Raw genomic sequence first — 144,179 nt, 5'->3', positions numbered from 1 at the left:
CAAACGCAGCTTTTAGAAGAAACGTGTTTCTACCTCTCTGAATCTAAACATATATGCAACTTCCTAAAAGGAACCAACACACAGCAGATCAGTTTGTACGAAGCGGGTCTTCTGTGTTTGAAACGCATTCTTACTGCTAACTCTTATATGCGTCTCTAGGGCTGGAAATGACTGTTTCTGCATTCTCCAAAGAAAGGGTTTCTGAACTGCTGCAAACACACATCAGTTTAAGTCTGGAAGTTGAATGCACACATTGACACTCATTCTGCTAGATAGCTCCGTTTTGGTTTTAGAGCAAGGTGTTTCTCTTTACAGACTGTTCTCCCATCCACTCAAAAATGTCCAAATGCAGCTTTTAGAAGAAACGTGTTTCTTCCTCGCTGAATCTAAACATATATGCAACTTCCTAAAAGGAACCAACACACAGCAGATGAGTTTGTACGAAGCGGGTCTTCTGTGTTTGAAACGCATTCGTACTGCTAACTGTTATATGCGTCTCTAGGGCTGGAAATGACTGTTTCTGCATGCTCCAAAGAAAGGGTTTCTGAACTGCTGCAAACACATATCTGTTTAACTCTGGAAGTTGAATGCACACATTGACAACCATTCTGCTAGATAGATCCGTTTTGGTTTTAGAGTAAGGTATTTCTCTTTACAGCCTGTTCTCCCATCTACTCTGGAATATCCAAACGCAGCTTTTAGAAGAAACGTGTTTCTACGTCGCTGAATCTAAACATAGATGCAACTTCCTAAAAGGAACCAACACACAGCAGATGAGTTTGTACGAAGCGGGTCTTCTGTGTTTGAAACGCATTCTTACTGCTAAATATTATATGCGTCAGAAGTGCTGGCAATGACTGTTTCTGAACTCTCCAAAGAAAGGGTTTCTGAACTGCTGCAAACACACATCAGTTTAACTCTGCAAGTTGAATGCACCCATTGACAACCATTCTGCTAGATAGCTCCGTTTTGGTTTTAGAGCAAGGTATTTCTCTTTACAGCCTGTTCTCCCATCCAATCTGGAATGTCCAAATGCAGCTTTTAGAAGAAACGTGTTTCTACCTCGCTGAATCTAAACATATATGCAACTTCCTAAAAGGAACCAACACACAGCAGATCAATTTGTACGAAACGGGTCTTCTGTGTTTGAAACGCATTCTTACTGCTAACTCTTATATGCGTCTCTAGGGCTGGAAATGACTGTTTCTGCATTCTCCAAAGAAAGGGTTTCTGAATCGCTGCAAACGCACATCAGTTTACCTCTGGAAGTTGAATGCACACATTGACAACCATTCTGCTAGATAGCTCCGTTTTGGTTTTAGAGCAAGGTATTTCTCTTTACAGCCTTTTCTCCCATCCACTCTGGAATGTCCAAATGCAGCTTTTAGAAGAAACGTGTTTCTACCTCGCTGAATCTAAATATAGATGCAACTTCCTAAAAGGAACCAACACACAAGAGATGAGTTTCTACGAAGCGCGTCTTCTGTGTTTGAAACGCATTCTTACTGCTAACTCTTATATGCGTTTCTAGGGCTGGAAATGACTGTTTCTGCATTCTCCAAAGAAAGGGTTCTGAACTGCTGCAAACACACATTAGTTTAACTCTGCAAGTTGAAGGCACACATTGGCAACCATTATGCTAGATAGCTCCGTTTTGGTTTTAGAGCAAGGTATTTCTCTTTACAGCCTTTTCTCCCATCCACTCTGGAATGTCCAAATGCAGCTTTTAGAAGACACGTGTTTCTACCTCGCTGAATCTAAACATAGATGCAACTTCCTAAAAGGAACCAACACACAGCAGATCAGTTTGTACGAAGCGGGTCTTCTGTGTTTGAAACGCATTCTTACTGCTAACTCTTATATGCGTCTCTAGGGCTGGAAATGACTGTTTCTGCATTCTCCAAAGAAAGGGTTTCTGAACCGCTGCAAACACACATCCGTTTATCTCTGGACGTTGAATGCACACATTGACAACCATTCTGCTAGATAGCTCCGTTTTGGTTTTAGAGCAAGGTATTTCTCTTTACAGCATGTTCTCCCATCCACTCTGGAATGTCCAAACGCAGCTTTTAGAAGAAACGTGTTTCTACCTCGCTGAATCTAAACATAGATGCAACTTCCTAAAAGGAACCAACACACAGCAGATCAATTTGTACGAAGCGGGTCTTCTGTGTTTGAAACGCATTCTTACTGCTAACTCTTACATGCGTCTCTAGGGCTGGAAATGACTGTTTCTGCATTCTCCAAAGAAAGGGTTTCTGAACTGCTGCAAACACACATCAGTTTAACTCTGGAAGTTGAAGGCACACATTGACAACCATTCTGCTAGATAGCTCCGTTTTGGTTTTAGAGCAAGGTATTTCTCTTTACAGCCTGTTCTCCCGTCCACTCTGGAAAGTCCAAACGCAGCTTTTAGAAGAAACGTGTTTCTACCTCACTGAATCTAAACATAGATGCAACTTCCTAAAAGGAACCAACACACAGCAGATCAGTTTGTACGAAGCGGGTCTTCTGTGTTTGAAACGCATTCTTACTGATAACTCTTTTATGCGTCTCTTGGGCTGGAAATGACTGTTTCTGCATTCTCCAAAGAAAGGGTTTCTGAACCGCTGCAAACGCAAATCAGTTTAACTCTGGAAGTTGAATGCACACATTGACAACCATTCTGCTAGATAGCTCCGTTTTGGTTTTAGAGCAAGGTATTTCTCTTTACAGCCTGTTCTTCCGTCCACTCTGGAATATCCAAACGCAGCTTTTAGAAGAAACGTGTTTCTACGTCGCTGAATCTAAACATAGATGAAACTTCCTAAAAGGAACCAACACACAGCAGATGAGTTTGTACGAAGCGGGTCTTCTGTGTTTGAAACGCATTCTTAATGCTAACTATTATATGCGTCAGTAGTGCTGGCAATGACTGTTTCTGAATTCTCCAAAGAAAGGGTTTCTGAACTGCTCCAAACACACATCAGTTTAAATCTGGAAGTTGAATGCACACATTGACAACCATTCTGCTAGATAGCTCCGTTTTGGTTTTAGAGCAAGGTATTTCTCTTTACAGCCTGTTCTCCCATCCACTCTGGAATGTCCAAACGCAGCTTTTAAAAGAAACGTGTTTCTACCTCGCTGAATCTAAACATAGATGCAACTTCCTAAAAGGAACCAACACACAAGAGATGAGTTTTTACGAAGCTGGTGTTCTGTGTTTAAAACGCATTCTTACAGCTAACTCTTATATGCATCTCTCGGGCTGGAAATGACTGTTTCTGCATTCTCCAAAGAAAGGGTTTCTGAACTGCTGCAAACACACATCAGTTTATGTCTGGAAGTTGAATGCACACATTGACACTCATTCTGCTAGATAGCTCCGTTTTGGTTTTAGAGCAAGGTATTTCTCTTTACAGACTGTTCTCCCATCCACTCAGAAATGTCCAAATGCAGCTTTTAGAAGAAACGTGTTTCTACCTCGCTGAATCTAAACATATATGCAACTTCCTAAAAGGAACCAACACACAGCAGATCAATTTGTACGAAACGGGTCTTCTGTGTTTGAAACGCATTCTTACTGCTAACTCTTATATGCGTCTCTAGGGCTGGAAATGACTGTTTCTGCATTCTCCAAAGAAAGGGTTTCTGAACCGCTGCAAACGCACATCAGTTTAACTCTGGAAGTTGAATGCACACATTGACAACCATTCTGCTAGATAGCTCCGTTTTGGTTTTAGAGCAAGGTATTTCTCTTTACAGCCTTTTCTCCCATCCACTCTGGAATGTCCAAATGCAGCTTTTAGAAGAAACGTGTTTCTACCTCGCTGAATCTAAACATAGATGCAACTTTCTAAAAGGAACCAACACACAAGAGATGAGTTTGTACGAAGCGGGTCTTCTGTGTTTGAAACGCATTCTTACTGCTAACTCTTATATGCGTGTCTAGGGCTGGAAATGACTGATTCTGCATTCTCCAAAGAAAGGGTTCTGAACTGCTGCAAACACACATCAGTTTAACTCTGCAAGTTGAAGGCACACATGGACAACCATTATGCTAGATAGCTCCGTTTTGGTTTTAGAGCAAGGTATTTCTCTTTACAGCCTTTTCTCCCATCCACTCTGGAATGTCCAAAAGCAGCTTTTAGAAGACACGTGTTTCTACCTCGCTGAATCTAAACATAGATGCAACTTCCTAAAAGGAACCAACACACAGCAGATCAGTTTGTACGAAGCGGGTCTTCTGTGTTTGAAACGCATTCTTACTGCTAACTCTTATATGCGTCTCTAGGGCTGGAAATGACTGTTTCTGCATTCTCCAAAGAAAGGGTTTCTGAACCGCTGCAAACACACATCCGATTAACTCTGGAAGTTGAATGCACACATTGACAACCATTCTGCTAGATAGCTCCGTTTTGGTTTTAGAGCAAGGTATTTCTCTTTACAGCATGTTCTCCCATCCACTCTGGAATGTCCAATCGCAGCTTTTAGAAGAAATGTGTTTCTACCTCGCTGAATCTAAACATAGATGCAACTTCCTAAAAGGAACCAACACACAGCAGATCAATTTGTACGAAGCGGGTCTTCTGTGTTTGAAACGCATTCTTACTGCTAACTCTTACATGCGTCTCTAGGGCTGGAAATGACTGTTTCTGCATTCTCCAAAGAAAGGGTTTCTGAACTCCTGCAAACACACATCAGTTTAAATCTGCAAGTTGAATGCACACACTGACAACCATTCTGCTAGATAGCTCCGTTTTGGTTTTAGAGCAAGGTATTTCTCTTTACAGCCTGTTCTCCCATCCACTCTGGAATGTCCAAACGCAGCTTTTAGAAGAAACGTGTTTCTACCTCGCTGAATCTAAACATAGATGCAACTTCCTAAAAGGAACCAACACACAGCAGATCAGTTTGTACGAAGCGGGTCTTCTGTGTTTGAAACGCATTCTTACTGATAACTCTTATATGCGTCTCTAGGGCTGGAAATGACTGTTTCTGCATTCTCCAAAGAAAAGGTTTCTGAACCGCTGCAAACGCAAATCAGTTTAACTCTGGAAGTTGAATGCACACATTGACAACCATTCTGCTAGATAGCTCCGTTTTGGTTTTAGAGCAAGGTATTTCTCTTTACAGCCTTTTCTCCCATCCACTCTGGAATGTGCAAACGCAGCTTTTAAATGAAACGTGTTTCAACCTCGCTGAATCTAAACATAGAGGCAACTTCCTAAAAGGAACCAACACACAAGAGATGAGTTTGTACGAAGAGGGTCTTCTGTGTTTGAAACGCATTCTTACTGCTAACTGTTATAGGCGTCTCTAGGGCTGGAAATGACTGTTTCTGCATGCTCCAAAGAAAGGGTTTCTGAACTGCTGCAAACACATATCTGTTTAACTCTGGAAGTTGAATGCACACATTGACAACCATTCTGCTAGATAGATCCGTTTTGGTTTTAGAGTAAGGTATTTCTCTTTACAGCCTGTTCTCCCATCTACTCTGGAATATCCAAACGCAGCTTTTAGAAGAAACGTGTTTCTACGTCGCTGAATCTAAACATAGATGCAACTTCCTAAAAGGAACAAACACACAGCAGATGAGTTTGTACGAAGCGGGTCTTCTGTGTTTGAAACGCATTCTTACTGCTAAATATTATATGCGTCAGAAGTGCTGGCAATGACTGTTTCTGAACTCTCCAAAGAAAGGGTTTCTGAACTGCTGCAAACACACATCAGTTTAACTCTGCAAGTTGAATGCACACATTGACAACCATTCTGCTAGATAGCTCCGTTTTGGTTTTAGAGCAAGGTATTTCTCTTTACAGCATGTTCTCCCATCCACTCTGGAATGTCCAAACGCAGCTTTTAGAAGAAACGTGTTTCTACCTCGCTGAATCTAAACATAGATGCAACTTCCTAAAAGGAACCAACACACAGCAGATCAGTTTGTACGAAGCTGGTCTTTTGTGTTTGAAACCCATTCTTACTGCTAACTGTTATATCCGTCACTAGTGCTGGAAATGACTGTTTCTGCATTCTCCAAATAAAGGGTTTCTGAACTGCTGCAAACACACATCAGTTTATCTCTGGAAGTTGAATGCACACATTGACAACCATTCTGCTAGATAGCTCCGTTTTGGTTTTAGAGCAAGGTATTTCTCTTTACAGCCTGTTCTCCCATCCATTCTGGAATGTCCAAACGCAGCGTTTAGAAGAAACGTGTTTCTACCTCGCTGAATCTAAACATAGATGCAACTTCCTAAAAGGAACCAACACACAGCATATCAGTTTGTATGAAGCGGGTCTTTTGTGTTTGAAACGCATTCTTACTGCTAACTCTTACATGCGTCTCTAGGGCTGGAAATGACTGTTTCTGCATTCTCCAAAGAAAGGGTTTCTGAACCGCTACAAACACACATCAGTTTAAATCTGGAAGTTGAATGCACACATTGACAACCACTCTGCTAGATAGCTCCGATTTGGTTTTAGAGCAAGGTATTTCTCTTTACAGCCTGTTCTCCCATCCACTCTGGAAATTCCAAATGCAGCTTTTAGAAGAAACGTGTTTCTACCTCACTGAATCTAAACATAGATGCAACTTCCTAAAAGGAACCAAGACACAAGAGATGAGTTTGTACGAAGCGGGTCTTCTGTGTTTGAAACGCATTCTTACTGCTAACTGTTATATGCCTCACTAGGGCTGGAAATGACTGTTTCTGCATTCTCCAAAGAAAGGGTTTCTGAACTGCTGCAAACACACATCACTTTAACTCTGGAAGTTGAAAGCACACTTTGACAACCATTCTGCTAGATAGCTCCGTTTTGGTTTTAGAGCAAGGTATTTCTCATTACAGCCTGTTCTCCCATCCACTCTGGAATGTCCAAACGCAGCTTTTAGAAGAAACGTGTTTCTACCTCGCTGAATCTAAACATAGATGCAACTTCCTAAAAGGAACCAACACACAGCAGATGAGTTTGTACGAAGCGGGTCTTCTGTGTTTGAAACGCATTCTTACTGCTAACTCTTACATGCGTCTCTAGGGCTGGAAATGACTGTTTCTGCATTCTCCAAAGAAAGGGTTTCTGAACTGCTGCAAACACACATCAGTATAACTCTGCAAGTTGAATGCACACACTGACAACCATTCTGCTAGATAGCTCCGTTTTGGTTTTAGAGCAAGGTATTTCTCTTTACAGCCTGTTCTCCCATCCACTCTGGAATGTCCAAATGCAGCTTTTAGAAGAAACGTGTTTCTTCCTCGCTGAATCTAAACATATATGCCACTTCCTAAAAGGAACCGACACACAGCAGATGAGTTTGTACGAAGCGGGTCTTCTGTGTTTGAAACGCATTCTTACTGCTAACTGTTATATGCGTCTCTAGGGCTGGAAATGACTGTTTCTGCATGCTCCAAAGAAAGGGTTTCTGAACTGCTGCAAACACATATCTGTTTAACTCTGGAAGTTGAATGCACACATTGACAACCATTCTGCTAAATAGATCCGTTTTGGTTTTAGAGTAAGGTATTTCTCTTTACAGCCTGTTCTCCCATCTACTCTGGAATATCCAAACGCAGCTTTTAGAAGAAACGTGTTTCTACGTCGCTGAATCTAAACATAGATGCAACTTCCTAAAAGGAACCAACACACAGCAGATGAGTTTGTACGAAGCGGGTCTTCTGTGTTTGAAACGCATTCTTACTGCTAAATATTATATGCGTCAGAAGTGCTGGCAATGACTGTTTCTGCATTCTCCAAAGAAAGGGTTTCTGAACTGCTGCAAACACACATCAGTTTAACTCTGCAAGTTGAATGCACACATTGACAACCATTCTGCTAGATAGCTCCGTTTTGGTTTTAGAGCAAGGTATTTCTCTTTACAGCCTGTTCTCCCATCCAATCTGGAATGTCCAAATGCAGCTTTTAGAAGAAACGTGTTTCTACCTCGCTGAATCTAAACATATATGCAACTTCCTAAAAGGAACCAACACACAGCAGATGAGTTAGTACGAAGCAGGTCTTCGGTGTTTGAAACGCATTCTTACTGCTAACTCTTATAGGCGTCTCTAGGGCTGGAAATGACTGTTTCTGCATTCTCCAAAGAAAGGGTTTCTGAACTGCTGCAAACACACATCAGTTTAACTCTGGAAGTTGAATGCACACATTGACAACCATTCTGCTAGATAGCTCCTTTCTGGTTTTAGAGCAAGGTATTTCTCATTACAGCCTGTTCTCCCATCCACTCTGGAATGTCCAAACGCAGCTTTTAGAAGAAACGTGTTTCTACCTCACTGAATCTAAACATAGATGCAACTTCCTAAAAGGAACCAACATATAGCAGATCAGTTTGTACGATGTGGGTCTTCTGTGTTTGAAACGCATTCTTACTGCTAACTCTTATATGCGTCTCTAGGGCTGGAAATGACTGTTTCTGCATTCTCCAAAGAAAGGGTTCTGAACTGCTGCAAACACACATCCGTTTAACTCTGGAAGTTGAATACACACATTGACAACCATTCTGCTAGATAGCTCCGTTTTGGTTTTAGAGCAAGGTATTTCTCTTTACAGCATGTTCTCCCATCCACTCTGGAATGTCCAAACGCAGCTTTTAGAAGAAACGTGTTTCTACCTCGCTGAATCTAAACATAGATGCAACTTCCTAAAAGGAACCAACACACAGCAGATCAGTTTGTACGAAGCGGGTTTTTGTGTTTGAAACGCATTCTTACTGCTAACTGTTATATCCGTCACTAGTGCTGGAAATGACTGTTTCTGCATTCTCCAAATAAAGGGTTTCTGAACTGCTGCAAACACACATCAGTTTATCTCTGGAAGTTGAATGCACACATTGACAACCATTCTGCTAGATAGCTCCGTTTTGGTTTTAGAGCAAGGTATTTCTCTTTACAGCCTGTTCTCCCATCCATTCTGGAATGTCCAAACGCAGCGTTTAGAAGAAACGTGTTTCTACCTCGCTGAATCTAAACATAGATGCAACTTCCTAAAAGGAACCAACACACAGCAGATGAGTTTGTACGAAGCGGGTCTTCTGTGTTTGAAACGCATTCTTACTGCTAACTGTTACATCCGTCACTAGTGCTGGAAATGACTGTTTCTGCATTCTCCAAATAAAGGGTTTCTGAACTGCTGCAAACACACATCAGTTTATCTCTGGAAGTTGAATGCACACATTGACAACCATTCTGCTAGATAGCTCCGTTTTGGTTTTAGAGCAAGGTATTTCTCTTTACAGCCTGTTCTCCCATCCATTCTGGAATGTCCAAACGCAGCGTTTAGAAGAAACGTGTTTCTACCTCGCTGAATCTAAACATAGATGCAACTTCCTAAAAGGAACCAACACACAGCATATCAGTTTGTATGAAGCGGGTCTTCTGTGTTTGAAACGCATTCTTACTGCTAACTCTTACATGCGTCTCTAGGGCTGGAAATGACTGTTTCTGCATTCTCCAAAGAAAGGGTTTCTGAACCGCTACAAACACACATCAGTTTAAATCTGGAAGTTGAATGCACACATTGACAACCACTCTGCTAGATAGCTCCGATTTGGTTTTAGAGCAAGGTATTTCTCTTTACAGCCTGTTCTCCCATCCACTCTGGAAATTCCAAATGCAGCTTTTAGAAGAAACGTGTTTCTACCTCACTGAATCTAAACATAGATGCAACTTCCTAAAAGGAACCAAGACACAAGAGATGAGTTTGTACGAAGCGGGTCTTCTGTGTTTGAAACGCATTCTCACTGCTAACTGTTATATGCCTCACTAGGGCTGGAAATGACTGTTTCTGCATTCTCCAAAGAAAGGGTTTCTGAACTGCTGCAAACACACATCACTTTAACTCTGGAAGTTGAAAGCACACTTTGACAACCATTCTGCTAGATAGCTCCGTTTTGGTTTTAGAGCAAGGTATTTCTCTTTACAGCCTGTTCTCCCATCCACTCTGGAATGTCCAAACGCAGCTTTTAAAAGAAACGTGTTTCAACCTCGCTGAATCTAAACATAGATGCAACTTCCTAAAAGGAACCAACACACAAGAGATGAGTTTGTACGAAGAGGTCTTCTGTGTTTGAAACGCATTCTTACTGCTAACTGTTATATGCGTCTCTAGGGCTGGAAATGACTGTTTCTGCATGCTCCAAAGAAAGGGTTTCTGAACTGCTGCAAACACATATCTGTTTAACTCTGGAAGTTGAATGCACACATTGACAACCACTCTGCTAGATAGCTCCGATTTGGTTTTAGAGCAAGGTATTTCTCTTTACAGCCTGTTCTCCCATCCACTCTGGAAATTCCAAATGCAGCTTTTAGAAGAAACGTGTTTCTACCTCACTGAATCTAAACATAGATGCAACTTCCTAAAAGGAACCAAGACACAAGAGATGAGTTTGTACGAAGCGGGTCTTCTGTGTTTGAAACGCATTCTTACTGCTAACTGTTATATGCCTCACTAGGGCTGGAAATGACTGTTTCTGCATTCTCCAAAGAAAGGGTTTCTGAACTGCTGCAAACACACATCACTTTAACTCTGGAAGTTGAAAGCACACTTTGACAACCATTCTGCTAGATAGCTCCGTTTTGGTTTTAGAGCAAGGTATTTCTCTTTACAGCCTGTTCTCCCATTAACTCTGGAATGTCCAAACGCAGCTTTTAGAAGAAACGTGTTTCTACCTCGCTGAATCTAAACATAGATGCAACTTCCTAAAAGGAACCAACACACAGCAGATCAGTTTGTACGAAGCGGGTCTTCTGTGTTTGAAACGCATTCTTACTGCTGACTCTTACATGCGTCTCTAGGGCTGGAAATGACTTTCTGCATTCTCCAAAGAAAGGGTTTCTGAACCGCTGCAAACACACATCAGTTTAACTCTGGAAGTTGAAGGCACACATTGACAACCATTCTGCTAGATAGCTCCGTTTTGGTTTTAGAGCAAGGTATTTCTCTTTACAGCCTGTTCTCCCGTCCACTCTGGAAAGTCCAAACGCAGCTTTTAGAAGAAACGTGTTTCTACCTCACTGAATCTAAACATAGATGCAACTTCCTAAAAGGAACCGACACACAGCAGATCAGTTTGTACGAAGCGGGTCTTCTGTGTTTGAAACGCATTCTTACTGATAACTCTTATATGCGTCTCTAGGGCTGGAAATGACTGTTTCTGCATTCTCCAAAGAAAGGGTTTCTGAACCGCTGCAAACGCAAATCAGTTTAACTCTGGAAGTTGAATGCACACATTGACAACCATTCTGCTAGATAGCTCCGTTTTGGTTTTAGAGCAAGGTATTTCTCTTTACAGCCTTTTCTCCCATCCACTCTGGAATGTCCAAACGCAGCTTTTAGAAGAAACGTGTTTCTACCTCGTTGAATCTAAACATAGATGAAACATCCTAAAAGGAACCAACACACAGCAGATGGGTTTGTATGAAGTGGGTCTTCTGTGTTTGAAACGCATTCTTACTGCTAACTCTTATATGCGTCTCTGGGGTTGGAAATGACTGTTTCTGCATTCTCCAAAGAAAGGGTTTCTGAACTGCTGCAAACACACATCAGTTTAACTCTGTAAGTTGAATGCACACATTGACAACCATTCTGCTAGATAGCTCCGTTTTGGTTTTAGAGCAAGGTATTTCTCTTTACAGCCTGTTCTCCCATCCACTCTGGAATGTCCAAACGCAGCTTTTAAAAGAAACGTGTTTCAACCTCGCTGAATCTAAACATAGATGCAACTTCCTAAAAGGAACCAACACACAAGAGATGAGTTTGTACGAAGAGGGTCTTCTGTGTTTGAAACGCATTCTTACTGCTAACTGTTATATGCGTCTCTAGGGCTGGAAATGACTGTTTCTGCATGCTCCAAAGAAAGGGTTTCTGAACTGCTGCAAACACATATCTGTTTAACTCTGGAAGTTGAATGCACACATTGACAACCATTATGCTAGATAGATCCGTTTCGGTTTTAGAGTAAGGTATTTCTCTTTACAGCCTGTTCTCCCATCTACTCTGGAATATCCAAACGCAGCTTTTAGAAGAAACGTGTTTCTACGTCGCTGAATCTAAACATAGATGCAACTTCCTAAAAGGAACCAACACACAGCAGATGAGTTTGTACGAAGCGGGTCTTCTGTGTTTGAAACGCATTCTTACTGCTAAATATTATATGCGTCAGAAGTGCTGGCAATGACTGTTTCTGAACTCTCCAAAGAAAGGGTTTCTGAACTGCTGCAAACACACATCAGTTTACCTCTGCAAGTTGAATGCACACATTGACAACCATTCTGCTAGATAGCTCCGTTTTGGTTTTAGAGCAAGGTATTTCTCTTTACAGCCTGTTCTCCCATCCAATCTGGAATGTCCAAATGCAGCTTTTAGAAGAAACGTGTTTCTACCTCGCTGAATCTAAACATATATGCAACTTCCTAAAAGGAACCAACACACAGCAGATGAGTTAGTACGAAGCAGGTCTTCGGTGTTTGAAACGCATTCTTACTGCTAACTCTTATAGGCGTCTCTAGGGCTGGAAATGACTGTTTCTGCATTCTCCAAAGAAAGGGTTTCTGAACTGCTGCAAACACACATCAGTTTAACTCTGGAAGTTGAATGAACACATTGACAACCATTCTGCTAGATAGCTCCGTTCTGGTTTTAGAGCAAGGTATTTCTCATTACAGCCTATTCTCCCATCCACTCTGGAATGTCCAAACGCAGCTTTTAGAAGAAACGTGTTTCTACCTCACTGAATCTACACATAGATGCAACTTCCTAAAAGGAACCAACATATAGCAGATCAGTTTGTACGATGTGGGTCTTCTGTGTTTGAAACGCATTCTTACTGCTAACTCTTATATGCGTCTCTAGGGCTGGAAATGACTGTTTCTGCATTCTCCAAAGAAAGGGTTCTGAACTGCTGCAAACACACATCCGTTTAACTCTGGAAGTTGAATGCACACATTGACAACCATTCTGCTAGATAGCTCCGTTTTGGTTTTAGAGCAAGGTATTTCTCTTTACAGCATGTTCTCCCATCCACTCTGGAATGTCCAAACGCAGCTTTTAGAAGAAACGTGTTTCTACCTCGCTGAATCTAAACATAGATGCAACTTCCTAAAAGGAACCAACACACAGCAGATCAGTTTGTACGAAGCGGGTCTTTTGTGTTTGACACGCATTCTTACTGCTAACTGTTATATCCGTCACTAGTGCTGGAAATGACTGTTTCTGCATTCTCCAAATAAAGGGTTTCTGAACTGCTGCAAACACACATCAGTTTATCTCTGGAAGTTGAATGCACACATTGACAACCATTCTGCTAGATAGCTCCGTTTTGGTTTTAGAGCAAGGTATTTCTCTTTACAGCCTGTTCTCCCATCCATTCTGGAATGTCCAAACGCAGCGTTTAGAAGAAACGTGTTTCTACCTCGCTGAATCTAAACATAGATGCAACTTCCTAAAAGGAACCAACACACAGCATATCAGTTTGTATGAAGCAGGTCTTCTGTGTTTGAAACGCATTCTTACTGCTAACTGTTACATGCGTCTCTAGGGCTGGAAATGACTGTTTCTGCATTCTCCAAAGAAAGGGTTTCTGAACCGCTGCAAACACACATCAGTTTAAATCTGGAAGTTGAATGCACACATTGACAACCACTCTGCTAGATAGCTCCGATTTGGTTTTAGAGCAAGGTATTTCTCTTTACAGCCTGTTCTCCCATCCACTCTGGAAATTCCAAATGCAGCTTTTAGAAGAAACGTGTTTCTACCTCACTGAATCTAAACATAGATGCAACTTCCTAAAAGGAACCAAGACACAAGAGATGAGTTTGTACGAAGCGGGTCTTCTGTGTTTGAAACGCATTTTTACTGCTAACTGTTCTATGCCTCACTAGGGCTGGAAATGACTGTTTCTGCATTCTCCAAAGAAAGGGTTTCTGAACTGCTGCAAACACACATCACTTTAACTCTGGAAGTTGAAAGCACACTTTGACAACCATTCTGCTAGATAGCTCCGTTTTGGTTTTAGAGCAAGGTATTTCTCATTACAGCCTGTTCTCCCATCCACTCTGGAATGTCCAAACGCAGCTTTTAGAAGAAACGTGTTTCTACCTCGCTGAATCTAAACATAGATGCAACTTCCTAAAAGGAACCAACACACAGCAGATGAGTTTGTACGAAGCGGGTCTTCTGTGTTTGAAACGCATTCTTACTGCTAACTCTTACATGCGTCTCTAGGGCTGGAAATGACTGTTTCTGCATTCTCCAAAGAAAGGTTTTCTGAACTGCTGCAAACACACATCAGTATAACTCTGCAAGTTGAATGCACAAACTGACAACCATTCTGCTAGATAGCTCCGTTTTGGTTTTAGAGCAAGGTATTTCTCTTTACAGCCTGTTCTCCCATCCACTCTGGAATGTCCAAATGCAGCTTTTAGAAGAAACGTGTTTCTTCCTCGCTGAATCTAAACATATATGCAACTTCCTAAAAGGAACCAACACACAGCAGATGAGTTTGTACGAAGCGGGTCTTCTGTGTTTGAAACGCATTCTTACTGCTAACTGTTATATGCGTCTCTAGGGCTGGAAATGACTGTTTCTGCATGCTCCAAAGAAAGGGTTTCTGAACTGCTGCAAACACATATCTGTTTAACTCTGGAAGTTGAATGCACACATTGACAACCATTCTGCTAGATAGATCCGTTTTGGTTTTAGAGTAAGGTATTTCTCTTTACAGCCTGTTCTCCCATCTACTCTGGAATATCCAAACGCAGCTTTTAGAAGAAACGTGTTTCTACGTCGCTGAATCTAAACATAGATGCAACTTCCTAAAAGGAACCAACAGAGAGCAGATGAGTTTGTACGAAGCGGGTCTTCTGTGTTTGAAACGCATTCTTACTGCTAAATATTATATGCGTCAGAAGTGCTGGCAATGACTGTTTCTGAACTCTCCAAAGAAAGGGTTTCTGAACTGCTGCAAACACACATCAGTTTAACTCTGCAAGTTGAATGCACACATTGACAACCATTCTGCTAGATAGCTCCGTTTTGGTTTTAGAGCAAGGTATTTCTCTTTACAGCCTGTTCTCCCATCCAATCTGGAATGTCCAAATGCAGCTTTTAGAAGAAACGTGTTTCTACCTCGCTGAATCTAAACATATATGCAACTTCCTAAAAGGAACCAACACACAGCAGATGAGATAGTACGAAGCAGGTCTTCGGTGTTTGAAACGCATTCTTACTGCTAACTCTTATAGGCGTCTCTAGGGCTGGAAATGATTGTTTCTGCATTCTCCAAAGAAAGGGTTTCTGAACTGCTGCAAACACACATCAGTTTAACTCTGGAAGTTGAATGCACACATTGACAACCATTCTGCTAGATAGCTCCGTTCTGGTTTTAGAGCAAGGTATTTCTCATTACAGCCTGTTCTCCCATCCACTCTGGAATGTCCAAACGCAGCTTTTAGAAGAAACGTGTTTCTACCTCACTGAATCTAAACATAGATGCAACTTCCTAAAAGGAACCAACATATAGCAGATCAGTTTGTACGATGTGGGTCTTCTGTGTTTGAAACGCATTCTTACTGCTAACTCTTATATGCGTCTCTAGGGCTGGAAATGACTGTTTCTGCATTCTCCAAAGAAAGGGTTCTGAACTGCTGCAAACACACATCCGTTTAACTCTGGAAGTTGAATACACACATTGACAACCATTCTGCTAGATAGCTCCGTTTTGGTTTTAGAGCAAGGTATTTCTCTTTACAGCATGTTCTCCCTTCCACTCTGGAATGTCCAAACGCAGCTTTTAGAAGAAACGTGTTTCTACCTCGCTGAATCTAAACATAGATGCAACTTCCTAAAAGGAACCAACACACAGCAGATCAGTTTGTACGAAGCGGGTCTTTTGTGTTTGAAACGCATTCTTACTGCTAACTGTTATATCCGTCACTAGTGCTGGAAATGACTGTTTCTGCATTCTCCAAATAAAGGGTTTCTGAACTGCTGCAAACACAAGTCAGTTTATCTCTGGAAGTTGAATGCACACATTGACAACCATTCTGCTAAATAGCTCCGTTTTGGTTTTAGAGCAAGGTATTTCTCTTTACAGCCTGTTCTCCCATCCATTCTGGAATGTCCAAACGCAGCGTTTAGAAGAAACGTGTTTCTTCCTCGCTGAATCTAAACATATATGCAACTTCCTAAAAGGAACCAACACACAGCAGATGAGTTTGTACGAAGCGGGTCTTCTGTGTTTGAAACGCATTCTTACTGCTAACTGTTACATCCGTCACTAGTGCTGGAAATGACTGTTTCTGCATTCTCCAAATAAAGGGTTTCTGAACTGCTGCAAGCACACATCAGTTTATCTCTGGAAGTTGAATGCACACATTGACAACCATTCTGCTAGATAGCTCCGTTTTGGTTTTAGAGCAAGGTATTTCTCTTTACAGCCTGTTCTCCCATCCACTCTGGAATGTCCAAATGCAGCTTTTATAAGAAACATGTTTCTACCTCGCTGAATCTAAACATAGATGCAACTTCCTAAAAGGAACGAACACACAGCAGATCAGTTTGTATGAAGCGGGTCTTCTGTGTTTGAAACGCATTCTTACTGCTAACTCTTACATGCGTCTCTAGGGCTGGAAATGACTGTTTCTGCATTCTCCAAAGAAAGGGTTTCTGAACCGCTACAAACACACAGCAGTTTAAATCTGGAAGTTGAATGCACACATTGACAACCACTCTGCTAGATAGCTCCGATTTGGTTTTAGAGCAAGGTATTTCTCTTTACAGCCTGTTCTCCCATCCACTCTGGAAATTCCAAATGCAACTTTTAGAAGAAACGTGTTTCTACCTCACTGAATCTAAACATAGATGCAACTTCCTAAAAGGAACCAAGACACAAGAGATGAGTTTGTACGAAGCGGGTCTTCTGTGTTTGAAACGCATTCTTACTGCTAACTGTTATATGCCTCACTAGGGCTGGAAATGACTGTTTCTGCATTCTCCAAAGAAAGGGTTTCTGAACTGCTGCAAACACACATCACTTTAACTCTGGAAGTTGAAAGCACACTTTGACAACCATTCTGCTAGATAGCTCCATTTTGGTTTTAGAGCAAGGTATTTCTCTTTACAGCCTGTTCTCCCATCCACTCTGGATTGTCCAAACGCAGCTTTTAGAAGAAACGTGTTTCTACCTCGCTGAATCTAAACATAGATGCAACTTCCTAAAAGGAACCAACACACAGCAGATGAGTTTGTACGAAGCGGGTCTTCTGTGTTTGAAACGCATTCTTACTGCTAACTCTTACATGCGTCTCTAGGGCTGGAAATGACTGTTTCTGTATTCTCCAAAGAAAGGGTTTCTGAACTGCTGCAAACACACATCAGTTTAACTCTGCAATTTGAATGCACACACTGACAACCATTCTGCTTGATAGCTCCGTTTTGGTTTTAGAGCAAGGTATTTCTCTTTACAGCCTGTTCTCCCGTCCACTCTGGAAAGTCCAAACGCAGCTTTTAGAAGAAACGTGTTTCTACCTCACTGAATCTAAACATAGATGCAACTTCCTAAAAGGAACCAACACTTAGCAGATTAGTTTGTACGGTGCGGGTCCTCTCTGTTTGAAAAGCATTCTTACTGCTAACTCTTACATGCGTCTCTAGGGCTGGAAATGACTTTCTGCATTCTCCAAAGAAAGGGTTTCTGAACCGCTGCAAACGCACATCAGTTTAACTCTGGAAGTTGAATGCACACATTGACAACCATTCTGCTAGATAGCTCCGTTTTGGTTTTAGAGCAAGGTATTTCTCTTTACAGCCTTTTCTCCCATCCACTCTGGAATGTCCAAATGCAGCTTTTGGAAGAAACGTGTTTCTACCTCGCTGAATCTAAACATAGATGCAACTTCCTAAAAGGAACCAACACACAAGAGATGAGTTTGTACTAAGCGGGTCTTCTCTGTTTGAAACGCATTCTTATTGCTAACTCTTACATGCGTCTCTAGGGCTGGAAATGACTTTCTGCATTCTCCAAAGAAAGGGTTTCTGAACCGCTGCAAACACACATCACTTTAACTCTGGAAGTTGAAAGCACACTTTGACAACCATTCTGCTAGATAGCTCCGTTTTGGTTTTAGAGCAAGGTATTTCTCTTTACAGCCTGTTCTCCCATCCACTCTGGAATGTCCAAACGCAGCTTTTAGAAGAAACGTGTTTCTACCTCGCTGAATCTAAATATAGATGCAACTTCCTAAAAGGAACCAACACACAGCAGATGAGTTTGTACGAAGCGGGTCTTTTGTGTTTGAAACGCATTCTTACTGCTAACTGTTATATGCATCTCTAGGGCTGGAAATGACTGTTTCTGCATGCTCCAAAGAAAGGGTTTCTGAACTGCTGCAAACACATATCTGTTTAACTCTGGAAGTTGAATGCACACATTGACAACCATTCTGCTAGATAGATCCGTTTTGGTTTTAGAGTAAGGTATTTCTCTTTACAGCCTGTTCTCCCATCTACTCTGGAATATCCAAACGCAGCTTTTAGAAGAAACGTGTTTCTACGTCGCTGAATCTAAACATAGATGCAACTTCCTAAAAGGAACCAACACACAGCAGATGAGTTTGTACGAAGCGGGTCTTCTGTGTTTGAAACGAATTCTTACTGCTAAATATTATATGCGTCAGAAGTGCTGGCAATGACTGTTTCTGAACTCTCCAAAGAAAGGGTTTCTGAACTGCTGCAAACACACATCAGTTTAACTCTGCAAGTTGAATGCACACATTGACAACCATTCTGCTAGATAGCTCCGTTTTGGTTTTTGAGCAAGGTATTTCTCTTTACAGCCTGTTCTGCCATCCACTCTGGAATGTCCAAACGCAGCTTTTAGAAGAAACGTGTTTCTACCTCGCTGAATCTAAACATAGATGCAACTTCTTAAAAGGAACCAACACACAGCAGATCAATTTGTACGAAACGGGTCTTCTGTGTTTGAAACGCATTCTTACTGCTAACTCTTATATGCGTCTCTAGGGCTGGAAATGACTGTTTCTGCATTCTCCAAAGAAAGGGTTTCTGAACCGCTGCAAACGCACATCAGTTTAACTCTGGAAGTTGAATGCACACATTGACAAACATTCTGCTAGATAGCTCCGTTTTGATTTTAGAGCAAGGTATTTCTCTTTACAGCCTTTTCTCCAATCCACTCTGTAATGTCCAAATGCAGCTTTAAGAAGAAACGTGTTTCTACCTCGCTGAATCTAAACATAGATGCAACTTCCTAAAAGGAACCAACACACAAGAGATGAGTTTCTACGAAGCGCGTCTTCTGTGTTTGAAACGCATTCTTACTGCTAACTCTAATATGCGTTTCTAGGGCTGGAAATGACTGTTTCTGCATTCTCCAAAGAAAGGGTTCTGAACTGCTGCAAACACACATCAGTTTAACTCTGCAAGTTGAAGGCACACATTGACAACCATTATGCTAGATAGCTCCATTTTGGTTTTAGTGCAAGGTATTTCTCTTTACAGCCTTTTCTCCCATCCACTCTGGAATGTCCAAAAGCAGCTTTTAGAAGACACGTGTTTCTACCTCGCTGAATCTAAACATAGATGCAACTTCCTAAAAGGAACCAACACACAGCAGATCAGTTTGTACGAAGCGGGTCTTCTGTGTTTGAAACGCATTCTTACTGCTAACTCTTATATGCGTCTCTAGGGCTGGAAATGACTGTTTCTGCATTCTCCAAAGAAAGGGTTTCTGAACCGCTGCAAACACACATCCGTTTAACTCTGGAAGTTGAATGCACACATTGACAACCATTCTGCTAGATAGCTCCGTTTTGGTTTTAGAGCAAGGTATTTCTCTTTACAGCATGTTCTCCCATCCACTCTGGAATGTCCAAACGCAGCTTTTAGAAGAAACGTGTTTCTACCTCGCTGATTCTAAACATAGATGCAACTTCCTAAAAGGAACCAACACACAGCAGATCAATTTGTACGAAGCGGGTCTTCTGTGTTTGAAACGCATTCTTACTGCTAACTCTTACATGCGTCTCTAGGGCTGGAAATGACTGTTTCTGCATTCTCCAAAGAAAGGGTTTCTGAACTGCTGCAAACATACATCAGTTTAACTCTGCAAGTTGAATGCACACACTGACAACCATTCTGCTAGATAGCTCCGTTTTGGTTTTAGAGCAAGGTATTTCTCTTTACAGCCTGTTCTCCCATCCACTCTGGAATGTCCAAACGCAGCTTTTAGAAGAAACGTGTTTCTACCTCGCTGAATCTAAACATAGATGCAACTTCCTAAAAGGAACGAACACACAGCAGATTAGTTTGTACGATGCGGGTCTTCTCTGTTTGAAACGCATACTTACTGCTAACTCTTACATGCGTCTCTAGGGCTGGAAATGACTTTCTGCATTCTCCAAAGAAAGGGTTTCTGAACCGCTGCAAACACACATCAGTTTAACTCTGGAAGTTGAATGCACACATTGACAAGCATTCTGCTAGATAGCTCCGTTTTGGTTTTAGAGCAAGGTATTTCTCTTTACAGCCTGTTCTCCCGTCCACTCTGGAAAGTCCAAACGCAGCTTTTAGAAGAAACGTGTTTCCACCTCTCTGAATCTAAACATATATGCAACTTCCTAAAAGGAACCAACACACAGCAGATCAGTTTGTACGAAGCGGGTCTTCTGTGTTTGAAACGCATTCTTACTGCTAACTCTTATATGCGTCTCTAGGGCTGGAAATGACTGTTTCTGCATTCTCCAAAGAAAGGGTTTCTGAACCGCTGCAAACGCACATCAGTTTAACTCTGGAAGTTGAATGCACACATTGACAACCATTCTGCTAGATAGCTCCGTTTTTGTTTTAGAGCAAGTTATTTCTCTTTACAGCCTTTTCTCCCATCCACTCTGGAATGTCCAAATGCAGCTTTTAGAAGAAACGTGTTTCTACCTCGCTGAATCTAAACATAGATGCAACTTCCTAAAAGGAACCAACACACAGCATATCAGTTTGTATGAAGCGGGTCTTCTGTGTTTGAAACGCATTCTTACTGCTAACTCTTACATGCGTCTATAGGGCTGGAAATGACTGTTTCTGCATTCTCCAAAGAAAGGGTTTCTGAACCGCTACAAACACACATCAGTTTAAATCTGGAAGTTGAATGCACACATTGACACTCATTCTGCTAGATAGCTCCGTTTTGGTTTTAGAGCAAGGTATTTCTCTTTACAGACTGTTCTCCCATCCACTCAGAAATGTCCAAATGCAGCTTTTAGAAGAAACGTGTTTCTTCCTCGCTGAATCTAAACATATATGCAACTTCCTAAAAGGAACCAACACACAGCAGATGAGTTTGTACGAAGCGGGTCTTCTGTGTTTGAAACGCATTCTTACTGCTAACTCTTATAGGCGTCTCTAGGGCTGGAAATGACTGTTTCTGCATGCTCCAAAGAAAGGGTTTCTGAACTGCTGCAAACACATATCTGTTTAACTCTGGAAGTTGAATGCACACATTGACAACCATTCTGCTAGATAGATCCGTTTTGGTTTCAGAGTAAGGTATTTCTCTTTACAGCCTGTTCTCCCATCTACTCTGGAATATCCATCGCAGCTTTTAGAAGAAACGTGTTTCTACGTCGCTGAATCTAAACATAGATGCAACTTCCTAAAAGGAACCAACACACAGCAGATGAGTTTGTACGAAGCGGGTCTTCTGTGTTTGAAACGCATTCTTACTGCTAAATATTATATGCGTCAGAAGTGCTGGCAATGACTGTTTCTGAACTCTCCAAAGAAAGGGTTTCTGAACTGCTGCAAACACACATCAGTTTAACTCTGCAAGTTGAATGCACACATTGACAACCATTCTGCTAGATAGCTCCGTTTTGGTTTTAGAGCAAGGTATTTCTCTTTACAGCCTGTTCTCCCATCCAATCTGGAATGTCCAAATGCAGCTTTTAGAAGAAACGTGTTTCTACCTCGCTGAATCTAAACATAGATGCAACTTCCTAAAAGGAACCAACACACAAGAGATGAGTTTGTACGAAGAGGGTCTTCTGTGTTTGAAACACATTCTTACTGCTAACTGTTATATGCGTCTCTAGGGCTGGAAATGACTGTTTCTGCATGCTCCAAAGAAAGGGTTTCTGAACTGCTGCAAACACATATCTGTTTAACTCTGGAAGTTGAATGCACACATTGACAACCATTCTGCTAGATAGATCCGTTTTGGTTTTAGAGTAAGGTATTTCTCTTTACAGCCTGTTCTCCCATCTACTCTGGAATATCCAAACGCAGCTTTTAGAAGAAACGTGTTTCTACGTCGCTGAATCTAAACATAGATGCAACTTCCTAAAAGGAACCAACACACAGCAGATGAGTTTGTACGAAGCGGGTCTTCTGTGTTTGAAACGCATTCTTACTGCTAAATATTATATGCGTCAGAAGTGCTGGCAATGACTGTTTCTGAACTCTCCAAAGAAAGGGTTTCTGAACTGCTGCAAACACACATCAGTTTAACTCTGCAAGTTGAATGCACCCATTGACAACCATTCTGCTAGATAGCTCCGTTTTGGTTTTAGAGCAAGGTATTTCTCTTTACAGCCTGTTCTCCCATCCAATCTGGAATGTCCAAATGCAGCTTTTAGAAGAAACGTGTTTCTACCTCGCTGAATCTAAACATATATGCAACTTCCTAAAAGGAACCAACACACAGCAGATCAATTTGTACGAAACGGGTCTTCTGTGTTTGAAACGCATTCTTACTGCTAACTCTTATATGCGTCTCTAGGGCTGGAAATGACTGTTTCTGCATTCTCCAAAGAAAGGGTTTCTGAACCGCTGCAAACGCACATCAGTTTACCTCTGGAAGTTGAATGCACACATTGACAACCATTCTGCTAGATAGCTCCGTTTTGGTTTTAGAGCAAGGTATTTCTCTTTACAGCCTTTTCTCCCATCCACTCTGGAATGTCCAAATGCAGCTTTTAGAAGACACGTGTTTCTACCTCGCTGAATCTAAACATAGATGCAACTTCCTAAAAGGAACCAACACACAGCAGATCAGTTTGTACGAAGCGGGTCTTCTGTGTTTGAAACGCATTCTTACTGCTAACTCTTATATGCGTCTCTAGGGCTGGAAATGACTGTTTCTGCATTCTCCAAAGAAAGGGTTTCTGAACCGCTGCAAACACACATCCGTTTATCTCTGGACGTTGAATGCACACATTGACAACCATTCTGCTAGATAGCTCCGTTTTGGTTTTAGAGCAAGGTATTTCTCTTTACAGCATGTTCTCCCATCCACTCTGGAATGTCCAAACGCAGCTTTTAGAAGAAACGTGTTTCTACCTCGCTGAATCTAAACATAGATGCAACTTCCTAAAAGGAACCAACACACAGCAGATCAATTTGTACGAAGCGGGTCTTCTGTGTTTGAAACGCATTCTTACTGCTAACTCTTACATGCGTCTCTAGGGCTGGAAATGACTGTTTCTGCATTCTCCAAAGAAAGGGTTTCTGAACTGCTGCAAACACACATCAGTTTAACTCTGGAAGTTGAAGGCACACATTGACAACCATTCTGCTAGATAGCTCCGTTTTGGTTTTAGAGCAAGGTATTTCTCTTTACAGCCTGTTCTCCCGTCCACTCTGGAAAGTACAAACGCAGCTTTTAGAAGAAACGTGTTTCTACCTCACTGAATCTAAACATAGATGCAACTTCCTAAAAGGAACCAACACACAGCAGATCAGTTTGTACGAAGCGGGTCTTCTGTGTTTGAAACGCATTCTTACTGATAACTCTTTTATGCGTCTCTTGGGCTGGAAATGACTGTTTCTGCATTCTCCAAAGAAAGGGTTTCTGAACCGCTGCAAACGCAAATCAGTTTAACTCTGGAAGTTGAATGCACACATTGACAACCATTCTGCTAGATAGCTCCGTTTTGGTTTTAGAGCAAGGTATTTCTCTTTACAGCCTTTTCTCCCATCCACTCTGGAATGTCCAAATGCAGCTTTTAGAAGAAACGTGTTTCTACCTCGTTGATTCTAAACATAGATGCAACTTCCTAAAAGGAACCAACACAAAAGAGATGAGTTTGTACAAATCGGGTCTTCTCTGTTTGAAACGCATTCTTAATGCTAACTCTTACATGCGTCTCTAGGGCTGGAAATGACTTTCTGCATTCTCCAAAGAAAGGGTTTCTGAACCGCTGCAAACACACATCAGTTTAACTCTGGAAGTTGAATGCACACATTGGCAACCATTCTGCTAGATAGCTCCGTTTTGGTTTTAGAGCAAGGTATTTCTCTTTACAGCCTGTTCTCCCGTCCACTCTGGAATATCCAAACGCAGCTTTTAGAAGAAACGTGTTTCTACGTCGCTGAATCTAAACATAGATGAAACTTCCTAAAAGGAACCAACACACAGCAGATGAGTTTGTACGAAGCGGGTCTTCTGTGTTTGAAACGCATTCTTAATGCTAACTATTATATGCGTCAGTAGTGCTGGCAATGACTGTTTCTGAATTCTCCAAAGAAAGTGTTTCTGAACTGCTCCAAACACACATCAGTTTAAATGTGGAAGTTGAATGCACACATTGACAACCATTCTGCTAGATAGCTCCGTTTTGGTTTTAGAGCAAGGTATTTCTCTTTACAGCCTGTTCTCCCATCCACTCTGGAATGTCCAAACGCAGCTTTTAAAAGAAACGTGTTTCAACCTCGCTGAATCTAAACATAGATGCAACTTCCTAAAAGGAACCAACACACAAGAGATGAGTTTTTACGAAGCTGGTGTTCTGTGTTTAAAACGCATTCTTACAGCTAACTCTTATATGCATCTCTCGGGCTGGAAATGACTGTTTCTGCATTCTCCAAAGAAAGGGTTTCTGAACTGCTGCAAACACACATCAGTTTATGTCTGGAAGTTGAATGCACACATTGACACTCATTCTGCTAGATAGCTCCGTTTTGGTTTTAGAGCAAGGTATTTCTCTTTACAGACTGTTCTCCCATCCACTCAGAAATGTCCAAATGCAGCTTTTAGAAGAAACGTGTTTCTTCCTCGCTGAATCTAAACATATATGCAACTTCCTAAAAGGAACCAATACACAGCAGATGAGTTTGTACGAAGCGGGTCTTCTGTGTTTGAAACGCATTCTTACTGCTAACTGTTATATGCGTCTCTAGGGCTGGAAATGACTGTTTCTGCATGCTCCAAAGAAAGGGTTTCTGAACTGCTGCAAACACATATCTGTTTAACTCTGGAAGTTGAATGCACACATTGACAACCATTCTGCTAGATAGATCAGTTTTGGTTTTAGAGTAAGGTATTTCTCTTTACAGCCTGTTCTCCCATCTACTCTGGAATATCCAAACGCAGCTTTTAGAAGAAACGTGTTTCTACGTCGCTGAATCTAAACATAGATGCAACTTCCTAAAAGGAACCAACACACAGCAGATGAGTTTGTACGAAGCGGGTCTTCTGTGTTTGAAACGCATTCTTACTGCTAAATATTATATGCGTCAGAAGTGCTGGCAATGACTGTTTCTGAACTCTCCAAAGAAAGGGTTTCTGAACTGCTGCAAACACACATCAGTTTAACTCTGGAAGTTGAATGCACACATTGACAACCATTCTGCTAGATAGCTCCGTTTTGGTTTTAGAGCAAGGTATTTCTCTTTACAGCCTCTTCTCCCATCCAATCTGGAATGTCCAAATGAAGCTTTTAGAAGAAACGTGTTTCTACCTCGCTGAATCTAAACATATATGCAACTTCCTAAAAGGAACCAACACACAGCAGATCAATTTGTACGAAACGGGTCTTCTGTGTTTGAAACGCATTCTTACTGCTAACTCTTATATGCGTCTCTAGGGCTGGAAATGACTGTTTCTGCATTCTCCAAAGAAAGGGTTTCTGAACCGCTGCAAACGCACATCAGTTTAACTCTGGAAGTTGAATGCACACATTGACAACCATTCTGCTAGATAGCTCCGTTTTGGTTTTAGAGCAAGGTATTTCTCTTTACAGCCTTTTCTCCCATCCACTCTGGAATGTCCAAATGCAGCTTTTAGAAGAAACGTGTTTCTACCTCGCTGAATCTAAACATAGATGCAACTTTCTAAAAGGAACCAACACACAAGAGATGAGTTTCTACGAAGCGCGTCTTCTGTGTTTGAAACGCATTCTTACTGCTAACTCTTATATGCGTTTCTAGGGCTGGAAATGACTGATTCTGCATTCTCCAAAGAAAGGGTTCTGAACTGCTGCAAACACACATCAGTTTAACTCTGCAAGTTGAAGGCACACATGGACAACCATTATGCTAGATAGCTCCGTTTTGGTTTTAGAGCAAGGTATTTCTCTTTACAGCCTTTTCTCCCATCCACTCTGGAATGTCCAAAAGCAGCTTTTAGAAGACACGTGTTTCTACCTCGCTGAATCTAAACATAGATGCAACTTCCTAAAAGGAACCAACACACAGCAGATCAGTTTGTACGAAGCGGGTCTTCTGTGTTTGAAACGCATTCTTACTGCTAACTCTTATATGCGTCTCTAGGGCTGGAAATGACTGTTTCTGCATTCTCCAAAGAAAGGGTTTCTGAACTGCTGCAAACACACATCAGTTTAAATCTGCAAGTTGAATGCACACACTGACAACCATTCTGCTAGATAGCTCCGTTTTGGTTTTAGAGCAAGGTATTTCTCTTTACAGCCTGTTCTCCCATCCACTCTGGAATGTCCAAACGCAGCTTTTAGAAGAAACGTGTTTCTACCTCGCTGAATCTAAACATAGATGCAACTTCCTAAAAGGAACCAACACACAGCAGATCAGTTTGTACGAAGCGGGTCTTCTGTGTTTGAAACGCATTCTTACTGATAACTCTTATATGCGTCTCTAGGGCTGGAAATGACTGTTTCTGCATTCTCCAAAGAAAAGGTTTCTGAACCGCTGCAAACGCAAATCAGTTTAACTCTGGAAGTTGAATGCACACATTGACAACCATTCTGCTAGATAGCTCCGTTTTGGTTTTAGAGCAAGGTATTTCTCTTTACAGCCTTTTCTCCCATCCACTCTGGAATGTGCAAACGCAGCTTTTAAATGAAACGTGTTTCAACCTCGCTGAATCTAAACATAGAGGCAACTTCCTAAAAGGAACCAACACACAAGAGATGAGTTTGTACGAAGAGGGTCTTCTGTGTTTGAAACGCATTCTTACTGCTAACTGTTATAGGCGTCTCTAGGGCTGGAAATGACTGTTTCTGCATGCTCCAAAGAAAGGGTTTCTGAACTGCTGCAAACACATATCTGTTTAACTCTGGAAGTTGAATGCACACATTGACAACCATTCTGCTAGATAGATCCGTTTTGGTTTTAGAGTAAGGTATTTCTCTTTACAGCCTGTTCTCCATTCTACTCTGGAATATCCAAACGCAGCTTTTAGAAGAAACGTGTTTCTACGTCGCTGAATCTAAACATAGATGCAACTTCCTAAAAGGAACAAACACACAGCAGATGAGTTTGTACGAAGCGGGTCTTCTGTGTTTGAAACGCATTCTTACTGCTAAATATTATATGCGTCAGAAGTGCTGGCAATGACTGTTTCTGAACTCTCCAAAGAAAGGGTTTCTGAACTGCTGCAAACACACATCAGTTTAACTCTGCAAGTTGAATGCACACATTGACAACCATTCTGCTAGATAGCTCCGTTTTGGTTTTAGAGCAAGGTATTTCTCTTTACAGCATGTTCTCCCATCCACTCTGGAATGTCCAAACGCAGCTTTTAGAAGAAACGTGTTTCTACCTCGCTGAATCTACACATAGATGCAACTTCCTAAAAGGAACCAACACACAGCAGATCAGTTTGTACGAAGCTGGTCTTTTGTGTTTGAAACGCATTCTTACTGCTAACTGTTATATCCGTCACTAGTGCTGGAAATGACTGTTTCTGCATTCTCCAAATAAAGGGTTTCTGAACTGCTGCAAACACACATCAGTTTATCTCTGGAAGTTGAATGCACACATTGACAACCATTCTGCTAGATAGCTCCGTTTTGGTTTTAGAGCAAGGTATTTCTCTTTACAGCCTGTTCTCCCATCCATTCTGGAATGTCCAAACGCAGCGTTTAGAAGAAACGTGTTTCTACCTCGCTGAATCTAAACATAGATGCAACTTCCTAAAAGGAACCAACACACAGCATATCAGTTTGTATGAAGCGGGTCTTTTGTGTTTGAAACGCATTCTTACTGCTAACTCTTACATGCGTCTCTAGGGCTGGAAATGACTGTTTCTGCATTCTCCAAAGAAAGGGTTTCTGAACCGCTACAAACACACATCAGTTTAAATCTGGAAGTTGAATGCACACATTGACAACCACTCTGCTAGATAGCTCCGATTTGGTTTTAGAGCAAGGTATTTCTCTTTACAGCCTGTTCTCCCATCCACTCTGGAAATTCCAAATGCAGCTTTTAGAAGAAACGTGTTTCTACCTCACTGAATCTAAACATAGATGCAACTTCCTAAAAGGAACCAAGACACAAGAGATGAGTTTGTACGAAGCGGGTCTTCTGTGTTTGAAACGCATTCTTACTGCTAACTGTTATATGCCTCACTAGGGCTGGAAATGACTGTTTCTGCATTCTCCAAAGAAAGGGTTTCTGAACTGCTGCAAACACACATCACTTTAACTCTGGAAGTTGAAAGCACACTTTGACAACCATTCTGCTAGATAGCTCCGTTTTGGTTTTAGAGCAAGGTATTTCTCATTACAGCCTGTTCTCCCATCCACTCTGGAATGTCCAAACGCAGCTTTTAGAAGAAACGTGTTTCTACCTCGCTGAATCTAAACATAGATGCAACTTCCTAAAAGGAACCAAAACACAGCAGATGAGTTTGTACGAAGCGGGTCTTCTGTGTTTGAAACGCATTCTTACTGCTAACTCTTACATGCGTCTCTAGGGCTGGAAATGACTGTTTCTGCATTCTCCAAAGAAAGGGTTTCTGAACTGCTGCAAACACACATCAGTATAACTCTGCAAGTTGAATGCACACACTGACAACCATTCTGCTAGATAGCTCCGTTTTGGTTTTAGAGCAAGGTATTTCTCTTTACAGCCTGTTCTCCCATCCACTCTGGAATGTCCAAATGCAGCTTTTAGAAGAAACGTGTTTCTTCCTCGCTGAATCTAAACATATATGCCACTTCCTAAAAGGAACCAACACACAGCAGATGAGTTTGTACGAAGCGGGTCTTCTGTGTTTGAAACGCATTCTTACTGCTAACTGTTATATGCGTCTCTAGGGCTGGAAATGACTGTTTCTGCATGCTCCAAAGAAAGGGTTTCTGAACTGCTGCAAACACATATCTGTTTAACTCTGGAAGTTGAATGCACACATTGACAACCATTCTGCTAAATAGATCCGTTTTGGTTTTAGAGTAAGGTGTTTCTCTTTACAGCCTGTTCTCCCATCTACTCTGGAATATCCAAACGCAGCTTTTAGAAGAAACGTGTTTCTACGTCGCTGAATCTAAACATAGATGCAACTTCCTAAAAGGAACCAACACACAGCAGATGAGTTTGTACGAAGCGGGTCTTCTGTGTTTGAAACGCATTCTTACTGCTAAATATTATATGCGTCAGAAGTGCTGGCAATGACTGTTTCTGCATTCTCCAAAGAAAGGGTTTCTGAACTGCTGCAAACACACATCAGTTTAACTCTGCAAGTTGAATGCACACATTGACAACCATTCTGCTAGATAGCTCCGTTTTGGTTTTAGAGCAAGGTATTTCTCTTTACAGCCTGTTCTCCCATCCAATCTGGAATGTCCAAATGCAGCTTTTAGAAGAAACGTGTTTCTACCTCGCTGAATCTAAACATATATGCAACTTCCTAAAAGGAACCAACACACAGCAGATGAGTTAGTACGAAGCAGGTCTTCGGTGTTTGAAACGCATTCTTACTGCTAACTCTTATAGGCGTCTCTAGGGCTGGAAATGACTGTTTCTGCATTCTCCAAAGAAAGGGTTTCTGAACTGCTGCAAACACACATCAGTTTAACTCTGGAAGTTGAATGCACACATTGACAACCATTCTGCTAGATAGCTCCTTTCTGGTTTTAGAGCAAGGTATTTCTCATTACAGCCTGTTCTCCCATCCACTCTGGAATGTCCAAACGCAGCTTTTAGAAGAAACGTGTTTCTACCTCACTGAATCTAAACATAGATGCAACTTCCTAAAAGGAACCAACATATAGCAGATCAGTTTGTACGATGTGGGTCTTCTGTGTTTGAAACGCATTCTTACTGCTAACTCTTATATGCGTCTCTAGGGCTGGAAATGACTGTTTCTGCATTCTCCAAAGAAAGGGTTCTGAACTGCTGCAAACACACATCCGTTTAACTCTGGAAGTTGAATACACACATTGACAACCATTCTGCTAGATAGCTCCGTTTTGGTTTTAGAGCAAGGTATTTCTCTTTACAGCATGTTCTCCCATCCACTCTGGAATGTCCAAACGCAGCTTTTAGAAGAAACGTGTTTCTACCTCGCTGAATCTAAACATAGATGCAACTTCCTAAAAGGAACCAACACACAGCAGATCAGTTTGTACGAAGCGGGTTTTTGTGTTTGAAACGCATTCTTACTGCTAACTGTTATATCCGTCACTAGTGCTGGAAATGACTGTTTCTGCATTCTCCAAATAAAGGGTTTCTGAACTGCTGCAAACACACATCAGTTTATCTCTGGAAGTTGAATGCACACATTGACAACCATTCTGCTAGATAGCTCCGTTTTGGTTTTAGAGCAAGGTATTTCTCTTTACAGCCTGTTCTCCCATCCATTCTGGAATGTCCAAACGCAGCGTTTAGAAGAAACGTGTTTCTACCTCGCTGAATCTAAACATAGATGCAACTTCCTAAAAGGAACCAACACACAGCAGATGAGTTTGTACGAAGCGGGTCTTCTGTGTTTGAAACGCATTCTTACTGCTAACTGTTACATCCGTCACTAGTGCTGGAAATGACTGTTTCTGCATTCTCCAAATAAAGGGTTTCTGAACTGCTGCAAACACACATCAGTTTATCTCTGGAAGTTGAATGCACACATTGACAACCATTCTGCTAGATAGCTCCGTTTTGGTTTTAGAGCAAGGTATTTCTCTTTACAGCCTGTTCTCCCATCCATTCTGGAATGTCCAAACGCAGCGTTTAGAAGAAACGTGTTTCTACCTCGCTGAATCTAAACATAGATGCAACTTCCTAAAAGGAACCAACACACAGCATATCAGTTTGTATGAAGCGGGTCTTCTGTGTTTGAAACGCATTCTTACTGCTAACTCTTACATGCGTCTCTAGGGCTGGAAATGACTGTTTCTGCATTCTCCAAAGAAAGGGTTTCTGAACCGCTACAAACACACATCAGTTTAAATCTGGAAGTTGAATGCACACATTGACAACCACTCTGCTAGATAGCTCCGATTTGGTTTTAGAGCAAGGTATTTCTCTTTACAGCCTGTTCTCCCATCCACTCTGGAAATTCCAAATGCAGCTTTTAGAAGAAACGTGTTTCTACCTCACTGAATCTAAACATAGATGCAACTTCCTAAAAGGAACCAAGACACAAGAGATGAGTTTGTACGAAGCGGGTCTTCTGTGTTTGAAACGCATTCTTACTGCTAACTGTTATATGCCTCACTAGGGCTGGAAATGACTGTTTCTGCATTCTCCAAAGAAAGGGTTTCTGAACTGCTGCAAACACACATCACTTTAACTCTGGAAGTTGAAAGCACACTTTGACAACCATTCTGCTAGATAGCTCCGTTTTGGTTTTAGAGCAAGGTATTTCTCATTACAGCCTGTTCTCCCATCCACTCTGGAATGTCCAAACGCAGCTTTTAGAAGAAACGTGTTTCTACCTCGCTGAATCTAAACAGAGATGCAACTTCCTAAAAGGAACCAACACACAGCAGATGAGTTTGTACGAAGCGGGTCTTCTGTGTTTGAAACGCATTCTTACTGATAACTCTTACATGCGTCTCTAGGGCTGGAAATGACTGTTTCTGCATTCTCCAAAGAAAGGGTTTCTGAACCGCTGCAAACGCAAATCAGTTTAACTCTGGAAGTTGAATGCACACATTGACAACCATTCTGCTAGATAGCTCCGTTTTGGTTTTAGAGCAAGGTATTTCTCTTTACAGCCTTTTCTCCCTTCCACTCTGGAATGTCCAAACGCAGCTTTTAGAAGAAACGTGTTTCTACCTCGTTGAATCTAAACATAGATGAAACATCCTAAAAGGAACCAACACACAGCAGATGGGTTTGTATGAAGTGGGTCTTCTGTGTTTGAAACGCATTCTTACTGCTAACTCTTATATGCGTCTCTGGGGTTGGAAATGACTGTTTCTGCATTCTCCAAAGAAAGGGTTTCTGAACTGCTGCAAACACACATCAGTTTAACTCTGTAAGTTGAATGCACACATTGACAACCATTCTGCTAGATAGCTCCGTTTTGGTTTTAGAGCAAGGTATTTCTCTTTACAGCCTGTTCTCCCATCCACTCTGGAATGTCCAAACGGAGCTTTTAAAAGAAACGTGTTTCAACCTCGCTGAATCTAAACATAGATGCAACTTCCTAAAAGGAACCAACACACAATAGATGAGTTTGTACGAAGAGGTCTTCTGTGTTTGAAACGCATTCTTACTGCTAACTGTTATATGCGTCTCTAGGGCTGGAAATGACTGTTTCTGCATGCTCCAAAGAAAGGGTTTCTGAACTGCTGCAAACACATATCTGTTTAACTCTGGAAGTTGAATGCACACATTGACAACCATTCTGCTAGATAGATCCGTTTTGGTTTTAGAGTAAGGTATTTCTCTTTACAGCCTGTTCTCCCATCTACTCTGGAATATCCAAACGCAGCTTTTAGAAGAAACGTGTTTCTACGTCGCTGAATCTAAACATAGATGCAACTTCCTAAAAGGAACCAACACACAGCAGATGAGTTTGTACGAAGCGGGTCTTCTGTGTTTGAAACGCATTCTTACTGCTAAATATTATATGCGTCAGAAGTGCTGGCAATGACTGTTTCTGCATTCTCCAAATAAAGGGTTTCTGAACTGCTGCAAACACACATCAGTTTATCTCTGGAAGTTGAATGCACACATTGACAACCATTCTGCTAGATAGCTCCGTTTTGGTTTTAGAGCAAGGTATTTCTCTTTACAGCCTGTTCTCCCATCCATTCTGGAATGTCCAAACGCAGCGTTTAGAAGAAACGTGTTTCTACCTCGCTGAATCTAAACATAGATGTAACTTCCTAAAAGGAACCAACACACAGCATATCAGTTTGTATGAAGCGGGTCTTCTGTGTTTGAAACGCATTCTTACTGCTAACTCTTACATGCGTCTCTAGGGCTGGAAATGACTGTTTCTGCATTCTCCAAAGAAAGGGTTTCTGAACCGCTACAAACACACATCAGTTTAAATCTGGAAGTTGAATGCACACATTGACAACCACTCTGCTAGATAGCTCCGATTTGGTTTTAGAGCAAGGTATTTCTCTTTACAGCCTGTTCTCCCATCCACTCTGGAAATTCCAAATGCAGCTTTTAGAAGAAACGTATTTCTACCTCACTGAATCTAAACATAGATGCAACTTCCTAAAAGGAACCAAGACACAAGAGATGAGTTTGTACGAAGCGGGTCTTCTGTGTTTGAAACGCATTCTTACTGCTAACTGTTATATGCCTCACTAGGGCTGGAAATGACTGTTTCTGCACTCTCCAAAGAAAGGGTTTCTGAACTGCTGCAAACACACATCACTTTAACTCTGGAAGTTGAAAGCACACTTTGACAACCATTCTGCTAGATAGCTCCGTTTTGGTTTTAGAGCAAGGTATTCTCTTTACAGCCTGTTCTCCCATTAACTCTGGAATGTCCAAACGCAGCTTTTAGAAGAAACGTGTTTCTACCTCGCTGAATCTAAACATAGATGCAACTTCCTAAAAGGAACCAACACACAGCAGATCAGTTTGTACGAAGCGGGTCTTCTGTGTTTGAAACGCATTCTTACTGCTGACTCTTACATGCGTCTCTAGGGCTGGAAATGACTTTCTGCATTCTCCAAAGAAAGGGTTTCTGAACCGCTGCAAACACACATCAGTTTAACTCTGGAAGTTGAAGGCACACATTGACAACCATTCTGCTAGATAGCTCCGTTTTGGTTTTAGAGCAAGGTATTTCTCTTTACAGCCTGTTCTCCCGTCCACTCTGGAAAGTCCAAACGCAGCTTTTAGAAGAAACGTGTTTCTACCTCACTGAATCTAAACATAGATGCAACTTCCTAAAAGGAACCGACACACAACAGATCAGTTTGTACGAAGCGGGTCTTCTGTGTTTGAAACGCATTCTTACTGATAACTCTTATATGCGTCTCTAGGGCTGGAAATGACTGTTTCTGCATTCTCCAAAGAAAGGGTTTCTGAACCGCTGCAAACGCAAATCAGTTTAACTCTGGAAGTTGAATGCACACATTGACAACCATTCTGCTAGATAGCTCCGTTTTGGTTTTAGAGCAAGGTATTTCTCTTTACAGCCTTTTCTCCCATCCACTCTGGAATGTCCAAACGCAGCTTTTAGAAGAAACGTGTTTCTACCTCGTTGAATCTAAACATAGATGAAACATCCTAAAAGGAACCAACACACAGCAGATGGGTTTGTATGAAGTGGGTCTTCTGTGTTTGAAACGCATTCTTACTGCTAACTCTTATATGCGTCTCTGGGGTTGGAAATGACTGTTTCTGCATTCTCCAAAGAAAGGGTTTCTGAACTGCTGCAAACACACATCAGTTTAACTCTGTAAGTTGAAAGCACACATTGACAACCATTCTGCTAGATAGCTCCGTTTTGGTTTTAGAGCAAGGTATTTCTCTTTACAGCCTGTTCTCCCATCCACTCTGGAATGTCCAAACGCAGCTTTTAAAAGAAACGTGTTTCAACCTCGCTGAATCTAAACATAGATGCAACTTCCTAAAAGGAACCAACACACAAGAGATGAGTTTGTACGAAGAGGGTCTTCTGTGTTTGAAACGCATTCTTACTGCTAACTGTTATATGCGTCTCTAGGGCTGGAAATGACTGTTTCTGCATGCTCCAAAGAAAGGGTTTCTGAACTGCTGCAAACACATATCTGTTTAACTCTGGAAGTTGAATGCACACATTGACAACCATTCTGCTAGATAGATCCGTTTTGGTTTTAGAGTAAGGTATTTCTCTTTACAGCCTGTTCTCCCATCTACTCTGGAATATCCAAACGCAGCTTTTAGAAGAAACGTGTTTCTACGTCGCTGAATCTAAACATAGATGCAACTTCCTAAAAGGAACCAACACACAGCAGATGAGTTTGTACGAAGCGGGTCTTCTGTGTTTGAAACGCATTCTTACTGCTAAATATTATATGCGTCAGAAGTGCTGGCAATGACTGTTTCTGAACTCTCCAAAGAAAGGGTTTCTGAACTGCTGCAAACACACATCAGTTTAACTCTGCAAGTTGAATGCACACATTGACAACCATTCTGCTAGATAGCTCCGTTTTGGTTTTAGAGCAAGGTATTTCTCTTTACAGCCTGTTCTCCCATCCAATCTGGAATGTCCAAATGCAGCTTTTAGAAGAAACGTGTTTCTACCTCGCTGAATCTAAACATATATGCAACTTCCTAAAAGGAACCAACACACAGCAGATGAGTTAGTACGAAGCAGGTCTTCGGTGCTTGAAACGCATTCTTACTGCTAACTCTTATAGGCGTCTCTAGGGCTGGAAATGACTGTTTCTGCATTCTCCAAAGAAAGGGTTTCTGAACTGCTGCAAACACACATCAGTTTAACTCTGGAAGTTGAATGAACACATTGACAACCATTCTGCTAGATAGCTCCGTTCTGGTTTTAGAGCAAGGTATTTCTCATTACAGCCTATTCTCCCATCCACTCTGGAATGTCCAAACGCAGCTTTTAGAAGAAACGTGTTTCTACCTCACTGAATCTAAACATAGATGCAACTTCCTAAAAGGAACCAACATATAGCAGATCAGTTTGTACGATGTGGGTCTTCTGTGTTTGAAACGCATTCTTACTGCTAACTCTTATATGCGTCTCTAGGGCTGGAAATGACTGTTTCTGCATTCTCCAAAGAAAGGGTTCTGAACTGCTGCAAACACACATCCGTTTAACTCTGGAAGTTGAATGCACACATTGACAACCATTCTGCTAGATAGCTCCGTTTTGGTTTTAGAGCAAGGTATTTCTCTTTACAGCATGTTCTCCCATCCACTCTGGAATGTCCAAACGCAGCTTTTAGAAGAAACGTGTTTCTACCTCGCTGAATCTAAACATAGATGCAACTTCCTAAAAGGAACCAACACACAGCAGATCAGTTTGTACGAAGCGGGTCTTTTGTGTTTGACACGCATTCTTACTGCTAAGTGTTATATCCGTCACTAGTGCTGGAAATGACTGTTTCTGCATTCTCCAAATAAAGGGTTTCTGAACTGCTGCAAACACACATCAGTTTATCTCTGGAAGTTGAATGCACACATTGACAACCATTCTGCTAGATAGCTCCGTTTTGGTTTTAGAGCAAGGTATTTCTCTTTACAGCCTGTTCTCCCATCCATTCTGGAATGTCCAAATGCAGCGTTTAGAAGAAACGTGTTTCTACCTCGCTGAATCTAAACATAGATGCAACTTCCTAAAAGGAACCAACACACAGCATATCAGTTTGTATGAAGCAGGTCTTCTGTGTTTGAAACGCATTCTTACTGCTAACTCTTACATGCGTCTCTAGGGCTGGAAATGACTGTTTCTGCATTCTCCAAAGAAAGGGTTTCTGAACCGCTACAAACACACATCAGTTTAAATCTGGAAGTTGAATGCACACATTGACAACCACTCTGCTAGATAGCTCCGATTTGGTTTTAGAGCAAGGTATTTCTCTTTACAGCCTGTTCTCCCATCCACTCTGGAAATTCCAAATGCAGCTTTTAGAAGAAACGTGTTTCTACCTCACTGAATCTAAACATAGATGCAACTTCCTAAAAGGAACCAAGACACAAGAGATGAGTTTGTACGAAGCGGGTCTTCTGTGTTTGAAACGCATTCTTACTGCTAACTGTTCTATGCCTCACTAGGGCTGGAAATGACTGTTTCTGCATTCTCCAAAGAAAGGGTTTCTGAACTGCTGCAAACACACATCACTTTAACTCTGGAAGTTGAAAGCACACTTTGACAACCATTCTGCTAGATAGCTCCGTTTTGGTTTTAGAGCAAGGTATTTCTCATTACAGCCTGTTCTCCCATCCACTCTGGAATGTCCAAACGCAGCTTTTAGAAGAAACGTGTTTCTACCTCGCTGAATCTAAACATAGATGCAACTTCCTAAAAGGAACCAACACACAGCAGATGAGTTTGTACGAAGCGGGTCTTCTGTGTTTGAAACGCATTCTTACTGCTAACTCTTACATGCGTCTCTAGGGCTGGAAATGACTGTTTCTGCATTCTCCAAAGAAAGGGTTTCTGAACTGCTGCAAACACACATCAGTATAACTCTGCAAGTTGAATGCACAAACTGACAACCATTCTGCTAGATAGCTCCGTTTTGGTTTTAGAGCAAGGTATTTCTCTTTACAGCCTGTTCTCCCATCCACTCTGGAATGTCCAAATGCAGCTTTTAGAAGAAACGTGTTTCTTCCTCGCTGAATCTAAACATATATGCAACTTCCTAAAAGGAACCAACACACAGCAGATGAGTTTGTACGAAGCGGGTCTTCTGTGTTTGAAACGCATTCTTACTGCTAACTGTTATATGCGTCTCTAGGGCTGGAAATGACTGTTTCTGCATGCTCCAAAGAAAGGGTTTCTGAACTGCTGCAAACACATATCTGTTTAACTCTGGAAGTTGAATGCACACATTGACAACCATTCTGCTAGATAGATCCGTTTTGGTTTTAGAGTAAGGTATTTCTCTTTACAGCCTGTTCTCCCATCTACTCTGGAATATCCAAACGCAGCTTTTAGAAGAAACGTGTTTCTACGTCGCTGAATCTAAACATAGATGCAACTTCCTAAAAGGAACCATCAGAGAGCAGATGAGTTTGTACGAAGCGGGTCTTCTGTGTTTGAAACGCATTCTTACTGCTAAATATTATATGCGTCAGAAGTGCTGGCAATGACTCTTTCTGAACTCTCCAAAGAAAGGGTTTCTGAACTGCTGCAAACACACATCAGTTTAACTCTGCAAGTTGAATGCACACATTGACAACCATTCTGCTAGATAGCTCCGTTTTGGTTTTAGAGCAAGGTATTTCTCTTTACAGCCTGTTCTCCCATCCAATCTGGAATGTCCAAATGCAGCTTTTAGAAGAAACGTGTTTCTACCTCGCTGAATCTAAACATATATGCAACTTCCTAAAAGGAATCAACACACAGCAGATGAGTTAGTACGAAGCAGGTCTTCGGTGTTTGAAACGCATTCTTACTGCTAACTCTTATAGGCGTCTCTAGGGCTGGAAATGACTGTTTCTGCATTCTCCAAAGAAAGGGTTTCTGAACTGCTGCAAACACACATCAGTTTAACTCTGGAAGTTGAATGCACACATTGACAACCATTCTGCTAGATAGCTCCGTTCTGGTTTTAGAGCAAGGTATTTCTCATTACAGCCTGTTCTCCCATCCACTCTGGAATGTCCAAACGCAGCTTTTAGAAGAAACGTGTTTCTACCTCGCTGAATCTAAACATAGATGCAACTTCCTAAAAGGAACCAACACACAGCAGATCAGTTTGTACGAAGCGGGTCTTTTGTGTTTGAAACGCATTCTTACTGCTAACTGTTATATCCGTCACTAGTGCTGGAAATGACTGTTTCTGCATTCTCCAAATAAAGGGTTTCTGAACTGCTGCAAACACAAGTCAGTTTATCTCTGGAAGTTGAATGCACACATTGACAACCATTCTGCTAAATAGCTCCGTTTTGGTTTTAGAGCAAGGTATTTCTCTTTACAGCCTGTTCTCCCATCCATTCTGGAATGTCCAAACGCAGCGTTTAGAAGAAACGTGTTTCTTCCTCGCTGAATCTAAACATATATGCAACTTCCTAAAAGGAACCAACACACAGCAGATGAGTTTGTACGAAGCGGGTCTTCTGTGTTTGAAACGCATTCTTACTGCTAACTGTTACATCCGTCACTAGTGCTGGAAATGACTGTTTCTGCATTCTCCAAATAAAGGGTTTCTGAACTGCTGCAAGCACACATCAGTTTATCTCTGGAAGTTGAATGCACACATTGACAACCATTCTGCTAGATAGCTCCGTTTTGGTTTTAGAGCAAGGTATTTCTCTTTACAGCCTGTTCTCCCATCCACTCTGGAATGTCCAAATGCAGCTTTTATAAGAAACATGTTTCTACCTCGCTGAATCTAAACATAGATGCAACTTCCTAAAAGGAACGAACACACAGCAGATCAGTTTGTATGAAGCGGGTCTTCTGTGTTTGAAACGCATTCTTACTGCTAACTCTTACATGCGTCTCTAGGGCTGGAAATGACTGTTTCTGCATTCTCCAAAGAAAGGGTTTCTGAACCGCTACAAACACACAGCAGTTTAAATCTGGAAGTTGAATGCACACATTGACAACCACTCTGCTAGATAGCTCCGATTTGGTTTTAGAGCAAGGTATTTCTCTTTACAGCCTGTTCTCCCATCCACTCTGGAAATTCCAAATGCAACTTTTAGAAGAAACGTGTTTCTACCTCACTGAATCTAAACATAGATGCAACTTCCTAAAAGGAACCAAGACACAAGAGATGAGTTTGTACGAAGCGGGTCTTCTGTGTTTGAAACGCATTCTTACTGCTAACTGTTATATGCCTCACTAGGGCTGGAAATGACTGTTTCTGCATTCTCCAAAGAAAGGGTTTCTGAACTGCTGCAAACACACATCACTTTAACTCTGGAAGTTGAAAGCACACTTTGACAACCATTCTGCTAGATAGCTCCATTTTGGTTTTAGAGCAAGGTATTTCTCTTTACAGCCTGTTCTCCCATCCACTCTGGATTGTCCAAACGCAGCTTTTAGAAGAAACGTGTTTCTACCTCGCTGAATCTAAACATAGATGCAACTTCCTAAAAGGAACCAACACACAGCAGATGAGTTTGTACGAAGCGGGTCTTCTGTGTTTGAAACGCATTCTTACTGCTAACTCTTACATGCGTCTCTAGGGCTGGAAATGACTGTTTCTGCATTCTCCAAAGAAAGGGTTTCTGAACTGCTGCAAACACACATCAGTTTAACTCTGCAATTTGAATGCACACACTGACAACCATTCTGCTTGATAGCTCCGTTTTGGTTTTAGAGCAAGGTATTTCTCTTTACAGCCTGTTCTCCCGTCCACTCTGGAAAGTCCAAACGCAGCTTTTAGAAGAAACGTGTTTCTACCTCACTGAATCTAAACATAGATGCAACTTCCTAAAAGGAACCAACACTTAGCAGATGAGTTTGTACGAAGCGGGTCTTCTGTGTTTGAAACGCATTCTTACTGCTAACTCTTATATGTGTCTCTAGGGCTGGCAATGACTGTTTCTGAAGTCTCCAAAGAAAGGGTTCTGAACTGCTGCAAACACACATCACTTTAACTCTGCATGTTGAAGGCACACATTGACAACCATTCTGCTAGATAGCTCCGTTTTGGTTTTAGAGCAAGGTATTTCTCTTTACAGCCTTTTCTCCCATCCACTCTTGAATGTCCAAACGCAGCTTTTAGAAGAAACGTGTTTCTACCTCGCTGAATCTAAACATAGATGCAACTTCCTAAAAGGAACGAACACACAGCAGATTAGTTTGTACGGTGCGGGTCCTCTCTGTTTGAAAAGCATTCTTACTGCTAACTCTTACATGCGTCTCTAGGGCTGGAAATGACTTTCTGCATTCTCCAAAGAAAGGGTTTCTGAACCGCTGCGAACGCACATCAGTTTAACTCTGGAAGTTGAATGCACACATTGACAACCATTCTGCTAGATAGCTCCGTTTTGGTTTTAGAGCAAGGTATTTCTCTTTACAGCCTTTTCTCCCATCCACTCTGGAATGTCCAAATGCAGCTTTTGGAAGAAACGTGTTTCTACCTCGCTGAATCTAAACATAGATGCAACTTCCTAAAAGGAACCAACACACAAGAGATGAGTTTGTACAAAGCGGGTCTTCTCTGTTTGAAACGCATTCTTATTGCTAACTCTTACATGCGTCTCTAGGGCTGGAAATGACTTTCTGCATTCTCCAAAGAAAGGGTTTCTGAACCGCTGCAAACACACATCACTTTAACTCTGGAAGTTGAAAGCACACTTTGACAACCATTCTGCTAGATAGCTCCGTTTTGGTTTTAGAGCAAGGTATTTCTCTTTACAGCCTGTTCTCCCATCCACTCTGGAATGTCCAAACGCAGCTTTTAGAAGAAACGTGTTTCTACCTCGCTGAATCTAAATATAGATGCAACTTCCTAAAAGGAACCAACACACAGCAGATCAGTTTGTACGAAGCGGGTCTTTTGTGTTTGAAACGCATTCTTACTGCTAACTGTTATATGCATCTCTAGGGCTGGAAATGACTGTTTCTGCATGCTCCAAAGAAAGGGTTTCTGAACTGCTGCAAACACATATCTGTTTAACTCTGGAAGTTGAATGCACACATTGACAACCATTCTGCTAGATAGATCCGTTTTGGTTTTAGAGTAAGGTATTTCTCTTTACAGCCTGTTCTCCCATCTACTCTGGAATATCCAAACGCAGCTTTTAGAAGAAACGTGTTTCTACGTCGCTGAATCTAAACATAGATGCAACTTCCTAAAAGGAACCAACACACAGCAGATGAGTTTGTACGAAGCGGGTCTTCTGTGTTTGAAACGCATTCTTACTGCTAAATATTATATGCGTCAGAAGTGCTGGCAATGACTGTTTCTGAACTCTCCAAAGAAAGGGTTTCTGAACTGCTGCAAACACACATCAGTTTAACTCTGCAAGTTGAATGCACACATTGACAACCATTCTGCTAGATAGCTCCGTTTTGGTTTTAGAGCAAGGTATTTCTCTTTACAGCCTGTTCTGCCATCCACTCTGGAATGTCCAAACGCAGCTTTTAGAAGAAACGTGTTTCTACCTCGCTGAATCTAAACATAGATGCAACTTCTTAAAAGGAACCAACACACAGCAGATCAATTTGTACGAAACGGGTCTTCTGTGTTTGAAACGCATTCTTACTGCTAACTCTAACATGCGTTTCTAGGGCTGGAAATGACTGTTTCTGCATTCTCCAAAGAAAGGGTTTCTGAACCGCTGCAAACGCACATCAGTTTAACTCTGGAAGTTGAATGCACACATTGACAAACATTCTGTAAGATAGCTCCGTTTTCGTTTTAGAGCAAGGTATTTCTCTTTACAGCCTTTTCTCCCATCCACTCTGGAATGTCCAAATGCAGCTTTAAGAAGAAACGTGTTTCTACCTCGCTGAATCTAAACATAGATGCAACTTCCTAAAAGGAACCAACACACAAGAGATGAGTTTCTACGAAGCGCGTCTTCTGTGTTTGAAACGCATTCTTACTGCTAACTCTAACATGCGTTTCTAGGGCTGGAAATGACTGTTTCTGCATTCTCCAAAGAAAGGGTTCTGAACTGCTGCAAACACACATCAGTTTAACTCTGCAAGTTGAAGGCACACATTGACAACCATTATGCTAGATAGCTCCATTTTGGTTTTAGTGCAAGGTATTTCTCTTTACAGCCTTTTCTCCCATCCACTCTGGAATGTCCAAAAGCAGCTTTTAGAAGACACGTGTTTCTACCTCGCTGAATCTAAACATAGATGCAACTTCCTAAAAGGAACCAACACACAGCAGATCAGTTTGTACGAAGCGGGTCTTCTGTGTTTGAAACGCATTCTTACTGCTAACTCTTATATGCGTCTCTAGGGCTGGAAATGACTGTTTCTGCATTCTCCAAAGAAAGGGTTTCTGAACCGCTGCAAACACACATCCGTTTAACTCTGGAAGTTGAATGCACACATTGACAACCATTCTGCTAGATAGCTCCGTTTTGGTTTTAGAGCAAGGTATTTCTCTTTACAGCATGTTCTCCCATCCACTCTGGAATGTCCAAACGCAGCTTTTAGAAGAAACGTGTTTCTACCTCGCTGATTCTAAACATAGATGCAACTTCCTAAAAGGAACCAACACACAAGAGATGAGTTTGTACGAAGCTGGTGTTCTGTGTTTAAAACGCATTCTTACAGCTAACTCTTATATTCATCTCTCGGGCTGGAAATGACTGTTTCTGCATTCTCCAAAGAAAGGGTTTCTGAACTGCTGCAAACACACATCCGTTTAACTCTGCAAGTTGAATGCAAACATTGACAACCATTCTGCTAGATAGCTCCGTTTTGGTTTTAGAGCAAGGTGTTTCTCTTTACAGACTGTTCTCCCATTCACTCAGAAATGTCCAAATGCAGCTTTTAGAAGAAACGTGTTTCTTCCTCGCTGAATCTAAACATATATGCAACTTCCTAAAAGGAACCAACACACAGCAGATGAGTTTGTACGAAGCGGGTCTTCTGTGTTTGAAACGCATTCTTACTGCTAACTGTTATATGCGTCTCTAGGGCTGGAAATGACTGTTTCTGCATGCTCCAAAGAAAGGGTTTCTGAACTGCTGCAAACACATATCTGTTTAACTCTGGAAGTTGAATGCACACATTGACAACCATTCTGCTAGATAGCTCCGTTTTGGTTTTAGAGCAAGGTATTTCTCTTTACAGCCTGTTCTCCCATCCAATCTGGAATGTCCAAATGCAGCTTTTAGAAGAAACGTGTTTCTACCTCGCTGAATCTAAACATATATGCAACTTCCTAAAAGGAACCAACACACAGCAGATGAGCTAGTACGAAGCAGGTCTTCGGTGTTTGAAACGCATTCTTACTGCTAACTCTTATAGGCGTCTCTAGGGCTGGAAATGACTGTTTCTGCATTCTCCAAAGAAAGGGTTTCTGAACCGCTGCAAACACACATCAGTTTAACTCTGGAAGTTGAATGCACACATTGACAACCATTCTGCTAGATAGCTCCGTTCTGGTTTTAGAGCAAGGTATTTCTCATTACAGCCTGTTCTCCCATCCACTCTGGAATGTCCAAACGCAGCTTTTAGAAGAAACGTGTTTCTACCTCACTGAATCTAAACATAGATGCAACTTCCAAAAGGAACCAACATATAGCAGATCAGTTTGTACGATGTGGGTCTTCTGTGTTTGAAACGCATTCTTACTGCTAACTCTTATATGCGTCTCTAGGGCTGGAAATGACTGTTTCTGCATTCTCCAAAGAAAGGGTTCTGAACTGCTGCAAACACACATCCGTTTAACTCTGGAAGTTGAATACACACATTGACAACCATTCTGCTAGATATCTCCGTTTTGGTTTTAGAGCAAGGTATTTCTCTTTACAGCATGTTCTCCCATCCACTCTGGAATGTCCAAACGCAGCTTTTAGAAGAAACGTGTTTCTACCTCGCTGAATCTACACATAGATGCAACTTCCTAAAAGGAACCAACACACAGCAGATGAGTTTGTACGAAGCGGGTCTTTTGTGTTTGAAACGCATTCTTACTGCTAACTGTTATATCCGTCACTAGTGCTGGAAATGACTGTTTCTGCATTCTCCAAATAAAGGGTTTCTGAACTGCTGCAAACACACATCAGTTTATCTCTGGAAGTTGAATGCACACATTGACAACCATTCTGCTAGATAGCTCCGTTTTGGTTTTAGAGCAAGGTATTTCTCTTTACAGCCTGTTCTCCTATCCACTCTGGAATGTCCAAATGCAGCTTTTAGAAGAAACGTGTTTCTACCTCGCAAAATCTAAACATAGATGCAACTTCCTAAAAGGAACCAACACACAGCATATCAGTTTGTATGAAGCGGGTCTTCTGTGTTTGAAACGCATTCTTACTGCTAACTCTTACATGCGTCTATAGGGCTGGAAATGACTGTTTCTGCATTCTCCAAAGAAAGGGTTTCTGAACCGCTACAAACACACATCAGTTTAAATCTGGAAGTTGAATGCACACATTGACAACCACTCTGCTAGATAGCTCCGATTTGGTTTTAGAGCAAGGTATTTCTCTTTACAGCCTGTTCTCCCATCCACTCTGGAAAGTCCAAATGCAGCTTTTAGAAGAAACGTGTTTCTACCTCACTGAATCTAAACATAGATGCAACTTCCTAAAAGGAACCAAGACACAAGAGATGAGTTTGTACGAAGCGGGTCTTCTGTGTTTGAAACGCATTCTTACTGCTAACTGTTATATGCCTCACTAGGGCTGGAAATGACTGTTTCTGCATTCTCCAAAGAAAGGGTTTCTGAACTGCTGCAAACACACATCACTTTAACTCTGGAAGTTGAATGCACACATTGACAACCATTCTGCTAGATAGCTCCGTTTTGGTTTTAGAGCAAGGTATTTCTCTTTACAGCCAGTTCTCCCATCCACTCTGGAATGTCCAAACGCAGCTTTTAGAAGAAACGTGTTTCTACCTCGCTGAATCTAAACATAGATGCAACTTCCTAAAAGGAACGAACACACAGCAGATTAGTTTGTACGATGCGGGTCCTCTCTGTTTGAAACGCATTCTTACTGCTAACTCTTACATGCGTCTCTAGGGCTGGAAATGACTTTCTGCATTTTCCAAAGAAAGGGTTTCTGAACCGCTGCAAACACACATCAGTTTAACTCTGGATGTTGAATGCACACATTGACAACCATTCTGCTAGATAGCTCCGTTTTGGTTTTAGAGCAAGGTATTTCTCTTTACAGCCTGTTCTCCCGTCCACTCTGGAAAGTCCAAACGCAGCTTTTAGAAGAAACGTGTTTCTACCTCTCTGAATCTAAACATAGATGCAACTTCCTAAAAGGAACCAACACACAGCAGATCAGTTTGTACGAAGCGGGTCTTCTGTGTTTGAAACGCATTCTTACTGCTAACTCTTATATGCGTCTCTAGGGCTGGAAATGACTGTTTCTGCATTCTCCAAAGAAAGGGTTTCTGAACCGCTGCAAACGCACATCAGTTTAACTCTGGAAGTTGAATGCACACATTGACAACCATTCTGCTAGATAGCTCCGTTTTGGTTTTAGAGCAAGGTATTTCTCTTTACAGCCTTTTCTCCCATCCACTCTGTAATGTCCAAATGCAGCTTTTAGAAGAAACGTGTTTCTACCTCGCTGAATCTAAACATAGATGCAACTTCCTAAAAGGAACCAACACACAAGAGATGAGTTTGTACAAAGCGGGTCTTCTGTGTTTGAAACGCATTCTTACTGCTAACTCTTACATGCGTCTCTAGGGCTGGAAATGACTGTTTCTGCATTCTCCAAAGAAAGGGTTTCTGAACCGCTGCAAACGCACATCAGTTTAACTCTGGAAGTTGAATGCACACATTGACAAACATTCTGCTAGATAGCTCCGTTTTGGTTTTAGAGCAAGGTATTTCTCTTTACAGCCTTTTCTCCCATCCACTCTGGAATGTCCAAATGCAGCTTTAAGAAGAAACGTGTTTCTACCTCGCTGAATCTAAACATAGATGCAACTTCCTAAAAGGAACCAACACACAAGAGATGAGTTTCTACGAAGCGCGTCTACTGTGTTTGAAACGCATTCTTACTGCTAACTCTAATATGCGTTTCTAGGGCTGGAAATGACTGTTTCTGCATTCTCCAAAGAAAGGGTTCTGAACTGCTGCAAACACACATCAGTTTAACTCTGCAAGTTGAAGGCACACATTGACAACCATTATGCTAGATAGCTCCGTTTTGGTTTTAGAGCAAGGTATTTCTCTTTACAGCCTTTTCTCCCATCCACTCTGGAATGTCCAAAAGCAGCTTTTAGAAGACACGTGTTTCTACCTCGCTGAATCTAAACATAGATGCAACTTCCTAAAATTAACCAACACACAGCAGATCAGTTTGTAGGAAGCGGGTCTTCTGTGTTTGAAACGCATTCTTACTGCTAACTCTTATATGCGTCTCTAGGGCTGGAAATGACTGTTTCTGCATTCTCCAAAGAAAGGGTTTCTGAACCGCTGCAAACACACATCCGTTTAACTCTGGAAGTTGAATGCACACATTGACAACCATTCTGCTAGATAGCTCCGTTTTGGTTTTAGAGCAAGGTATTTCTCTTTACAGCATGTTCTCCCATCCACTCTGGAATGTCCAAACGCAGCTTTTAGAAGAAACGTGTTTCTACCTCGCTGATTCTAAACATAGATGCAACTTCCTAAAAGGAACCAACACACAGCAGATCAATTTGTACGAAGCGGGTCTTCTGTGTTTGAAACGCATTCTTACTGCTAACTCTTACATGCGTCTCTAGGGCTGGAAATGACTGTTTCTGCATTCTCCAAAGAAAGGGTTTCTGAACTGCTGCAAACATACATCAGTTTAACTCTGCAAGTTGAATGAACACACTGACAACCATTCTGCTAGATAGCTCCGTTTTGGTTTTAGAGCAAGGTATTTCTCTTTACAGCCTGTTCTCCCATCCACTCTGGAATGTCCAAACGCAGCTTTTAGAAGAAACGTGTTTCTACCTCGCTGAATCTAAACATAGATGCAACTTCCTAAAAGGAACGAACACACAGCAGATTAGTTTGTACGATGCGGGTCCTCTCTGTTTGAAACGCATTCTTACTGCTAACTCTTACATGCGTCTCTAGGGCTGGAAATGACTTTCTGCATTCTCCAAAGAAAGGGTTTCTGAACCGTTGCAAACACACATCAGTTTAACTCTGGAAGTTGAATGCACACATTGACAACCATTCTGCTAGATAGCTCCGTTTTGGTTTTAGAGCAAGGTATTTCTCTTTACAGCCTGTTCTTCCGTCCACTCTGGAAAGTCCAAACGCAGCTTTTAGAAGAAACGTGTTTCTACCTCTCTGAATCTAAACATATATGCAACTTCCTAAAAGGAACCAACACACAGCAGATCAGTTTGTACGAAGCGGGTCTTCTGTGTTTGAAACGCATTCTTAATGCTAACTCTTACATGCGTCTCTAGGGCTGGAAATGACTTTCTGCATTCTCCAAAGAAAGGGTTTCTGAACCGCTGAAAACACACATCAGTTTAACTCTGGAAGTTGAATGCACACATTGACAACCATTCTGCTAGATAGCTCCGTTTTGCTTTTAGATCAAGGTATTTCTCTTTACAGCCTGTTCTCCCGTCCACTCTGGAATGTCCAAACGCAGCTTTTAGAAGAAACGTGTTTCTACCTCGTTGAATATAAACATAGATGAAACATCCTAAAAGGAACCAACACACAGCAGATGAGTTTGTATGAAGTGGGTCTTCTGTGTTTGAAACGCATTCTTACTGCTAACTCTTATATGCGTCTCTGGGGTTGGAAATGACTGTTTCTGCATTCTCCAAAGAAAGGGTTTCTGAACTGCTGCAAACACACATCAGTTTAACTCTGTAAGTTGAATGCACACATTGACAACCATTCTGCTAGATAGCTCCGTTTTGGTTTTAGAGCAAGGTATTTCTCTTTACAGCCTGTTCTCCCATCCACTCTGGAATGTCCAAACGCAGCTTTTAAAAGAAACGTGTTTCAACCTCGCTGAATCTAAACATAGATGCAACTTCCTAAAAGGAACCAACACACAAGAGATGAGTTTGTACGAAACTGGTGTTCTGTGTTTAAAACGCATTCTTACAGCTAACTCTTATATGCATCTCTCGGGCTGGAAATGACTGTTTCTGCATTCTCCAAAGAAAGGGTTTCTGAACTGCTGCAAACACACATCAGTTTAAGTCTGGAAGTTGAATGCACACATTGACACTCATTCTGCTAGATAGCTCCGTTTTGGTTTTAGAGCAAGGTATTTCTCTTTACAGACTGTTCTCCCATCCACTCAGAAATGTCCAAATGCAGCTTTTAGAAGAAACGTGTTTCTTCCTCGCTGAATCTAAACATATATGCAACTTCCTAAAAGGAACCAACACACAGCAGATGAGTTTGTACGAAGCGGGTCTTCTGTGTTTGAAACGCATTCTTACTGCTAACTGTTATATGCGTCTCTAGGGCTGGAAATGACTGTTTCTGCATGCTCCAAAGAAAGGGTTTCTGAACTGCTGCAAACACATATCTGTTTAACTCTGGAAGTTGAATGCACACATTGACAACCATTCTGCTAGATAGATCCGTTTTGGTTTTAGAGTAAGGTATTTCTCTTTACAGCCTGTTCTCCCATCTACTCTGGAATATCCAAACGCAGCTTTTAGAAGAAACGTGTTTCTACGTCGCTGAATCTAAACATAGATGCAACTTCCTAAGAGGAACCAACACACAGCAGATGAGTTTGTACGAAGCGGGTCTTCTGTGTTTGAAACGCATTCTTACTGCTAAATATTATATGCGTCAGAAGTGCTGGCAATGACTGTTTCTGAACTCTCCAAAGAAAGGGTTTCTGAACTGCTGCAAACACACATCAGTTTAACTCTGGAAGTTGAATGCACACATTGACAACCATTCTGCTAGATAGCTCCGTTTTGGTTTTAGAGCAAGGTATTTCTCTTTACAGCCTGTTCTCCCATCCACTCTGGAATGTCCAAATGCAGCTTTTAGAAGAAACGTGTTTCTACCTCGCTGAATCTAAACATATATGCAACTTCCTAAAAGGAACCAACACACAGCAGATCAATTTGTACGAAACGGGTCTTCTGTGTTTGAAACGCATTCTTACTGCTAACTCTTATATGCGTCTCTAGGGCTGGAAATGACTGTTTCTGCATTCTCCAAAGAAAGGGTTTCTGAACCGCTGCAAACGCACATCAGTTTAACTCTGGAAGTTGAATGCACACATTGACAACCATTCTGCTAGATAGCTCCGTTCTGGTTTTAGAGCAAGGTATTTCTCATTACAGCCTGTTCTCCCATCCACTCTGGAATGTCCAAATGCAGCTTTTAGAAGAAACGTATTTCTACCTCGCTGAATCTAAACATAGATGCAACTTTCTAAAAGGAACCAACACACAAGAGATGAGTTTCTACGAAGCGCGTCTTCTGTGTTTGAAACGCATTCTTACTGCTAACTCTTATATGCGTTTCTAGGGCTGGAAATGACTGTTTCTGCATTCTCCAAAGAAAGGGTTCTGAACTGCTGCAAACACACATCAGTTTAACTCTGCAAGTTGAAGGCACACATTGACAACCATTATGCTAGATAGCTCCGTTTTGGTTTTAGAGCAAGGTATTTCTCTTTACAGCCTTTTCTCCCATCCGCTCTGGAATGTCCAAAAGCAGCTTTTAGAAGACACGTGTTTCTACATCGCTGAATCTAAACATAGATGCAACTTCCTAAAAGGAACCAACACACAGCAGATCAGTTTGTACGAAGCGGGTCTTCTGTGTTTGAAACGCATTCTTACTGCTAACTCTTATATGCGTCTCTAGGGCTGGAAATGACTGTTTCTGCATTCTCCAAAGAAAGGGTTTCTGAACCGCTGCAAACACACATCCGATTAACTCTGGAAGTTGAATGCACACATTGACAACCATTCTGCTAGATAGCTCCGTTTTGGTTTTAGAGCAAGGTATTTCTCTTTACAGCATGTTCTCCCATCCACTCTGGAATGTCCAAACGCAGCTTTTAGATGAAACGTGTTTCTACCTCGCTGAATCTAAACATAGATGCAACTTCCTAAAAGGAACCAACACACAGCAGATCAGTTTGTACGAAGCGGGTTTTTGTGTTTGAAACCCATTTTTACTGCTAACTGTTATATCCGTCACTAGTGCTGGAAATGACTGTTTCTGCATTCTCCAAATAAAGGGTTTCTGAACTGCTGCAAACACACATCAGTTTATCTCTGGAAGTTGAATGCACACATTGACAACCATTCTGCTAGATAGCTCCGTTTTGGTTTTAGAGCAAGGTATTTCTCTTTACAGCCTGTTCTCCCATCCATTCTGGAATGTCCAAACGCAGCGTTTAGAAGAAACGTGTTTCTACCTCGCTGAATCTAAACATAGATGCAACTTCCTAAAAGGAACCAACACACAGCAGATGAGTTTGTACGAAGCGGGTCTTCTGTGTTTGAAACGCATTCTTACTGCTAACTGTTACATCCGTCACTAGTGCTGGAAATGACTGTTTCTGCATTCTCCAAAGAAAGGGTTTCTGAACTGCTGCAAACACACATCAGTTTATCTCTGGAAGTTGAATGCACACATTGACAACCATCCTGCTAGATAGCTCCGTTTTGGTTTTAGAGCAAGGTATTTCTCTTTACAGCCTGTTCTCCCATCCACTCTGGAATGTCCAAATGCAGCTTTTAGAAGAAACATGTTTCTACCTCGCTGAATCTAAACATAGATGCAACTTCCTAAAAGGAACCAACACACAAGAGATGAGTTTCTACGAAGCGCGTCTTCTGTGTTTGAAACGCATTCTTACTGCTAACTCTAATATGCGTTTCTAGGGCTGGAAATGACTGTTTCTGCATTCTCCAAAGAAAGGGTTCTGAACTGCTGCAAACACACATCAGTTTAAGTCTGGAAGTTGAATGCACACATTGACACTCATTCTGCTAGATAGCTCTGTTTTGGTTTTAGAGCAAGGTATTTCTCTTTACAGACTGTTCTCCCATCCACTCAGAAATGTCCAAATGCAGCTTTTAGAAGAAACGTGTTTCTTCCTCGCTGAATCTAAACATATATGCAACTTCCTAAAAGGAACCAATACACAGCAGATGAGTTTGTACGAAGCGGGTCTTCTGTGTTTGAAACGCATTCTTACTGCTAACTGTTATATGTGTCTCTAGGGCTGGAAATGACTGTTTCTGCATGCTCCAAAGAAAGGGTTTCTGAACTGCTGCAAACACATATCTGTTTAACTCTGGAAGTTGAATGCACACATTGACAACCATTCTGCTAGATAGATCCGTTTTGGTTTTAGAGTAAGGTATTTCCCTTTACAGCCTGTTCTCCCATCTACTCTGGAATATCCAAACGCAGCTTTTAGAAGAAACGTGTTTCTACGTCGCTGAATCTAAACATAGATGCAACTTCCTAAGAGGAACCAACACACAGCAGATGAGTTTGTACGAAGCGGGTCTTCTGTGTTTGAAACGCATTCTTACTGCTAAATATTATATGCGTCAGAAGTGCTGGCAATGACTGTTTCTGAACTCTCCAAAGAAAGGGTTTCTGAACTGCTGCAAACACACATCAGTTTAACTCTGGAAGTTGAATGCACACATTGACAACCATTCTGCTAGATAGCTTCGTTTTGGTTTTAGAGCAAGGTATTTCTCTTTACAGACTGTTCTCCCATCCAATCTGGAATGTCCAAATGCAGCTTTTAGAAGAAACGTGTTTCTACCTCGCTGAATCTAAACATATATGCAACTTCCTAAAAGGAACCAACACACAGCAGATCAATTTGTACGAAACGGGTCTTCTGTGTTTGAAACGCATTCTTACTGCTAACTCTTATATGCGTCTCTAGGGCTGGAAATGACTGTTTCTGCATTCTCCAAAGAAAGGGTTTCTGAACCGCTGCAAATGCACATCAGTTTAACTCTGGAAGTTGAATGCACACATTGACAACCATTCTGCTAGATAGCTCCGTTCTGGTTTTAGAGCAAGGTGTTTCTCATTACAGCCTGTTCTCCCATCCACTCTGGAATGTCCAAATGCAGCTTTTAGAAGAAACGTATTTCTACCTCGCTGAATCTAAACATAGATGCAACTTTCTAAAAGGAACCAACACACAAGAGATGAGTTTCTACGAAGCGCGTCTTCCGTGTTTGAAACGCATTCTTACTGCTAACTCTTATATGCGTTTCTAGGGCTGGAAATGACTGTTTCTGCATTCTCCAAAGAAAGGGTTCTGAACTGCTGCAAACACACATCAGTTTAACTCTGCAAGTTGAAGGCACACATTGACAACCATTATGCTAGATAGCTCCGTTTTGGTTTTAGAGCAAGGTATTTCTCTTTACAGCCTTTTCTCCCATCCACTCTGGAATGTCCAAAAGCAGCTTTTAGAAGACACGTGTTTCTACCTCGCTGAATCTATACATAGATGCAACTTCCTAAAAGGAACCAACACACAGCAGATCAGTTTGTACGAAGCGGGTCTTCTGTGTTTGAAACGCTTTCTTACTGCTGACTCTTACATGCGTCTCTAGGGCTGGAAATGACTTTCTGCATTCTCCAAAGAAAGGGTTTCTGAACCGCTGCAAACACACATCAGTTTAACTCTGGAAGTTGAAGGCACACATTGACAACCATTCTGCTAGATAGCTCCGTTTTGGTTTTAGAGCAAGGTATTTCTCTTTACAGCCTGTTCTCCCGTCCACTCTGGAAAGTCCAAACGCAGCTTTTAGAAGAAACGTGTTTCTACCTCGCTGAATCTAAACATAGATGCAACTTCCTAAAAGGAACCAACACACAGCAGATCAGTTTGTACGAAGCGGGTCTTCTGTGTTTGAAACGCATTCTTACTGATAACTCTTATATGCGTCTCTAGGGCTGGAAATGACTGTTTCTGCATTCTCCAAAGAAAGGGTTTCTGAACCGCTGCAAACGCAAATCAGTTTAACTCTGGAAGTTGAATGCACACATTGACAACCATTCTGCTAGATAGCTCCGTTTTGGTTTTAGAGCAAGGTATTTCTCTTTACAGCCTTTTCTCCCATCCACTCTGGAATGTCCAAACGCAGCTTTTAGAAGAAACGTGTTTCTACCTCGTTGAATCTAAACATAGATGAAACATCCTAAAAGGAACCAACACACAGCAGATGGGTTTGTATGAAGTGGGTCTTCTGTGTTTGCAACGCATTCTTACTGCTAACTCTTATATGCGTCTCTGGGGTTGGAAATGACTGTTTCTGCATTCTCCAAAGAAAGGGTTTCTGAACTGCTGCAAACACACATCAGTTTAACTCTGTAAGTTGAATGCACACATTGACAACCATTCTGCTAGATAGCTCCGTTTTGGTTTTAGAGCAAGGTATTTCTCTTTACAGCCTGTTCTCCCATCCACTCTGGAATGTCCAAACGCAGCTTTTAAAAGAAACGTGTTTCAACCTCGCTGAATCTAAACATAGATGCAACTTCCTAAAAGGAACCAACACACAAGAGATGAGTTTGTACGAAGAGGGTCTTCTGTGTTTGAAACGCATTCTTACTGCTAACTGTTATATGCGTCTCTAGGGCTGGAAATGACTGTTTCTGCATGCTCCAAAGAAAGGGTTTCTGAACTGCTGCAAACACATATCTGTTTGACTCTGGAAGTTGAATGCACACATTGACAACCATTCTGCTAGATAGATCCGTTTTGGTTTTAGAGTAAGGTATTTCTCTTTACAGCCTGTTCTCCCATCTACTCTGGAATATCCAAACGCAGCTTTTAGAAGAAACGTGTTTCTACCTCGCTGAATCTAAACATAGATGCAACTTCCTAAAAGGAACCAACACACAGCAGATGAGTTTGTACGAAGCGGGTCTTCTGTGTTTGAAACGCATTCTTACTGCTAACTGTTATATGCGTCTCTAGGGCTGGAAATGACTGTTTCTGCATGCTCCAAAGAAAGGGTTTCTGAACTGCTGCAAACACATATCTGTTTAACTCTGCAAGTTGAATGCACACATTGTCAACCATTCTGCTAGATAGATCCGTTTTGGTTTTAGAGCAAGGTATTTCTCTTTACAGCCTGTTCTCCCATCTACTCTGGAATATCCAAACGCAGCTTTTAGAAGAAACGTGCTTCTACGTCGCTGAATCTAAACATAGATGCAACTTCCTAAAAGGAACCAACACACAGCAGATGAGTTTGTACGAAGCGGGTCTTCTGTGTTTGAAACGCATTCTTACTGCTAAATATTATATGCGTCAGAAGTGCTGGCAATGACTGTTTCTGAACTCTCCAAAGAAAGGGTTTCTGAACTGCTGCAAACACACATCAGTTTAACTCTGCAAGTTGAATGCACACATTGACAACCATTCTGCTAGATAGCTCCGTTTTGGTTTTAGAGCAAGGTATTTCTCTTTACAGCCTGTTCTCCCATCCAATCTGGAATGTCCAAATGCAGCTTTTAGAAGAAACGTGTTTCTACCTCGCTGAATCTAAACATATATGCAACTTCCTAAAGGGAACCAACACACAGCAGATGAGTTAGTACGAAGCAGGTCTTCGGTGTTTGAAACGCATTCTTACTGCTAACTCTTATAGGCGTCTCTAGGGCTGGAAATGACTGTTTCTGCATTCTCCAAAGAAAGGGTTTCTGAACTGCTGCAAACACACATCAGTTTAACTCTGGAAGTTGAATGCACACATTGACAACCATTCTGCTAGATAGCTCCGTTCTGGTTTTAGAGCAAGGTATTTCTCATTACAGCCTGTTCTCCCATCCATTCTGGAATGTCCAAACGCAGCTTTTAGAAGAAACGTGTTTCTACCTCACTGAATCTAAACATAGATGCAACTTCCTAAAAGGAACCAACATATAGCAGATCAGTTTGTACGATGTGGGTCTTCTGTGTTTGAAACGCATTCTTACTGCTAACTCTTATATGCGTCTCTAGGGCTGGAAATGACTGTTTCTGCATTCTCCAAAGAAAGGGTTTTGAACTGCTGCAAACACACATCCGTTTAACTCTGGAAGTTGAATACACACATTGACAACCATTCTGCTAGATAGCTCCGTTTTGGTTTTAGAGCAAGGTATTTCTCTTTACAGCATGTTCTCCCCTCCACTCTGGAATGTCCAAACGCAGCTTTTAGAAGAAACGTGTTTCTACCTCGCTGAATCTAAACATAGATGCAACTTCCTAAAAGGAACCAACACACAGCAGATCAGTTTGTACGAAGCGGGTTTTTGTGTTTGAAACGCATTCTTACTGCTAACTGTTATATCCGTCACTAGTGCTGGAAATGACTGTTTCTGCATTCTCCAAATAAAGGGTTTCTGAATTGCTGCAAACACACATCAGTTTATCTCTGGAAGTTGAATGCACACATTGACAACCATTCTGCTAGATAGCTCCGTTTTGGTTTTAGAGCAAGGTATTTCTCTTTAGAGCCTGTTCTCCCATCCATTCTGGAATGTCCAAACGCAGCGTTTAGAAGAAACGTGTTTCTACCTCGCTGAATCTAAACATAGATGCAACTTCCTAAAAGGAACCAACACACAGCAGATGAGTTTGTACGAAGCGGGTCTTCTGTGTTAGAAACACATTCTTACTGCTAACTGTTACATCCGTCACTAGTGCTGGAAATGACTGTTTCTGCATTCTCCAAATAAAGGGTTTCTGAACTGCTGCAAACACACATCAGTTTATCTCTGGAAGTTGAATGCACACATTGACAACCATTCTGCTAGATAGCTCCGTTTTGGTTTTAGAGCAAGGTATTTCTCTTTACAGCCTGTTCTCCCATCCACTCTGGAATGTCCAAATGCAGCTTTTAGAAGAAACATGTTTCTACCTCGCAGAATCTAAACATAGATGCAACTTCCTAAAAGGAACCAACACACAGCATATCAGTTTGTACGAAGCGGGTCTTCTGTGTTTGAAACGCATTCTTACTGCTAACTCTTACATGCGTCTCTAGGTCTGAAAATGACTGTTTCTGCATTCTCCAAATAAAGGGTTTCTGAACTGCTGCAAACACACATCAGTTTAAATCTGGAAGTTGAATGCACACATTGACAACCACTCTGGTAGATAGCTCCGATTTGGTTTTAGAGCAAGGTATTTCTCTTTACAGCCTGTTCTCCCATCCACTCTGGAAATTCCAAATGCAGCTTTTAGAAGAAACGTGTTTCTACCTCACTAAATCTAAACATAGATGCAACTTCCTAAAAGGAACCAAGACACAAGAGATGAGTTTGTACGAAGCGGGTCTTTTGTGTTTGAAACGCATTCTTACTGCTAACTCTTATATGCGTCTCTAGGGATGGAAATGACTGTTTCTGCATTCTCCAAAGTAAGGGTTTCTGAACCGCTGCAAACACACATCAGTTTAACTCTGGACGTTGAATGCACACATTGACAAACATTCTGCTAGATAGCTCCGTTTTGGTTTTAGAGCAAGGTATTTCTCTTTACAGCCTGTTCTCCCGTCCCTCTTATAGCCCTAGAGACGCCTATAAGAGTTAGCAGTAAGAATGCGTTTCAAACACCGAAGACCTGCTTCGTACTAACTCATCTGCTGTATGTTGGTTCCTTTTAGGAAGTTGCATATATGTTTAGATTCAGCGAGGTAGAAACACGTTTCTTCTAAAAGCTGCATTTGGACATTCCAGATTGGATGGGAGAACAGGCTGTAAAGAGAAATACCTTGCTCTAAAACCAAAACGGAGCTATCTAGCAGAATGGTTGTCAATGTGTGCCTTCAACTTCCAGAGTTAAACTGATGTGTGTTTGCAGCAGTTCAGAAACCCTTTCTTTGGAGAGTTCAGAAACAGTCATTGCCAGCACTTCTGACGCATATAATATTTAGCAGTAAGAATGCGTTTCAAACACAGAAGACCCGCTTCGTACAAACTCATCTGCTGTGTGTTGGTTCCTCTTAGGAAGTTGCATCTATGTTTAGATTCAGCGACGTAGAAACACGTTTCTTCTAAAAGCTGCGTTTGGATATTCCAGAGTAGATGGGAGAACAGGCTGTAAAGAGAAATACCTTACTCTAAAACCAAAACGGATCTATCTAGCAGAATGGTTGTCAATGTGTGCATTCAACTTCCAGAGTTAAACAGATATGTGTTTGCAGCAGTTCAGAAACCCTTTCTTTGGAGCATGCAGAAACAGTCATTTCCAGCCCTAGAGACGCATATAACAGTTAGCAGTAAGAATGCGTTTCAAACACAGAAGACCCGCTTCGTACAAACTCATCTGCTGTGTGTTGGTTCCTTTTAGGAAGTTGCATATATGTTTAGATTCAGCGAGGAAGAAACACGTTTTTTCTAAAAGCTGCATTTGGACATTTCTGAGTGGATGGGAGAACAGTCTGTAAAGAGAAATACCTTGCTCTAAAACCAAAACGGAGCTATCTAGCAGAATGAGTGTCAATGTGTGCATTCAACTTCCAGACTTAAACTGATGTGTGTTTGCAGCAGTTCAGAAACCCTTTCTTTGGAGAATGCAGAAACAGTCATTTCCAGCCCGAGAGATGCATATAAGAGTTAGCTGTAAGAATGCGTTTTAAACACAGAACACCAGCTTCGTACAAACTCATCTCTTGTGTGTTGGTTCCTTTTAGGAAGTTGCATCTATGTTTAGATTCAGCGAGGTAGAAACACGTTTCTTTTAAAAGCTGCGTTTGGACATTCCAGAGTGGATGGGAGAACAGGCTGTAAAGAGAAATACCTTGCTCTAAAACCAAAACGGAGCTATCTAGCAGAATGGTTGTCAATGTGTGCATTCAACTTACAGAGTTAAACTGATGTGTGTTTGCAGCAGTTCAGAAACCCTTTCTTTGGAGAATGCAGAAACAGTCATTTCCAACCCCAGAGACGCATATAAGAGTTAGCAGTAAGAATGCGTTTCAAACACAGAAGACCCACTTCATACAAACTCATCTGCTGTGTGTTGGTTCCTTTTAGGATGTTTCATCTATGTTTAGATTCAACGAGGTAGAAACACGTTTCTTCTAAAAGCTGCATTTGGACATTCCAGAGTGGATGGGAGAAAAGGCTGTAAAGAGAAATACCTTGCTCTAAAACCAAAACGGAGCTATCTAGCCGAATGGTTGTCAATGTGTGCATTCAACTTCCAGAGTTAAACTGATGTGTGTTTGCAGCGGTTCAGAAACCCTTTCTTTGGAGAATGCAGAAAGTCATTTCCAGCCCTAGAGACGCATGTAAGAGTTAGCAGTAAGAATGCGTTTCAAACACAGAAGACCCGCTTCGTACAAATTGATCTGCTGTGTGTTGGTTCCTTTTAGGAAGTTGCATCTATGTTTAGAATCAGCGAGGTAGAAACACGTTTCTTCTAAAAGCTGCGTTTGGACATTACAGAGTGGATGGGAGAACATGCTGTAAAGAGAAATACCTTGCTCTAAAACCAAAACGGAGCTATCTAGCAGAATGGTTGTCAATGTGTGCATTCAACTTCCAGAGTTAAACGGATGTGTGTTTGCAGCGGTTCAGAAACCCTTTCTTTGGAGAATGCAGAAACAGTCATTTCCAGCCCTAGAGACGCATATAAGAGTTAGCAGTAAGAATGCGTTTCAAACACAGAAGACCCGCTACGCACAAACTGATCTGCTGTGTGTTGGTTCTTTTAGGAAGTTGCATCTATGTTTAGATTCAGCGAGGTAGAAACACGTGTCTTCTAAAAGCTGCTTTTGGACATTCCAGAGTGGATGGGAGAAAAGGCTGTAAAGAGAAATACCTTGCTCTAAAACCAAAACGGAGCTATCTAGCATAATGGTTGTCAATGTGTGCCTTCAACTTGCAGAGTTAAACTGATGTGTGTTTGCAGCAGTTCAGAACCCTTTCTTTGGAGAATGCAGAAACAGTCATTTCCAGCCCTAGAAACGCATATTAGAGTTAGCAGTAAGAATGCGTTTCAAACACAGAAGATGCGCTTCGTAGAAACTCATCTCTTGTGTGTTGGTTCCTTTTAGGAAGTTGCATCTATGTTTAGATTCAGCGAGGTAGAAACACGTTTCTTCTTAAAGCTGCATTTGGACATTCCAGGGTGGATGGGAGAAAAGGCTGTAAAGAGAAATACCTTGCTCTAAAACCAAAACGGAGCTATCTAGCAGAATGTTTGTCAATGTGTGCATTCAACTTCCAGAGTTAAACTGATGTGCGTTTGCAGCGGTTCAGAAACCCTTTCTTTGGAGAATGCAGAAACAGTCATTTCCAGCCCTAGAGACGCATATAAGAGTTAGCAGTAAGAATGCGTTTCAAACACAGAAGACCCGTTTCGTACAAATTGATCTGCTGTGTGTTGGTTCCTTTTAGGAAGTTGCATCTATGTTTAGATTCAGCGAGGTAGAAACACGTTTCTTCTAAAAGCTGCGTTTGGACATTCCAGAGTGGATGGGAGAACAGGCTGTAAAGAGAAATACCATGCTTTAAACCAAAACGGAGCTATCTAGCAGAATGGTTGTCAATGTGTGCATTCAACTTGCAGAGATAAACGGATGTGTGTTTGCAGCGGTTCAGAAACCCTTTCTTTGGAGAATGCAGAAACAGTCATTTCCAGCCCTTGAGACGCATATAAGAGTTAGCAGTAAGAATGCGTTTCAAACACAGAACACCCGCTTCGTACAAACTGATCTGCTGTGTGTTGGTTCCTTTTAGGAAGTTGCATCTATGTTTAGATTCAGCGAGGTAGAAACACGTTTCTTCTAAAAGCTGCGTTTGGACATTCAAGAGTGGATGGGAGAAAAGGATGTAAGAGAAATACCTTGCTCTAAAACCAAAACGGAGCTATCTAGCAGAATGGTTGTCAATGTGTGCCTTCAACTTGCAGAGTTAAAGTGATGTGTGTTTGCAGCAGTTCAGAACCCTTTCTTTGGAGAATTCAGAAACAGTCATTGCCAGCCCTAGAGACACATATAAGAGTTAGCAGTAAGAATGCGTTTCAAACAGAGAAGACCCGCATCGTACAAACTGATCTGCTGTGTGCTCGTTCCTTTTAGGAAGTTGCATCTATGTTTAGATTCAGCGAGGTAGAAACACGTTTCTTCTAAAAGCTGCGTTTGGACATTCCAGAGTGGATGGGAGAACAGGCTGTAAAGAGAAATACCTTGCTCTAAAACCAAAACGGAGCTATCTAGCAGAATGGTTGTCAATGTGTGCATTCAACGTCCAGAGTTAAACTGATGTGTGTTTGCACCGGTTCAGAAACCCTTACTTTGGAGAATGCAGAAACAGTCATTTCCATCCCTAGAGAGGCATATAAGAGTTAGCAGTAAGAATGCGTTTCAAACACAAAAGACCCGCTTCGTACAAACTCATCTCTTGTGTCTTGGTTCCTTTTAGGAAGTTGCATCTATGTTTAGATTTAGTGAGGTAGAAACACGTTTCTTCTAAAAGCTGCATTTGGAATTTCCAGAGTGGATGGGAGAACAGGCTGTAAAGAGAAATACCTTGCTCTAAAACCAAATCGGAGCTATCAAGCATAATGGTTGTCAGTGTGTGCATTCAAATTGCAGAGTTAAACTGATGTGTGTTTGCAGCGGTTCAGAAACCCTTTCTTTGGAGAATGCAGAAACAGTCATTTCCAGCCCTAGAGACGCATGTAAGAGTCAGCAGTAAGAATGCGTTTCAAACACAGAAGACCCGCTTCGTACAAACTCATCTGCTGTGTGTTGGTTCCTTTTAGGAAGTTGCATCTATGTTTAGATTCAGCGAGGTAGAAACACGTTTCTTCTAAAAGCTGCGTTTGGACATTCCAGAGTGGATGGGAGAACAGGCTGTAAAGAGAAATACCTTGCTCTAAAACCAAAACGGAGCTATCTAGCAGAATGGTTGTCAAAGTGTGCTTTCAACTTCCAGAGTAAAAGTGATGTGTGTTTGCAGCAGTTCAGAAACCCTTTCTTTGGAGAATGCAGAAACAGTCATTTCCAGCCCTAGTGAGGCATATAACAGTTAGCAGTAAGAATGCGTTTCAAACACAGAAGACCCGCTTCGTACAAACTCATCTCTTGTGTCTTGGTTCCTTTTAGGAAGTTGCATCTATGTTTAGATTCAGTGAGGTAGAAACACGTTTCTTCTAAAAGCTGCATTTGGACTTTCCAGAGTGGATTGGAGAACAGGCTGTAAAGAGAAATACCTTGCTCTAAAACCAAATCGGAGCTATCTAGCAGAGTGGTTGTCAATGTGTGCATTCAACTTCCAGATTTAAACTGATGTGTGTTTGTAGCGGTTCAGAAACCCTTTCTTTGGAGAATGCAGAAACAGTCATTTCCAGCCCTAGAGACGCATGTAAGAGTTAGCAGTAAGAATGCGTTTCAAACACAGAAGACCCGCTTCATACAAACTGATATGCTGTGTGTTGGTTCCTTTTAGGAAGTTGCATCTATGTTTAGATTCAGCGAGGTAGAAACACGTTTCTTCTAAAAGCTGCATTTGGACATTCCAGAGTGGATGGGAGAACAGGCTGTAAAGAGAAATACCTTGCTCTAAAACCAAAACGGAGCTATCTAGCAGAATGGTTGTCAATGTGTGCATTCAACTTCCAGAGATAAACTGATGTGTGTTTGCAGCAGTTCAGAAACCCTTTATTTGGAGAATGCAGAAACAGTCATTTCCAGCACTAGTGACGGATATAACAGTTAGCAGTAAGAATGCGTTTCAAACACAGAAGACCCGCTTCGTACAAACTCATCTGCTGTGTGTTGGTTCCTTTTAGGAAGTTGCATCTATGTTTAGATTCAGCGAGGTAGAAACACGTTTCTTCTAAACGCTGCGTTTGGACATTCCAGAATGGATGGGAGAACATGCTGTAAAGAGAAATACCTTGCTCTAAAACCAAAACGGAGCTATCTAGCAGAATGGTTGTCAATGTGTGTATTCAACTTCCAGAGTTAAGCTGATGTGTGTTTGCAGAGGTTCAGAAACCCTTTCTTTGGAGAATGCAGAAAGTCATTTCCAGCCCTAGAGACGCATGTAAGTGTTAGCAGTAAGAATGCGTTTCAAACAGAGAGGACCCGCATCGTACAAACTAATCTGCTGTGTGTTCGTTCCTTTTAGGAAGTTGCATCTATGTTTAGATTCAGCGAGGTAGAAACACGTTTCTTCTAAAAGCTGCGTTTGGACATTCCAGAGTGGATGGGAGAACAGGCTGTAAAGAGAAATACCTTGCTCTAAATCCAAAACGGAGCTATCTAGCAGAATGGTTGTCAGTGTGTGTATTCAACTTGCAGAGTTAAACTGATGTGTGTTTGCAGCAGTTCAGAAACCCTTTCTTTGGAGAATGCAGAAACAGTCATTTCCAGCCCTAGAGACGCATGTAAGAGTTAGCAGTAAGAATGCGTTTCAAACACAGAAGACCCGCTTCGTACAAATTGATCTGCTGTCTGTTGGTTCCTTTTAGGAAGTTGCATCTATGTTTAGATTCCGCGAGGTAGAAACACGTTTCTTCTAAAAGCTGCGTTTGGACATTTCAGAGTGGATGGGAGAACATGCTGTAAAGAGAAATACCTTGCTCTAAAACCAAAACGGAGCTATCTAGCAGAATGGTTGTCAATGTGTGCATTCAACTTCCAGAGTTAAACGGATATGTGTTTGCAGCGGTTCAGAAACCCTTTCTTTGGAGAATGCAGAAACAGTCATTTCCAGCCCTAGAGACGCATATAAGAGTTAGCAGTAAGAATGCGTTTCAAACACAGAAGACCCGCTTCGTACAAACTGATCTGCTGTGTGTTGGTTCCTTTTAGGAAGTTGCATCTATGTTTATATTCAGCGAGGTAGAAACACGTGTCTTCTAAAAGCTGCTTTTGGACATTCCAGAGTGGATGGGAGAAAAGGCTGTAAAGAGAAATACCTTGCTCTAAAACCAAAACGGAGCTATCTAGCATAATGGTTGTCAATGTGTGCCTTCAACTTGCAGAGTTAAACTGATGTGTGTTTGCAGCAGTTCAGAACCCTTTCTTTGGAGAATGCAGAAACAGTCATTTCCAGCCCTAGAAACGCATATTAGAGTTAGCAGTAAGAATGCGTTTCAAACACAGAAGACGCGCTTCGTAGAAACTCATCTCTTGTGTGTTGGTTCCTTTTAGGAAGTTGCATCTATGTTTAGATTCAGCGAGGTAGAAACACGTTTCTTCTAAAAGCTGCATTTGGACATTCCAGAGTGGATGGGAGAACAGACTGTAAAGAGAAATACCTTGCTCTAAAACCAAAACGGAGCTATCTAGCAGAATGTTTGTCAATGTGTGCATTCAACTTCCAGAGTTAAACTGATGTGCGTTTGCAGCGGTTCAGAAACCCTTTCTTTGGAGAATGCAGAAACAGTCATTTCCAGCCCTAGAGACGCATATAAGAGTTAGGAGTAAGAATGCGTTTCAAACACAGAAGACCCGTTTCGTACAAATTGATCTGCTGTGTGTTGGTTCCTTTTCGGAAGTTGCATCTATGTTTAGATTCAGCGAGGTAGAAACACGTTTCTTCTAAAAGCTGCGTTTGGACATTCCAGAGTGGATGGGAGAACAGGCTGTAAAGAGAAATACCTTGCTTTAAACCAAAACGGAGCTATCTAGCAGAATGGTTGTCAATGTGTGCATTCAACTTGCAGAGTTAAACGGATGTGTGTTTGCAGCGGTTCAGAAACCCTTTCTTTGGAGAATGCAGAAACAGTCATTTCCAGCCCTTGAGACGCATATAAGAGTTAGCAGTAAGAATGCGTTTCAAACACAGAAGACCCGCTTCGTACAAACTGATCTGCTGTGTGTTGGTTCCTTTTAGGAAGTTGCATCTATGTTTAGATTTAGCGTGGTAGAAACACGTTTCTTCTAAAAGCTACGTTTGGACGTTCAAGAGTGGATGGGAGAAAAGGCTGTAAAGAGAAATACCTTGCTCTAAAACCAAAACGGAGCTATCTAGCAGAATGGTTGTCAATGTGTGCCTTCAACTTGCAGAGTTAAAGTGATGTGTGTTTGCAGCAGTTCAGAACCCTTTCTTTGGAGAATTCAGAAACAGTCATTGACAGCCCTGGAGACACATATAAGAGTTAGCAATAAGAATGCGTTTCAAACACAGAAGACCCGCTTCGTACAAACTCATCTGCTGTGTGTTGGTTCCTTTTAGGGAGTTGCATCTATGTTTAGATTCAGTGAGGTAGAAACACGTTTCTTCTAAAAGCTGCGTTTGGACTTTCCAGAGTGGACGGGATAACAGGCTGTAAAGAGAAATACCTTGCTCTAAAACCAGAACGGAGCTATCTAGCAGAATGTTTGTCAATGTGTGCATTCAACTTCCAGAGTTAAACTGATGTGTGTTTGCAGCAGTTCAGAAACCCTTTCTTTGGAGAGTTCAGAAACAGTCATTGCCAGCACTTCTGACGCATATAATATTTAGCAGTAAGAATGCGTTTCAAACACAGAAGACCCGCTTCGTACAAACTCATCTGCTGTGTGTTGGTTCCTTTTAGGAAGTTGCATCTATGTTTAGATTCAGCGACGTAGAAACACGTTTCTTCTAAAAGCTGCGTTTGGATATTCCAGAGTAGATGGGAGAACAGGCTGTAAAGAGAAATACCTTACTCTAAAACCAAAACGGATCTATCTAGCAGAATGGTTGTCAATGTGTGCATTCAACTTCCAGAGTTAAACAGATATGTGTTTGCAGCAGTTCAGAAACCCTTTCTTTGGAGCATGCAGAAACAGTCATTTCCAGCCCTAGAGACGCATATAACAGTTAGCAGTAAGAATGCGTTTCAAACACAGAAGACCCGCTTCGTACAAACTCATCTGCTGTGTGTTGGTTCCTTTTAGGAAGTTGCATATATGTTTAGATTCAGCGAGGAAGAAACACGTTTCTTCTAAAAGCTGCATATGGACATTTCTGAGTGGATGGGAGAACAGTCTGTAAAGAGAAATACCTTGCTCTAAAACCAAAACGGAGCTATCTAGCAGAATGAGTGTCAATGTGTGCATTCAACTTCCAGACTTAAACTGATGTGTGTTTGCAGCAGTTCAGAAACCCTTTCTTTGGAGAATGCAGAAACAGTCATTTCCAGCCCGAGAGATGCATATAAGAGTTAGCTGTAAGAATGCCTTTTAAACACAGAATACCAGCTTTGTACAAACTCATCTCTTGTGTGTTGGTTCCTTTTAGGAAGTTGCATCTATATTTAGATTCAGCGAGGTTGAAACACGTTTCTTTTAAAAGCTGCGTTTGGACATTCCAGAGTGGATGGGAGAACAGGCTGTAAAGAGAAATACCTTGCTCAAAAACCAAAACGGAGCTATCTAGCAGAATGGTTGTCAATGTGTGCATTCAACGTCCAGAGTTAAACTGATGTGTGTTTGCAGCGGTTCAGAAACCCTTTCTTTGGAGAATGCAGAAAGTCATTTCCAGCCCTAGAGACGCATGTAAGAGTTAGCAGTAAGAATGCGTTTCATACAGAGAAGACCCGCATCGTACAAACTGATCTGCTGTGTGTTCGTTCCTTTTAGGAAGTTGCATCTATGTTTAGATTCAGCGAGGTAGAAACACGTTTCTTCTAAAAGCTGCGTTTGGACATTCCAGAGTGGATGGGAGAACAGGCTGTAAAGAGAAATACCTTGCTCTAAAACCAAAACGGAGCTATCTAGCAGAATGGTTGTCAGTGTGTGCATTCAACGTGCAGAGTTAAACTGATGTGTGTTTGCAGCAGTTCAGAAACCCTTTCTTTGGAGAATGCAGAAACAGTCATTTCCAGCCCTGGAGACGCATGTAAGAGTTAGCAGTAAGAATGCGTTTCAAACACAGAAGACCCGCTTCATACAAAGTGATCTGCTGTGTGTTGGTTCCTTTTAGGAAGTTGCATCTATGTTTAGATTCAGCGAGGTAGAAACACGTTTCTTCTAAAAGCTGCGTTTGGACATTCCAGAGTGGATGGGAGAACATGCTGTAAAGAGAAATACCTTGCTCTAAAACCAAAACGGAGCTATCTAGCAGAATGGTTGTCAATGTGTGCATTCAACTTCCAGAGTTAAACGGATGTGTGTTTGCAGCGGTTCAGAAACCATTTCTTTGGAGAATGCAGAAACAGTCATTTCCAGCCCTAGAGACGCATATAAGAGTTAGCAGTAAGAATGCATTTCAAACACAGAAGACCCGCTTCGTACAAACTGATCTGCTGTGTGTTGGTTCCTTTTAGGAAGTTGCATCTATGTTTAGATTCAGCGAGGTAGAAACACGTGTCTTCTAAAAGCTGCTTTTGGACATTCCAGAGTGGATGGGAGAAAAGGCTGTAAAGAGAAATACCTTACTCTAAAACCAAAACGGAGCTATCTAGCATAATGGTTGTCAATGTGTGCCTTCAACTTGCAGAGTTAAACTGATGTGTGTTTGCAGCAGTTCAGAACCCTTTCTTTGGAGAATGCAGAAACAGTCATTTCCAGCCCTAGAGACGCATATAAGAGTTAGCAGTAAGAATGCGTTTCAAACACAGAAGACCCGCTTCGTACAAACTGATCTGCTGTGTGTTGGTTCCTTTTAGGAAGTTGCATCTATGTTTAGATTCAGCGAGGTAGAAACACGTGTCTTCTAAAAGCTGCTTTTGGACATTCCAGAGTGGATGGGAGAAAAGGCTGTAAAGAGAAATACCTTGCTCTAAAACCAAAACGGAGCTATCTAGCATAATGGTTGTCAATGTGTGCCTTCAACGTGTTTCTACCTCGCTGAATCTAAACATAGATGCAACTTCCTAAAAGGAACCAACACACAGCAGATGAGTTTGTACGAAGCGGGTCTTCTGTGTTTGAAACGCATTCTTACTGCTAACTGTTACATCCGTCACTAGTGCTGGAAATGACTGTTTCTGCATTCTCCAAATAAAGGGTTTCTGAACTGCTGCAAACACACATCAGTTTATCTCTGGAAGTTGAATGCACACATTGACAACCATTCTGCTAGATAGCTCCGTTTTGGTTTTAGAGCAAGGTATTTCTCTTTACAGCCTGTTCTCCCATCCACTCTGGAATGTCCAAATGCAGCTTTTAGAAGAAACATGTTTCTACCTCGCAGAATCTAAACATAGATGCAACTTCCTAAAAGGAACCAACACACAGCATATCAGTTTGTACGAAGCGGGTCTTCTGTCTTTGAAACGCATTCTTACTGCTAACTCTTACATGCGTCTCTAGGGCTGGAAATGACTGTTTCTGCATTCTCCAAAGAAAAGGTTTCTGAACCGCTGCAAACGCACATCAGTTTAACTCTGGAAGTTGAATGCACACATTGACAACCATTCTGCTAGATAGCTCCGTTTTGGTTTTAGAGCAAGGTATTTCTCTTTACAGCATGTTCTCCCATCCACTCTGGAATGTCCAAACGCAGCTTTTAGAAGAAACGTGTTTCTACCTCGCTGAATCTAAACATAGATGCAACTTCCTAAAAGGACCCAACACACAGCAGATCAATTTGTACGAAGCGGGTCTTCTGTGTTTGAAACGCATTCTTACTGCTAACTCTTACATGCGTCTCTAGGGCTGGAAATGACTGTTTCTGCATTCTCCAAAGAAAGGGTTTCTGAACTGCTGCAAACACACATCAGTTTAACTCTGCAAGTTGAATGCACACACTGACAACCATTATGCTAGATAGCTCCGTTTTGGTTTTAGAGCAAGGTATTTCTCTTTACAGCCTGTTCTCCCATCCACTCTGGAATGTCCAAACGCAGCTTTTAGAAGAAACGTGTTTCTACCTCGCTGAATCTAAACATAGATGCAACTTCCTAAAAGGAACGAACACACAGCAGATCAGTTTGTACGATGCGGGTCTTCTCTGTTTGAAACGCATTCTTACTGCTAACTCTTACATGCATCTCTAGGGCTGGAAATGACTTTCTGCATTCTCCAAAGAAAGGGTTTCTGAACCGCTGCAAACACACATCAGTTTAACTCTGGACGTTGAATGCACACATTGACAACCATTCTGCTAGATAGCTCCGTTTTGGTTTTAGAGCAAGGTATTTCTCTTTACAGACTGTTCTCCCATCCACTCAGAAATGTCCAAATGCAGCTTTTAGAAGAAACGTGTTTCTTCCTCGCTGAATCTAAACATATATGCAACTTCCTAAAAGGAACCAACACACAGCAGATGAGTTTGTACGAAGCGGGTCTTCTGTGTTTGAAACGCATTCTTACTGCTAACTGTTATATGCGTCTCTAGGGCTGGAAATGACTGTTTCTGCATGCTCCAAAGAAAGGGTTTCTGAACTGCTGCAAACACATATCTGTTTAACTCTGGAAGTTGAATGCACACATTGACAACCATTCTGCTAGATAGCTCCGTTTTGGTTTCAGAGTAAGGTATTTCTCTTTACAGCCTTTTCTCCCATCCACTCTGGAATGTCCAAATGCATCTTTTAGAAGAAACGTGTTTCTACCTCGCTGAATCTAAACATAGATGCAACTTCCTAAAAGGAACCAACACACAGCAGATCAGTTTGTACGATGCGGGTCTTCTCTGTTTGAAACGCATTCTTAATGCTAACTCTTACATGCGTCTCTAGGGCTGGAAATGACTTTCTGCATTCTCCAAAGAAAGGGTTTCTGAACTGCTGCAAACACACATCAGTTTAAGTCTGGAAGTTGAATGCACACATTGACAATCATTCTGCTAGATAGCTCCGTTTTGGTTTTAGAGCAAGGTATTTCTCTTTACAGACTGTTCTCCCATCCACTCAGAAATGTCCAAATGCAGCTTTTAGAAGAAACGTGTTTCTTCCTCGCTGAATCTAAACATATATGCAACTTCCTAAAAGGAACCAACACACAGCAGATGAGTTTGTACGAAGCGGGTCTTCTGTGTTTGAAACGCATTCTTACTGCTAACTGTTATATGCGTCTCTAGGGCTGGAAATGACTGTTTCTGCATGCTCCAAAGAAAGGGTTTCTGAACTGCTGCAAACACATATCTGTTTAACTCTGGAAGTTGAATGCACACATTGACAACCATTCTGCTAGATAGATCCGTTTTGGTTTTAGAGTAAGGTATTTCTCTTTACAGCCTGTTCTCCCATCTACTCTGGAATATCCAAACGCAGCTTTTAGAAGAAACGTGTTTCTACGTCGCTGAATCTAAACATAGATGCAACTTCCTAAAAGGAACCAACACACAGCAGATGAGTTTGTACGAAGCGGGTCTTCTGTGTTTGAAACGCATTCTTACTGCTAAATATTATATGCGTCAGAAGTGCTGGCAATGACTGTTTCTGAACTCTCCAAAGAAAGGGTTTCTGAACTGCTGCAAACACACATCAGTTTAACTCTGGAAGTTGAAGGCACACATTGACAACCATTCTGCTAGATAGCTCCGTTTTGGTTTTAGAGCAAGGTATTTCTCTTTACAGCCTGTTCTCCCATCCAATCTGGAATGTCCAAATGCAGCTTTTAGAAGAAACGTGTTTCTACCTCGCTGAATCTAAACATAAATGCAACTTCCTAAAAGGAAAGAACACACAGCAGATTAGTTTGTACGATGCGGGTCCTCTCTGTTTGAAACGCATTCTTACTGCTAACTCTTACATGCGTCTCTAGGGCTGGAAATGACTTTCTGCATTCTCCAAAGAGAGGGTTTCTGAACCGCTGCAAACACACATCAGTTTAACTCTGGATGTTGAATGCACACATTGACAACCATTCTGCTAGATAGCTCCGTTTTGGTTTTAGAGCAAGGTATTTCTCTTTACAGCCTGTTCTCCCGTCCACTCTGGAAAGTCCAAACGCAGCTTTTAGAAGAAACGTGTTTCTACCTCTCTGAATCTAAACATAGATGCAACTTCCTAAAAGGAACCAACACACAGCAGATCAGTTTGTACGAAGCGGGTCTTCTGTGTTTGAAACGCATTCTTACTGCTAACTCTTATATGCGTCTCTAGGGCTGGAAATGACTGTTTCTGCATTCTCCAAAGAAAGGGTTTCTGAACCGCTGCAAACGCACATCAGTTTAACTCTGGAAGTTGAATGCACACATTGACAACCATTCTGCTAGATAGCTCCGTTTTGGTTTTAGAGTAAGGTATTTCTCTTTACAGCCTTTTCTGCCATCCACTCTGGAATGTCCAAATGCAGCTTTTAGAAGAAACGTGTTTCTACCTCGCTGAATCTAAACATAGATGCAACTTCCTAAAAGGAACCAACACACAGCAGATCAGTTTGTACGATGCTGTTCTTCTCTGTTTGAAACGCATTCTTACTGCTAACTCTTACATGCGTCTCTAGGGCTGGAAATGACTTTCTGCATTCTCCAAAGAAAGGGTTTCTGAACCGCTGCAAACACACATCAGTTTAACTCTGGAAGTTGAATGCACACATTGACAACCATTCTGCTAGATAGCTCCGTTTTGGTTTGAGAGCAAGGTATTTCTCTTTACAGCCTGTTCTCCCGTCCACTCTGGAAAGTCCAAACGCAGCTTTTAGAAGAAACGTGTTTCTACCTCACTGAATCTAAACATAGATGCAACTTCCTAAAAGGAAACAACACTTAGCAGATGAGTTTGTACGAAGCGGGTCTTCTGTGTTTGAAACACATTCTTACTGCTAACTCTTATATGAGTCTCCAGGGCTGGCAATGACTGTTTCTGAATTCTCCAAAGAAAGGGTTCTGAACTGCTGCAAACACACATCACTTTAACTCTGCAAGTTGAAGGCACACATTGACAACCATTCTGCTAGATAGCTCCGTTTTGGTTTTAGAGCAAGGTATTTCTCTTTACAGCCTTTTCTCCCATCCACTCTTGAACGTCCAAACGCAGCTTTTAGAAGAAACGTGTTTCTACCTCGCTGAATCTAAACATAGATGCAACTTCCTAAAAGGAACCAACACACAGCAGATCAGTTTGTACGAAGCGGGTCTTCTGTGTTTGAAACGCATTCTTACTGCTAACTCTTATATGCGTCTCAAGGGCTGGAAATGACTGTTTCTGCATTCTCCAAAGAAAGGGTTTCTGAACCGCTGCAAACACACATCCGTTTAACTCTGCAAGTTGAATGCACAAATTGACAACCATTCTGCTAGATAGCTCCGTTTTGGTTTAAAGCAAGGTATTTCTCTTTACAGCCTGTTCTCCCATCCACTCTGGAATGTCCAAACGCAGCTTTTAGAAGAAACGTGTTTCTACCTCGCTGAATCTAAACATAGATGCAACTTCCTAAAAGGAACCAACACACAGCAGATCAATTTGTACGAAACGGGTCTTCTGTGTTTGAAACGCATTCTTACTGCTAACTCTTATATGCGTCTCTAGGGCTGGAAATGACTTTTTCTGCATTCTCCAAAGAAAGGGTTTCTGAACCGCTGCAAACGCACATCAGTTTAACTCTGGAAGTTGAATGCACACATTGACAAACATTCTGCTAGATAGCTCCGTTTTGGTTTTAGAGCAAGGTATTTCTCTTTACAGTCTGTTCTCCCATCCACTCTGGAATGTCCAAATGCAGCTTTTAGAAGAAACGTGTTTCTACCTCGCTGAATCTAAACATAGATGCAACTTCCTAAAAGGAACCAACACACAAGAGATGAGTTTCTACGGAGCGCGTCTTCTGTGTTTGAAACGCATTCTTACTGCTAACTCTAATATGCGTTTCTAGGGCTGGAAATGACTGTTTCTGCATTCTCCAAAGAAAGGGTTCTGAACTGCTGCAAACACACATCAGTTTAACTCTGCAAGTTGAAGGCACACATTGACAACCATTATGCTAGATAGCTCCGTTTTGGTTTTAGAGCAAGGTATTTCTCTTTACAGCCTTTTCTCCCATCCACTCTGGAATGTCCAAAAGCAGCTTTTAGAAGACACGTGTTTCTACCTCGCTGAATCAAAACATAGATGCAACTTCTTAAAAGGAACCAACACACAGCAGATCAGTTTGTACGAAGCGGGTCTTCTGTGTTTGAAATGCATTCTTACTGCTAACTCTTATATGCGTCTCTAGGGCTGGAAATGACTGTTTCTGCATTCTCCAAAGAAAGGGTTTCTGAACCGCTGCAAACACACATCCGTTTAACTCTGGAAGTTGAATGCACACATTGACAACCATTCTGCTAGATAGCTCCGTTTTGGTTTTAGAGCAAGGTATTTCTCTTTACAGCATGTTCTCCCATCCACTCTGGAATGTCCAAACGCAGCTTTTAGAAGAAACGTGTTTCTACCTCGCTGAATCTAAACATAGATGCAACTTCCTAAAAGGAACCAACACACAGCAGATCAATTTGTACGAAGCGGGTCTTCTGTGTTTGAAACGCATTCTTACTGCTAACTCTTACATGCGTCTCCAGGGCTGGAAATGACTGTTTCTGCATTCTCCAAAGAAAGGGTTTCTGAACTGCTGCAAACACACATCAGTTTAACTCTGCAAGTTGAATGCACACACTGACAACCATTCTGCTAGATAGCTCCGTTTTGGTTTTAGAGCAAGGTATTTCTCTTTACAGCCTGTTCTCCCATCCACTCTGGAATGTCCAAACGCAGCTTTTAGAAGAAACGTGTTTCTACCTCGCTGAATCTAAACATAGATGCAACTTCCTAAAAGGAACGAACACACAGCATATCAGTTTGTACGATGCGGGTCTTCTCTGTTTGAAACGCATTCTTACTGCTAACTCTTACATGCGTCTCTAGGGCTGGAAATGACTTTCTGCATTCTCCAAAGAAAGGGTTTCTGAACCGCTGCAAACACACATCAGTTTAACTCTGGACGTTGAATGCACACATTGACAACCATTCTGCTAGATAGCTCCGTTTTGGTTTTAGAGCAAGGTATTTCTCTTTACAGCCTGTTCTCCCATCCACTCTGGAATGTCCAAACGCAGCTTTTAAAAGAAACGTGTTTCAACCTCGCTGAATCTAAATATAGATGCAACTTCCTAAAAGGAACCAACACACAAGAGATGAGTTTGTACGAAGCTGGTATTCTGTGTTTAAAAGGCATTCTTACAGCTAACTCTTATATGCATCTCTCGGGCTGGAAATGACTGTTTCTGCATTCTCCAAAGAAAGGGTTTCTGAACTGCTGCAAACACACATCGGTTTAAGTCTGGAAGTTGAATGCACACATTGACACTCATTCTGCTAGATAGCTCCGTTTTGGTTTTAGAGCAAGGTATTTCTCTTTACAGACTGTTCTCCCATCCACTCAGAAATGTCCAAATGCAGCTTTTAGAAGAAACGTGTTTCTTCCTCGCTGAATCTAAACATATATGCAACTTCCTAAAAGGAACCAACACACAGCAGATGAGTTTGTACGAATCGGGTCTTCTGTGTTTGAAACGCATTCTTACTGCTAACTGTTATATGCGTCTCTAGGGCTGGAAATGACTGTTTCTGCATGCTCCAAAGAAAGGGTTTCTGAACTGCTGCAAACACATATCTGTTTAACTCTGGAAGTTGAATGCACACATTGACAACCATTCTGCTAGATAGATCCGTTTTGGTTTTAGAGTAAGGTATTTCTCTTTACAGCCTGTTCTCCCATCTACTCTGGAATATCCAAACGCAGCTTTTAGAAGAAACGTGTTTCTACGTCGCTGAATCTAAACATAGATGCAACTTCCTAAAAGGAACCAACACACAGCAGATGAGTTTGTACGAAGCGGGTCTTCAGTGTTTGAAACGCATTCTTACTGCTATATATTATATGCGTCAGAAGTGCTGGCAATGACTGTTTCTGAACTCTCCAAAGAAAGGGTTTCTGAACTGCTGCTAACACACATCAGTTTAACTCTGGAAGTTGAATGCACACATTGACAAACATTCTGCTAGATAGCTCCGTTCTGGTTTTAGAGCAAGGTATTTCTCTTTACAGCCTGTTATCCCGTCCACTCTGGAAAGTCCAAACGCAGCTTTTAGAAGAAACGTGTTTCTACCTCACTGAATCTAAACATAGATGCAACTTCCTAAAAGGAACCAACACTTAGCAGATGAGTTTGTACGAAGCGGGTCTTCTGTGTTTGAAACGCATTCTTATTGCTAACTCTTATATGTGTCTCCAGGGCTGTCAATTACTGTTTCTGAATTCTCCAAAGAAAGGGTTCTGAACTGCTGCAAACACACATCACTTTAACTCTGCAAGTTGAAGGCACACATTGACAACCATTCTGCTAGATAGCTCCGTTTTGGTTTTATAGCAAGGTATTTCTCTTTACAGCCTTTTCTCCCATCCACTCTTGAACGTCCAAACGTAGCTTTTAGAAGAAACGTGTTTCTACCACGCTAAATCTAAACATAGATGCAACTTCCTAAAAGGAACCAACACACAGCAGATCAGTTTGTACGAAGCGGGTCTTCTGTGTTTGAAACGCATTCTTACTGCTAACTCTTATATGCGTCTCAAGGGCTGGAAATGACTGTTTCTGCATTCTCCAAAGAAAGGGTTTCTGAACCGCTGCAAACACACATCCGTTTAACTCTGCAAGTTGAATGCACACATTGACAACCATTCTGCTAGATAGCTCCGTTTTGGTTTAAAGCAAGGTATTTCTCTTTACAGCCTGTTCTCCCATCCACTCTGGAATGTCCAAACGCAGCTTTTAGAAGAAACGTGTTTCTACCTCGCTGAATCTAAACATAGATGCAACTTCCTAAAAGGAACCAACACACAGCAGATCAATTTGTACGAAACGGGTCTTCTGTGTTTGAAACGCATTCTTACTGCTAACTCTTATATGCGTCTCTAGGGCTGGAAATGACTGTTTCTGCATTCTCCAAAGAAAGGGTTTCTGAACCGCTGCAAACGCACATCAGTTTAACTCTGGAAGTTGAATGCACACATTGACAACCATTCTGCTAGATAGCTCCGTTTTGGTTTTAGAGCAAGGTATTTCTCTTTACAGCCTGTTCTCCCATCCACTCTGGAATGTCCAAAAGCAGCTTTTAGAAGAAACGTGTTTCTACCTCGCTGAATCTAAACATAGATGCAACTTCCTAAAAGGAACCAACACACAGCAGATCAGTTTGTACGAAGCGGGTCTTCTGTGTTTGAAACGCATTCTTACTGCTAACTCTTATATGCGTCTCTAGGGCTGGAAATGACTGTTTCTGCATTCTCCAAAGAAAGGGTTTCTGAACCGCTGCTAACACACATCCGTTTAACTCTGCAAGTTGAAGGCACACATTGACAACCATTATGCTAGATAGCTCCGTTTTGGTTTTAGAGCAAGGTATTTCTCTTTACAGCATGTTCTCCCATCCACTCTGGAATGTCCAAACGCAGCTTTTAGAAGAAACGTGTTTCTACCTCGCTGAATCTAAACATAGATGCAACTTCCTAAAAGGAACCAACACACAGCAGATCAATTTGTACGAAGCGGGTCTTCTGTGTTTGAAACGCATTCTTACTGCTAACTCTTACATGCGTCTCTAGGGCTGGAAATGACTGTTTCTGCATTCTCCAAAGAAAGGGTTTCTGAACTGCTGCAAACACACATCAGTTTAACTCTGCAAGTTGAATGCACACACTGACAACCATTCTGCTAGATAGCTCCGTTTTGGTTTTAGAGCAAGGTATTTCTCTTTACAGCCTGTTCTCCCATCCACTCTGGAATGTCCAAACGCAGCTTTTAGAAGAAACGTGTTTCTACCTCGCTGAATCTAAACATAGATGCAACTTCCTAAAAGGAACGAACACACAGCAGATCAGTTTGTACGATGCGGGTCTTCTCTGTTTGAAACGCATTCTTACTGCTAACTCTTACATGCGTCTCTAGGGCTGGAAATGACTTTCTGCATTCTCCAAAGAAAGGGTTTCTGAACCGCTGCAACAAACATCAGTTTAACTCTGGACGTTGAATGCACACATTGACAACCGTTCTGCTAGATAGCTCCGTTTTGGTTTTAGAGGAAGGTATTTCTCTTTACAGACTGTTCTCCCATCCACTCAGAAATGTCCAAATGCAGCTTTTAGAAGAAACGTGTTTCTTCCTCGCTGAATCTAAACATATATGCAACTTCCTAAAAGGAACCAACACACAGCAGATGAGTTTGTACGAAGCGGGTCTTCTGTGTTTGAAACGCATTCTTACTGCTAACTGTTATATGCGTTTCTAGGGCTGGAAATGACTGTTTCTGCATGCTCCAAAGAAAGGGTTTCTGAACTGCTGCAAACACATATCTGTTTAACTCTGGAAGTTGAATGCACACATTGACAACCATTCTGCTAGATAGATCCGTTTTGGTTTTAGAGTAAGGTATTTCTCTTTACAGCCTGTTCTCCCATCTACTCTGGAATATCCAAACGCAGCTTTTAGAAGAAACGTGTTTCTACGTCGCTGAATCTAAACATAGATGCAACTTCCTAAAAGGAACCAACACACAGCAGATGAGTTTGTACGAAGCGGGTCTTCTGTGTTTGAAACGCATTCTTACTGCTAAATATTATATGCGTCAGAAGTGCTGGCAATGACTGTTTCTGAACTCTCCAAAGAAAGGGTTTCTGAACTGCTGCAAACACACATCAGTTTAACTCTGGAAGTTGAAGGCACACATTGACAACCATTCTGCTAGATAGCTCCGTTTTGGTTTTAGAGCAAGGTATTTCTCTTTACAGCCTGTTCTCCCATCCAATCTGGAATGTCCAAATGCAGCTTTTAGAAGAAACGTGTTTCTACCTCGCTGAATCTAAACATATATGCAACTTCCTAAAAGGAACCAACATACAGCAGATGAGATAGTACGAAGCAGGTCTTCGGTGTTTGAAACGCATTCTTACTGCTAACTCTTATAGGCGTCTCTAGGGCTGGAAATGACTGTTTCTGCATGCTCCAAAGAAAGGGTTTCTGAACCGCTGCAAACGCACATCAGTTTCACTCTGGAAGTTGAATGCACACATTGACAACCATTCTGCTAGATAGCTCCGTTTTGGTTTTAGAGCAAGGTATTTCTCTTTACAGCCTTTTCTCCCATCCACTCTGGAATGTCCAAATGCAGCTTTTAGAAGAAACGTGTTTCTACCTCGCTGAATCTAAACATAGATGCAACTTCCTAAAAGGAACCAACACACAGCAGATCAATTTGTACGAAGCGGGTCTTCTGTGTTTGAAACGCATTCTTACTGCTAACTCTTATATGCGTCTCTAGGGCTGGAAATGACTGTTTCTGCATTCTCCAAAGAAAGGGTTTCTGAACCGCTGCAAACGCACATCAGTTTAACTCTGGAAGTTGAATGCACACATTGACAACCATTCTGCTAGATAGCTCCGTTTTGGTTTTAGAGTAAGGTATTTCTCTTTACAGCCTTTTCTCCCATCCACTCTGGAATGTCCAAATGCAGCTTTTAGAAGAAACGTGTTTCTACCTCGCTGAATCTAAACATAGATGCAACTTCCTAAAAGGAACCAACACACAGCAGATCAGTTTGTACGATGCGGGTCTTCTCTGTTTGAAACGCATTCTTACTGCTAACTCTTACATGCGTCTCTAGGGCTGGAAATGACTTTCTGCATTCTCCAAAGAAAGGGTTTCTGAACCGCTGCAAACACACATCAGTTTAACTCTGGAAGTTGAATGCACACATTGACAACCATTCTGCTAGATAGCTCCGTTTTGGTTTTAGAGCAAGGTATTTCTCTTTACAGCCTGTTCTCCCGTCCACTCTGGAAAGTCCAAACGCAGCTTTTAGAAGAAACGTGTTTCTACCTCACTGAATCTAAACATAGATGCAACTTCCTAAAAGGAACCAACACTTAGCAGATGAGTTTGTACGAAGCGGGTCTTCTGTGTTTGAAACACATTCTTACTGCTAACTCTTGTATGTGTCTCCAGGGCTGGGAATGACTGTTTCTGAATTCTCCAAAGAAAGGGTTCTGAACTGCTGCAAGCACACATCACTTTAACTCTGCAAGTTGAAGGCACACATTGACAACCATTCTGCTAGATAGCTCCGTTTTGGTTTCAGAGCAAGGTATTTCTCTTTACAGCCTTTTCTCCCATCCACTCTTGAACGTCCAAACGCAGCTTTTAGAAGAAACGTGTTTCTACCTCGCTGAATCTAAACATAGATGCAACTTCCTAAAAGGAACCAACACACAGCAGATCAGTTTGTACGAAGCGGGTCTTCTGTGTTTGAAACGCATTCTTACTGCTAACTCTTATATGCGTCTCAAGGGCTGGAAATGACTGTTTCTGCATTCTCCAAAGAAAGGGTTTCTGAACCGCTGCAAACACACATCCGTTTAACTCTGCAAGTTGAATGCACACATTGACAACCATTCTGCTAGATAGCTCCGTTTTGGTTTAAAGCAAGGTATTTCTCTTTACAGCCTGTTCTCCCATCCACTCTGGAATGTCCCAACGCAGCTTTTAGAAGAAACGTGTTTCTACCTCGCTGAATCTAAACATAGATGCAACTTCCTAAAAGGAACCAACACACAGCAGATCAATTTGTACGAAACGGGTCTTCTGTGTTTGAAACGCATTCTTCCTGCTAACACTTATATGCGTCTCTAGGGCTGGAAATGACTGTTTATGCATTCTCCAAAGAAAGGGTTTCTGAACCGCTGCAAACGCACATCAGTTTAACTCTGGAAGTTGAATGCACACATTGACAAACATTCTGCTAGATAGCTCCGTTTTGGTTTTAGAGCAAGGTATTTCTCTTTACAGCCTGTTCTCCCATCCACTCTGGAATGTCCAAATGCAGCTTTTAGAAGAAACGTGTTTCTACCTCGCTGAATCTAAACATAGATGCAACTTCCTAAAAGGAACCAACACACAAGAGATGAGTTTCTACGAAGCGCGTCTTCTGTGTTTGAAACGCATTCTTACTGCTAACTCTTATATGCGTTTCTAGGGCTGGAAATGACTGTTTCTGCATTCTCCAAAGAAAGGGTTCTGAACTTCTGCAAACACACATCAGTTTAACTCTGCAAGTTGAAGGCACACATTGACAACCATTATGCTAGATAGCTCCGTTTTGGTTTTAGAGCAAGGTATTTCTCTTTACAGCATGTTCTCCCATCCACTCTGGAATGTCCAAAAGCAGCTTTTAGAAGACACGTGTTTCTACCTCGCTGAATCTAAACATAGATGCAACTTCCTAAAAGGAACCAACACACAGCAGATCAATTTGTACGAAGCGGGTCTTTTGTGTTTGAAACGCATTCTTACTGCTAATTCTTACATGCGTCTCTAGGGCTGGAAATGACTGTTTCTGCATTCTCCAAAGAAAGGGTTTCTGAAGTGCTGCAAACACACATCAGTTTAACTCTGCAAGTTGAATGCACACATTGACAACCATTCTGCTAGATAGCTCCGTTTTGGTTTTAGAGCAAGGTATTTCTCTTTACAGACTGTTCTCCCATCCACTCAGAAATGTCCAAATGCAGCTTTTAGAAGAAACGTGTTTCTTCCTCGCTGAATCTAAACATATATGCAACTTTCTAAAAGGAACCAACACACAGCAGATCAGTTTGTACGAAGCGGGTCTTCTGTGTTTGAAACGCATTCTTACTGCTAACTGTTATATGCGTCTCTAGGGCTGGAAATGACTGTTTCTGCATGCTCCAAAGAAAGGGTTTCTGAACTGCTGCAAACACATATCTGTTTAACTCTGGAAGTTGAATGCACACATTGACAACCATTCTGCTAGATAGCTCCGTTTTGGTTTCAGTGTAAGGTATTTTTCTTTACAGCCTTTTCTCCCATCCACTCTGGAATGTCCAAATGCAGCTTTTAGAAGAAACGTGTTTCTACCTCGCTGAATCTAAACATAGATGCAACTTCCTAAAAGGAACCAACACACAGCAGATCAGTTTGTACGATGCGGGTCTTCTCTGTTTGAAACGCATTCTTACTGCTAACTCTTACATGCATCTCTAGGGCTGGAAATGACTTTCTGCATTCTCCAAAGAAAGGGTTTCTGAACCGCTGCAAACACACATCAGTTTAACTCTGGAAGTTGAATGCACACATTGACAACCATTCTGCTAGATAGCTCCGTTTTGGTTTTAGAGCAAGGTATTTCTCTTTACAGCCTGTTCTCCCGTCCACTCTGGAAAGTCCAAACGCAGCTTTTAGAAGAAACGTGTTTCTACCTCACTGAATCTAAACATAGATGCAACTTCCTAAAAGGAACCAACACTTAGCAGATGAGTTTGTACGAAGCGGGTCTTCTGTGTTTGAAACGCATTCTTATTGCTAACTCTTATATGTGTCTCCAGGGCTGGCAATGACTGTTTCTGAATTCTCCAAGGAAAGGGTTCTGAACTGCTGCAAACACATATCACTTTAACTCTGCAAGTTGAAGGCACACATTGACAACCATTCTGCTAGATAGCTCCGTTTTGGATTTAGAGCAAGGTATTTCTCTTTACAGCCTTTTCTCCCATCCACTCTTGAACGTCCAAACGTAGGTTTTAGAAGAAACGTGTTTCTACCTCGCTGAATCTAAACATAGATGCAACTTCCTAAAAGGAACCAACACACAGCAGATCAGTTTTTACGAAGCGGGTCTTCTGTGTTTGAAACGCATTCTTACTGCTAACTCTTATATGCGTCTCAAGGGCTGGAAATGACTGTTTCTGCATTCTCCAAAGAAAGGGTTTCTGAACCGCTGCAAACACACATCCGTTTAACTCTGCAAGTTGAATGCACACATTGACAACCATTCTGCTAGATAGCTCTGTTTTGGTTTAAAGCAAGGTATTTCTCTTTACAGCCTGTTCTCCCATCCACTATGGAATGTCCAAACGCAGCTTTTAGAAGAAACGTGTTTCTACCTCGCTGAATCTAAACATAGATGCAACTTCCTAAAAGGAACCAACACACAGCAGATCAATTTGTACGAAACGGGTCTTCTGTGTTTGAAACGCATTCTTACTGCTAACTCTTATATGCGTCTCTAGGGCTGGAAATGACTGTTTCTGCATTCTCCAAAGAAAGGGTTTCTGAACCGCTGCAAACGCACATCAGTTTAACTCTGGAAGTTGAATGCACACATTGACAACCATTCTGCTAGATAGCTCCGTTTTGGTTTTAGAGCAAGGTATTTCTCTTTACAGCCTTTTCTCCCATCCACTCTGGAATGTCCAAATGCAGCTTTTAGAAGAAACGTGTTTCTACCTCGCTGAATCTAAACATATATGCAACTTCCTAAAAGGAACCAACACACAAGAGATGAGTTTCTACGAAGCGCGTCTTCTGTGTTTGAAACGCATTCTTACTGCTAACTCTAATATGCGTTTCTAGGGCTGGAAATGACTGTTTCTGCATTCTCCAAAGAAAGGGTTCTGAACTGCTGCAAACACACATCAGTTTAACTCTGCAAGTTGAAGGCACACATTGACAACCATTATGCTAGATAGCTCCGTTTTGGTTTTAGAGCAAGGTATTTCTCTTTACAGCCTTTTCTCCCATCCACTCTGGAATGTCCAAAAGCAGCTTTTAGAAGACACGTGTTTCTACCTCGCTGAATCTAAACATAGATGCAACTTCCTAAAAGGAACCAACACACAGCAGATCAGTTTGTACGAAGCGGGTCTTCTGTGTTTGAAACGCATTCTTACTGCTAACTCTTATATGCGTCTCTAGGGCTGGAAATGACTGTTTCTGCATTCTCCAAAGAAAGGGTTTCTGAACCGCTGCAAACACACATCCGTTTAACTCTGGAAGTTGAATGCACACATTGACAACCATTCTGCTAGATAGCTCCGTTTTCGTTTTAGAGCAAGGTATTTCTCTTTACAGCATGTTCTCCCATCCACTCTGGAATGTCCAAACGCAGCTTTTAGAAGAAACGTGTTTCTACCTCGCTGAATCTAAACATAGATGTAACTTCCTAAAAGGAACCAACACTCAGCAGATCAATTTGTACGAAGCGGGTCTTCTGTGTTTGAAACGCATTCTTACTGCTAACTCTTACATGCGTCTCTAGGGCTGGAAATGACTGTTTCTGCATTCTCCAAAGAAAGGGTTTCTGAACTGCTGCAAACACACATCAGTTTAACTCTGCAAGTTGAATGCACACACTGACAACCATTCTGCTAGATAGCTCCGTTTTGATTTTAGAGCAAGTTATTTCTCTTTACTGCCTGTTCTCCCATCCACTCTGGAATGTCCAAACGCAGCTTTTAGAAGAAACGTGTTTCTACCTCGCTGAATCTAAACATAGATGCAACTTCCTAAAAGGAACGAACACACAGCAGATCAATTTGTACGAAGCGGGTCTTTTGTGTTTGAAACGCATTCTTACTGCTAACTCTTATATGCGTCTCAAGGGCTGGAAATGACTGTTTCTGCATTCTCCAAAGTAAGGGTTTCTGAACCGCTGCAAACACACATCAGTTTAACTCTGGACGTTGAATGCACACATTGACAACCATTCTGCTAGATAGCTCCATTTTGGTTTTAGAGCAAGGTATTTCTCTTTACAGCCTGTTCTCCCATCCACTCTGGAATGTCCAAACGCAGCTTTTAAAAGAAACGTGTTTCAACCTCGCTGAATCTAAATATAGATGCAACTTCCTAAAAGGAACCAACACACAAGAGATGAGTTTGTACGAAGCTCTTATTTTGTGTTTAAAACGCATTCTTACAGCTAACTCTTATATGCATCTCTCGGGCTGGAAATGACTGTTTCTGCATTCTCCAAAGAAAGGGTTTCTGAACTGCTGCAAACACACATCAGTTTAAGTCTGGAAGTTGAATGCACACATTGACACTCATTCTGCTAGATAGCTCCGTTTTGGTTTTAGAGCAAGGTATTTCTCTTTACAGACTGTTCTCCCATCCACTCAGAAATGTCCAAATGCAGCTTTTAGAAGAAACGTGTTTCTTCCTCGCTGAATCTAAACATATATGCAACTTCCTAAAAGGAACCAACACACAGCAAATGAGTTTGTACGAAGCGGGTCTTCTGTGTTTGAAACACATTCTTACTGCTAACTGTTATATGTGTCTCTAGGGCTGGAAATGACTGTTTCTGCATGCTCCAAAGAAAGGGTTTCTGAACTGCTGCAAACACATATCTGTTTAACTCTGGAAGTTGAATGCACACATTGACAACCATTCTGCTAGATAGATCCGTTTTGGTTTTAGAGTAAGGTATTTCTCTTTACAGCCTGTTCTCCCATCTACTCTGGAATATCCAAACGCAGCTTTTAGAAGAAACGTGTTTCTACGTCGCTGAATCTAAACATAGATGCAACTTCCTAAAAGGAACCAACACACAGCAGATGAGTTTGTACGAAGCGGGTCTTCTGTGTTTGAAACGCATACTTACTGCTAAATATTATATGCGTCAGAAGTGCTGGCAATGACTGTTTCTGAACTCTCCAAAGAAAGGGTTTCTGAACTGCTGCAAACACACATCAGTTTAACTCTGGAAGTTGAAGGCACACATTGACAACCATTCTGCTAGATAGCTCCGTTTTGGTTTTAGAGCAAGGTATTTCTCTTTACAGCCTGTTCTCCCATCCAATCTGGAATGTCCAAATGCAGCTTTTAGAAGAAACGTGTTTCTACCTCGCTGAATCTAAACATATATGCAACTTCCTAAAAGGAACCAACACACAGCAGATGAGTTAGTACGAAGCAGGTCTTCGGTGTTTGAAACGCATTCTTACTGCTAACTCTAATATGCGTTTCTAGGGCTGGAAATGACTGTTTCTGCATTCTCCAAAGAAAGGGTTCTGAACTGCTGCAAACACACATCAGTTTAACTCTGCAAGTTGAAGGCACACATTGACAACCATTATGCTAGATAGCTCCGTTTTGGTTTTAGAGCAAGGTATTTCTCTTTACAGCCTTTTCTCCCATCCACTCTGGAATGTCCAAAAGCAGCTTTTAGAAGACACGTGTTTCTACCTCGCTGAATCTAAACATAGATGCAACTTCCTAAAAGGAACCAACACACAGCAGATCAGTTTGTACGAAGCGGGTCTTCTGTGTTTGACACGCATTCTTACTGCTAACTCTTATATGCGTCTCTAGGGCTGGAAATGACTGTTTCTGCATTCTCCAAAGAAAGGGTTTCTGAACCGCTGCAAACACACATCCGTTTAACTCTGGAAGTTGAATGCACACATTGACAACCATTCTGCTAGATAGCTCCTTTTTCGTTTTAGAGCAAGGTATTTCTCTTTACAGCATGTTCTCCCATCCACTCTGGAATGTCCAAACGCAGCTTTTAGAAGAAACGTGTTTCTACCTCGCTGAATCTAAACATAGATGTAACTTCCTAAAAGGAACCAACACTCAGCAGATCAATTTGTACGAAGCGGGTCTTCTGTGTTTGAAACGCATTCTTACTGCTAACTCTTACATGCGTCTCTAGGGCTGGAAATGACTGTTTCTGCATTCTCCAAAGAAAGGGTTTCTGAACTGCTGCAAACACACATCAGTTTAACTCTGCAAGTTGAATGCACACACTGACAACCATTCTGCTAGATAGCTCCGTTTTGATTTTAGAGCAAGTTATTTCTCTTTACTGCCTGTTCTCCCATCCACTCTGGAATGTCCAAACGCAGCTTTTAGAAGAAACGTGTTTCTACCTTGCTGAATCTAAACATAGATGCAACTTCCTAAAAGGAACGAACACACAGCAGATCAATTTGTACGAAGCGGGTCTTTTGTGTTTGAAACGCATTCTTACTGCTAACTCTTATATGCGTCTCAAGGGCTGGAAATGACTGTTTCTGCATTCTCCAAAGTAAGGGTTTCTGAACCGCTGCAAACACACATCAGTTTAACTCTGGACGTTGAATGCACACATTGACAACCATTCTGCTAGATAGCTCCATTTTGGTTTTAGAGCAAGGTATTTCTCTTTACAGCCTGTTCTCCCATCCACTCTGGAATGTCCAAACGCAGCTTTTAAAAGAAACGTGTTTCAACCTCGCTGAATCTAAATATAGATGCAACTTCCTAAAAGGAACCAACACACAAGAGATGAGTTTGTACGAAGCTCTTATTTTGTGTTTAAAACGCATTCTTACAGCTAACTCTTATATGCATCTCTCGGGCTGGAAATGACTGTTTCTGCATTCTCCAAAGAAAGGGTTTCTGAACTGCTGCAAACACACATCAGTTTAAGTCTGGAAGTTGAATGCACACATTGACACTCATTCTGCTAGATAGCTCCGTTTTGGTTTTAGAGCAAGGTATTTCTCTTTACAGACTGTTCTCCCATCCACTCAGAAATGTCCAAATGCAGCTTTTAGAAGAAACGTGTTTCTTCCTCGCTGAATCTAAACATATATGCAACTTCCTAAAAGGAACCAACACACAGCAAATGAGTTTGTACGAAGCGGGTCTTCTGTGTTTGAAACACATTCTTACTGCTAACTGTTATATGTGTCTCTAGGGCTGGAAATGACTGTTTCTGCATGCTCCAAAGAAAGGGTTTCTGAACTGCTGCAAACACATATCTGTTTAACTCTGGAAGTTGAATGCACACATTGACAACCATTCTGCTAGATAGATCCGTTTTGGTTTTAGAGTAAGGTATTTCTCTTTACAGCCTGTTCTCCCATCTACTCTGGAATATCCAAACGCAGCTTTTAGAAGAAACGTGTTTCTACGTCGCTGAATCTAAACATAGATGCAACTTCCTAAAAGGAACCAACACACAGCAGATGAGTTTGTACGAAGCGGGTCTTCTGTGTTTGAAACGCATACTTACTGCTAAATATTATATGCGTCAGAAGTGCTGGCAATGACTGTTTCTGAACTCTCCAAAGAAAGGGTTTCTGAACTGCTGCAAACACACATCAGTTTAACTCTGGAAGTTGAAGGCACACATTGACAACCATTCTGCTAGATAGCTCCGTTTTGGTTTTAGAGCAAGGTATTTCTCTTTACAGCCTGTTCTCCCATCCAATCTGGAATGTCCAAATGCAGCTTTTAGAAGAAACGTGTTTCTACCTCGCTGAATCTAAACATATATGCAACTTCCTAAAAGGAACCAACACACAGCAGATGAGTTAGTACGAAGCAGGTCTTCGGTGTTTGAAACGCATTCTTACTGCTAACTCTTATAGGCGTCTCTAGGGCTGGAAATGACTGTTTCTGCATTCTCCAAAGAAAGGGTTTCTGAACCGCTGCAAACGCACATCAGTTTCACTCTGGAAGTTGAATGCACACATTGACAACCATTCTGCTAGATAGCTCCGTTTTGGTTTTAGAGCAAGGTATTTCTCTTTACAGCCTTTTCTCCCATCCACTCTGGAATGTCCAAATGCAGCTTTTAGAAGACACGTGTTTCTACCTCGCTGAATCTAAACATAGATGCAACTTCCTAAAAGGAACCAACACACAGCAGATCAATTTGTACGAAGCGGGTCTTCTGTGTTTGAAACGCATTCTTACTGCTAACTCTTATATGCGTCTCTAGGGCTGGAAATGACTGTTTCTGCATTCTCCAAAGAAAGGGTTTCTGAACCGCTGCAAACGCACATCAGTTTAACTCTGGAAGTTGAATGCACACATTGACAACCATTCTGCTAGATAGCTCCGTTTTTGTTTTAGAGCAAGGTATTTCTCTTTACAGCATGTTCTCCCATCCACTCTGGAATGTCCAAACGCAGATTTTAGAAGAAACGTGTTTCTACCTCGCTGAATCTAAACATAGATGCAACTTCCTAAAAGGAACCAACATACAGCAGATCAATTTGTACGAAGCGGGTCTTCTGTTTTTGAAACGCATTCTTACTGCTAACTCTTACATGCGTCTCTAGGAATGGAAATGACTGTTTCTGCATTCTCCAAAGGAAGGGTTTCTGAACTGCTGCAAACACACATCAGTTTAACTCTGCAAGTTGAATGCACACACTGACAACCATTATGCTAGATAGCTCCGTTTTGGTTTTAGAGCAAGGTATTTCTCTTTACAGCCTGTTCTCCCATCCACTCTGGAATGTCCAAACGCAGCTTTTAGAAGAAACGTGTTTCTACCTCGCTGAATCTAACCATAGATGCAACTTCCTAAAAGGAACGAACACACAGCAGATCAGTTTGTACGATGCGGGTCTTCTCTGTTTGAAACGCATTCTTACTGCTAACTCTTACATGCGTCTCTAGGGCTGGAAATGACTTTCTGCATTCTCCAAAGAAAGGGTTTCTGAACCGCTCCAAACACACATCAGTTTAACTCTGGACGTTGAATGCACACATTGACAACCATTCTGCTAGGTAGCTCCGTTTTGGTTTTAGAGCAAGGTATTTCTCTTTACAGACTGTTCTCCCATCCACTCAGAAATGTCCAAATGCAGCTTTTAGAAGAAACGTGTTTCTTCCTCGCTGAATCTAAACATATATGCAACTTCCTAAAAGGAACCAACACACAGCAGATGAGTTTGTACGAAGCGGGTCTTCTGTGTTTGAAACGCATTCTTACTGCTAACTCTTATATGCGTCTCTAGGGCTGGAAATGACTGTTTCTGCATGCTCCAAAGAAAGGGTTTCTGAACTGCTGCAAGCACATATCTGTTTAACTCTGGAAGTTGAATGCACACATTGACAACCATTCTGCTAGATAGCTCCGTTTTGGTTTCAGAGTAAGGTATTTCTCTTTACAGCCTTTTCTCCCATCCACTCTGGAATGTCCAAATGCAGCTTTTAGAAGAAACGTGTTTCTACCTCGCTGAATCTAAACATAGATGCAACTTCCTAAAAGGAACCAACACACAGCAGATCAGTTTGTACGATGCGGGTCTTCTCTGTTTGAAACGAATTCTTAATGCTAACTCTTACATGCGTCTCTAGGGCTGGAAATGACTTTCTGCATTCTCCAAAGAAAGGGTTTCTGAACCGCTGCAAACACACATCAGTTTAACTCTGGAAGTTGAATGCACACATTGACAGCCATTCTGCTAGATAGCTCCGTTTTGGTTTTAGAGCAAGGTATTTCTCTTTACAGCCTGTTCTCCCATCCACTCTGGAATGTCCAAACGCAGCTTTTAGAAGAAACGTGTTTCTACCTCCCTAAATCTAAACATAGATGCAACTTCCTAAAAGGAACCAACACACAGCAGATCAATTTGTACGAAGCGGGTCTTCTGTGTTTGAAACGCATTCTTACTGCTAACTCTTATATGCGTCTCTAGGGCTGGAAATGACTGTTTCTGCATTCTCCAAAGAAAGGGTTTCTGAACCGCTGCAAACACACATCCGTTTAACTCTGGAAGTTGAATGCACACATTGACAACCATTCTGCTAGATAGCTCCGTTTTCGTTTTAGAGCATGGTATTTCTCTTTACATCATGTTCTCCCATCCTCTCTGGAATGTCCAAACGCAGCTTTTAGAAGAAACGTGTTTCTACCTCGCTGAATCTAAACATAGATGCAACTTCCTAAAAGGAACCAACACACAGCAGATCAATTTGTACGAAGCGGGTCTTCTGTGTTTGAAACGCATTCTTACTGCTAACTCTTACATGCGTCTCTAGGGCTGGAAATGACTGTTTCTGCATTCTCCAAAGAAAGGGTTTCTGAACCGCTGCAAACACACATCCGTTTAACTCTGCAAGTTGAATGCAAACATTGACAACCATTCTGCTAGATAGCTCCGTTTTGGTTTAAAGCAAGGTATTTCTCTTTACAGCCTGTTCTCCCATCCACTCTGGAATGTCCAAACGCAGCTTTTAGAAGAAACGTGTTTCTTCCTCGCTGAATCTAAACATAGATGCAACTTCCTAAAAGGAACCAACACACAGCAGATGAGTTTGTACGAAGCGGGTCTTCTGTGTTTGAAACGCATTCTTACTGCTAACTCTTATATGCGTCTCTAGGGCTGGAAATGACTGTTTCTGCATTCTCCAAAGAAAGGGTTTCTGAACTGCTGCAAACACACATCAGTTTAACTCTGGAAGTTGAATGCACACATTGACACTCATTCTGCTAGATAGCTCAGTTTTGGTTTTAGAGCAAGGTATTTCTCTTTACAGACTGTTCTCCCATCCACTCAGAAATGTCCAAATGCAGCTTTTAGAAGAAACGTGTTTCTTCCTCGCTGAATCTAAACATATATGCAACTTCCTAAAAGGAACCAACACACAGCAGATGAGTTTGTACGAAGCGGGTCTTCTGTGTTTGAAACGCATTCTTACTGCTAACTGTTATATGCGTCTCTAGGGCTGGAAATGACTGTTTCTGCATGCTCCAAAGAAAGGGTTTCTGAACTGCTGCAAACACACATCAGTTTAACTCTGCAATTTGAATGCACACACTGACAACCATTATGCTTGATAGCTCCGTTTTGGTTTTAGAGCAACGTATTTCTCTTTACAGCCTGTTCTCCCATCCACTCTGGAATGTCCAAACGCAGCTTTTAGAAGAAACGTGTATCTACCTCGCTGAATCTAAACATAGATGCAACTTCCTAAAAGGAACCAACACACAGCAGATGAGTTTGTACGAAGCGGGTCTTCTGTGTTTGAAACGCATTCTTACTGCTAAATATTATATGCGTCAGAAGTGCTGGCAATGACTGTTTCTGAACTCTCCAAAGAAAGGGTTTCTGAACTGCTGCAAACACACATCAGTTTAACTCTGGAAGTTGAATGCACACATTGACAACCATTCTGCTAGATAGCTCCGTTTTGGTTTTAGAGCAAGGTATTTCTCTTTACAGCCTGTTCTCCCATCCAATCTGGAATGTCCAAATGCAGCTTTTAGAAGAAACGTGTTTCTACCTCGCTGAATCTAAACATATATGCAACTTCCTAAAAGGAACCAACACACAGCAGATGAGTTAGTACGAAGCAGGTCTTCGGTGTTTGAAACGCATTCTTACTGCTAACCCTTATAGGCGTCTCTAGGGCTGGAAATGACTGTTTCTGCATTCTCCAAAGAAAGGGTTTCTGAACTGCTGCAAACACACATCAGTTTCACTCTGGAAGTTGAATGCACACATTGACAACCATTCTGCTAGATAGCTCCGTTCTGGTTTTAGAGCAAGGTATTTCTCATTACAGCCTGTTCTCCCATCCACTCTGGAATGTCCAAACGCAGCTTTTAGAAGAAACGTGTTTCTACCTCACTGAATCTAAACATAGATGCAACTTCTTAAAAGGAACCAACACACAAGAGATGAGTTTCTACGAAGCGCGTCTTCTGTGTTTGAAACGCATTCTTACTGCTAACTCTTATATGCGTTTCTAGGGCTGGAAATGACTGTTTCTGCATTCTCCAAAGAAAGGGTTCTGAACTGCTGCAAACACACATCAGTTTAACTCTGCAAGTTGAAGGCACACATTGACAACCATTATGCTAGATAGCTCCGTTTTGGTTTTAGAGCAAGGTATTTCTCTTTACAGCCTTTTCTCCCATCCACTCTGGAATGTCCAAAAGCAGCTTTTAGAAGACACGTGTTTCTACCTCGCTGAATCTAAACATAGATGCAACTTCCTAAAAGGAACCAACACACAGCAGATCAGTTTGTACGAAGCGGGTCTTCTGTGTTTGAAACGCATTCTTACTGCTAACTCTTATATGCGTCTCTAGGGCTGGAAATGACTGTTTCTGCATTCTCCAAAGAAAGGGTTTCTGAACCGCTGCAAACACACATCCGATTAACTCTGGAAGTTGAATGCACACATTGACAACCATTCTGCTAGATAGCTCCGTTCTGGTTTTAGAGCAAGGTATTTCTTTTTACAGCATGTTCTCCCATCCACTCTGGAATGTCCAATCGCAGCTTTTAGAAGAAACGTGTTTCTACCTCGCTGAATCTAAACATAGATGCAACTTCCTAAAAGGAACCAACACACAGCAGATCAGTTTGTACGAAGCGGGTCTTCTGTGTTTGAAACGCATTCTTACTGCTGACTCTTACATGCGTCTCTAGGGCTGGAAATGACTTTCTGCATTCCCCAAAGAAAGGGTTTCTGAACTGCTGCAAACACACATCAGTTTAACTCTGCAAGTTGAATGCACACACTGACAACCATTATGCTAGATAGCTCCGTTTTGGTTTTAGAGCAAGGTATTTCTCTTTACAGCCTGTTCTCCCATCCACTCTGGAATGTCCAAACGCAGCTTTTAGAAGAAACGTGTTTCTACCTCGCTGAATCTAACCATAGATGCAACTTCCTAAAAGGAACGAACACACAGCAGATCAGTTTGTACGATGCGGGTCTTCTCTGTTTGAAACGCATTCTTACTGCTAACTCTTACATGCGTCTCTAGGGCTGGAAATGACTTTCTGCATTCTCCAAAGAAAGGGTTTCTGAACCGCTCCAAACACACATCAGTTTAACTCTGGACGTTGAATGCACACATTGACAACCATTCTGCTAGGTAGCTCCGTTTTGGTTTTAGAGCAAGGTATTTCTCTTTACAGACTGTTCTCCCATCCACTCAGAAATGTCCAAATGCAGCTTTTAGAAGAAACGTGTTTCTTCCTCGCTGAATCTAAACATATATGCAACTTCCTAAAAGGAACCAACACACAGCAGATGAGTTTGTACGAAGCGGGTCTTCTGTGTTTGAAACGCATTCTTACTGCTAACTCTTATATGCGTCTCTAGGGCTGGAAATGACTGTTTCTGCATGCTCCAAAGAAAGGGTTTCTGAACTGCTGCAAGCACATATCTGTTTAACTCTGGAAGTTGAATGCACACATTGACAACCATTCTGCTAGATAGCTCCGTTTTGGTTTCAGAGTAAGGTATTTCTCTTTACAGCCTTTTCTCCCATCCACTCTGGAATGTCCAAATGCAGCTTTTAGAAGAAACGTGTTTCTACCTCGCTGAATCTAAACATAGATGCAACTTCCTAAAAGGAACCAACACACAGCAGATCAGTTTGTACGATGCGGGTCTTCTCTGTTTGAAACGAATTCTTAATGCTAACTCTTACATGCGTCTCTAGGGCTGGAAATGACTTTCTGCATTCTCCAAAGAAAGGGTTTCTGAACCGCTGCAAACACACATCAGTTTAACTCTGGAAGTTGAATGCACACATTGACAGCCATTCTGCTAGATAGCTCCGTTTTGGTTTTAGAGCAAGGTATTTCTCTTTACAGCCTGTTCTCCCATCCACTCTGGAATGTCCAAACGCAGCTTTTAGAAGAAACGTGTTTCTACCTCCCTAAATCTAAACATAGATGCAACTTCCTAAAAGGAACCAACACACAGCAGATCAATTTGTACGAAGCGGGTCTTCTGTGTTTGAAACGCATTCTTACTGCTAACTCTTATATGCGTCTCTAGGGCTGGAAATGACTGTTTCTGCATTCTCCAAAGAAAGGGTTTCTGAACCGCTGCAAACACACATCCGTTTAACTCTGGAAGTTGAATGCACACATTGACAACCATTCTGCTAGATAGCTCCGTTTTCGTTTTAGAGCATGGTATTTCTCTTTACATCATGTTCTCCCATCCTCTCTGGAATGTCCAAACGCAGCTTTTAGAAGAAACGTGTTTCTACCTCGCTGAATCTAAACATAGATGCAACTTCCTAAAAGGAACCAACACACAGCAGATCAATTTGTACGAAGCGGGTCTTCTGTGTTTGAAACGCATTCTTACTGCTAACTCTTACATGCGTCTCTAGGGCTGGAAATGACTGTTTCTGCATTCTCCAAAGAAAGGGTTTCTGAACCGCTGCAAACACACATCCGTTTAACTCTGCAAGTTGAATGCAAACATTGACAACCATTCTGCTAGATAGCTCCGTTTTGGTTTAAAGCAAGGTATTTCTCTTTACAGCCTGTTCTCCCATCCACTCTGGAATGTCCAAACGCAGCTTTTAGAAGAAACGTGTTTCTTCCTCGCTGAATCTAAACATAGATGCAACTTCCTAAAAGGAACCAACACACAGCAGATGAGTTTGTACGAAGCGGGTCTTCTGTGTTTGAAACGCATTCTTACTGCTAACTCTTATATGCGTCTCTAGGGCTGGAAATGACTGTTTCTGCATTCTCCAAAGAAAGGGTTTCTGAACTGCTGCAAACACACATCAGTTTAACTCTGGAAGTTGAATGCACACATTGACACTCATTCTGCTAGATAGCTCAGTTTTGGTTTTAGAGCAAGGTATTTCTCTTTACAGACTGTTCTCCCATCCACTCAGAAATGTCCAAATGCAGCTTTTAGAAGAAACGTGTTTCTTCCTCGCTGAATCTAAACATATATGCAACTTCCTAAAAGGAACCAACACACAGCAGATGAGTTTGTACGAAGCGGGTCTTCTGTGTTTGAAACGCATTCTTACTGCTAACTGTTATATGCGTCTCTAGGGCTGGAAATGACTGTTTCTGCATGCTCCAAAGAAAGGGTTTCTGAACTGCTGCAAACACACATCAGTTTAACTCTGCAATTTGAATGCACACACTGACAACCATTATGCTTGATAGCTCCGTTTTGGTTTTAGAGCAACGTATTTCTCTTTACAGCCTGTTCTCCCATCCACTCTGGAATGTCCAAACGCAGCTTTTAGAAGAAACGTGTATCTACCTCGCTGAATCTAAACATAGATGCAACTTCCTAAAAGGAACCAACACACAGCAGATGAGTTTGTACGAAGCGGGTCTTCTGTGTTTGAAACGCATTCTTACTGCTAAATATTATATGCGTCAGAAGTGCTGGCAATGACTGTTTCTGAACTCTCCAAAGAAAGGGTTTCTGAACTGCTGCAAACACACATCAGTTTAACTCTGCAAGTTGAATGCACACATTGACAACCATTCTGCTAGATAGCTCCGTTTTGGTTTTAGAGCAAGGTATTTCTCTTTACAGCCTGTTCTCCCATCCAATCTGGAATGTCCAAATGCAGCTTTTAGAAGAAACGTGTTTCTACCTCGCTGAATCTAAACATATATGCAACTTCCTAAAAGGAACCAACACACAGCAGATGAGTTAGTACGAAGCAGGTCTTCGGTGTTTGAAACGCATTCTTACTGCTAACCCTTATAGGCGTCTCTAGGGCTGGAAATGACTGTTTCTGCATTCTCCAAAGAAAGGGTTTCTGAACTGCTGCAAACACACATCAGTTTCACTCTGGAAGTTGAATGCACACATTGACAACCATTCTGCTAGATAGCTCCGTTCTGGTTTTAGAGCAAGGTATTTCTCATTACAGCCTGTTCTCCCATCCACTCTGGAATGTCCAAACGCAGCTTTTAGAAGAAACGTGTTTCTACCTCACTGAATCTAAACATAGATGCAACTTCTTAAAAGGAACCAACACACAAGAGATGAGTTTCTACGAAGCGCGTCTTCTGTGTTTGAAACGCATTCTTACTGCTAACTCTTATATGCGTTTCTAGGGCTGGAAATGACTGTTTCTGCATTCTCCAAAGAAAGGGTTCTGAACTGCTGCAAACACACATCAGTTTAACTCTGCAAGTTGAAGGCACACATTGACAACCATTATGCTAGATAGCTCCGTTTTGGTTTTAGAGCAAGGTATTTCTCTTTACAGCCTTTTCTCCCATCCACTCTGGAATGTCCAAAAGCAGCTTTTAGAAGACACGTGTTTCTACCTCGCTGAATCTAAACATAGATGCAACTTCCTAAAAGGAACCAACACACAGCAGATCAGTTTGTACGAAGCGGGTCTTCTGTGTTTGAAACGCATTCTTACTGCTAACTCTTATATGCGTCTCTAGGGCTGGAAATGACTGTTTCTGCATTCTCCAAAGAAAGGGTTTCTGAACCGCTGCAAACACACATCCGATTAACTCTGGAAGTTGAATGCACACATTGACAACCATTCTGCTAGATAGCTCCGTTCTGGTTTTAGAGCAAGGTATTTCTTTTTACAGCATGTTCTCCCATCCACTCTGGAATGTCCAATCGCAGCTTTTAGAAGAAACGTGTTTCTACCTCGCTGAATCTAAACATAGATGCAACTTCCTAAAAGGAACCAACACACAGCAGATCAGTTTGTACGAAGCGGGTCTTCTGTGTTTGAAACGCATTCTTACTGCTGACTCTTACATGCGTCTCTAGGGCTGGAAATGACTTTCTGCATTCCCCAAAGAAAGGGTTTCTGAACCGCTGCAAACACACATCAGTTTAACTCTGGAAGTTGAAGGCACACATTGACAACCATTCTGCTAGATAGCTCCGTTTTGGTTTTAGAGCAAGGTATTTCTCTTTACAGCCTGTTCTCCCGTCCACTCTGGAAAGTCCAAACGCAGCTTTTAGAAGAAACGTGTTTCTACCTCACTGAATCTAAACATAGATGCAACGTCCTAAAAGGAACCAACACACAGCAGATCAGTTTGTACGAAGCGGGTCTTCTGTGTTTGAAACGCATTCTTACTGATAACTCTTATATGCGTCTCTAGGGCTGGAAATGACTGTTTCTGCATTCTCCAAAGAAAGGGTTTCTGAACCGCTGCAAACGCAAATCAGTTTAACTCTGGAAGTTGAATGCACACATTGACAACCATTCTGCTAGATAGCTCCGTTTTGGTTTTAGAGCAAGGTATTTCTCTTTACAGCCTTTTCTCTCATCCACTCTGGAATGTCCAAACGCAGCTTTTAGAAGAAACGTGTTTCTACCTCGTTGAATCTAAACATAGATGAAACATCCTAAAAGGAACCAACACACAGCAGATGGGTTTGTATGAAGTGGGTCTTCTGTGTTTGCAACGCATTCTTACTGCTAACTCTTATATGCGTCTCTGGGGTTGGAAATGACTGTTTCTGCATTCTCCAAAGAAAGGGTTTCTGAACTGCTGCAAACACACATCAGTTTAACTCTGTAAGTTGAATGCACACATTGACAACCATTCTGCTAGATAGCTCCGTTTTGGTTTTAGAGCAAGGTATTTCTCTTTACAGCCTGTTCTCCCATCCACTCTGGAATGTCCAAACGCAGCTTTTAAAAGAAACGTGTTTCAACCTCGCTGAATCTAAACATAGATGCAACTTCCTAAAAGGAACCAACACACAAGAGATGAGTTTGTACGAAGAGGGTCTTCTGTGTTTGAAACGCATTCTTACTGCTAACTGTTATATGCGTCTCTAGGGCTGGAAATGACTGTTTCTGCATGCTCCAAAGAAAGGGTTTCTGAACTGCTGCAAACACATATCTGTTTAACTCTGGAAGTTGAATGCACACATTGACAACCATTCTGCTAGATAGATCCGTTTTGGTTTTAGAGTAAGGTATTTCTCTTTACAGCCTGTTCTCCCATCTACTCTGGAATATCCAAACGCAGCTTTTAGAAGAAACGTGTTTCTACGTCGCTGAATCTAAACATAGATGCAACTTCCTAAAAGGAACCAACACACAGCAGATGAGTTTGTACGAAGCGGGTCTTCTGTGTTTGAAACTCATTCTTACTGCTAACTGTTATATGCGTCTCTAGGGCTGGAAATGACTGTTTCTGCATGCTCCAAAGAAAGGGTTTCTGAACTGCTGCAAACACATATCTGATTAACTCTGCAAGTTGAATGCACACATTGACAACCATTCTGCTAGATAGATCCGTTTTGGTTTTAGAGCAAGGTATTTCTCTTTACAGCCTCTTCTCCCATCTACTCTGGAATATCCAAACGCAGCTTTTAGAAGAAACGTGTTTCTACGTCGCTGAATCTAAACATAGATGCAACTTCCTAAAAGGAACCAACACACAGCAGATGAGTTTGTACGAAGCGGGTCTTCTGTGTTTGAAACGCATTCTTACTGCTAAATATTATATGCGTCAGAAGTGCTGGCAATGACTGTTTATGAACTCTCCAAAGAAAGGGTTTCTGAACTGCTGCAAACACACATCAGTTTAACTCTGCAAGTTGAATGCACACATTGACAACCATTCTGCTAGATAGCTCCGTTTTGGTTTTAGAGCAAGGTATTTCTCTTTACAGCCTGTTCTCCCATCCATTCTGGAATGTCCAAACGCAGCGTTTAGAAGAAACGTGTTTCTACCTCGCTGAATCTAAACATAGATGCAACTTCCTAAAAGGAACCAACACACAGCAGATGAGTTTGTACGAAGCGGGTCTTCTGTGTTTGAAACGCATTCTTACTGCTAACTGTTACATCCGTCACTAGTGCTGGAAATGACTGTTTCTGCATTCTCCAAAGAAAGGGTTTCTGAACTGCTGCAAACACACATCAGTTTATCTCTGGAAGTTGAATGCACACATTGACAACCATCCTGCTAGATAGCTCCGTTTTGGTTTTAGAGCAAGGTATTTCTCTTTACAGCCTGTTCTCCCATCCACTCTGGCATGTCCAAATGCAGCTTTAGAAGAAACATGTTTCTACCTCACTGAATCTAAACATAGATGCAACTTCCTAAAAGGAACCAACACACAAGAGATGAGTTTCTACGAAGCGCGTCTTCTGTGTTTGAAACGCATTCTTACTGCTAACTCTAATATGCGTTTCTAGGGCTGGAAATGACTGTTTCTGCATTCTCCAAAGAAAGGGTTCTGAACTGCTGCAAACACACATCAGTTTAAGTCTGGAAGTTGAAAGCACACATTGACACTCATTCTGCTAGATAGCTCTGTTTTGGTTTTAGAGCAAGGTATTTCTCTTTACAGACTGTTCTCCCATCCACTCAGAAATGTCCAAATGCAGCTTTTAGAAGAAACGTGTTTCTTCCTCGCTGAATCTAAACATATATGCAACTTCCTAAAAGGAACCAATACACAGCAGATGAGTTTGTACGAAGCGGGTCTTCTGTGTTTGAAACGCATTCTTACTGCTAACTGTTATATGTGTCTCTAGGGCTGGAAATGACTGTTTCTGCATGCTCCAAAGAAAGGGTTTCTGAACTGCTGCAAACACATATCTGTTTAACTCTGGAAGTTGAATGCACACATTGACAACCATTCTGCTAGATAGATCCGTTTTGGTTTTAGAGTAAGGTATTTCTCTTTACAGCCTGTTCTCCCATCTACTCTGGAATATCCAAACGCAGCTTTTAGAAGAAACGTGTTTCTACGTCGCTGAATCTAAACATAGATGCAACTTCCTAAGAGGAACCAACACACAGCAGATGAGTTTGTACGAAGCGGGTCTTCTGTGTTTGAAACGCATTCTTACTGCTAAATATTATATGCGTCAGAAGTGCTGGCAATGACTGTTTCTGAACTCTCCAAAGAAAGGGTTTCTGAACTGCTGCAAACACACATCAGTTTAACTCTGGAAGTTGAATGCACACATTGACAACCATTCTGCTAGATAGCTCCGTTTTGGTTTTAGAGCAAGGTATTTCTCTTTACAGCCTGTTCTCCCATCCAATCTGGAATGTCCAAATGCAGCTTTTAGAAGAAACGTGTTTCTACCTCGCTGAATCTAAACATATATGCAACTTCCTAAAAGGAACCAACACACAGCAGATCAATTTGTACGAAACGGGTCTTCTGTGTTTGAAACGCATTCTTACTGCTAACTCTTATATGCGTCTCTAGGGCTGGAAATGACTGTTTCTGCATTCTCCAAAGAAAGGGTTTCTGAACCGCTGCAAACGCACATCAGTTTAACTCTGGAAGTTGAATGCACACATTGACAACCATTCTGCTAGATAGCTCCATTCTGGTTTTAGAGCAAGGTATTTCTCATTACAGCCTGTTCTCCCATCCACTCTGGAATGTCCAAATGCAGCTTTTAGAAGAAACGTATTTCTACCTCGCTGAATCTAAACATAGATGCAACTTTCTAAAAGGAACCAACACACAAGAGATGAGTTTCTACGAAGCGCGTCTTCTGTGTTTGAAACGCATTCTTACTGCTAACTCTTATATGCGTTTCTAGGGCTGGAAATGACTGTTTCTGCATTCTCCAAAGAAAGGGTTCTGAACTGCTGCAAACACACATCAGTTTAACTCTGCAAGTTGAAGGCACACATTGACAACCATTATGCTAGATAGCTCCGTTTTGGTTTTAGAGCAAGGTATTTCTCTTTACAGCCTTTTCTCCCATCCACTCTGGAATGTCCAAAAGCAGCTTTTAGAAGACACGTGTTTCTACCTCGCTGAATCTAAACATAGATGCAACTTCCTAAAAGGAACCAACACACAGCAGATCAGTTTGTACGAAGCGGGTCTTCTGTGTTTGAAACGCATTCTTACTGCTAACTCTTATAGGCGTCTCTAGGGCTGGAAATGACTGTTTCTGCATTCTCCAAAGAAAGGGTTTCTGAACCGGTGCAAACACACATCCGATTAACTCTGGAAGATGAATGCACACATTGACAACCATTCTGCTAGATAGCTCCGTTTTGGTTTTAGAGCAAGGTATTTCTCTTTACAGCATGTTCTCCCATCCACTCTGGAATGTCCAAACGCAGCTTTTAGAAGAAACGTGTTTCTACCTCGCTGAATCTAAACATAGATGCAACTTCCTAAAAGGAACCAACACACAGCAGATCAATTTGTACGAAGCGGGTCTTCTGTGTTTGAAACTCATTCTTACTGCTAACTCTCACATGCGTCTCTAGGGCTGGAAATGACTGTTTCTGCATTCTCCAAAGAAAGGGTTTCTGAACTGCTGCAAACACACATCAGTTTAACTCTGCAAGTTGAATGCACACACTGACAACCATTCTGCTAGATAGCTCCGTTTTGGTTTTAGAGTAAGGTATTTCTCTTTACAGCCTGTTCTCCCATCCACTCTGGAATGTCCAAACGCAGCTTTTAGAAGAAACGTGTTTCTACCTCGCTGAATCTAAACATAGATGCAACTTCCTAAAAGGAACGAACACACAGCAGATTAGTTTGTACGATGCGGGTCCTCCCTGTTTGAAACGCATTCTTACTGCTAACTCTTACATGCGTCTCTAGGGCTGGAAATGACTTTCTGCATTCTCCAAAGAAAGGGTTTCTGAACCGCTGCAAACACACATCAGTTTAACTCTGGAAGTTGAATACACACATTGACAACCATTCTGCTAGATAGCTCCGTTTTGGTTTTAGAGCAAGGTATTTCTCTTTACAGCATGTTCTCCCATCCATTCTGGAATGTCCAAACGCAGCGTTTAGAAGAAACGTGTTTCTACCTCGCTGAATCTAAACATAGATGCAACTTCCTAAAAGGAACCAACACACAGCAGATGAGTTTGTACGAAGCGGGTCTTCTGTGTTTGAAACGCATTCTTACTGCTAACTGTTATATCCGTCACTAGTGCTGGAAATGACTGTTTCTGCATTCTCCAAATAAAGGGTTTCTGAACTGCTGCAAACGCACATCAGTTTATCTCTGGAAGTTGAATGCACACATTGACAACCATTCTGCTAGATAGCTCCGTTTTGGTTTTAGAGCAAGGTATTTCTCTTTACAGCCTGTTCTCCCATCCACTCTGGAATGTCCAAATGCAGCTTTTAGAAGAAACGTGTTTCTACCTCGCTGAATCTAAACATAGATGCAACTTCCTAAAAGGAACCAACACACAGCATATCAGTTTGTATGAAGCGGGTCTTCTGTGTTTGAAACGCATTCTTACTGCTAACTCTTACATGCGTCTCTAGGGCTGGAAATGACTGTTTCTGCATTCTCCAAAGAAAGGGTTTCTGAACCGCAACAAACACACATCAGTTTAAATCTGGAAGTTGAATGCACACATTGACAACCACTCTGCTAGATAGCTCCGATTTGGTTTTAGAGCAAGGTATTTCTCTTTACAGCCTGTTCTCCCATCCAATCTGGAAAGTCCAAATGCAGCTTTTTGAAGAAACGTGTTTCTACCTCACTGAATCTAAACATAGATGCAACTTCCTAAAAGGAACCAAGACACAAGAGATGAGTTTGTACGAAGCGGGTCTTCTGTGTTTGAAACGCATTCTTACTGCTAACTGTTATATGCGTCTCTAGGGCTGGAAATGACTGTTTCTGCATGCTGCAAAGAAAGGGTTTCTGAACTGCTGCAAACACATATCTGTTTAACTCTGGAAGTTGAATGCACACATTGACAACCATTCTGCTAGATAGATCCGTTTTGGTTTTAGAGTAAGGTATTTCTCTTTACAGCCTGTTCTCCCATCTACTCTGGAATATCCAAACGCAGCTTTTAGAAGAAACGTGTTTCTACGTCGCTGAATCTAAACATAGATGCAACTTCCTAAAAGGAACCAACACACAGCAGATGAGTTTGTACGAAGCGGGTCTTCTGTGTTTGAAACGCATTCTTACTGCTAACTGTTATATGCGTCTCTAGGGCTGGAAATGACTGTTTCTGCATGCTCCAAAGAAAGGGTTTCTGAACTGCTGCAAACACATATCTGTTTAACTCTGGAAGTTGAATGCACACATTGACAACCATTCTGCTAGATAGATCCGTTTTGGTTTTAGAGTAAGGTATTTCTCTTTACAGCCTGTTCTCCCATCTACTCTGGAATATCCAAACGCAGCTTTTAGAAGAAACGTGTTTCTACGTCGCTGAATCTAAACATAGATGCAACTTCCTAAAAGGAACCAACACACAGCAGATGAGTTTGTACGAAGCGGGTCTTCTGTGTTTGAAACGCATTCTTACTGCTAAATATTATATGCGTCAGAAGTGCTGGCAATGACTGTTTCTGAACTCTCCAAAGAAAGGGTTTCTGAACTGCTGCAAACACACATCAGTTTAACTCTGGAAGTTGAAGGCACACATTGACAACCATTCTGCTAGATAGCTCCGTTTTGGTTTTAGAGCAAGGTATTTCTCTTTACAGCCTGTTCTCCCATCCAATCTGGAATGTCCAAATGCAGCTTTTAGAAGAAACGTGTTTCTACCTCGCTGAATCTAAACATATATGCAACTCCCTAAAAGGAACCAACATACAGCAGATGAGTTAGTTCGAAGCAGGTCTTCGGTGTTTGAAACGCATTCTTACTGCTAACTCTTATAGGCGTCTCTAGGGCTGGAAATGACTGTTTCTGCATTCTCCAAAGAAAGGGTTTCTGAACCGCTGCAAACGCACATCAGTTTCACTCTGGAAGTTGAATGCACACATTGACAACCATTCTGCTAGATAGCTCCGTTTTGGTTTTAGAGCAAGGTATTTCTCTTTACAGCCTGTTCTCCCATCCACTCTGGAATGTCCAAACGTAGCTTTTAAAAGAAACGTGTTTCTACCTCGCTGAATCTAAACATTGATGCAACTTCCTAAAAGGAACCAACACACAGCAGATCAGTTTGTACGAAGCGGGTCTTCTGTGTTTGAAACGCATTCTTACTGCTAACTCTTATATGCGTCTCAAGGGCTGGAAATGACTGTTTCTGCATTCTCCAAAGAAAGGGTTTCTGAACCGCTGCAAACACACATCCGTTTAACTCTGCAAGTTGAATGCACACATTGACAACCATTCTGCTAGATAGCTCCGTTTTGGTTTAAAGCAAGGTATTTCTCTTTACAGCCTGTTCTCCCATCCACTATGGAATGTCCAAACGCAGCTTTTAGAATAAACGTGTTTCTTCCTCGCTGAATCTAAACATAGATGCAACTTCCTAAAAGGAACCAACACACAGCAGATGAGTTTGTACGAAGCGGGTCTTCTGTGTTTGAAACGCATTCTTACTGCTAACTGTTATATGCGTCTCTAGGGCTGGAAATGACTGTTTCTGCATGCTCCAAAGAAAGGGTTTCTGAACTGCTGCAAAAGCACATCAGTTTAACTCTGGAAGTTGAATGCACACATTGACAACCATTCTGCTAGATAGCTCCGTTTTGGTTTTAGAGTAAGGTATTTCTCTTTACAGCCTGTTCTCCCATCTACTCTGGAATATCCAAACGCAGCTTTTAGAAGAAACGTGTTTCTACGTCGCTGAATCTAAACATAGATGCAACTTCCTAAAAGGAACCAACACACAGCAGATGAGTTTGTACGAAGCGGGTCTTCTGTGTTTGAAACGCATTCTTAATGCTAACTATTATATGCGTCAGTAGTGCTGGCAATGACTGTTTCTGAATTTTCCAAAGAAAGGGTTTCTGAACTGCTGCAAACACACATCAGTTTAACTCTGGAAGTTGAATGCACACATTGACAACCATTCTGCTAGATAGCTCCGTTTTGGTTTTAGAGCAAGGTATTTCTCTTTACAGCCTGTTCTCCCATCCAATCTGGAATGTCCAAATGCAGCTTTTAGAAGAAACGTGTTTCTACCTCGCTGAATCTAAACATATATGCAACTTCCTAAAAGGAACCAACACACAGCAGATGAGTTAGTACGAAGCAGGTCTTCGGTGTTTGAAACGCATTCTTACTGCTAACTCTTATATGCGTCTCTAGGGCTGGAAATGACTGTTTCTGCATTCTCCAAAGAAAGTGTTCTGAACTGCTGCAAACACACATCAGTTTAACTCTGCAAGTTGAATGCACACATTGACAAGAATTCTGCTAGATAGCTCCGTTTTGGTTTTAGAGCAAGGTATTTCTCTTTACAGCCTTTTCTCCCTTCCACTCTGGAATGTCCAAACGCAGCTTTTAGAAGAAACGTGTTTCTACCTCACTGAATCTAAACATAGATGCAACTTCTTAAAAGGAACCAACACACAAGAGATGAGTTTCTACGAAGCGCGTCTTCTGTGTTTGAAACGCATTCTTACTGCTAACTCTTATATGCGTTTCTAGGGCTGGAAATGACTGTTTCTGCATTCTCCAAAGAAAGGGTTCTGAACTGCTGCAAACACACATCAGTTTAACTCTGCAAGTTGAAGGCACACATTGACAACCATTATGCTAGATAGCTCCGTTTTGGTTTTAGAGCAAGGTATTTCTCTTTACAGCCTTTTCTCCTATCCACTCTGGAATGTCCAAAAGCAGCTTTTAGAAGACACGTGTTTCTACCTCGCTGAATCTAAACATAGATGCAACTTCCTAAAAGGAACCAACACACAGCAGATCAGTTTGTACGAAGCGGGTCTTCTGTGTTTGAAACGCATTCTTACTGCTAACTCTTATATGCGTCTCTAGGGCTGGAAATGACTGTTTCTGCATTCTCCAAAGAAAGGGTTTCTGAACCGCTGCAAACACACATCCGATTAACTCTGGAAGTTGAATGCACACATTGACAACCATTCTGCTAGATAGCTCCGTTCTGGTTTTAGAGCAAGGTATTTCTTTTTACAGCATGTTCTCCCATCCACTCTGGAATGTCCAATCGCAGCTTTTAGAAGAAACGTGTTTCTACCTCGCTGAATCTAAACATAGATGCAACTTCCTAAAAGGAACCAACACACAGCAGATCAATTTGTACGAAGCGGGTCTTCTGTGTTTGAAACGCATTCTTACTGCTAACTCTTACATGCGTCTCTAGGGCTGGAAATGACTGTTTCTGCATTCTCCAAAGAAAGGGTTTCTGAACTGCTGCAAACACACATCAGTTTAAATCTGCAAGTTGAATGCACACACTGACAACCATTCTGCTAGATAGCTCCGTTTTGGTTTTAGAGCAAGGTATTTCTCTTTACAGCCTGTTCTCCCATCCACTCTGGAATGTCCAAACGCAGCTTTTAGAAGAAACGTGTTTCTACCTCGCTGAATCTAAACATAGATGCAACTTCCTAAAAGGAACCAACACACAGCAGATCAGTTTGTACGAAGCGGGTCTTCTGTGTTTGAAACGCATTCTTACTGATAACTCTTATATGCGTCTCTAGGGCTGGAAATGACTGTTTCTGCATTCTCCAAAGAAAGGGTTTCTGAACCGCTGCAAACGCAAATCAGTTTAACTCTGGAAGTTGAATGCACACATTGACAACCATTCTGCTAGATAGCTCCGTTTTGGTTTTAGAGCAAGGTATTTCTCTTTACAGCCTTTTCTCTCATCCACTCTGGAATGTCCAAACGCAGCTTTTAGAAGAAACGTGTTTCTACCTCGTTGAATCTAAACATAGATGAAACATCCTAAAAGGAACCAACACACAGCAGATGGGTTTGTATGAAGTGGGTCTTCTGTGTTTGCAACGCATTCTTACTGCTAACTCTTATATGCGTCTCTGGGGTTGGAAATGACTGTTTCTGCATTCTCCAAAGAAAGGGTTTCTGAACTGCTGCAAACACACATCAGTTTAACTCTGTAAGTTGAATGCACACATTGACAACCATTCTGCTAGATAGCTCCGTTTTGGTTTTAGAGCAAGGTATTTCTCTTTACAGCCTGTTCTCCCATCCACTCTGGAATGTCCAAACGCAGCTTTTAAAAGAAACGTGTTTCAACCTCGCTGAATCTAAACATAGATGCAACTTCCTAAAAGGAACCAACACACAAGAGATGAGTTTGTACGAAGAGGGTCTTCTGTGTTTGAAACGCATTCTTACTGCTAACTGTTATATGCGTCTCTAGGGCTGGAAATGACTGTTTCTGCATGCTCCAAAGAAAGGGTTTCTGAACTGCTGCAAACACATATCTGTTTAACTCTGGAAGTTGAATGCACACATTGACAACCATTCTGCTAGATAGATCCGTTTTGGTTTTAGAGTAAGGTATTTCTCTTTACAGCCTGTTCTCCCATCTACTCTGGAATATCCAAACGCAGCTTTTAGAAGAAACGTGTTTCTACGTCGCTGAATCTAAACATAGATGCAACTTCCTAAAAGGAACCAACACACAGCAGATGAGTTTGTACGAAGCGGGTCTTCTGTGTTTGAAACTCATTCTTACTGCTAACTGTTATATGCGTCTCTAGGGCTGGAAATGACTGTTTCTGCATGCTCCAAAGAAAGGGTTTCTGAACTGCTGCAAACACATATCTGATTAACTCTGCAAGTTGAATGCACACATTGACAACCATTCTGCTAGATAGATCCGTTTTGGTTTTAGAGTAAGGTATTTCTCTTTACAGCCTGTTCTCCCATCTACTCTGGAATATCCAAACGCAGCTTTTAGAAGAAACGTGTTTCTACGTCGCTGAATCTAAACATAGATGCAACTTCCTAAAAGGAACCAACACACAGCAGATGAGTTTGTACGAAGCGGGTCTTCTGTGTTTGAAACGCATTCTTACTGCTAAATATTATATGCGTCAGAAGTGCTGGCAATGACTGTTTCTGAACTCTCCAAAGAAAGGGTTTCTGAACTGCTGCAAACACACATCAGTTTAACTCTGCAAGTTGAATGCACACATTGACAACCATTCTGCTAGATAGCTCCGTTTTGGTTTTAGAGCAAGGTATTTCTCTTTACAGCCTGTTCTCCCATCCAATCTGGAATGTCCAAATGCAGCTTTTAGAAGAAACGTGTTTCTACCTCGCTGAATCTAAACATATATGCAACTTCCTAAAAGGAACCAACACACAGCAGATGAGTTAGTACGAAGCAGGTCTTCGGTGTTTGAAACGCATTCTTACTGCTAACTCTTATAGGCGTCTCTAGGGCTGGAAATGACTGTTTCTGCATTCTCCAAAGAAAGGGTTTCTGAACGGCTGCAAACACACATAAGTTTAACTCTGGAAGTTGAATGCACACATTGACAACCATTCTGCTAGATAGCTCCGTTCTGGTTTTAGAGCAAGGTATTTCTCATTACAGCCTGTTCTCCCATCCACTCTGGAATGTCCAAACGCAGCTTTTAGAAGAAACGTGTTTCTACCTCACTGAATCTAAACATAGATGCAACTTCCTAAAAGGAACCAACATATAGCAGATCAGTTTGCACGATGTGGGTCTTCTGTGTTTGAAACGCATTCTTACTGCTAACTCTTATATGCGTCTCCAGGGCTGGAAATGACTGTTTCTGCATTCTCCAAAGAAAGGGTTCTGAACTGCTGCAAACACACATCCGTTTAACTCTGGAAGTTGAATACACACATTGACAACCATTCTGCTAGATAGCTCCGTTTTGGTTTTAGAGCAAGGTATTTCTCTTTACAGCATGTTCTCCCATCCACTCTGGAATGTCCAAACGCAGCTTTTAGAAGAAACGTGTTTCTACCTCGCTGAATCTAAACATAGATGCAACTTCCTAAAAGGAACCAACACACAGCAGATCAGTTTGTACGAAGCGGGTTTTTGTGTTTGAAACGCATTCTTACTGCTAACTGTTATATCCGTCACTAGTGCTGGAAATGACTGTTTCTGCATTCTCCAAATAAAGGGTTTCTGAACTGCTGCAAACACACATCAGTTTATCTCTGGAAGTTGAATGCACACATTGACAACCATTCTGCTAGATAGCTCCGTTTTGGTTTTAGAGCAAGGTATTTCTCTTTACAGCCTGTTCTCCCATCCATTCTGGAATGTCCAAACGCAGCGTTTAGAAGAAACGTGTTTCTACCTCGCTGAATCTAAACATAGATGCAACTTCCTAAAAGGAACCAACACACAGCAGATGAGTTTGTACGAAGCGGGTCTTCTGTGTTTGAAACGCATTCTTACTGCTAACTGTTATATGTGTCTCTAGGGCTGGAAATGACTGTTTCTGCATTCTCCAAAGAAAGGGTTTCTGAACTGCTGCAAACACACATCAGTTTATCTCTGGAAGTTGAATGCACACATTGACAACCATCCTGCTAGATAGCTCCGTTTTGGTTTTAGAGCAAGGTATTTCTCTTTACAGCCTGTTCTCCCATCCACTCTGGAATGTCCAAATGCAGCTTTTAGAAGAAACATGTTTCTACCTCGCTGAATCTAAACATAGATGCAACTTCCTAAAAGGAACCAACACACAAGAGATGAGTTTCTACGAAGCGCGTCTTCTGTGTTTGAAACGCATTCTTACTGCTAACTCTAATATGCGTTTCTAGGGCTGGAAATGACTGTTTCTGCATTCTCCAAAGAAAGGGTTCTGAACTGCTGCAAACACACATCAGTTTAAGTCTGGAAGTTGAAAGCACACATTGACACTCATTCTGCTAGATAGCTCTGTTTTGGTTTTAGAGCAAGGTATTTCTCTTTACAGACTGTTCTCCCATCCACTCAGAAATGTCCAAATGCAGCTTTTAGAAGAAACGTGTTTCTTCCTCGCTGAATCTAAACATATATGCAACTTCCTAAAAGGAACCAATACACAGCAGATGAGTTTGTACGAAGCGGGTCTTCTGTGTTTGAAACGCATTCTTACTGCTAACTGTTATATGTGTCTCTAGGGCTGGAAATGACTGTTTCTGCATGCTCCAAAGAAAGGGTTTCTGAACTGCTGCAAACACATATCTGTTTAACTCTGGAAGTTGAATGCACACATTGACAACCATTCTGCTAGATAGATCCGTTTTGGTTTTAGAGTAAGGTATTTCTCTTTACAGCCTGTTCTCCCATCTACTCTGGAATATCCAAACGCAGCTTTTAGAAGAAACGTGTTTCTACGTCGCTGAATCTAAACATAGATGCAACTTCCTAAGAGGAACCAACACACAGCAGATGAGTTTGTACGAAGCGGGTCTTCTGTGTTTGAAACGCATTCTTACTGCTAACTCTTATATGCGTCTCTAGGGCTGAAAATGACTGTTTCTGCATTCTCCAAAGAAAGGGTTTCTGAACCGCTGCAAACGCACATCAGTTTAACTCTGGAAGTTGAATGCACACATTGACAACCATTCTGCTAGATAGCTCCGTTTTGGTTTTAGAGTAAGGTATTTCTCTTTACAGCCTTTTCTGCCATCCACTCTGGAATGTCCAAATGCAGCTTTTAGAAGAAACGTGTTTCTACCTCGCTGAATCTAAACATAGATGCAACTTCCTAAAAGGAACCAACACACAGCAGATCAGTTTGTACGATGCTGGTCTTCTCTGTTTGAAACGCATTCTTACTGCTAACTCTTACATGCGTCTCTAGGGCTGGAAATGACTTTCTGCATTCTCCAAAGAAAGGGTTTCTGAACCGCTGCAAACACACATCAGTTTAACTCTGGAAGTTGAATGCACACATTGACAACCATTCTGCTAGATAGCTCCGTTTTGGTTTGAGAGCAAGGTATTTCTCTTTACAGCCTGTTCTCCCGTCCACTCTGGAAAGTCCAAACGCAGCTTTTAGAAGAAACGTGTTTCAACCTCGCTGAATCTAAACATAGATGCAACTTCCTAAAAGGAACCAACACACAAGAGATGAGTTTGTACTAAGCTGGTGTTCTGTGTTTAAAACGCATTCTTACAGCTAACTCTTATATGCATCTCTCGTGCTGGAAATGACTGTTTCTGCATTCTCCAAAGAAAGGGTTTCTGAACTGCTGCAAACACACATCCGTTTAAGTCTGGAAGTTGAATGCACACACTGACAACCATTCTGCTAGATAGCTCCGTTTTGGTTTTAGAGCAAGGTATTTCTCTTTACAGCCTGTTCTCCCATCCACTCTGGAATGTCCAAACGCAGCTTTTAGAAGAAACGTGTTTCTACCTCGCTGAATCTAAACATAGATGCAACTTCCTAAAAGGAACCAACACACAGCAGATCAGTTTGTACGAAAAGGGTCTTCTGTGTTTGAAACGCATTCTTACTGCTGACTCTTACATGCGTCTCTAGGGCTGGAAATGACTTTCTGCATTCTCCAAAGAAAGGGTTTCTGAACCGCTGCAAACACACATCAGTTTACCTCTGGATGTTGAAGGCACACATTGACAACCATTCTGCTAGATAGCTCCGTTTTGGTTTTATAGCAAGGTATTTCTCTTTACAGCCTGTTCTCCCGTCCACTCTGGAAAGTCCAAAAGCAGCTTTTAGAAGAAACGTGTTTCTACCTCACTGAATCTAAACATAGATGCAACTTCCTAAAAGGAACCAACACACAGCAGATCAGTTTGTACGAAGCGGGTCTTCTGTGTTTGAAACGCATTCTTACTGATAACTCTTATATGCGTCTCTAGGGCTTGAAATGACTGTTTCTGCATTCTCCAAAGAAAGGGTTTCTGAAACGCTGCAAACGCAAATCAGTTTAACTCTGGAAGTTGAATGCACACATTGACAACCATTCGGCTAGATAGCTCCGTTTTGGTTTTAGAGCAAGGTATTTCTCTTTACAGACTTTTCTCCCATCCACTCTGGAATGTCCAAATGCAGCTTTTAGAAGAAACGTGTTTCTACCTCGTTGAATGTAAACATAGATGAAACATCCTAAAAGGAACCAACACACAGCAGATGAGTTTGTATGAAGTGGGTCTTCTGTGTTTGAAACGCATTCTTACTGCTAACTCTTATATGCGTCTCTGGGGTTGGAAATGACTGTTTCTGCATTCTCCAAGGAAAGGGTTTCTGAACTGCTGCAAACACACATCAGTTTAACTCTGTAAGTTGAATGCACACATTGACAACCATTCTGCTAGATAGCTCCGTTTTGGTTTTAGAGCAAGGTACTTCGCTTTACAGCCTGTTCTCCCATCCACTTTGGAATGTCCAAACGCAGCTTTTAAAAGAAACGTGTTTCAACCTCGCTGAATCTAAACATAGATGCAACTTCCTAAAAGGAACCAACACACAAGAGATGAGTTTGTACGAAGCTGGTATTCTGTGTTTAAAACACATTCTTACAGCTAACTCTTATATGCATCTCTCGGGCTGGAAATGACTGTTTCTGCATTCTCCAAAGAAAGGGTTTCTGAACTGCTGCAAACACACATCAGTTTAAGTCTGGAAGTTGAATGCACACATTGACACTCATTCTGCTAGATAGCTCCGTTTTGGTTTTAGAGCAAGGTATTTCTCTTTACAGACTGTTCTCCCATCCACTCAGAAATGTCCAAATGCAGCTTTTAGAAGAAACGTGTTTCTTCCTCGCTGAATCTAAACATATATGCAACTTCCTAAAAGGAACCAACACACAGCAGATGAGTTTGTACGAAGCGGGTCTTCTGTGTTTGAAACGCATTCTTACTGCTAACTGTTATATGCGTCTCTAGGGCTGGAAATGACTGTTTCTGCATGCTCCAAAGAAAGGGTTTCTGAACTGCTGCAAACACATATCTGTTTAACTCTGGAAGTTGAATGCACACATTGACAACCATTCTGCTAGATAGATCCGTTTTGGTTTTAGAGTAAGGTATTTCTCTTTACAGCCTGTTCTCCCATCTACTCTGGAATATCCAAACGCAGCTTTTAGAAGAAACGTGTTTCTACGTCGCTGAATCTAAACATAGATGCAACTTCCTAAAAGGAACCAACACACAGCAGATGAGTTTGTACGAAGCGGGTCTTCTGTGTTTGAAACGCATTCTTACTGCTAACTCTTATATGCGTCTCTAGGGCTGGAAATGACTGTTTCTGCATTCTCCAAAGAAAGGGTTTCTGAACCGCTGCAAACGCTCATCAGTTTAACTCTGGAAGTTGAATGCACACATTGACAACCATTCTGCTAGATAGCTCCGTTTTGGTTTTAGAGTAAGGTATTTCTCTTTACAGCCTTTTCTGCCATCCACTCTGGAATGTCCAAATGCAGCTTTTAGAAGAAACGTGTTTCTACCTCGCTGAATCTAAACATAGATGCAACTTCCTTAAGGAACCAACACACAGCAGATCAGTTTGTACGATGCTGGTCTTCTCTGTTTGAAACGCATTCTTACTGCTAACTCTTACATGCGTCTCTAGGGCTGGAAATGACTTTCTGCATTCTCCAAAGAAAGGGTTCTGAACTGCTGCAAACACACATCAGTTTAACTCTGCAAGTTGAAGGCACACATTGACAACCACTATGCTAGATAGCTCCGTTTTGGTTTTAGAGCAAGGTATTTCTCTTTACAGCCTTTTCTCCCATCCACTCTGGAATGTCCAAAAGCAGCTTTTAGAAGACACGTGTTTCTACCTCGCTGAATCTAAACATAGATGCAACTTCCTAAAAGGAACCAACACACAGCAGATCAGTTTGTACGAAGCGGGTCTTCTGTGTTTGAAACGCATTCTTACTGCTAACTCTTATATGCGTCTCTAGGGCTGGAAATGACTGTTTCTGCATTCTCCAAAGAAAGGGTTTCTGAACCGCTGCAAACACACATCCGTTTAACTCTGGAAGTTGAATGCACACCTTGACAACCATTCTGCTAGATAGCTCCGTTTTGGTTTTAGAGCAAGGTATTTCTCTTTACAGCCTTTTCTCCCATCCACTCTGGAATGTCCAAACGCAGCTTTTAGAAGAAACGTGTTTCTACCTCGCTGAATCTAAACATAGATGCAACTTCCTAAAAGGAACGAACACACAGCAGATCAGTTTGTACAATGCGGGTCTTCTCTGTTTGAAACGCATTCTTACTGCTAACTCTTACATGCGTCTCTAGGGCTGGAAATGACTTTCTGCATTCTCCAAAGAAAGGGTTTCTGAACCGCTGCAACACACATCAGTTTAACTCTGGACGTTGAATGCACACATTGACAACCATTCTGCTAGATAGCTCCGTTTTGGTTTTAGAGGAAGGTATTTCTCTTTACAGACTGTTCTCCCATCCACTCAGAAATGTCCAAATGCAGCTTTTAGAAGAAACGTGTTTCTTCCTCGCTGAATCTAAACATATATGCAACTTCCTAAAAGGAACCAACACACAGCAGATGAGTTTGTACGAAGCGGGTCTTCTGTGTTTGAAACGCATTCTTACTGCTAACTGTTATATGCGTTTCTAGGGCTGGAAATGACTGTTTCTGCATGCTCCAAAGAAAGGGTTTCTGAACTGCTGCAAACACATATCTGTTTAACTCTGGAAGTTGAATGCACACATTGACAACCATTCTGCTAGATAGATCCGTTTTGGTTTTAGAGTAAGGTATTTCTCTTTACAGCCTGTTCTCCCATCTACTCTGGAATATCCAAACGCAGCTTTTAGAAGAAACGTGTTTCTACGTCGCTGAATCTAAACATAGATGCAACTTCCTAAAAGGAACCAACACACAGCAGATGAGTTTGTACGAAGCGGGTCTTCTGTGTTTGAAACGCATTCTTACTGCTAAATATTATATGCGTCAGAAGTGCTGGCAATGACTGTTTCTGAACTCTCCAAAGAAAGGGTTTCTGAACTGCTGCAAACACACATCAGTTTAACTCTGGAAGTTGAAGGCACACATTGACAACCATTCTGCTAGATAGCTCCGTTTTGGTTTTAGAGCAAGGTATTTCTCTTTACAGCCTTTTCTCCCATCCACTCTTGAACGTCCAAACGCAGCTTTTAGAAGAAACGTGTTTCTACCTCGCTGAATCTAAACATAGATGCAACTTCCTAAAAGGAACCAACACACAGCAGATCAGTTTGTACGAAGCGGGTCTTCTGTGTTTGAAACGCATTCTTACTGCTAACTCTTATATGCGTCTCAAGGGCTGGAAATGACTGTTTCTGCATTCTCCAAAGAAAGGGTTTCTGAACCGCTGCAAACACACATCCGTTTAACTCTGCAAGTTGAATGCACACATTGACAACCATTCTGCTAGATAGCTCCGTTTTGGTTTAAAGCAAGGTATTTCTCTTTACAGCCTGTTCTCCCATCCACTCTGGAATGTCCCAACGCAGCTTTTAGAAGAAACGTGTTTCTACCTCGCTGAATCTAAACATAGATGCAACTTCCTAAAAGGAACCAACACACAGCAGATCAATTTGTACGAAACGGGTCTTCTGTGTTTGAAACGCATTCTTACTGCTAACTCTTATATGCGTCTCTAGGGCTGGAAATGACTGTTTCTGCATTCTCCAAAGAAAGGGTTTCTGAACCGCTGCAAACGCACATCAGTTTAACTCTGGAAGTTGAATGCACACATTGACAAACATTCTGCTAGATAGCTCCGTTTTGGTTTTAGAGCAAGGTATTTCTCTTTACAGCCTGTTCTCCCATCCACTCTGGAATGTCCAAATGCAGCTTTTAGAAGAAACGTGTTTCTACCTCGCTGAATCTAAACATAGATGCAACTTCCTAAAAGGAACCAACACACAAGAGATGAGTTTCTACGAAGCGCGTCTTCTGTGTTTGAAACGCATTCTTACTGCTAACTCTTATATGCGTTTCTAGGGCTGGAAATGACTGTTTCTGCATTCTCCAAAGAAAGGGTTTCTGAACCGCTGCAAACACACATCAGTTTAACTCTGGAAGTTGAATGCACACATTGACAACCATTCTGCTAGATAGCTCCGTTTTGGTTTTAGAGCAAGGTATTTCTCTTTACAGCATGTTCTCCCATCCACTCTGGAATGTCCAAACGCAGCTTTTAGAAGAAACGTGTTTCTACCTCGCTGAATCTAAACATAGATGCAACTTCCTAAAAGGAACCAACACACAGCAGATCAATTTGTACGAAGCGGGTCTTCTGTGTTTGAAACGCATTCTTACTGCTAATTCTTACATGCGTCTCTAGGGCTGGAAATGACTGTTTCTGCATTCTCCAAAGAAAGGGTTTCTGAACTGCTGCAAACACACATCAGTTTAACTCTGCAAGTTGAATGCACACATTGACAACCATTCTGCTAGATAGCTCCGTTTTGGTTTTAGAGCAAGGTATTTCTCTTTACAGACTGTTCTCCCATCCACTCAGAAATGTCCAAATGCAGCTTTTAGAAGAAACGTGTTTCTTCCTCGCTGAATCTAAACATATATGCAACTTCCTAAAAGGAACCAACACACAGCAGATCAGTTTGTACGAAGCGGGTCTTCTGTGTTTGAAACGCATTCTTACTGCTAACTCTTATATGCGTCTCTAGGGCTGGAAATGACTGTTTCTGCATTCTCCAAAGAAAGGGTTTCTGAACCGCTGCAAACACACATCCGATTAACTCTGGAAGTTGAATGCACACATTGACAACCATTCTGCTAGATAGCTCCGTTCTGGTTTTAGAGCAAGGTATTTCTTTTTACAGCATGTTCTCCCATCCACTCTGGAATGTCCAATCGCAGCTTTTAGAAGAAACGTGTTTCTACCTCGCTGAATCTAAACATAGATGCAACTTCCTAAAAGGAACCAACACACAGCAGATCAATTTGTACGAAGCGGGTCTTCTGTGTTTGAAACGCATTCTTACTGCTAACTCTTACATGCGTCTCTAGGGCTGGAAATGACTGTTTCTGCATTCTCCAAAGAAAGGGTTTCTGAACTGCTGCAAACACACATCAGTTTAAATCTGCAAGTTGAATGCACACACTGACAACCATTCTGCTAGATAGCTCCGTTTTGGTTTTAGAGCAAGGTATTTCTCTTTACAGCCTGTTCTCCCATCCACTCTGGAATGTCCAAACGCAGCTTTTAGAAGAAACGTGTTTCTACCTCGCTGAATCTAAACATAGATGCAACTTCCTAAAAGGAACCAACACACAGCAGATCAGTTTGTACGAAGCGGGTCTTCTGTGTTTGAAACGCATTCTTACTGCTGACTCTTACATGCGTCTCTAGGGCTGGAAATGACTTTCTGCATTCCCCAAAGAAAGGGTTTCTGAACCGCTGCAAACACACATCAGTTTAACTCTGGAAGTTGAAGGCACACATTGACAACCATTCTGCTAGATAGCTCCGTTTTGGTTTTAGAGCAAGGTATTTCTCTTTACAGCCTGTTCTCCCGTCCACTCTGGAAAGTCCAAACGCAGCTTTTAGAAGAAACGTGTTTCTACCTCACTGAATCTAAACATAGATGCAACGTCCTAAAAGGAACCAACACACAGCAGATCAGTTTGTACGAAGCGGGTCTTCTGTGTTTGAAACGCATTCTTACTGATAACTCTTATATGCGTCTCTAGGGCTGGAAATGACTGTTTCTGCATTCTCCAAAGAAAGGGTTTCTGAACCGCTGCAAACGCAAATCAGTTTAACTCTGGAAGTTGAATGCACACATTGACAACCATTCTGCTAGATAGCTCCGTTTTGGTTTTAGAGCAAGGTATTTCTCTTTACAGCCTTTTCTCTCATCCACTCTGGAATGTCCAAACGCAGCTTTTAGAAGAAACGTGTTTCTACCTCGTTGAATCTAAACATAGATGAAACATCCTAAAAGGAACCAACACACAGCAGATGGGTTTGTATGAAGTGGGTCTTCTGTGTTTGCAACGCATTCTTACTGCTAACTCTTATATGCGTCTCTGGGGTTGGAAATGACTGTTTCTGCATTCTCCAAAGAAAGGGTTTCTGAACTGCTGCAAACACACATCAGTTTAACTCTGTAAGTTGAATGCACACATTGACAACCATTCTGCTAGATAGCTCCGTTTTGGTTTTAGAGCAAGGTATTTCTCTTTACAGCCTGTTCTCCCATCCACTCTGGAATGTCCAAACGCAGCTTTTAAAAGAAACGTGTTTCAACCTCGCTGAATCTAAACATAGATGCAACTTCCTAAAAGGAACCAACACACAAGAGATGAGTTTGTACGAAGAGGGTCTTCTGTGTTTGAAACGCATTCTTACTGCTAACTGTTATATGCGTCTCTAGGGCTGGAAATGACTGTTTCTGCATGCTCCAAAGAAAGGGTTTCTGAACTGCTGCAAACACATATCTGTTTAACTCTGGAAGTTGAATGCACACATTGACAACCATTCTGCTAGATAGATCCGTTTTGGTTTTAGAGTAAGGTATTTCTCTTTACAGCCTGTTCTCCCATCTACTCTGGAATATCCAAACGCAGCTTTTAGAAGAAACGTGTTTCTACGTCGCTGAATCTAAACATAGATGCAACTTCCTAAAAGGAACCAACACACAGCAGATGAGTTTGTACGAAGCGGGTCTTCTGTGTTTGAAACTCATTCTTACTGCTAACTGTTATATGCGTCTCTAGGGCTGGAAATGACTGTTTCTGCATGCTCCAAAGAAAGGGTTTCTGAACTGCTGCAAACACATATCTGATTAACTCTGCAAGTTGAATGCACACATTGACAACCATTCTGCTAGATAGATCCGTTTTGGTTTTAGAGCAAGGTATTTCTCTTTACAGCCTGTTCTCCCATCTACTCTGGAATATCCAAACGCAGCTTTTAGAAGAAACGTGTTTCTACGTCGCTGAATCTAAACATAGATGCAACTTCCTAAAAGGAACCAACACACAGCAGATGAGTTTGTACGAAGCGGGTCTTCTGTGTTTGAAACGCATTCTTACTGCTAAATATTATATGCGTCAGAAGTGCTGGCAATGACTGTTTCTGAACTCTCCAAAGAAAGGGTTTCTGAACTGCTGCAAACACACATCAGTTTAACTCTGCAAGTTGAATGCACACATTGACAACCATTCTGCTAGATAGCTCCGTTTTGGTTTTAGAGCAAGGTATTTCTCTTTACAGCCTGTTCTCCCATCCAATCTGGAATGTCCAAATGCAGCTTTTAGAAGAAACGTGTTTCTACCTCGCTGAATCTAAACATATATGCAACTTCCTAAAAGGAACCAACACACAGCAGATGAGTTAGTACGAAGCAGGTCTTCGGTGTTTGAAACGCATTCTTACTGCTAACTCTTATAGGCGTCTCTAGGGCTGGAAATGACTGTTTCTGCATTCTCCAAAGAAAGGGTTTCTGAACGGCTGCAAACACACATCAGTTTAACTCTGGAAGTTGAATGCACACATTGACAACCATTCGGCTAGATAGCTCCGTTTTGGTTTTAGAGCAAGGTATTTCTCTTTACAGACTTTTCTCCCATCCACTCTGGAATGTCCAAATGCAGCTTTTAGAAGAAACGTGTTTCTACCTCGTTGAATCTAAACATAGATGAAACATCCTAAAAGGAACCAACACACAGCAGATGAGTTTGTATGAAGTGGGTCTTCTGTGTTTGAAACGCATTCTTACTGCTAACTCTTATATGCGTCTCTGGGGTTGGAAATGACTGTTTCTGCATTCTCCAAGGAAAGGGTTTCTGAACTGCTGCAAACACACATCAGTTTAACTCTGTAAGTTGAATGCACACATTGACAACCATTCTGCTAGATAGCTCCGTTTTGGTTTTAGAGCAAGGTATTTCGCTTTACAGCCTGTTCTCCCATCCACTTTGGAATGTCCAAACGCAGCTTTTAAAAGAAACGTGTTTCAACCTCGCTGAATCTAAACATAGATGCAACTTCCTAAAAGGAACCAACACACAAGAGATGAGTTTGTACGAAGCTGGTATTCTGTGTTTAAAACACATTCTTACAGCTAACTCTTATATGCATCTCTCGGGCTGGAAATGACTGTTTCTGCATTCTCCAAAGAAAGGGTTTCTGAACTGCTGCAAACACACATCAGTTTAAGTCTGGAAGTTGAATGCACACATTGACACTCATTCTGCTAGATAGCTCCGTTTTGGTTTTAGAGCAAGGTATTTCTCTTTACAGACTGTTCTCCCATCCACTCAGAAATGTCCAAATGCAGCTTTTAGAAGAAACGTGTTTCTTCCTCGCTGAATCTAAACATATATGCAACTTCCTAAAAGGAACCAACACACAGCAGATGAGTTTGTACGAAGCGGGTCTTCTGTGTTTGAAACGCATTCTTACTGCTAACTGTTATATGCGTCTCTAGGGCTGGAAATGACTGTTTCTGCATGCTCCAAAGAAAGGGTTTCTGAACTGCTGCAAACACATATCTGTTTAACTCTGGAAGTTGAATGCACACATTGACAACCATTCTGCTAGATAGATCCGTTTTGGTTTTAGAGTAAGGTATTTCTCTTTACAGCCTGTTCTCCCATCTACTCTGGAATATCCAAACGCAGCTTTTAGAAGAAACGTGTTTCTACGTCGCTGAATCTAAACATAGATGCAACTTCCTAAAAGGAACCAACACACAGCAGATGAGTTTGTACGAAGCGGGTCTTCTGTGTTTGAAACGCATTCTTACTGCTAACTCTTATATGCGTCTCTAGGGCTGGAAATGACTGTTTCTGCATTCTCCAAAGAAAGGGTTTCTGAACCGCTGCAAACGCACATCAGTTTAACTCTGGAAGTTGAATGCACACATTGACAACCATTCTGCTAGATAGCTCCGTTTTGGTTTTAGAGTAAGGTATTTCTCTTTACAGCCTTTTCTGCCATCCACTCTGGAATGTCCAAATGCAGCTTTTAGAAGAAACGTGTTTCTACCTCGCTGAATCTAAACATAGATGCAACTTCCTAAAAGGAACCAACACACAGCAGATCAGTTTGTACGATGCTGGTCTTCTCTGTTTGAAACGCATTCTTACTGCTAACTCTTACATGCGTCTCTAGGGCTGGAAATGACTTTCTGCATTCTCCAAAGAAAGGGTTTCTGAACCGCTGCAAACACACATCAGTTTAACTCTGGAAGTTGAATGCACACATTGACAACCATTCTGCTAGATAGCTCCGTTTTGGTTTGAGAGCAAGGTATTTCTCTTTACAGCCTGTTCTCCCGTCCACTCTGGAAAGTCCAAACGCAGCTTTTAGAAGAAACGTGTTTCTACCTCACTGAATCTAAACATAGATGCAACTTCCTAAAAGGAACCAACACTTAGCAGATGAGTTTGTACGAAGCGGGTCTTCTGTGTTTGAAACGCATTCTTACTGCTAACTCTTATATGCGTCTCAAGGGCTGGAAATGACTGTTTCTGCATTCTCCAAAGAAAGGGTTTCTGAACCGCTGCAAACACACATCCGTTTAACTCTGCAAGTTGAATGCACAAATTGACAACCATTCTGCTAGATAGCTCCGTTTTGGTTTAAAGCAAGGTATTTCTCTTTACAGCCTGTTCTCCCATCCACTCTGGAATGTCCAAACGCAGCTTTTAGAAGAAACGTGTTTCTACCTCGCTGAATCTAAACATAGATGCAACTTCCTAAAAGGAACCAACACACAGCAGATCAATTTGTACGAAACGGGTCTTCTGTGTTTGAAACGCATTCTTACTGCTAACTCTTATATGCGTCTCTAGGGCTGGAAATGACTGTTTCTGCATTCTCCAAAGAAAGGGTTTCTGAACCGCTGCAAACGCACATCAGTTTAACTCTGGAAGTTGAATGCACACATTGACAAACATTCTGCTAGATAGCTCCGTTTTGGTTTTAGAGCAAGGTATTTCTCTTTACAGTCTGTTCTCCCATCCACTCTGGAATGTCCAAATGCAGCTTTTAGAAGAAACGTGTTTCTACCTCGCTGAATCTAAACATAGATGCAACTTCCTAAAAGGAACCAACACACAAGAGATGAGTTTCTACGAAGCGCGTCTTCTGTGTTTGAAACGCATTCTTACTGCTAACTCTAATATGCGTTTCTAGGGCTGGAAATGACTGTTTCTGCATTCTCCAAAGAAAGGGTTCTGAACTGCTGCAAACACACATCAGTTTAACTCTGCAAGTTGAAGGCACACATTGACAACCATTATGCTAGATAGCTCCGTTTTGGTTTTAGAGCAAGGTATTTCTCTTTACAGCCTTTTCTCCCATCCACTCTGGAATGTCCAAAAGCAGCTTTTAGAAGACACGTGTTTCTACCTCGCTGAATCAAAACATAGATGCAACTTCTTAAAAGGAACCAACACACAGCAGATCAGTTTGTACGAAGCGGGTCTTCTGTGTTTGAAATGCATTCTTACTGCTAACTCTTATATGCGTCTCTAGGGCTGGAAATGACTGTTTCTGCATTCTCCAAAGAAAGGGTTTCTGAACCGCTGCAAACACACATCCGTTTAACTCTGGAAGTTGAATGCACACATTGACAACCATTCTGCTAGATAGCTCCGTTTTGGTTTAAAGCAAGGTATTTCTCTTTACAGCCTGTTCTCCCATCCACTCTGGAATGTCCAAACGCAGCTTTTAGAAGAAACGTGTTTCTACCTCGCTGAATCTAAACATAGATGCAACTTCCTAAAAGGAACCAACACACAGCAGATCAATTTGTACGAAACGGGTCTTCTGTGTTTGAAACGCATTCTTACTGCTAACTCTTATATGCGTCTCTAGGGCTGGAAATGACTGTTTCTGCATTCTCCAAAGAAAGGGTTTCTGAACCGCTGCAAACGCACATCAGTTTAACTCTGGAAGTTGAATGCACACATTGACAACCATTCTGCTAGATAGCTCCGTTTTGGTTTTAGAGCAAGGTATTTCTCTTTACAGTCTGTTCTCCCATCCACTCTGGAATGTCCAAATGCAGCTTTTAGAAGAAACGTGTTTCTACCTCGCTGAATCTAAACATAGATGCAACTTCCTAAAAGGAACCAAAACACAAGAGATGAGTTTCTACGAAGCGCGTCTTCTGTGTTTGAAACGCATTCTTACTGCTAACTCTAATATGCGTTTCTAGGGCTGGAAATGACTGTTTCTGCATTCTCCAAAGAAAGGGTTCTGAACTGCTGCAAACACACATCAGTTTAACTCTGCAAGTTGAAGGCACACATTGACAACCATTATGCTAGATAGCTCCGTTTTGGTTTTAGAGCAAGGTATTTCTCTTTACAGCCTTTTCTCCCATCCACTCTGGAATGTCCAAAAGCAGCTTTTAGAAGACACGTGTTTCTACCTCGCTGAATCTAAACATAGATGCAACTTCCTAAAAGGAACCAACACACAGCAGATCAGTTTGTACGAAGCGGGTCTTCTGTGTTTGAAACGCATTCTTACTGCTAACTCTTATATGCGTCTCTAGGGCTGGAAATGACTGTTTCTGCATTCTCCAAAGAAAGGGTTTCTGAACCGCTGCAAACACACATCCGTTTAACTCTGGAAGTTGAATGCACACCTTGACAACCATTCTGCTAGATAGCTCCGTTTTGGTTTTAGAGCAAGGTATTTCTCTTTACAGCCTTTTCTCCCATCCACTCTGGAATGTCCAAACGCAGCTTTTAGAAGAAACGTGTTTCTACCTCGCTGAATCTAAACATAGATGCAACTTCCTAAAAGGAACCAACACACAGCAGATCAATTTGTACGAAGCGGGTCTTCTGTGTTTGAAACGCATTCTTACTGCTAACTCTTACATGCGTCTCTAGGGCTGGAAATGACTGTTTCTGCATTCTCCAAAGAAAGGGTTTCTGAACTGCTGCAAACACACATCAGTTTAACTCTGCAAGTTGAATGCACACACTGACAACCATTCTGCTAGATAGCTCCGTTTTGGTTTTAGAGCAAGGTATTTCTCTTTACAGCCTGTTCTCCCATCCACTCTGGAATGTCCAAACGCAGCTTTTAGAAGAAACGTGTTTCTACCTCGCTGAATCTAAACATAGATGCAACTTCCTAAAAGGAACGAACACACAGCAGATCAGTTTGTACAATGCGGGTCTTCTCTGTTTGAAACGCATTCTTACTGCTAACTCTTACTTGCGTCTCTAGGGCTGGAAATGACTTTCTGCATTCTCCAAAGAAAGGGTTTCTGAACCGCTGCAAACACACATCCGTTTAACTCTGGAAGTTGAATGCACACATTGACAACCATTCTGCTAGATAGCTCCGTTTTGGTTTAAAGCAAGGTATTTCTCTTTACAGCCTGTTCTCCCATCCACTCTGGAATGTCCAAACGCAGCTTTTAGAAGAAACGTGTTTCTACCTCGCTGAATCTAAACATAGATGCAACTTCCTAAAAGGAACCAACACACAGCAGATCAATTTGTACGAAACGGGTCTTCTGTGTTTGAAACGCATTCTTACTGCTAACTCTTATATGCGTCTCTAGGGCTGGAAATGACTGTTTCTGCATTCTCCAAAGAAAGGGTTTCTGAACCGCTGCAAACGCACATCAGTTTAACTCTGGAAGTTGAATGCACACATTGACAACCATTCTGCTAGATAGCTCCGTTTTGGTTTTAGAGCAAGGTATTTCTCTTTACAGTCTGTTCTCCCATCCACTCTGGAATGTCCAAATGCAGCTTTTAGAAGAAACGTGTTTCTACCTCGCTGAATCTAAACATAGATGCAACTTCCTAAAAGGAACCAAAACACAAGAGATGAGTTTCTACGAAGCGCGTCTTCTGTGTTTGAAACGCATTCTTACTGCTAACTCTAATATGCGTTTCTAGGGCTGGAAATGACTGTTTCTGCATTCTCCAAAGAAAGGGTTCTGAACTACTGCAAACACACATCAGTTTAACTCTGCAAGTTGAAGGCACACATTGACAACCATTATGCTAGATAGCTCCGTTTTGGTTTTAGAGCAAGGTATTTCTCTTTACAGCCTTTTCTCCCATCCACTCTGGAATGTCCAAAAGCAGCTTTTAGAAGACACGTGTTTCTACCTCGCTGAATCTAAACATAGATGCAACTTCCTAAAAGGAACCAACACACAGCAGATCAGTTTGTACGAAGCGGGTCTTCTGTGTTTGAAACGCATTCTTACTGCTAACTCTTATATGCGTCTCTAGGGCTGGAAATGACTGTTTCTGCATTCTCCAAAGAAAGGGTTTCTGAACCGCTGCAAACACACATCCGTTTAACTCTGGAAGTTGAATGCACACCTTGACAACCATTCTGCTAGATAGCTCCGTTTTGGTTTTAGAGCAAGGTATTTCTCTTTACAGCCTTTTCTCCCATCCACTCTGGAATGTCCAAACGCAGCTTTTAGAAGAAACGTGTTTCTACCTCGCTGAATCTAAACATAGATGCAACTTCCTAAAAGGAACCAACGCACAGCAGATCAATTTGTACGAAGCGGGTCTTCTGTGTTTGAAACGCATTCTTACTGCTAACTCTTACATGCGTCTCTAGGGCTGGAAATGACTGTTTCTGCATTCTCCAAAGAAAGGGTTTCTGAACTGCTGCAAACACACATCAGTTTAACTCTGCAAGTTGAATGCACACACTGACAACCATTCTGCTAGATAGCTCCGTTTTGGTTTTAGAGCAAGGTATTTCTCTTTACAGCCTGTTCTCCCATCCACTCTGGAATGTCCAAACGCAGCTTTTAGAAGAAACGTGTTTCTACCTCGCTGAATCTAAACATAGATGCAACTTCCTAAAAGGAACGAACACACAGCAGATCAGTTTGTACAATGCGGGTCTTCTCTGTTTGAAACGCATTCTTACTGCTAACTCTTACATGCGTCTCTAGGGCTGGAAATGACTTTCTGCATTCTCCAAAGAAAGGGTTTCTGAACCGCTGCAACACACATCAGTTTAACTCTGGACGTTGAATGCACACATTGACAACCATTCTGCTAGATAGCTCCGTTTTGGTTTTAGAGGAAGGTATTTCTCTTTACAGACTGTTCTCCCATCCACTCAGAAATGTCCAAATGCAGCTTTTAGAAGAAACGTGTTTCTTCCTCGCTGAATCTAAACATATATGCAACTTCCTAAAAGGAACCAACACACAGCAGATGAGTTTGTACGAAGCGGGTCTTCTGTGTTTGAAACGCATTCTTACTGCTAACTGTTATATGCGTTTCTAGGGCTGGAAATGACTGTTTCTGCATGCTCCAAAGAAAGGGTTTCTGAACTGCTGCAAACACATATCTGTTTAACTCTGGAAGTTGAATGCACACATTGACAACCATTCTGCTAGATAGATCCGTTTTGGTTTTAGAGTAAGGTATTTCTCTTTACAGCCTGTTCTCCCATCTACTCTGGAATATCCAAACGCAGCTTTTAGAAGAAACGTGTTTCTACGTCGCTGAATCTAAACATAGATGCAACTTCCTAAAAGGAACCAACACACAGCAGATGAGTTTGTACGAAGCGGGTCTTCTGTGTTTGAAACGCATTCTTACTGCTAAATATTATATGCGTCAGAAGTGCTGGCAATGACTGTTTCTGAACTCTCCAAAGAAAGGGTTTCTGAACTGCTGCAAACACACATCAGTTTAACTCTGGAAGTTGAAGGCACACATTGACAACCATTCTGCTAGATAGCTCCGTTTTGGTTTTAGAGCAAGGTATTTCTCTTTACAGCCTTTTCTCCCATCCACTCTTGAACGTCCAAACGCAGCTTTTAGAAGAAACGTGTTTCTACCTCGCTGAATCTAAACATAGATGCAACTTCCTAAAAGGAACCAACACACAGCAGATCAGTTTGTACGAAGCGGGTCTTCTGTGTTTGAAACGCATTCTTACTGCTAACTCTTATATGCGTCTCAAGGGCTGGAAATGACTGTTTCTGCATTCTCCAAAGAAAGGGTTTCTGAACCGCTGCAAACACACATCCGTTTAACTCTGCAAGTTGAATGCACACATTGACAACCATTCTGCTAGATAGCTCCGTTTTGGTTTAAAGCAAGGTATTTCTCTTTACAGCCTGTTCTCCCATCCACTCTGGAATGTCCCAACGCAGCTTTTAGAAGAAACGTGTTTCTACCTCGCTGAATCTAAACATAGATGCAACTTCCTAAAAGGAACCAACACACAGCAGATCAATTTGTACGAAACGGGTCTTCTGTGTTTGAAACGCATTCTTACTGCTAACTCTTATATGCGTCTCTAGGGCTGGAAATGACTGTTTCTGCATTCTCCAAAGAAAGGGTTTCTGAACCGCTGCAAACGCACATCAGTTTAACTCTGGAAGTTGAATGCACACATTGACAAACATTCTGCTAGATAGCTCCGTTTTGGTTTTAGAGCAAGGTATTTCTCTTTACAGCCTGTTCTCCCATCCACTCTGGAATGTCCAAATGCAGCTTTTAGAAGAAACGTGTTTCTACCTCGCTGAATCTAAACATAGATGCAACTTCCTAAAAGGAACCAACACACAAGAGATGAGTTTCTACGAAGCGCGTCTTCTGTGTTTGAAACGCATTCTTACTGCTAACTCTTATATGCGTTTCTAGGGCTGGAAATGACTGTTTCTGCATTCTCCAAAGAAAGGGTTTCTGAACCGCTGCAAACACACATCAGTTTAACTCTGGAAGTTGAATGCACACATTGACAACCATTCTGCTAGATAGCTCCGTTTTGGTTTTAGAGCAAGGTATTTCTCTTTACAGCATGTTCTCCCATCCACTCTGGAATGTCCAAACGCAGCTTTTAGAAGAAACGTGTTTCTACCTCGCTGAATCTAAACATAGATGCAACTTCCTAAAAGGAACCAACACACAGCAGATCAATTTGTACGAAGCGGGTCTTCTGTGTTTGAAACGCATTCTTACTGCTAATTCTTACATGCGTCTCTAGGGCTGGAAATGACTGTTTCTGCATTCTCCAAAGAAAGGGTTTCTGAACTGCTGCAAACACACATCAGTTTAACTCTGCAAGTTGAATGCACACATTGACAACCATTCTGCTAGATAGCTCCGTTTTGGTTTTAGAGCAAGGTATTTCTCTTTACAGACTGTTCTCCCATCCACTCAGAAATGTCCAAATGCAGCTTTTAGAAGAAACGTGTTTCTTCCTCGCTGAATCTAAACATATATGCAACTTCCTAAAAGGAACCAACACACAGCAGATCAGTTTGTACGAAGCGGGTCTTCTGTGTTTGAAACGCATTCTTACTGCTAACTCTTATATGCGTCTCTAGGGCTGGAAATGACTGTTTCTGCATTCTCCAAAGAAAGGGTTTCTGAACCGCTGCAAACACACATCCGATTAACTCTGGAAGTTGAATGCACACATTGACAACCATTCTGCTAGATAGCTCCGTTCTGGTTTTAGAGCAAGGTATTTCTTTTTACAGCATGTTCTCCCATCCACTCTGGAATGTCCAATCGCAGCTTTTAGAAGAAACGTGTTTCTACCTCGCTGAATCTAAACATAGATGCAACTTCCTAAAAGGAACCAACACACAGCAGATCAATTTGTACGAAGCGGGTCTTCTGTGTTTGAAACGCATTCTTACTGCTAACTCTTACATGCGTCTCTAGGGCTGGAAATGACTGTTTCTGCATTCTCCAAAGAAAGGGTTTCTGAACTGCTGCAAACACACATCAGTTTAAATCTGCAAGTTGAATGCACACACTGACAACCATTCTGCTAGATAGCTCCGTTTTGGTTTTAGAGCAAGGTATTTCTCTTTACAGCCTGTTCTCCCATCCACTCTGGAATGTCCAAACGCAGCTTTTAGAAGAAACGTGTTTCTACCTCGCTGAATCTAAACATAGATGCAACTTCCTAAAAGGAACCAACACACAGCAGATCAGTTTGTACGAAGCGGGTCTTCTGTGTTTGAAACGCATTCTTACTGCTGACTCTTACATGCGTCTCTAGGGCTGGAAATGACTTTCTGCATTCCCCAAAGAAAGGGTTTCTGAACCGCTGCAAACACACATCAGTTTAACTCTGGAAGTTGAAGGCACACATTGACAACCATTCTGCTAGATAGCTCCGTTTTGGATTTAGAGCAAGGTATTTCTCTTTACAGCCTTTTCTCCCATCCACTCTTGAACGTCCAAACGTAGCTTTTAGAAGACACGTGTTTCTACCTCGCTGAATCTAAACATAGATGCAACTTCGTAAAAGGAACCAACACACAGCAGATCAGTTTGTACGAAGCGGGTCTTCTGTGTTTGAAACGCATTCTTACTGCTAACTCTTATATGCGTCTCTAGGGCTGGAAATGACTGTTTCTGCATTCTCCAAAGAAAGGGTTTCTGAACCGCTGCAAACACACATCCGTTTAACTCTGGAAGTTGAATGCACACATTGACAACCATTCTGCTAGATAGCTCCGTTTTGGTTTTAGAGCAAGGTATTTCTCTTTACAGCATGTTCTCCCATCCACTCTGGAATGTCCCAACGCAGCTTTTAGAAGAAACGTGTTTCTACCTCGCTGAATCTAAACATAGATGCAACTTCCTAAAAGGAACCAACACACAGCAGATCAATTTGTACGAAGCGGGTCTTCTGTGTTTGAAACGCATTCTTACTGCTAACTCTCACATGCGTCTCTAGGGCTGGAAATGACTGTTTCTGCATTCTCCAAAGAAAGGGTTTCTGAACTGCTGCAAACACACATCAGTTTAACTCTGCAAGTTGAATGCACACACTGACAACCATTCTGCTAGATAGCTCCGTTTTGGTTTTAGAGCAAGGTATTTCTCTTTACAGCCTGTTCTCCCATCCACTCTGGAATGTCCAAACGCAGCTTTTAGAAGAAACGTGTTTCTACCTCGCTGAATCTAAACATAGATGCAACTTCCTAAAAGGAACGAACACACAGCAGATTAGTTTGTACGATGCGGGTCCTCCCTGTTTGAAACGCATTCTTACTGCTAACTCTTACATGCGTCTCTAGGGCTGGAAATGACTTTCTGCATTCTCCAAAGAAAGGGTTTCTGAACCGCTGCAAACACACATCAGTTTAACTCTGGAAGTTGAATACACACATTGACAACCATTCTGCTAGATAGCTCCGTTTTGGTTTTAGAGCAAGGTATTTCTCTTTACAGCCTGTTCTCCCATCTACTCTGGAATATCCAAACGCAGCTTTTAGAAGAAACGTGTTTCTACGTCGCTGAATCTAAACATAGATGCAACTTCCTAAAAGGAACCAACACACAGCAGATGAGTTTGTACGAAGCGCGTCTTCTGTGTTTGAAACGCATTCTTACTGCTAAATATTATATGCGTCAGAAGTGCTGGCAATGACTGTTTCTGAACTCTCCAAAGAAAGGGTTTCTGAACTGCTGCAAACACACATCAGTTTAACTCTGGAAGTTGAAGGCACACATTGACAACCATTCTGCTAGATAGCTCCGTTTTGGTTTTAGAGCAAGGTATTTCTCTTTACAGCCTTTTCTCCCATCCACTCTTGAACGTCCAAACGCAGCTTTTAGAAGAAACGTGTTTCTACCTCGCTGAATCTAAACATAGATGCAACTTCCTAAAAGGAACCAACACACAGCAGATCAGTTTGTACGAAGCGGGTCTTCTGTGTTTGAAACGCATTCTTACTGCTAACTCTTATATGCGTCTCAAGGGCTGGAAATGACTGTTTCTGCATTCTCCAAAGAAAGGGTTTCTGAACCGCTGCAAACACACATCCGTTTAACTCTGCAAGTTGAATGCACACATTGACAACCATTCTGCTAGATAGCTCCGTTTTGGTTTAAAGCAAGGTATTTCTCTTTACAGCCTGTTCTCCCATCCACTCTGGAATGTCCCAACGCAGCTTTTAGAAGAAACGTGTTTCTACCTCGCTGAATCTAAACATAGATGCAACTTCCTAAAAGGAACCAACACACAGCAGATCAATTTGTACGAAACGGGTCTTCTGTGTTTGAAACGCATTCTTACTGCTAACTCTTATATGCGTCTCTAGGGCTGGAAATGACTGTTTCTGCATTCTCCAAAGAAAGGGTTTCTGAACCGCTGCAAACGCACATCAGTTTAACTCTGGAAGTTGAATGCACACATTGACAAACATTCTGCTAGATAGCTCCGTTTTGGTTTTAGAGCAAGGTATTTCTCTTTACAGCCTGTTCTCCCATCCACTCTGGAATGTCCAAATGCAGCTTTTAGAAGAAACGTGTTTCTACCTCGCTGAATCTAAACATAGATGCAACTTCCTAAAAGGAACCAACACACAAGAGATGAGTTTCTACGAAGCGCGTCTTCTGTGTTTGAAACGCATTCTTACTGCTAACTCTTATATGCGTTTCTAGGGCTGGAAATGACTGTTTCTGCATTCTCCAAAGAAAGGGTTTCTGAACCGCTGCAAACACACATCAGTTTAACTCTGGAAGTTGAATGCACACATTGACAACCATTCTGCTAGATAGCTCCGTTTTGGTTTTAGAGCAAGGTATTTCTCTTTACAGCATGTTCTCCCATCCACTCTGGAATGTCCAAACGCAGCTTTTAGAAGAAACGTGTTTCTACCTCGCTGAATCTAAACATAGATGCAACTTCCTAAAAGGAACCAACACACAGCAGATCAATTTGTACGAAGCGGGTCTTCTGTGTTTGAAACGCATTCTTACTGCTAATTGTTACATGCGTCTCTAGGGCTGGAAATGACTGTTTCTGCATTCTCCAAAGAAAGGGTTTCTGAACTGCTGCAAACACACATCAGTTTAACTCTGCAAGTTGAATGCACACATTGACAACCATTCTGCTAGATAGCTCCGTTTTGGTTTTAGAGCAAGGTATTTCTCTTTACAGACTGTTCTCCCATCCACTCAGAAATGTCCAAATGCAGCTTTTAGAAGAAACGTGTTTCTTCCTCGCTGAATCTAAACATATATGCAACTTTCTAAAAGGAACCAACACACAGCAGATCAGTTTGTACGAAGCGGGTCTTCTGTGTTTGAAACGCATTCTTACTGCTAACTGTTATATGCGTCTCTAGGGCTGGAAATGACTGTTTCTGCATGCTCCAAAGAAAGGGTTTCTGAACTGCTGCAAACACATATCTGTTTAACTCTGGAAGTTGAATGCACACATTGACAACCATTCTGCTAGATAGCTCCGTTTTGGTTTCAGAGTAAGGTATTTCTCTTTACAGCCTTTTCTCCCATCCACTCTGGAATGTCCAAATGCAGCTTTTAGAAGAAACGTGTTTCTACCTCGCTGAATCTAAACATAGATGCAACTTCCTAAAAGGAACCAACACACAGCAGATCAGTTTGTACGATGCGGGTCTTCTCTGTTTGAAACGCATTCTTACTGCTAACTCTTACATGCGTCTCTAGGGCTGGAAATGACTTTCTGCATTCTCCAAAGAAAGGGTTTCTGAACCGCTGCAAACACACATCAGTTTAACTCTGGAAGTTGAATGCACACATTGACAACCATTCTGCTAGATAGCTCCGTTTTGGTTTTAGAGCAAGGTATTTCTCTTTACAGCCTGTTCTCCCGTCCACTCTGGAAAGTCCAAACGCAGCTTTTAGAAGAAACGTGTTTCTACCTCACTGAATCTAAACATAGATGCAACTTCCTAAAAGGAACCAACACTTAGCAGATGAGTTTGTACGAAGCGGGTCTTCTGTGTTTGAAACGCATTCTTATTGCTAACTCTTATATGTGTCTCCAGGGCTGGCAATGACTGTTTCTGAATTCTCCAAGGAAAGGGTTCTGAACTGCTGCAAACACATATCACTTTAACTCTGCAAGTTGAAGGCACACATTGACAACCATTCTGCTAGATAGCTCCGTTTTGGATTTAGAGCAAGGTATTTCTCTTTACAGCCTTTTCTCCCATCCACTCTTGAACGTCCAAACGTAGCTTTTAGAAGACACGTGTTTCTACCTCACTGAATCTAAACATAGATGCAACTTCGTAAAAGGAACCAACACACAGCAGATCAGTTTGTACGAAGCGGGTCTTCTGTGTTTGAAACGCATTCTTACTGCTAACTCTTATATGCGTCTCTAGGGCTGGAAATGACTGTTTCTGCATTCTCCAAAGAAAGGGTTTCTGAACCGCTGCAAACACACATCCGTTTAACTCTGGAAGTTGAATGCACACATTGACAACCATTCTGCTAGATAGCTCCGTTTTGGTTTTAGAGCAAGGTATTTCTCTTTACAGCATGTTCTCCCATCCACTCTGGAATGTCCCAACGCAGCTTTTAGAAGAAACGTGTTTCTACCTCGCTGAATCTAAACATAGATGCAACTTCCTAAAAGGAACCAACACACAGCAGATCAATTTGTACGAAGCGGGTCTTCTGTGTTTGAAACGCATTCTTACTGCTAACTCTCACATGCGTCTCTAGGGCTGGAAATGACTGTTTCTGCATTCTCCAAAGAAAGGGTTTCTGAACTGCTGCAAACACACATCAGTTTAACTCTGCAAGTTGAATGCACACACTGACAACCATTCTGCTAGATAGCTCCGTTTTGGTTTTAGAGCAAGGTATTTCTCTTTACAGCCTGTTCTCCCATCCACTCTGGAATGTTCAAACGCAGCTTTTAGAAGAAACGTGTTTCTACCTCGCTGAATCTAAACATAGATGCAACTTCCTAAAAGGAACGAACACACAGCAGATTAGTTTGTACGATGCGGGTCCTCCCTGTTTGAAACGCATTCTTACTGCTAACTCTTACATGCGTCTCTAGGGCTGGAAATGACTTTCTGCATTCTCCAAAGAAAGGGTTTCTGAACCGCTGCAAACACACATCAGTTTAACTCTGGAAGTTGAATACACACATTGACAACCATTCTGCTAGATAGCTCCGTTTTGGTTTTAGAGCAAGGTATTTCTCTTTACAGCCTGTTCTCCCATCTACTCTGGAATATCCAAACGCAGCTTTTAGAAGAAACGTGTTTCTACGTCGCTGAATCTAAACATAGATGCAACTTCCTAAAAGGAACCAACACACAGCAGATGAGTTTGTACGAAGCGGGTCTTCTGTGTTTGAAACGCATTCTTACTGCTAAATATTATATGCGTCAGAAGTGCTGGCAATGACTGTTTCTGAACTCTCCAAAGAAAGGGTTTCTGAACTGCTGCAAACACACATCAGTTTAACTCTGGAAGTTGAAGGCACACATTGACAACCATTCTGCTAGATAGCTCCGTTTTGGTTTTAGAGCAAGGTATTTCTCTTTACAGCCTTTTCTCCCATCCACTCTTGAACGTCCAAACGCAGCTTTTAGAAGAAACGTGTTTCTACCTCGCTGAATCTAAACATAGATGCAACTTCCTAAAAGGAACCAACACACAGCAGATCAGTTTGTACGAAGCGGGTCTTCTGTGTTTGAAACGCATTCTTACTGCTAACTCTTATATGCGTCTCAAGGGCTGGAAATGACTGTTTCTGCATTCTCCAAAGAAAGGGTTTCTGAACCGCTGCAAACACACATCCGTTTAACTCTGCAAGTTGAATGCACACATTGACAACCATTCTGCTAGATAGCTCCGTTTTGGTTTAAAGCAAGGTATTTCTCTTTACAGCCTGTTCTCCCATCCACTCTGGAATGTCCCAACGCAGCTTTTAGAAGAAACGTGTTTCTACCTCGCTGAATCTAAACATAGATGCAACTTCCTAAAAGGAACCAACACACAGCAGATCAATTTGTACGAAACGGGTCTTCTGTGTTTGAAACGCATTCTTACTGCTAACTCTTATATGCGTCTCTAGGGCTGGAAATGACTGTTTCTGCATTCTCCAAAGAAAGGGTTTCTGAACCGCTGCAAACGCACATCAGTTTAACTCTGGAAGTTGAATGCACACATTGACAAACATTCTGCTAGATAGCTCCGTTTTGGTTTTAGAGCAAAGTATTTCTCTTTACAGCCTGTTCTCCCATCCACTCTGGAATGTCCAAATGCAGCTTTTAGAAGAAACGTGTTTCTACCTCGCTGAATCTAAACATAGATGCAACTTCCTAAAAGGAACCAACACACAAGAGATGAGTTTCTACGAAGCGCGTCTTCTGTGTTTGAAACGCATTCTTACTGCTAACTCTTATATGCGTTTCTAGGGCTGGAAATGACTGTTTCTGCATTCTCCAAAGAAAGGGTTTCTGAACCGCTGCAAACACACATCAGTTTAACTCTGGAAGTTGAATGCACACATTGACAACCATTCTGCTAGATAGCTCCGTTTTGGTTTTAGAGCAAGGTATTTCTCTTTACAGCATGTTCTCCCATCCACTCTGGAATGTCCAAACGCAGCTTTTAGAAGAAACGTGTTTCTACCTCGCTGAATCTAAACATAGATGCAACTTCCTAAAAGGAACCAACACACAGCAGATCAATTTGTACGAAGCGGGTCTTCTGTGTTTGAAACGCATTCTTACTGCTAATTGTTACATGCGTCTCTAGGGCTGGAAATGACTGTTTCTGCATTCTCCAAAGAAAGGGTTTCTGAACTGCTGCAAACACACATCAGTTTAACTCTGCAAGTTGAATGCACACATTGACAACCATTCTGCTAGATAGCTCCGTTTTGGTTTTAGAGCAAGGTATTTCTCTTTACAGACTGTTCTCCCATCCACTCAGAAATGTCCAAATGCAGCTTTTAGAAGAAACGTGTTTCTTCCTCGCTGAATCTAAACATATATGCAACTTTCTAAAAGGAACCAACACACAGCAGATCAGTTTGTACGAAGCGGGTCTTCTGTGTTTGAAACGCATTCTTACTGCTAACTGTTATATGCGTCTCTAGGGCTGGAAATGACTGTTTCTGCATGCTCCAAAGAAAGGGTTTCTGAACTGCTGCAAACACATATCTGTTTAACTCTGGAAGTTGAATGCACACATTGACAACCATTCTGCTAGATAGCTCCGTTTTGGTTTCAGAGTAAGGTATTTCTCTTTACAGCCTTTTCTCCCATCCACTCTGGAATGTCCAAATGCAGCTTTTAGAAGAAACGTGTTTCTACCTCGCTGAATCTAAACATAGATGCAACTTCCTAAAAGGAACCAACACACAGCAGATCAGTTTGTACGATGCGGGTCTTCTCTGTTTGAAACGCATTCTTACTGCTAACTCTTACATGCGTCTCTAGGGCTGGAAATGACTTTCTGCATTCTCCAAAGAAAGGGTTTCTGAACCGCTGCAAACACACATCAGTTTAACTCTGGAAGTTGAATGCACACATTGACAACCATTCTGCTAGATAGCTCCGTTTTGGTTTTAGAGCAAGGTATTTCTCTTTACAGCCTGTTCTCCCGTCCACTCTGGAAAGTCCAAACGCAGCTTTTAGAAGAAACGTGTTTCTACCTCACTGAATCTAAACATAGATGCAACTTCCTAAAAGGAACCAACACTTAGCAGATGAGTTTGTACGAAGCGGGTCTTCTGTGTTTGAAACGCATTCTTATTGCTAACTCTTATATGTGTCTCCAGGGCTGGCAATGACTGTTTCTGAATTCTCCAAGGAAAGGGTTCTGAACTGCTGCAAACACATATCACTTTAACTCTGCAAGTTGAAGGCACACATTGACAACCATTCTGCTAGATAGCTCCGTTTTGGATTTAGAGCAAGGTATTTCTCTTTACAGCCTTTTCTCCCATCCACTCTTGAACGTCCAAACGTAGCTTTTAGAAGACACGTGTTTCTACCTCGCTGAATCTAAACATAGATGCAACTTCGTAAAAGGAACCAACACACAGCAGATCAGTTTGTACGAAGCGGGTCTTCTGTGTTTGAAACGCATTCTTACTGCTAACTCTTATATGCGTCTCTAGGGCTGGAAATGACTGTTTCTGCATTCTCCAAAGAAAGGGTTTCTGAACCGCTGCAAACACACATCCGTTTAACTCTGGAAGTTGAATGCACACATTGACAACCATTCTGCTAGATAGCTCCGTTTTGGTTTTAGAGCAAGGTATTTCTCTTTACAGCATGTTCTCCCATCCACTCTGGAATGTCCCAACGCAGCTTTTAGAAGAAACGTGTTTCTACCTCGCTGAATCTAAACATAGATGCAACTTCCTAAAAGGAACCAACACACAGCAGATCAATTTGTACGAAGCGGGTCTTCTGTGTTTGAAACGCATTCTTACTGCTAACTCTCACATGCGTCTCTAGGGCTGGAAATGACTGTTTCTGCATTCTCCAAAGAAAGGGTTTCTGAACTGCTGCAAACACACATCAGTTTAACTCTGCAAGTTGAATGCACACACTGACAACCATTCTGCTAGATAGCTCCGTTTTGGTTTTAGAGCAAGGTATTTCTCTTTACAGCCTGTTCTCCCATCCACTCTGGAATGTCCAAACGCAGCTTTTAGAAGAAACGTGTTTCTACCTCGCTGAATCTAAACATAGATGCAACTTCCTAAAAGGAACGAACACACAGCAGATTAGTTTGTACGATGCGGGTCCTCCCTGTTTGAAACGCATTCTTACTGCTAACTCTTACATGCGTCTCTAGGGCTGGAAATGACTTTCTGCATTCTCCAAAGAAAGGGTTTCTGAACCGCTGCAAACACACATCAGTTTAACTCTGGAAGTTGAATACACACATTGACAACCATTCTGCTAGATAGCTCCGTTTTGGTTTTAGAGCAAGGTATTTCTCTTTACAGCATGTTCTCCCATCCATTCTGGAATGTCCAAACGCAGCGTTTAGAAGAAACGTGTTTCTACCTCGCTGAATCTAAACATAGATGCAACTTCCTAAAAGGAACCAACACTTAGCAGATGAGTTTGTACGAAGCGGGTCTTCTGTGTTTGAAACGCATTCTTACTGCTAACTGTTATATCCGTCACTAGTGCTGGAAATGACTGTTTCTGCATTCTCCAAATAAAGGGTTTCTGAACTGCTGCAAACACACATCAGTTTATCTCTGGAAGTTGAATGCACACATTGACAACCATTCTGCTAGATAGCTCCGTTTTGGTTTTAGAGCAAGGTATTTCTCTTTACAGCCTGTTCTCCCATCCACTCTGGAATGTCCAAATGCAGCTTTTAGAAGAAACGTGTTTCTACCTCGCTGAATCTAAACATAGATGCAACTTCCTAAAAGGAACCAACACACAGCATATCAGTTTGTATGAAGCGGGTCTTCTGTGTTTGAAACTCATTCTTACTGCTAACTCTTACATGCGTCTCTAGGGCTGGAAATGACTGTTTCTGCATTCTCCAAAGAAAGGGTTTCTGAACCGCTACAAACACACATCAGTTTAAATCTGGAAGTTGAATGCACACATTGACAACCACTCTGCTAGATAGCTCCGATTTGGTTTTAGAGCAAGGTATTTCTCTTTACAGCCTGTTCTCCCATCCAATCTGGAAAGTCCAAATGCAGCTTTTTGAAGAAACGTGTTTCTACCTCACTGAATCTAAACATAGATGCAACTTCCTAAAAGGAACCAAGACACAAGAGATGAGTTTGTACGAAGCGGGTCTTCTGTGTTTGAAACGCATTCTTACTGCTAACTGTTATATGCGTCTCTAGGGCTGGAAATGACTGTTTCTGCATGCTGCAAAGAAAGGGTTTCTGAACTGCTGCAAACACATATCTGTTTAACTCTGGAAGTTGAATGCACACATTGACAACCATTCTGCTAGATAGATCCGTTTTGGTTTTAGAGCAAGGTATTTCTCTTTACAGCCTGTTCTCCCATCTACTCTGGAATATCCAAACGCAGCTTTTAGAAGAAACGTGTTTCTACGTCGCTGAATCTAAACATAGATGCAACTTCCTAAAAGGAACCAACACACAGCAGATGAGTTTGTACGAAGCGGGTCTTCTGTGTTTGAAACGCATTCTTACTGCTAACTGTTATATGCGTCTCTAGGGCTGGAAATGACTGTTTCTGCATGCTCCAAAGAAAGGGTTTCTGAACTGCTGCAAACACATATCTGTTTAACTCTGGAAGTTGAATGCACACATTGACAACCATTCTGCTAGATAGCTCCGTTTTGGTTTCAGAGTAAGGTATTTCTCTTTACAGCCTTTTCTCCCATCCACTCTGGAATGTCCAAATGCATCTTTTAGGAGAAACGTGTTTCTACCTCGCTGAATCTAAACATAGATGCAACTTCCTAAAAGGAACCAACACACAGCAGATCAGTTTGTACGATGCGGGTCTTCTCTGTTTGAAACGCATTCTTAATGCTAACTCTTACATGCGTCTCTAGGGCTGGAAATGACTTTCTGCATTCTCCAAAGAAAGGGTTTCTGAACTGCTGCAAACACACATCAGTTTAAGTCTGGAAGTTGAATGCACACATTGACACTCATTCTGCAAGATAGCTCCGTTTTGGTTTTAGAGCAAGGTATTTCTCTTTACAGACTGTTCTCCCATCCACTCAGAAATGTCCAAATGCAGCTTTTAGAATAAACGTGTTTCTTCCTCGCTGAATCTAAACATATATGCAACTTCCTAAAAGGAACCAACACACAGCAGATGAGTTTGTACGAAGCGGGTCTTCTGTGTTTGAAACGCATTCTTACTGCTAACTGTTATATGCGTCTCTAGGGCTGGAAATGACTGTTTCTGCATGCTCCAAAGAAAGGGTTTCTGAACTGCTGCAAACACATATCTGTTTAACTCTGGAAGTTGAATGCACACATTGACAACCATTCTGCTAGATAGATCCGTTTTGGTTTTAGAGTAAGGTATTTCTCTTTACAGCCTGTTCTCCCATCTACTCTGGAATATCCAAACGCAGCTTTTAGAAGAAACGTGTTTCTACGTCGCTGAATCTAAACATAGATGCAACTTCCTAAAAGGAACCAACACACAGCAGATGAGTTTGTACGAAGCGGGTCTTCTGTGTTTGAAACGCATTCTTACTGCTAAATATTATATGCGTCAGAAGTGCTGGCAATGACTGTTTCTGAACTCTCCAAAGAAAGGGTTTCTGAACTCCTGCAAACACACATCAGTTTAACTCTGGAAGTTGAAGGCACACATTGACAACCATTCTGCTAGATAGCTCCGTTTTGGTTTTAGAGCAAGGTATTTCTCTTTACAGCCTGTTCTCCCATCCAATCTGGAATGTCCAAATGCAGCTTTTAGAAGAAACGTGTTTCTACCTCGCTGAATCTAAACATATATGCAACTTCCTAAAAGGAACCAACATACAGCAGATGAGTTAGTTCGAAGCAGGTCTTCGGTGTTTGAAACGCATTCTTACTGCTAACTCTTATAGGCGTCTCTAGGGCTGGAAATGACTGTTTCTGCGTGCTCCAAAGAAAGGGTTTCTGAACCGCTGCAAACGCACATCAGTTTCACTCTGGAAGTTGAATGCACACATTGACAACCATTCTGCTAGATAGCTCCGTTTTGGTTTTAGAGCAAGGTATTTCTCTTTACAGCCTTTTCTCCCATCCACTCTGGAATGTCCAAATGCAGCTTTTAGAAGAAACGTGTTTCTACCTCGCTGAATCTAAACATAGATGCAACTTCCTAAAAGGAACCAACACACAGCAGATCAATTTGTACGAAGCGGGTCTTCTGTGTTTGAAACGCATTCTTACTGCTAACTCTCACATGCGTCTCTAGGGCTGGAAATGACTGTTTCTGCATTCTCCAAAGAAAGGGTTTCTGAACTGCTGCAAACACACATCAGTTTAACTCTGCAAGTTGAATGCACACACTGACAACCATTCTGCTAGATAGCTCCGTTTTGGTTTTAGAGCAAGGTATTTCTCTTTACAGCCTGTTCTCCCATCCACTCTGGAATGTCCAAACGCAGCTTTTAGAAGAAACGTGTTTCTACCTCGCTGAATCTAAACATAGATGCAACTTCCTAAAAGGAACGAACACACAGCAGATTAGTTTGTACGATGCGGGTCCTCCCTGTTTGAAACGCATTCTTACTGCTAACTCTTACATGCGTCTCTAGGGCTGGAAATGACTTTCTGCATTCTCCAAAGAAAGGGTTTCTGAACCGCTGCAAACACACATCAGTTTAACTCTGGAAGTTGAATACACACATTGACAACCATTCTGCTAGATAGCTCCGTTTTGGTTTTAGAGCAAGGTATTTCTCTTTACAGCATGTTCTCCCATCCATTCTGGAATGTCCAAACGCAGCGTTTAGAAGAAACGTGTTTCTACCTCGCTGAATCTAAACATAGATGCAACTTCCTAAAAGGAACCAACACTTAGCAGATGAGTTTGTACGAAGCGGGTCTTCTGTGTTTGAAACGCATTCTTACTGCTAACTGTTATATGCGTCTCTAGGGCTGGAAATGACTGTTTCTGCATGCTGCAAAGAAAGGGTTTCTGAACTGCTGCAAACACATATCTGTTTAACTCTGGAAGTTGAATGCACACATTGACAACCATTCTGCTAGATAGATCCGTTTTGGTTTTAGAGCAAGGTATTTCTCTTTACAGCCTGTTCTCCCATCTACTCTGGAATATCCAAACGCAGCTTTTAGAAGAAACGTGTTTCTACGTCGCTGAATCTAAACATAGATGCAACTTCCTTAAAGGAACCAACACACAGCAGATGAGTTTGTACGAAGCGGGTCTTCTGTGTTTGAAACGCATTCTTACTGCTAACTGTTATATGCGTCTCTAGGGCTGGAAATGACGGTTTCTGCATGCTCCAAAGAAAGGGTTTCTGAACTGCTGCAAACACATATCTGTTTAACTCTGGAAGTTGAATGCACACATTGACAACCATTCTGCTAGATAGCTCCGTTTTGGTTTCAGAGTAAGGTATTTCTCTTTACAGCCTTTTCTCCCATCCACTCTGGAATGTCCAAATGCATCTTTTAGGAGAAACGTGTTTCTACCTCGCTGAATCTAAACATAGATGCAACTTCCTAAAAGGAACCAACACACAGCAGATCAGTTTGTACGATGCGGGTCTTCTCTGTTTGAAACGCATTCTTAATGCTAACTCTTACATGCGTCTCTAGGGCTGGAAATGACTTTCTGCATTCTCCAAAGAAAGGGTTTCTGAACTGCTGCAAACACACATCAGTTTAAGTCTGGAAGTTGAATGCACACATTGACACTCATTCTGCTAGATAGCTCCGTTTTGGTTTTAGAGCAAGGTATTTCTCTTTACAGACTGTTCTCCCATCCACTCAGAAATGTCCAAATGCAGCTTTTAGAATAAACGTGTTTCTTCCTCGCTGAATCTAAACATATATGCAACTTCCTAAAAGGAACCAACACACAGCAGATGAGTTTGTACGAAGCGGGTCTTCTGTGTTTGAAACGCATTCTTACTGCTAACTGTTATATGCGTCTCTAGGGCTGGAAATGACTGTTTCTGCATGCTCCAAAGAAAGGGTTTCTGAACTGCTGCAAACACATATCTGTTTAACTCTGGAAGTTGAATGCACACATTGACAACCATTCTGCTAGATAGATCCGTTTTGGTTTTAGAGTAAGGTATTTCTCTTTACAGCCTGTTCTCCAATCTACTCTGGAATATCCAAACGCAGCTTTTAGAAGAAACGTGTTTCTACGTCGCTGAATCTAAACATAGATGCAACTTCCTAAAAGGAACCAACACACAGCAGATGAGTTTGTACGAAGCGGGTCTTCTGTGTTTGAAACGCATTCTTACTGCTAAATATTATATGCGTCAGAAGTGCTGGCAATGACTGTTTCTGAACTCTCCAAGGAAAGGGTTTCTGAACTGCTGCAAACACACATCAGTTTAACTCTGGAAGTTGAAGGCACACATTGACAACCATTCTGCTAGATAGCTCCGTTTTGGTTTTAGAGCAAGGTATTTCTCTTTACAGCCTGTTCTCCCATCCAATCTGGAATGTCCAAATGCAGCTTTTAGAAGAAACGTGTTTCTACCTCGCTGAATCTAAACATATATGCAACTTCCTAAAAGGAACCAACATACAGCAGATGAGTTAGTTCGAAGCAGGTCTTCGGTGTTTGAAACGCATTCTTACTGCTAACTCTTATAGGCGTCTCTAGGGCTGGAAATGACTGTTTCTGCATGCTCCAAAGAAAGGGTTTCTGAACCGCTGCAAACGCACATCAGTTTCACTCTGGAAGTTGAATGCACACATTGACAACCATTCTGCTAGATAGCTCCGTTTTGGTTTTAGAGCAAGGTATTTCTCTTTACAGCCTTTTCTCCCATCCACTCTGGAATGTCCAAATGCAGCTTTTAGAAGAAACGTGTTTCTACCTCGCTGAATCTAAACATAGATGCAACTTCCTAAAAGGAACCAACACACAGCAGATCAATTTGTACGAAGCGGGTCTTCTGTGTTTGAAACGCATTCTTACTGCTAACTCTTATATGCGTCTCTAGGGCTGGAAATGACTGTTTCTGCATTCTCCAAAGAAAGGGTTTCTGAACCGCTGCAAACGCACATCAGTTTCACTCTGGAAGTTGAATGCACACATTGACAACCATTCTGCTAGATAGCTCCGTTTTGGTTTTAGAGCAAGGTATTTCTCTTTACAGCCTTTTCTCCCATCCACTCTGGAATGTCCAAATGCAGCTTTTAGAAGAAACATGTTTCTACCTCGCTGAATCTAAACATAGATGCAACTTCCTAAAAGGAACCAACACACAGCAGATCAATTTGTACGAAGCGGGTCTTCTGTGTTTGAAACGCATTCTTACTGCTAACTCTTATATGCGTCTCTAGGGCTGGAAATGACTGTTTCTGCATTCTCCAAAGAAAGGGTTTCTGAACCGCTGCAAACGCACATCAGTTTAACTCTGGAAGTTGAATGCACACATTGACAACCATTCTGCTAGATAGCTCCGTTTTGGTTTTAGAGTAAGGTATTTCTCTTTACAGCCTTTTCTCCCATCCACTCTGGAATGTCCAAATGCAGCTTTTAGAAGAAACGTGTTTCTACCTCGCTGAATCTAAACATAGATGCAACTTCCTAAAAGGAACCAACACACAGCAGATCAGTTTGTACGATGCGGGTCTTCTCTGTTTGAAACGCATTCTTACTGCTAACTCTTACATGCGTCTCTAGGGCTGGAAATGACTTTCTGAATTCTCCAAAGAAAGGGTTTCTGAACCGCTGCAAACACACATCAGTTTAACTCTGGAAGTTGAATGCACACATTGACAACCATTCTGCTAGATAGCTCCGTTTTGGTTTTAGAGCAAGGTATTTCTCTTTACAGCCTGTTCTCCCGTCCACTCTGGAAAGTCCAAACGCAGCTTTTAGAAGAAACGTGTTTCTACCTCACTGAATCTAAACATAGATGCAACTTCCTAAAAGGAACCAACACTTAGCAGATGAGTTTGTACGAAGCGGGTCTTCTGTGTTTGAAACACATTCTTACTGCTAACTCTTGTATGTGTCTCCAGGGCTGGCAATGACTGTTTCTGAATTCTCCAAAAAAGGGTTCTGAACTGCTGCAAACACACATCACTTTAACTCTGCAAGTTGAAGGCACACATTGACAACCATTCTGCTAGATAGCTCCGTTTTGGTTTTAGAGCAAGGTATTTCTCTTTACAGCCTTTTCTCCCATCCACTCTTGAACGTCCAAACGCAGCTTTTAGAAGAAACGTGTTTCTACCTCGCTGAATCTAAACATAGATGCAACTTCCTAAAAGGAACCAACACACAGCAGATCAGTTTGTACGAAGCGGGTCTTCTGTGTTTGAAACGAATTCTTACTGCTAACTCTTATATGCGTCTCAAGGGCTGGAAATGACTGTTTCTGCATTCTCCAAAGAAAGGGTTTCTGAACCGCTGCAAACGCACATCAGTTTCACTCTGGAAGTTGAATGCACACATTGACAACCATTCTGCTAGATAGCTCCGTTTTGGTTTTAGAGCAAGGTATTTCTCTTTACAGCCTTTTCTCCCATCCACTCTGGAATGTCCAAATGCAGCTTTTAGAAGAAACATGTTTCTACCTCGCTGAATCTAAACATAGATGCAACTTCCTAAAAGGAACCAACACACAGCAGATCAATTTGTACGAAGCGGGTCTTCTGTGTTTGAAACGCATTCTTACTGCTAACTCTTATATGCGTCTCTAGGGCTGGAAATGACTGTTTCTGCATTCTCCAAAGAAAGGGTTTCTGAACCGCTGCAAACGCACATCAGTTTAACTCTGGAAGTTGAATGCACACATTGACAACCATTCTGCTAGATAGCTCCGTTTTGGTTTTAGAGTAAGGTATTTCTCTTTACAGCCTTTTCTCCCATCCACTCTGGAATGTCCAAATGCAGCTTTTAGAAGAAACGTGTTTCTACCTCGCTGAATCTAAACATAGATGCAACTTCCTAAAAGGAACCAACACACAGCAGATCAGTTTGTACGATGCGGGTCTTCTCTGTTTGAAACGCATTCTTACTGCTAACTCTTACATGCGTCTCTAGGGCTGGAAATGACTTTCTGCATTCTCCAAAGAAAGGGTTTCTGAACCGCTGCAAACACACATCAGTTTAACTCTGGAAGTTGAATGCACACATTGACAACCATTCTGCTAGATAGCTCCGTTTTGGTTTTAGAGCAAGGTATTTCTCTTTACAGCCTGTTCTCCCGTCCACTCTGGAAAGTCCAAACGCAGCTTTTAGAAGACACGTGTTTCTACCTCACTGAATCTAAACATAGATGCA

This window comes from Saimiri boliviensis, chromosome 11 (genome assembly GCF_048565385.1).
Source record: "Saimiri boliviensis isolate mSaiBol1 chromosome 11, mSaiBol1.pri, whole genome shotgun sequence".
In the NCBI taxonomy this organism is placed as follows: Eukaryota; Metazoa; Chordata; class Mammalia; order Primates; family Cebidae; genus Saimiri; species Saimiri boliviensis.
Note: the sequence above shows the minus strand (reverse complement) of the source record.